The sequence below is a fragment of the Acanthochromis polyacanthus genome, chromosome 23 (assembly GCF_021347895.1).
Source record: "Acanthochromis polyacanthus isolate Apoly-LR-REF ecotype Palm Island chromosome 23, KAUST_Apoly_ChrSc, whole genome shotgun sequence".
Lineage (NCBI taxonomy): Eukaryota > Metazoa > Chordata > Actinopteri > Pomacentridae > Acanthochromis > Acanthochromis polyacanthus.
The window spans coordinates 1,675,224-1,788,849 of NC_067135.1; the positions used below are offsets into that span (position 1 = coordinate 1,675,224).

The 113,626-nt window shown below is 40.3% G+C and overlaps 1 protein-coding gene and 1 long non-coding RNA gene across 2 annotated transcripts; one reads left to right on the forward strand and one right to left on the reverse strand.

The window, feature by feature from the left end:
- Nucleotides 1-13,722: 13,722 nt before the first annotated feature.
- exoc6b (exocyst complex component 6B) lies at nt 13,723-111,260 on the reverse strand. The gene is made up of 22 exons (XM_051944072.1): nt 111,039-111,260; nt 101,450-101,615; nt 101,130-101,177; nt 100,954-101,044; nt 100,012-100,057; nt 98,269-98,473; nt 88,502-88,675; nt 84,654-84,722; nt 78,444-78,527; nt 75,343-75,389; nt 72,487-72,607; nt 72,156-72,227; nt 71,939-72,036; nt 70,452-70,557; nt 70,251-70,360; nt 62,185-62,296; nt 61,516-61,650; nt 61,243-61,431; nt 52,057-52,198; nt 45,772-45,845; nt 20,512-20,624; nt 13,723-15,905 (listed from the first exon to the last, which is right to left on the reverse strand). Exons 1-22 carry the CDS (start codon nt 111,125-111,127, stop codon nt 15,779-15,781), a joined length of 2,418 nt encoding a protein of 805 aa, XP_051800032.1. The 5' UTR covers nt 111,128-111,260; the 3' UTR covers nt 13,723-15,778.
- Nucleotides 15,795-18,044, forward strand: LOC127532426 (uncharacterized). Its single transcript, XR_007939868.1, has 2 exons — nt 15,795-15,918; nt 17,272-18,044. It is a non-coding gene; the product is annotated as an uncharacterized LOC127532426 (long non-coding RNA).
- Nucleotides 111,261-113,626: the final 2,366 nt, after the last annotated feature.

A 113,626-nucleotide genomic window follows, 5' to 3' on the forward strand; every position in this document is an offset into this window, starting at 1 on the left:
TCAGAAACACCCGACACACTCCTGCAGAGATTTCTTTGAATTTCACAACTCACCAGTGAACCAAACAAAGCTGCTAAAAGGAGAACCATGACCTGTAGAGTCAGCTGCTTCTCAGGACCCACACAACCGACTCATCTCAAATGTGTAGCTTCAACCGGACAAAGCTGCAAATCTTTTCTTTTTTTTAATGTCAGGCTTTTTACAAATCTGAATTAATCAGTGTATGAATGATTCAGGGAAATGTGTCAGGCTGGAAGAGGGAGTTTGAAAAGTTCACAGGAGGTGAAGCAGAAACGGAAAGCGATGGGGAGGTTTCTGTGAGCTCTGCTGCTTCACTAAAGACTGCAGGGAACACAACCTGCTGCATGCAGAGTTTGTGTTGCTGTGGATTCACATCGCTGCCCTCCAGCGAACACACACAAACACAAAGATAAAATCCTCGTTACTCACGTCGCTTGCTGCAGACATCCCACTGTCGGAGAGGTCAGAAGTCACGGAGTGGAGCTGCAGAAATGAACGCTGCAGGTTTTAACTCACTGTCGTCTGTTTGTGTCTGCAGGTGAAGGCAGCAAAGCTCCAGCTGTTTCCAGAAGATGAAGGCAGCAGGAACATCTGCAAGGTGCTTGTGCTTATTTATGGGTTCTGTAAAGCGTCTTGAGACAATTTGACTGTAATTGACGCTATATAAATAAAATTGAATTGAATTGAATTAAATTTGCAGAGAAACTGCTGCATATTTTACATATAGAACATACAGTATGGTCCGCATTGGAAACAGACTTAAATGGTTCAAATCTTGACCACTTAATACGGAACCACTGCCACACACTCATCTAACATGTCTTCTAAATACATCATAGTATAGCATGACAGAATGTCAGAGAATAGGAGGCATGAAGAAACATCACAATATAGTGTGTCTATATTTATCGTACAAAACATGACCAAAAACGTCATAGTTTAGTATGTCGTCCAAAAATGGACAAAAACGTCATAGTTTAGTATGTCGTCCAAAATGGACAAAAACGTCATAGTTTAGTATGTCGTCCAAAATGGACAAAAACGTCATAGTTTAGTATGTCGTCCAAAATGGACAAAAACGTCATAGTTTAGTATGTCGTCCAAAATGGACAAAAAACGTCATAGTTTAGTATGTCGTCATAGCTGGAGGTACCTGTATAGCTCAATGGTTTAATCAGGTGAACTATGTTTAGGTGCTGGTCTCTGATGCAGCAGCCTGGGTTTGATTCCCACTTACAGCCCTTTGCTGCATGTGTTTCCCCTATTTCCTGTGTCTCCAATAAAGCCAAGAGAAGGCCATAAAAATTTTTTTCAAGAAAAGGTCATAGTTTAGTATGTCGTCCAAAAATGGACAAAAACGTCATAGTTTAGTTTGTCGTCCAAAATGTGACCAAAAACGTCATAGTTTAGTATGTCGTCCAAAAATGGACAAAAACGTCATAGTATAGTATGTTGGACAAAAATGTCATAATATAGTATGTCGTCCGACAGTGGACAAAAATGTCATAGTTTAGTGTGTCGTCTAAAATGTCACTAAAACGTCATAGTTTAGTATGTCGTCATAGTTGGAGGTACCTGTATAGCTCAATGGGTTAAGCAGGTAAACCATGTTTAGGTGCTGGTCTCCGACGCAGCAGCCCGGGTTTGATTCCTGCTCAAGGCCCTTTGCTGCATGTGTTTCTCTCGTTCTTCTCCCCTATTTCCTGTCTCTCTGATAAAGCCAAGAGAAGGAATTAAAAATAATTCTTAAAAAAAGGTCGTAGTTTAGTATGTCACGAAAACGTCGTAGTTTAGTATGTTGTCCAAAAATGGACAAAAACGTCACAGTTTAGTATGTCGTCCAAAATGTCACTAAAACGTCATAGTATAGTATGTCGTCATAGTTGGAGGTACCTGTATAGCTCAATGGGTTAAGCAGGTAAACCATGTTTAGGTGCTGGTCTCCGACGCAGCGGCCCGGGTTTGATTCCCACTCAAGGCCCTTTGCTGCATGTGTTTCTTTTGTTCTTCTCCCCGATTTCCTGTCTCTCTGATAAAGCCAAGAGAAGGAATTAAACATAATTCTTTAAAAAAGGTCGTAGTTAACTATGTCCGAAAATGGACAAAAACGTCATAGTTTAGTATGTCGTCCAAAATGTTACTAAAACGTCTTAGTATTGTCTGTCACCTGAAAATGTCACTAAAACATCATAGTTTAGTATGTCGTCCAAAATGTGACAAAAACGTCATAGTTTAGTATGTCGTCCGAAAATGGACAAAAACGTCATAGTATAGTATGTCGTCCGAAAATGGACAAAAACGTCATAGTATAGTATGTCGTCCGACAGTGGACAAAAACGTCATAGTTTAGTATGTCGTCCGAAAATGGACAAAAACGTCATAGTTTAGTATGTCATCTAAAATGTCACTAAAACGTCATAGTTTAGTATGTCGTCATAGTTGGAGGTACCTGTATAGCTCAATGGGTTAAGCAGGTAAACCATGTTTAGGTGCTGGTCTCCGACGCAGCGGCCCGGGTTCGATTCCCGCTCAAGGCCCTTTGCTGCATGTGTTTCTTTTGTTTCTTTTTGCGGACTTTAAAGCAGGCATCCCGAAAGCTGGAAAGAAAGTGGTATTCCACTAATTCAGAGGAAGTGTATGTGGCTTGGAAAAATAGTCTAGTAATCTATAAAAAAGCTCTTCGTAATGCCAGGACAACTTATTATTCATCTTTAATAGATGAGAACAAGAACAACCCTCGGTTTCTCTTTAGCACTGTAGCCAGGCTGACAAAGAGTCAGAGCTCTGTTGAACCTTGTATTCCTTTAGCTTTAACCAGTAACGACTTCATGAGCTTCTTTACACATAAAATAGTTCTGATTAGAGATAAAATTAATCTGGCCCTTCCTACAAATGTCACAGATGCTTTTGAATTGGCTGTTAGACCTGATGAATCTTTAGAAGTCTTCACTCCTATATGTCTCTCTGAACTAATTTCAACAGTTTCTACATCTAAACCATCAACATGTCTTTTAGATCCTATCCCAACTAGACTCTTCAAGGAGATTTTACCTTTAATTAATTCTTCAATGTTAGATCTGATTAATCTCTCTCTAGTAACAGGCTATGTACCACAGGCTTTTAAGGTTGCTGTCATCAAACCTTTGCTTAAAAAGCCCACTTTAGATCCAGATGTGTTAGCTAACTATAGACCAATATCCAACCTACCATTTCTCTCTAAAATTCTGGAAAGAACAGTTGCAAATCAATTATGTGAACACTTACAAAGGAATAATTTGTTTGAAATGTTTCAGTCAGGCTTCAGAGTGCATCATAGCACAGAAACAGCTCTAGTGAAAGTTACTAATGACCTTCTCATAGCATCAGATAATGGACTAGTCTCTATACTTGTTTTGTTAGATCTTAGTGCACAAAATTTTATTACAGCGTCTCGAACATTCAATTGGCATTAAAGGGACAGCACTGGACTGGTTTAAATCCTACTTATCAGATAGGTTCCAGTTTGTGCATGTCAACAATAACTCTTCTGAGCATACTAAAGTTAATCATGGAGTTCCTCAGGGTTCTGTCTTAGGACCGATACTTTTCACATTATACATGCTTCCTTTAGGCAATATTATTAGGAAGCATTGTATTAACTTCCATTGTTATGCAGATGACACACAATTGTATTTATCTATGAAGCCAGATGAAACTGATCAGTTAGCTAGACTGCAAGATTGTCTTAAGGACATTAAAACCTGGATGACTTTTAACTTCCTACTGCTAAATTCAGACAAAACTGAAGTCATTGTATTTGGCCCCAAACATCTTAGAAACTCGCTTTCAAAGCAAATAGTTACTCTGGATGGCATCACATTGGCCTCCAGTACTACTGTGAGGAATCTTGGAGTTATTTTTGACCAGGACATGTCCTTTAACTCACACATAAAGCAAGTCTGTAGGACTTCCTTTTTTCACCTGCGTAATATTGTAAAAATCAGGAACATTCTGTCTCAAAGTGATGCAGAAAAATTAGTTCATGCTTTTGTTACTTCCAGGCTTGACTATTGCAATTCCTTATTATCGGGTTGTCCAAATAGCTCTCTCAAACATCTACAGTTGATCCAAAACGCTGCTGCGAGAGTACTGACAGGAGTTAGCAAAAGAGATCATATTTCCCCTATACTTGCTTCTCTTCACTGGCTTCCTGTTAAATCCAGAATAGAATTTAAAATCCTTCTTCTGACATATAAAGCTCTTAATAACCAATCTCCATCATATCTTAAAGATCTGATAGTACCTTATTATCCTAGTAGAACTCTTCGCTCTCAAACTGCAGACTTACTTGTTGTTCCTAGAATTTCTAAAAGTAGAATGGGAGGCAGAGCCTTCAGTTATCAGCTCCTCTCCTGTGGAACCTGCTCCCAGTTTGGGTTCGGGAGGCAGACACCCTCTCTATTTTTAAGACCAGGCTTAAAACATTCCTTTTTGACAAATCTTATAGTTAGGGCTGACTGGGTGACCCACAGGTGTTCGGCTTGTGTCTTCATTTGCACAGCTGACTCCCTCTTGGACGTCCCTTCGTTCTGCCTCTAGTCATGCTGCTATAGGCCTATAGGCTGCTGGGGACTTTTCTTGACGCACTGAGCCCTTCTCTATCTACCTTTACATTTAATATGTATACCGTTATTGCAGTACATTCCCCCTGTGCTATTTCTCCGAGTGTCCCTGGTCCCAGAGCTGGATGCTTCAGATCTGCGGTTGATGTTCCACCAGCTGGTCCAGTCTCCACCATGTCCACTGTGGGATGCTGCTGCTGACCTTCCTCCAGCCCTCTGCTTCCAACTCCCTTTTTCCACCAGTCAACTCTGCATTGCCTTCACTATACTGTTATGCTAACTTACATACTGTTTGAATTTTACTGCTAGCTATATATGGAGTATGTTTAATGTCAGAGCCGTACATCATCAGAGTAAACTATGAGTCAGTTTTCAATGTTAGCTTATACTTTGTCTGTGTCACATATCCTGTCATGCATGTATCCAAATGTGTGTTGTGTTTTCCTTGCTTTCCCACCCCTCCCTCTTCTCCCATCCCTCCCCCTTGCCCTCTTCTGTCCTTCTCAACCCGCCCGGCCAGCAGGCAGATGGGTCCCCCCTATATAGAGCCGGGTTCTGCTCGAGGTTTCTTCCCTGTTAAAAGGGTGTTTTTCCTTGCCACTGTCGCCTTTGGGCTTGCTCTGGGGGTCAGGCATTTGGGTTCTGTAAAGCGTCTTGAGACGAGTTGACTGTAATTGACGCTATATAAATAAAATTGAATTGAATTGAATTGTTCTTCTCCCCTATTTCCTGTCTCTCCGATAAAGCCAAGAGAAGGAATTAAAAATAATTCTTTAAAAAAGGTCGTAGTTAACTATGTCCGAAAATGGACAAAAACGTCATAGTTTAGTATGTCGTCCAAAATGTTACTAAAACGTCTTAGTATTGTCTGTCGCCTGAAAATGTCACTAAAACATCATAGTTTAGTCTGTCGTCCAAAATGTGACAAAAACGTCATAGTTTAGTATGTCATCCGAAAATGGACAAAAACGTCATAGTTTAGTATGTCGTCCGAAATGTCACTAAAACGTCATAGTTTAGTATGTCGTCCGAAAATGGACAAAAACGTCATAGTTTAGTATGTCGTCCGAAAATGGACAAAAACGTCATAGTTTAGTATGTCGTCCGAAAATGGACAAAAACGTCATAGTTTAGTATGTCGTCCAAAATGTGACAAAAACGTCATAGTTTAGTATGTCGTCCAAAATGTGACAAAAACGTCATAGTTTAGTATGTCGTCCGAAAATGGACAAAAACGTCATAGTTTAGTATGTCGTCCGAAAATGGACAAAAACGTCATAGTTTAGTATGTCGTCCGAAATGTGACAAAAACGTCATAGTTTAGTATGTCGTCCGAAAATGGACAAAAACGTCATAGTTTAGTATGTCGTCCGAAAATGGACAAAAACGTCATAGTTTAGTATGTCGTCCGAAAATGGACAAAAATGTCATAGTTTAGTATGTCGTCCGAAATGTCACTAAAACGTCATAGTTTAGTATGTCGTCCGAAATGTGACAAAAACGTCATAGTTTAGTTTGTCGTCCGAAAATGGACAAAAACGTCATAGTTTAGTATGTCGTCCGAAAATGGACAAAAACGTCATAGTTTAGTATGTCGTCCGAAATGTCACTAAAACGTCATAGTTTAGTATGTCGTCCGAAATGTGACAAAAACGTCATAGTTTAGTTTGTCGTCCGAAAATGGACAAAAACGTCATAGTTTAGTATGTCGTCCGAAAATGGACAAAAACGTCATAGTTTAGTATGTCGTCCGAAAATGGACAAAAACATCATAGTTTAGTATGTCGTCCGAAAATGGACAAAAACGTCATAGTTTAGTATGTCGTCCGAAAATGGACAAAAACGTCATAGTTTAGTATGTCGTCCGAAAATGGACAAAAACATCATAGTTTAGTCTGTCATCCAAAATGTGACAAAAACGTCATAGTTTAGTCTGTCGTCCAAAATGTGACAAAAACGTCATAGTTTAGTATGTCATCCGAAAACGGACAAAAACGTCATAGTTTAGTATGTCGTCCGAAATGTCACTAAAACATCATAGTTTAGTCTGTCGTCCAAAATGTGACAAAAACGTCATACTTTAGTATGTCATCCGAAAATGGACAAAAACATCATACTTTAGTCTGTCGTCCAAAATGTGACAAAAACGTCATAGTTTAGTATGTCGTCCGAAAATGGACCAAAACGTCATAGTTTAGTATGTCGTCCGAAAATGGACAAAAACGTCATAGTTTAGTATGTCGTCCGAAAATGGACAAAAACGTCATAGTTTAGTATGTCGTCCGAAAATGGACAAAAACATCATAGTTTAGTATGTCGTCCGAAATAGGACAAAAACGTCATAGTTTAGTATGTCGTCCGAAATGTCACTAAAACGTCATAGTTTAGTCTGTCGTCCAAAATGTGACAAAAACGTCATAGTTTAGTATGTCGTCCAAAATGTGACAAAAACGTCATAGTTTAGTATGTCATCCGAAAATGGACAAAAACGTCATAGTTTAGTATGTCATCCAAAATGTGACAAAAACGTCATAGTTTAGTATGTCATCCGAGAATGGACAAAAATGTCATAGTTTAGTATGTCATCCAAAATGTGACAAAAACATCATAGTTTAGTATGTCATCCGAAAATGGACAAAAACGTCATAGTTTAGTATGTCATCCGAGAATGGACAAAAACGTCATAGTTTAGTATGTCGTCCGAGAATGGACAAAAACGTCATAGTTTAGTATGTCATCCGAGAATGGACAAAAACGTCATAGTTTAGTATGTCGTCCGAGAATGGACAAAAATGTCATAGTTTAGTATGTCGTCCGAAAATGGACAAAAACGTCATAGTTTAGTATGTCGTCCGAAAATGGACAAAAACGTCATAGTTTAGTATGTCGTCCGAAAATGGACAAAAACGTCATAGTTTAGTATGTCGTCCGAAAATGGACAAAAACGTCATAGTTTAGTATGTCGTCCGAAAATGGACAAAAACGTCATAGTTTAGTCTGTCGTCCAAAATGTGACAAAAACGTCATAGTTTAGTATGTCATCCGAAAATGAACAAAAACGTCATAGTTTAGTATGTCGTCCGAAATGTCACTAAAACATCATAGTTTAGTATGTCGTCCGAAATGGACAAAAACGTCATAGTTTAGTATGTCGTCCGAAAATGGACAAAAACGTCATAGTTTAGTATGTCGTCCGAAAATGGACAAAAACGTCGTAGTTTAGTATGTCGTCCGAAAATGGACAAAAACATCATAGTTTAGTATGTCGTCCGAAATAGGACAAAAACGTCATAGTTTAGTATGTCGTCCGAAATGTCACTAAAACGTCATAGTTTAGTCTGTCGTCCAAAATGTGACAAAAACGTCATAGTTTAGTATGTCGTCCAAAATGTGACAAAAACGTCATAGTTTAGTATGTCATCCGAAAATGGACAAAAACGTCATAGTTTAGTATGTCATCCAAAATGTGACAAAAACGTCATAGTTTAGTATGTCATCCGAGAATGGACAAAAACGTCATAGTTTAGTATGTCATCCAAAATGTGACAAAAACGTCATAGTTTAGTATGTCATCCGAAAATGGACAAAAACGTCATAGTTTAGTATGTCATCCGAGAATGGACAAAAACGTCATAGTTTAGTATGTCATCCGAAAATGGACAAAAACGTCATAGTTTAGTATGTCATCCGAAAATGGACAAAAACGTCATAGTTTAGTATGTCGTCCGAAAATGGACAAAAACGTCATAGTTTAGTATGTCGTCCGAAAATGGACAAAAACGTCATAGTTTAGTATGTCGTCCGAAAATGGACAAAAACGTCATAGTTTAGTATGTCGTCCGAAAATGGACAAAAACATCATAGTTTAGTCTGTCGTCCAAAATGTGACAAAAACGTCATAGTTTAGTATGTCATCCGAAAATGAACAAAAACGTCATAGTTTAGTATGTCGTCCGAAATGTCACTAAAACATCATAGTTTAGTATGTCGTCCGAAAATGGACAAAAACGTCATAGTTTAGTATGTCGTCCGAAAATGGACAAAAACGTCATAGTTTAGTATGTCGTCCGAAAATGGACAAAAATGTCATAGAAGTATGTCGTCCGAAATGTCACTAAAACGTCATAGTTTAGTATGTCGTCCGAAATGTGACAAAAACGTCATAGTTTAGTTTGTCGTCCGAAAATGGACAAAAACGTCATAGTTTAGTATGTCGTCCGAAAATGGACAAAAACGTCATAGTTTAGTATGTCGTCCGAAAATGGACAAAAACGTCATAGTTTAGTATGTCGTCCGAAAATGGACAAAAACGTCATAGTTTAGTATGTCGTCCGAAAATGGACAAAAACATCATAGTTTAGTCTGTCGTCCAAAATGTGACAAAAACGTCATAGTTTAGTCTGTCGTCCAAAATGTGACAAAAACGTCATAGTTTAGTATGTCATCCGAAAACGGACAAAAACGTCATAGTTTAGTATGTCGTCCGAAAACGGACAAAAACGTCATAGTTTAGTATGTCGTCCGAAATGTCACTAAAACATCATAGTTTAGTCTGTCGTCCAAAATGTGACAAAAACGTCATACTTTAGTATGTCATCCGAAAATGGACAAAAACATCATAGTTTAGTCTGTCGTCCAAAATGTGACAAAAACGTCATAGTTTAGTATGTTGTCCGAAAATGGACCAAAACGTCATAGTTTAGTATGTCGTCCGAAAATGGACAAAAACGTCATAGTTTAGTATGTCGTCCAAAATGTCACTAAAACGTCATAGTTTAGTATGTCGTCCGAAAATGGACCAAAACATCATAGTTTAGTATGTCGTCCGAAATAGGACAAAAACGTCATAGTTTAGTATGTCGTCCGAAATGTCACTAAAACGTCATAGTTTAGTCTGTCGTCCGAAAATGGACAAAAACGTCATAGTTTAGTATGTCGTCCGAAAATGGACAAAAACATCATAGTTTAGTCTGTCGTCCAAAATGTGACAAAAACGTCATAGTTTAGTATGTCGTCCGAAATGTCACTAAAACGTCATAGTTTAGTCTGTCGTCCAAAATGTGACAAAAACGTCATAGTTTAGTTTGTCGTCCAAAATGTGACAAAAACGTCATAGTTTAGTATGTCGTCCGAAAATGGACAAAAACGTCATAGTTTAGTATGTCGTCCGAAATGTGACAAAAACGTCATAGTTTAGTATGTCGTCCGAAAATGGACAAAAACGTCATAGTTTAGTATGTCATCCGAAAATGGACAAAAACGTCATAGTTTAGTATGTCGTCCGAAATGTCACTAAAACGTCATAGTTTAGTATGTCGTCCGAAATGTGACAAAAACGTCATAGTTTAGTTTGTCGTCCGAAATGTCACTAAAACGTCATAGTTTAGTATGTCGTCCGAAATGTGACAAAAACGTCATAGTTTAGTTTGTCGTCCGAAAATGGACAAAAACGTCATAGTTTAGTATGTCGTCCGAAAATGGACAAAAACGTCATAGTTTAGTATGTCGTCCGAAAATGGACAAAAACGTCATAGTTAAGTGTCGTCCGAAAATGGACAAAAACGTCATAGTTTAGTATGTCGTCCGAAATGTCACTAAAACGTCATAGTTTAGTATGTCGTCCAAAATGTTACTAAAACGTCTTAGTATTGTCTGTCGCCTGAAAATGTCACTAAAACATCATAGTTTAGTCTGTCGTCCAAAATGTGACAAAAACGTCATAGTTTAGTATGTCATCCGAAAATGGACCAAAACGTCATAGTTTAGTATGTCGTCCGAAAATGGACAAAAACGTCATAGTTTAGTATGTCGTCCAAAATGTGACAAAAACGTCATAGTTTAGTATGTCATCCGAAAATGGACAAAAACGTCATAGTTTAGTATGTCGTCCGAAATGTCACTAAAACGTCATAGTTTAGTCTGTCGTCCAAAATGTGACAAAAACGTCATAGTTTAGTTTGTCGTCCAAAATGTGACAAAAATGTCATAGTTTAGTATGTCGTCCAAAATGTTACTAAAACGTCTTAGTATTGTCTGTCGCCTGAAAATGTCACTAAAACATCATAGTTTAGTCTGTCGTCCAAAATGTGACAAAAACGTCATAGTTTAGTATGTCATCCGAAAATGGACAAAAACGTCATAGTTTAGTATGTCGTCCAAAATGTCACTAAAACGTCATAGTTTAGTATGTCGTCCGAAAATGGACCAAAATGTCATAGTTTAGTATGTCGTCCGAAAATGGACAAAAACGTCATAGTTTAGTATGTCGTCCAAAATGTGACAAAAACGTCATAGTTTAGTATGTCATCCGAAAATGGACAAAAACGTCATAGTTTAGTATGTCGTCCGAAAATGGACAAAAACGTCATAGTTTAGTATGTCGTCCGAAAATGGACAAAAACATCATAGTTTAGTCTGTCGTCCAAAATGTGACAAAAACGTCATAGTTTAGTATGTCATCCGAAAATGAACAAAAACGTCATAGTTTAGTATGTCGTCCGAAATGTCACTAAAACATCATAGTTTAGTATGTCGTCCAAAATGTGACAAAAACGTCATAGTTTAGTATGTCGTCCGAAAATGGACAAAAACGTCATAGTTTAGTATGTCGTCCGAAAATGGACAAAAACGTCATAGTTTAGTATGTCGTCCGAAAATGGACAAAAACGTCATAGTTTAGTATGTCGTCCGAAATGTGACAAAAACGTCATAGTTTAGTATGTCGTCCGAAAATGGACAAAAACGTCATAGTTTAGTATGTCGTCCGAAAATGGACAAAAACGTCATAATTTAGTATGTCGTCCGAAAATGGACAAAAATGTCATAGTTTAGTCTGTCGTCCAAAATGTGACAAAAACGTCATAGTTTAGTTTGTCGTCCAAAATGTGACAAAAATGTCATAGTTTAGTATGTCGTCCAAAATGTTACTAAAACGTCTTAGTATTGTCTGTCGCCTGAAAATGTCACTAAAACATCATAGTTTAGTCTGTCGTCCAAAATGTGACAAAAACGTCATAGTTTAGTATGTCATCCGAAAATGGACAAAAACGTCATAGTTTAGTATGTCGTCCAAAATGTCACTAAAACGTCATAGTTTAGTATGTCGTCCGAAAATGGACCAAAATGTCATAGTTTAGTATGTCGTCCGAAAATGGACAAAAACGTCATAGTTTAGTATGTCGTCCAAAATGTGACAAAAACGTCATAGTTTAGTATGTCATCCGAAAATGGACAAAAACGTCATAGTTTAGTATGTCGTCCGAAAATGGACAAAAACGTCATAGTTTAGTATGTCGTCCGAAAATGGACAAAAACGTCATAGTTTAGTGTGTCGTCCAAAATGTGACAAAAACGTCATAGTTTAGTATGTCATCCGAAAATGAACAAAAACGTCATAGTTTAGTATGTCGTCCGAAATGTCACTAAAACATCATAGTTTAGTATGTCGTCCAAAATGTGACAAAAACGTCATAGTTTAGTATGTCGTCCGAAAATGGACAAAAACGTCATAGTTTAGTATGTCGTCCGAAAATGGACAAAAACGTCATAGTTTAGTATGTCGTCCGAAAATGGACAAAAACGTCATAGTTTAGTATGTCGTCCGAAATGTGACAAAAACGTCATAGTTTAGTATGTCGTCCGAAAATGGACAAAAACGTCATAGTTTAGTATGTCGTCCGAAAATGGACAAAAACGTCATAATTTAGTATGTCGTCCGAAAATGGACAAAAATGTCATAGTTTAGTATGTCGTCCGAAATGTCACTAAAACGTCATAGTTTAGTATGTCGTCCGAAATGTGACAAAAACGTCATAGTTTAGTTTGTCGTCCGAAAATGGACAAAAACGTCATAGTTTAGTATGTCGTCCGAAAATGGACAAAAACGTCATAGTTTAGTATGTCGTCCGAAAATGGACAAAAACGTCATAGTTTAGTATGTCGTCCAAAAATGGACAAAAACGTCATAGTTTAGTATGTCGTCCGAAAATGGACAAAAACGTCATAGTTTAGTATGTCATCCGAAAATGGACAAAAACGTCATAGTTTAGTATGTCGTCCGAAAATGGACAAAAACGTCATAGTTTAGTATGTCATCCGAAAATGGACAAAAACGTCATAGTTTAGTATGTCGTCCGAAATGTCACTAAAACGTCATAGTTTAGTATGTCGTCCGAAAATGGACAAAAACATCATAGTTTAGTCTGTCGTCCAAAATGTGACAAAAACGTCATAGTTTAGTCTGTCGTCCAAAATGTGACAAAAACGTAGTATGTCATCCGAAAACGGACAAAAACGTCATAGTTTAGTATGTCGTCCGAAAACGGACAAAAACGTCATAGTTTAGTATGTCGTCCGAAATGTCACTAAAACATCATAGTTTAGTATGTCATCCGAAAATGGACAAAAACGTCATAGTTTAGTATGTCATCCGAAAATGGACAAAAACGTCATAGTTTAGTATGTCGTCCGAAATGTCACTAAAACGTCATAGTTTAGTATGTCGTCCGAAAATGGACAAAAACGTCATAGTTTAGTATGTCGTCCGAAAATGGACAAATACGTCATAGTTTAGTATGTCGTCCGAAATGTGACAAAAACGTCATAGTTTAGTATGTCGTCCGAAAATGGACAAAAACGTCATAGTTTAGTATGTCGTCCGAAAATGGACAAAAATGTCATAGTTTAGTATGTCGTCCGAAAATGGACAAAAACGTCATAGTTTAGTATGTCGTCCGAAATGTGACAAAAACGTCATAGTTTAGTTTGTCGTCCGAAAATGGACAAAAACGTCATAGTTTAGTATGTCGTCCGAAAATGGACAAAAACGTCATAGTTTAGTATGTCGTCCGAAAATGGACAAAAACGTCATAGTTTAGTATGTCGTCCGAAAATGGACAAAAACGTCATAGTTAAGTGTCGTCCGAAAATGGACAAAAACGTCATAGTTTAGTATGTCGTCCGAAATGTCACTGAAACGTCATAGTTTAGTATGTCGTCCGAAAATGGACAAAAAACATCATAGTTTAGTATGTCGTCCGAAAATGGACAAAAACGTCATAGTTTAGTATGTCGTCCAAAAATGGACAAAAACACATCATAGTATCGTAGCAGTTTTCCATTTATTACATATTTATCAGTTGGCATACATCACAACTTAATTAGTATTTAGTTTCATTCATTAGTGGTTTCATACAAAGACGTGAACAGTGCTTCCATCTCAACTTCTGCTTTGCAAAAAACTAAACAAAAAGCAGTGACGGGAAGTTCAGTTTCAGAACTCTGGATTTGAAGACTTTTTACTACAAATGAACAGTCCTCGTTAGGATTCTAAAAGTTAGCGTTCATGACCATTAAGTACTCTCTTCTCAAACCTGGATTTGATACCAAGATCATCTTCTTGATACAATCAACTCTGTGGTAAAATATGTCTTAGTTGTGTTCTTAGTATGAAGATAGAAGGTTTTATTAAATATACAAAAGTTAAGGAATGACCCAAAAACTAATGGAGAACTTAGACACAAATCTCTAAGTTCAGATTATTTGTGAGCTTTGACTTTAACCTGCATCCAGAGTTCCACCTCCACAGTGTCGCTGCTCTATTGGCAGGAAAAACAACAAAATACAGCAAAGGCACATTCCACGACGACAGCCCTAATCCCTTTCTAACAAATGAAACCCAGCGAAGACTGGAAAAAAAAACTCAATGCAAACATCTTAAATTTCCCTCCAGACTCACAGTGTAGGTCTGAATCCCTTTACGAAGCGCCGGCATTTACACAAACATACAGAAACACAAATCGCTGTTATTGCACCCAAGTTGAAAAAGCAACAGAAAGACCCGGTTAGTAGGAGAATCATCTAGTGTAATTAGGTATTGTGCTTCAGTTAATGGAAGACAGGACATGTGCTCAGCGTTAGTAAAATGGTTTCTATACTTTCTAATCAACCAGGCAAACTGAAGGCTGTACAGGCCATAGCGGTTGCCAGGTTGGAGCGATTTCCCTCTTTAAGACCCAGTTATTTATACAGAACGAGTAGAAATTGCTCGGACAATGTTACGCCTCAGGAGTTGAACTGAGGACTTCAGGTTGCCAGATCTCGCCCCATTCAAGTGTTTGCAGGTTGTATAGTGACAAGGGTTGCCATGTTGGGTAAGAAGATAAAGGATTCTGCAGTAACATTCTGATACGCTTGCGAACTAAAACCACGGAAGACAAGTCTCTGATGTACATTCAATATGTTCTGTAGTTTCACCACAGCGATGAGGAAGACAGGCCCGCTCCGGAAAGAAAAATGGCACAAATATACAAGTTCTTACTGAAAACTCACTCAGATTTTTGCTCTCAATCCTAACAGAGTTCCTACGATGTAAAAAGAACAAAGTCTGACAGCAGGTTTATTTACTACGTTACTGTTGGACTGTTTTAGCTGCAATTTCATGAATAAATGTTACAATAATTTGTTAATTTTCTTTTTTTTCTCCATAGATCAGAGTTTCTTCAACATTATTGTTTCATATTGAAGACTAAAGTTAGTGACAAGAAAAGACCAAAACCAACTAAACACACCGTCTGATGAAGTCAATCTTTAATATGTTGTTTTATTAGTAAAGAGGCTCAGCGATGCTCCAACAGCGGGTCATCATCACTAACGTTAGTCAGTTAACAGTGGATTTTCTGGGGACTATTTTCAGCGGTGGATTAATACACATTTAGAGCTGCAGGACTTCACCAAGACAATGCCTGTTGTTAGTTTTGGTCTTTTACTGGTAAGAAACAAAGTTTAACAGGTGGTTTGAATAGAGGCCTGTGAGGGTTGAGATGTTCCTTCTTCTCCTGTGTGAACAGTTGGTTTGGTCCAGGTGGAACTCTACATTTATTGCTCTTTATTCATTCTAAAAGGGAGATCTCAGTGAGCAGCTGTGGCTGAATATCTGGGTTAGTTTGGCCTTGTGGGGTTCAACTAAATGGGACCAACTATTGGAAAAGAAGGAACGTGTCACCCTGACCTCTAGGGGGCTCCACAGCATGTCAATTTGAAGCAACCAATCAGATTGCACAGTTCGGGTTCCTCCAAGTTTGGACTGCGAGTTGAAGTCAAGCTGCATAGACAGGCCTCGGTTGGATCTGATTGGACGACAGATGGTGGCTGACCAATCAGGCGTGGTGCTGAGCGATGAGGTTCCTCAGCTGTTTGATGACGGTGTCGATCAACTTCTGTCTGTCTCTGTCCGTCTTCCTGAACTGGGCGAAGACGTTGTTCTTCCGGCTCGTCTCCCTCATCCTGCAGACAGGAAGTAAGAAAAGACAATCTGAGCTGCAGTAGAACATTCCTGGACTTCTGTTTGGTTCTTGGACATGTTTCACCTCCATCCAAGAGGATTCTGTAGCTGTGACAACTGAACAGATCCAGGTGTTCATTAAGCACCAGCTGTGGGTGTGAATGTTGGTTAAAGTGCTTGAGGACTGAATTCTGACTACCTAAGAGAGGTGGAAGTCGGGCGTTAAACTCCAGAGTACCATGATCAGTTGATGTTTTACTGAAGTTGTGGGGTCGACAAAGTTTGAAGGGATTTCTGATGTTGACGGTGGTATACATATAGGTCATATTATCTTGATATTGTGTTTAGTTAATTGAATATCAAAACAGAAGATCCATGAAAATACTACAGTAGGTTGATAAGTTTCTCACCTACTTAACCTCGTTGTCTACCCATCTCATCTCTGTTTGACTTATTTGCTTTGACTGTAAGACTTGTAACCTGTAATTAAGTCTTTACCTGGTAAATGTTGGGTTATAACTGCTGGTTGTAAATGCAGAAAACTTCCACTAATACAACCAGCTCAACCAAGTAAATGGGACTAGTTTGTTTAAGAACTTCACAATAATTCACTTTCATGAACAGAGTTACTGAATTTACCTTTGAAACTGCAACAAACTCTGCACATCAAATGGTCTTGAGCAAGCTATATATTATAATTTTGTATATATTTACTGTGTAAGTCATCAGGATACAGTAAAAGTAATGTCTAGAATCATTAAGAGTAAATAACTCCATGAGAACACGACATTGGTAGACAGTAAGTGATGAACTGACCCAGAGAACATTTGATTATCAACCAGAAATTCTGATCTCGCATCAACAACAAACCCTTCAAACCTTCAGATCCATCAACACTGAGACACAAACGGATTCAATCTGAGATAAAACATCTAAACACCATCTGAACAGTGTTGATCTGCAGACAGGAGAGACTAAACTAGAGCTACACAAGAACAGCACTCAGCCTCCACCTGTATCTGAAGGAACGAGGACGCTGCTTTGAACCGTCTCTAAACAGAGTGGAGGTTCTACAACAACACCTATCAGTCCTCAAGTCCTCCTCCTCAGGCTCTTTATCCAACATTCATAGCTTGAGTTTATGAAGGAGAAACATCTTCAAGAACCTGAGAGCCGTCCCGTTACGCACACCGTTGTGCACTTAGTAGTTCATTAAATGCATTCAGGAGAAACCACACTACTCCACCACATGCTCAGTAAAACACACATCTCTGCTACAGTCGCCTGTTGGAGAAGAAAAAGACTTTAAGACTCGTGCCCTCGTTGTCACATGAGTCTCAGCGGGTGTGTCTTTGTGTTTGGTTGCAGAACGCTGGAGAACCGTGGATGTCCAGGAGGTTTTGGGGCCCAGCGGACCAGACAAGCCCCAGCAGGGTGCTTCCTCCTGGGCACCAACAGACCACCAGGCCTGCCTCTAATGACCTGGAGGCCGAAGAGCTGCTGTTTGTTAGTGTGTACAGGCAGAATCAAAGTGTGTTCATGCAGGTTGTGTGTGTGTTATCAGTGTTTCCATATCAGCTGTGATGGTACACGGATGGATGTGGGTGTTGTCGTGGCGATAACATCTGGCCGGTAACAGCCGATAAACATCGTCACGACATGAGATTACTTCTATGTAAATCCCTGCGGTGAGATTTCACACACTTTAAACCAAACAGTGGAGACGATACTCACGGCTTAAACAACCTGCAGAAACAGAAAAGAGCCGCTGAGATACAGATGGAGGAAGATCTAAAGGCCAACAAGTCAAACCAGTAGTTTTACTGGATTTAAAGGAGCAGATCAACATTTTGGGTCACACACTGTTTGCCTTTTTTCCAATTCTACCATTACAAGAACAGTTAGCCTAGCTTAGCATTAGCCACAGGATAATTGACTTCAAAGCCCAAAATAGTTCGTAAAATCTCAATCAACATCTACAAATCTATTTTTTTTGGTTTGAATTTACTTTTTCCATCACTGTGTTTCTTTAGCAAACCTAATTTTGTTTTAATCTGCTTTTGTGATTTTGGAAAGTACTCTATAATTAAAATGCTTATCATTTACTGTAAATGAGTAAATAAACCTGGCTTTGTTGACATCTTTAGGCCCTCCTCTATGTACTTAAAGGGTCTGTAAGTCGACAAATATTCAGAGTATGAAGGTAGAACTTGGCATTACTACTACATACAGTGCGTTTCAAGAATATTCACCCCCGCTGGCTTTTAACCTATTTTGTAACATTACAAAATCTAATTTATTTTATTTTTTTACAAATCTGAGTTTTAGTTGATGAGTCTGCACAAAATAGTCGGTTTTGAATTGAAATGAGAAATTTATATATAAAAAATAATTTTTAAAACTGAAAATTGGCATGTGCATATGTATTCACTCCCTTTGTTATGAAGTCCCTATAAAGCTGTGGTGCAACCAATTTGCCTTCAGAAATCACTTAATTAGTGAAATGAAGTCCACATGCGTGTCATATGACCTGTCAGTAGAAACTAGGGCTGGCCCGAATACTGGTTTCTGGTCTCCGAATATTTGGGCCCTGTTAAAGACGAATATCTGAATATTCGTTCAGCCCCATAACATCCGCCGGTGGGGGGGGGGGGTCTCACGGATGCAAATTTTGCCTTTGTTTTGTCTTCAGTTAAACTGAAGAATTCCCAAACAGTGGAGGTCTTCAGCATCTTGTCTTGTGTTTATGCAACAAAGTGAAGCGTGACGTCAGAGTCAGCAGCAACCCGGTCATTCTGGTGGTAAGAAACAGGAATGGAGGAGCCGAGATGAGCCGATGAACACGGCGGGATGAGCGCAGGGAAGAGACGAGCTCCGAATATTTTCGTCTGGGGGGAGGAGGGGGTGATCACATAGACATAAGTGTATATGTTTATGTGATCACATGACGAGATGAGCCGATATGTGCCAATGTGGGCCGAAGGCGGAGGGAAGACAGTAACACGGCATATTCTTTCCGCCCGGTAATGTCCGGGGGGGGAGGGGTATGTGAATATTCTGATACCAAAATTAATATCCAGATACCGCCGTAGTGAACCAGTATTCGGACATTCGGGTCCAGCCCTACTAGAAACATCTTCTCTGAAAGGCCCCAGAGACTGCAACACTGAAGTAAGAGGAACCACTAAACAAATACCACCATGAAGACCAAGGAACTATCGAAACAAGTCAGGGACAAAGTTATAGACAAGTACAAGGCAGGGTTGGGTGATAAAAAAATATCCAAATCTTTGATGATCCCGAGGAGCACCATCAAATGCATTATAAGCAAATGGAAAGAACATGGCATCACAACAAACTTGCCAAGAGAGGGCCGCCCACCAAAACTCACGGACCGAGCGAGGAGAGCATTAACTAGAGACGGAGCACAAAGACCAAAGGTAACCCTGGAGGAACTGCAGAGTTCCACAGTGGCTGGAGTATCTGTCCACAGGACCACAATAAGCCGTACGCTCCATAGAGCTGGGCTTTATGGAAGAGTGGCCAGAAGAAAGACATGACTTTCAGCTAAAAATGAAACGGCACATTTTGGGTTTGCAAAAAGGTACATGGGAGACTCCCAAAATGTATGGAGGAAGGTGCTCTGGTCAGATGAGACTAAAATTGAACTTTTTGGTCATCTCATCACACTGAGAACACATCCCTACAGTGAAGCATGGTGGAGGCAGCATCATGCTGTGGGGATGCTTTTCAGCAGCAGGGACTGGGAAACTGGTCCAAGTCGAGGGAAAGATGGATGGTGCTAAATACAGGGATATTCTTGAGCAAAACCTGTACCAGTCTGTAAGAGATCTGGAACTAGGACAGAGAGTCACCTTCCAGCAGGACAAAGACCCCAAGCATACTGCGAAAGCAACACTTGAGTGGTTTAAGGAGAAACATATAAATGTGTTGGAAGGCCTAGTCAAAGCCCAGACCTCAATCCGATTGAGAATCTGTGGTCAGGAGCTGGAGCAGTTTTCCCATGTAAAATGGGCAAAAATTCCAGTGGAAGATGTGGCAAGCCCATAGAGACTTATCAAAGATGACTTGCAGCCGTGATTGCCCAAAAGGTGGCTCGACAGAGTATTGACTTTAGGGGGGTGAATAGTTATGCACACTGATGTTTTCTGTTATTTTGTCCTATTGTTTGTTTGCTCCACAATAAAAAATAATCACATCTTCTAATTTGTAGGCATGTTCTCTAAATTAAATGATGCAAACCTTCAAACAATTCTTTTAATTCCAGGTTGTGAGGCGACAAAACATGAAAAATGCCAAGGGGGTGAATACTTTTGCAAGACATTGTATATCATTAAATCTACTAAAGTTACTGTAGATAATCCTCTGATCCTGAGGAGGTGAGGGGGAAACTTTTTTCCGGATCAATGGTTAAACAGTCACTGATTAATACTGAGTACTTTGAAGAGAACGTCATGTACTTATTTAAGTATTGTGTACATGTATCTCCAAAATGTTGATCTAAAGGTCTTCAACTCAAACATGTCAAGTTAATAATGATAGAAATGATTTAAACAGGTCAGAATAAACGGATGGACGGTTACTCACTTCTCCAGCAGGGCCAGGGCGGTGTGTGGGTTCACTCTCAGGTATTTACAGGTGGGTTTCCCGTAGTCAGCCAGGTAGGTGGACCAGTCCCACTGAGTGAACAGATCCAGTAACTGGATGAAGACAGAGGAGGAGAGGGTTATTGGAGGTTCTCCACATCATCTCATCAACAACACGTCAGACCTGAACAGCTTCAAAGCAACACCATCAGGAGCGTTTGGTGGAGGTCAGAGAAATTCACCAAACTATGGATCATGTCTGATCAGTTTTACTCTTTGGTGAGCTCCAGCCAGAAGACGGTGGATTTTCTGACCTGATCAGCAAATATCCATCCACTTTTTTAAAGTTATACACAAAAACTGCATAGATTTTTTGGGTATTATTGAAAAAAAATGGAATTATTAAATAAACTACAAAACCAGAGTGAATTATGTGAAAGAAAGCAGCTGATTCTGAGGAGGTTTGTTCAGATTGAGTGGATTTTAGATGAAGATGGACTTTTGAAGCAGTTTCTCAGTGAACCTTGTGGTAAATAAACAGCAGGAGAAGGGAACAGAGATGATGACCCACATTGTTGCATAACCTGCCGCTGCCCTGCTGAACTCCAGCTAACAGATTAGAGAGGAACAGGTCGGGCAGGAAACCCTGATCTGCAGACGAGCCCCAGTGAACTCTGGGTAACACCAAACACTCAGACACAAACCATATGTGAGAGAGGAGAGCAAAACCACATGTGGAGGAGAGAGGGAGGATCAGCAGCCGGAGGAGACGACAGATAAGGAGAGAGACGAGGAGGTGGAGACGCTGAATATCGAGCAGGAGTTAGAGAAGACTGGAGTTAAAACCTGGAAAATAAATACTTAAAAATAAATAACACAAAATATAAAGTATATTTTAAAACACCTGACTTACAATAGGAAGTAAAGAGTCAGTGTCTGAAGAAAAAGCTCAGTGAGATGGAGGAACAGCTGGCAGCCCAGAGTCTGTTGTTTGAGTCCTGTGAGTGTTCAGACTGTCTGAAGGTTCAAACTAACAGGGACAAAAAACGCCAATGTCGAAAAATAATGCCATTTTTTTCAACATGTCGTGAAAACATGCCATATGATGAAATAATGTAAAATAGGCCACGAAAAACACTATAAATATTTTGTCTGTTTACTATAATTTAATTGTATTTAAAGCAAAAACCTCTAAAGACTCATTACAGCCAAGATAAAGACACAACTCAGCTGCACCAAATCCACTAATCACTGCACACATTAGCACCATGAGCTAACTGTGGCTAAAGAAGCACAGTTATTTACTCTAAAGACTTTCTACTGACTTACTCCATTAAGACACTTTCGACTGACATACAACAGCCAAAGTGAATGTCAAAAGCACAAAGAGAAAGAGTCCAATAGCAAAGGGGCCACAGTAGTGCGGTGGAACCAACCACTGAACGCTGTCTGGGGGAAAGCTGAGATGTGAGTTCAATTCCCATCGTAGCCGTCGGTCCTCAAGTGAGCTCCCCACTGGGGGGTATTGATCCTCAGGACCAGTGACCCCTTAATTAACTTATTCAGCTGTCAGGGAATCACTGGACCAGCTCTCCATCCTATGGGTCTGGTTCTACTGCTCCCTGAGATCTAGCTCAGAGGGATGCTGATGAATGAGGAAAATTCACCTAGCTGTCTCACTGCCTTCATCCAGACGCCTATCCCTTCTTCCTCCAATAATTAATTTAACCGAGTAGCCACTTTAGTATAGTTAAATTTAATCACCAGTCACGTCTGTTAACGGCAGCTTCCCCTCTTATGGATCTTGCACTTGGTAAGTTGCGAGGTTTAATTCAGAGGTTATGGACATTTAGACAACCTCTAGGATATGCTTATACCGGGCCGACCTGGCCCCCATGATTAGGTAACCTTTCAGAACCTCTACTATTGTTATGCACGCTGTAATCTGACTTTTTACATCCAGAGCTAGATGTATAAGTATTCATTCAGAGATAAAAAATAGCACTTGCAATTTGTTGTCTTTAATTGCAGAATAATGCTTTATTAAAATATATCTCAGCAGGGCAAAAGCGTAGCCAATAAATCATCAGACAAATAGTCAAACATTAGATAATATTCAAACCACTCAATCACAGCTAAGAGACACTTCTACAGAAAAATAACGGAGATAAAGAAGAAGAGAAGCAGGAAACAAAATGAGTTCAGAAAAAGCAACAGACTGGAGATGGAAAAAAATCTAGAAAAATTAAATGAGCATCCTGACATAAACTGGGGTTTAAACTGATCAATATTAAACCTAAGCTCCAGATACTAGATCAGAAAGTCCATTTTCCATCTCTGATCACAAGTATTTCAAATATAAGTACTTCATTTTAAATTATTCTACATGTGTAGTTTGTATTACTGTGTTGTACAAATATATAATCAGTGTAGTAAATCTGAGGCGATTTAAGGTGGTCTGATCCTGTACAGTGCAGATTTAAGGTGGACTGAATCCGGAACAGTGCAGTGATTTAAGATGGACTGATCCTGTATAGTGTAGTGATTTAAGGTGGACAGATCCCATACAGTGATTTAAGGTGGAGTGATTCTGTACAGTGCAGTGATTTAAGGTGGATCGATCCTGTATAGTGCACTGATTTAAGGTGGACTGATCCCGTACAGTGCAATGATTTAAGGTGGACTGATCCCGTACAGTGCAGTGATTTAAGGTGGACTATCCCATACAGTGCAGTGATTTAAGGTGGACTGCTCTCATATAGTGATTTAAGGTGGACTGATCCCGTACAGTGCAGTGATTTAAGGTGGACTGATCCCGTACAGTGCAGTGATTTAAGGTGGACTGATCCCATACAGTGCAGTGATTTAAGGTGGACTGATCCCGTACAGTGCAGTGATTTAAGGTGGACTGATCCCGTACAGTGGGATCAGACCGGTGGAAACGTTACGGGACTACGAGGACTTCTCCACACACACCTGACCCTGGATTCACCCTGAACGCTGAGGAGGCAGCAGGTCTGAGTTCACCTCCTGCTGAACTCTTCCTCCTCCTCCTCCTCACCTCACCATGACCTCCTCCTCCTCCACACAAACACACATTATTGCTTCCTGCCATTCTTCTGGGGACCAAAACAAAGTGATGCTTTTTCTGCTCCCTTCACTGATCATGTTCTCCTCTCTTTCTCTAAATATTCTCCATTTCTTTCCCTCTGATCATACTTTCTTTCTCTTCTTATTCTCTTCCTCCTCCTCCCATCTCTCTCTTGTATAGACTAACAATAAAAAATGGTAATTTATTGTCCAAATCTTTCCTGTTGTGTTAAATATGAGGTATAATCACAGAAAGAACACATTAATTTACATACAAAAACTGTCCAAAACTACAAATAATTCACTCATTTCTCATTTTCCATCTCTCTACTACTTCCAGTCTCTTCTCCCTCTCCTCGTTTTTCCCTCCTTCATTTCCCCTTCGCTGTTTAGCAGACTTGTTAATGGTTATTCCGGCTGTGTTCAGGATTTATTTGTTTGGGACCGTGGGGGAATTGCAGTGTTCCCGTTTCTAATGGCCAAACGTCAGGGTCACCCAGAATTCATCATGTTTACACTCTGAGCTGAGGATTATGCAACGCTGCAGCGATGAGGGAGAAATATGCGACCAAAACACAGAAACTGGAGATCGTTGAGGAAGAACCTGGTCAAAATACTTTCACTAATCCTGTCCGGCTCTGGTTCAACCTGACAGGCAGCAGGTCAGAGGTCACTAAAAGCAGCAAAAGTGGATTTTTATCAGGAATAAAAGGATAAAGGTTCACTCTGATGGCTGTTTACTTTTCTGCTTCCATCCATCAATCATTCATCAATCATCTATCAATCATCCGTCCGTCCACTCAGACGTCGTTTCGAATAAAGTTTCAGATGAAGGATATTTTCAAGGTTAAGTTCTGTTAAAAACTGACAACAGATCAGTTTTAAATCCATCCAGGTGTCACAATCTAAAAAATAAATCAGGTTTTATTCATTTTCTCTATAATTCACTTTGAGCATCAGTATTATGGGATGTATAATAGTTTTAATAATTCACAGTATCAGATGATCCTGGTATCTTCTGTGTAAAAATGCTCCTTTCATTGTCTAGAACTTGTTCTGACCAACCACCTATCACACATGCTGATACGATTTAAACACCAACACTTAGACCTCTATGAACATCTAGACCTCTATGAACACTTAGACCTCTATGAACATCTAGACCTCTATGAACACCTACCTAGACCTCTATGAAACACCTAGACCTCTATGAAACACCTAGACCTCTATGAACACCTAGACCTCTATGAACACCTAGACCTCTATGAAACACCTAGACCTCTATGAACACCTAGACCTCTATGAACATCTAGACCTCTATGAAACACCTAGACCTCTATGAAACATCTAGACCTCTATGAACACCTAGACCTCTATGAACACCTAGACCTCTATGAACACCTAGACCTCTATGAACACCTAGACCTCTATGAACACCTAGACCTCTATGAAACACCTAGACCTCTATGAAACACCTAGACCTCTATGAACATCTAGACCTCTATGAACACCTAGACCTCTATGAACACCTAGACCTCTATGAACATCTAGACCTCTATGAACACCTAGACCTCTATGAAACACCTAGACCTCTATGAACACCTAGACCTCTATGAACACCTAGACCTCTATGAACACCTAGACCTCTATGAAACACCTAGACCTCTATGAACATCTAGACCTCTATGAACACCTAGACCTCTATGAACACCTAGACCTCTATGAACACCTAGACCTCTATGAACACCTAGACCTCTATGAACACCTAGACCTCTATGAAACACCTAGACCTCTATGAACACCTAGACCTCTATGAAACACCTAGACCTCTATGAACACCTAGACCTCTATGAACACCTAGACCTCTATGAACATCTAGACCTCTATGAAACATCTAGACCTCTATGAACATCTAGACCTCTATGAACATCTAGACCTCTATGAACACCTAGACCTCTATGAACATCTAGACCTCTATGAAACATCTAGACCTCTATGAACATCTAGACCTCTATGAAACATCTAGACCTCTATGAAACATCTAGACCTCTATGAACATCTAGACCTCTATGAAACATCTAGACCTCTATGAAACATCTAGACCTCTATGAACATCTAGACCTCTATGAACATCTAGACCTCTATGAAACATCTAGACCTCTATGAACATCTAGACCTCTATGAACATCTAGACCTCTATGAACATCTAGACCTCTATGAACACCTAGACCTCTATGAACACCTAGACCTCTATGAACACATAGACCTCTATGAACACCTAGACCTCTATGAACAATGGTGTCGAGATGTGAACACCATTGTTCCATTAAATAAACTAAAGTAACTGTAGATGAAGAATAAACTAATAAATTTCTCTGCAGCTCAGCTTCAGGTAAAAATGAAGGATTTTTACTTTTATTTTTCAACCTTTAGTCCAAACCGTCAGTTTAAAGTTCAAAGTTCACCACCGGCAGCAAAGAAAAGCTTCAGCTCATCGTCTGCTCTGACATCCATCATCAGCTAATCCGTCTTAAACCCTCCTTTAAACTGCCAGTCAACACTTCATGCGTCCGTCTGCAGAATGTTTGAGGTCAGAAACGACAGAACCAGACTTGTTGGAGGAGGAAAAGCAGGATGGAGCTTCTAGACGGCTGTCAGTCAGCTCTCAGTGAAAGCAGAGAAAGTGGTTTTTAGCTCCATCACGTCCTTCAGCGAGTTCCTCTCCGTCTGACACCGTCTGTCTGATCAGGGGTAAAAAGGTCACTAAAGGGGCAACAAAGAAAAGGATTGTGTGGGCAGGTGTCTGTCAGCCTCAGGGTGGTCTGAAGGTTCTCTACGAAAAGATCAAGAACAGCTGAGAACCTGCCCACCGTCAAAATACCGCATTTAAATGCTGAAATGGATAGAAGACTGAATGGACTCTGAATCATTTGAACATTTTCCTGAACCTACAGACATTAGATGGGATTTTAAGCTCAGCTCTGACTAGTCTGAGCACTGCTAGAAAGTGAGAAATTTGAGTAAATGGTGTGAATTTGTCAATTTTATTCCATTTTAATGAGTTGATATGTTGGATTTTAAACCCGTCAGTGGCAGACGTTCAAGGTTTCACAGGTTTTTTTCTTATTCTTTATAAAATCTGACGTAATCAGTTTATTTTTGGTGACTTTTTGAAATGAGACATGGAGAAGATTAAAGTGATTTTAATAAAATACCGAAAGTTTGAGCTGAGAGGTGGTTATTTTTCCACACATGAATACATTCAGAGGCTGTCAGACAGTTGAAAATGTGACATTTCTTTATGTTTTTTTTTCAGTTTCTAGCTGTTAAATGTTAGAATTCTGGTGACATGTCAAAAAGAAAACAAGCCAGTGGAGAAGTTTTGGGATTCAGAAGGTTAAAACTGGTGTTCAAAAATGATCAGTAGTTATTGATTCTGCCTGGATGCAAATATAACGTCAAAAACAGGACACAATAACAAAAACGAGACACAAAATGAAAAAAACAAGACACAAGATGACAATAAGGTGACATAAAATGCCAAAAACGAGAGAAAATGACAAAAATGAGACACAAGATGTACTTTCAAAACAATGAGTAAAAATCTTCCCCAAAAAATCTTAAAAATATCTGAAGTGATTCCACATATCTCAGTAAAAGTTCTAATATTTTATTTAGGAACATTCAGAAAAAACAACAATATTTCAAACAATAGTTTTTCTTTTTTCAGCAGTTCTTTATTGCACCAAAAAAATGTTCAAAAATTTCCCAAAAATGTTGAAAATGTAGAAGTTTTACTGTGAAAATACATACATTTTTTTCACATGTTCAAACTTTAAAACGGGTCAATTTGACCTGCAGGACGACATGAGGGTTAAGGTCATCTTTCCCTTTTCATTTAGGGGGGAATTGTGTTTTTATTAATGATGTCGTACTATCTAAAAATCTTTCCATTTACCATGCTGTCAAACAGAAGCTGGAAGCAGAACTTTCTACCATCATCTGCAGCAAAGAGGAGTTTACTCTTAACCCAAGAGAGCTTCAGGTCACATCCAGAGGTTATCAGGCAGCTACTGGATCCACTAAACCCTCAGAGCTTCCTCTAACCGACGCTATCGCTCCATCTGCAGCTACCACTGGAATGAACTTTATCACTAGTTTTACTGTCTGACTGCAGGGCCAACAAGTGTAATTAAAACCAAAAGTCTCAGAGTGACCACAACACAGAACAACCTCCGTCTACAAACCAGAGAGATGAAAGTCTGGATGTTTTATCGAGGGTTCAGAGGTCAGATGAACAACAACACTAGTTTGTTCTATTTTTTAACCCTCATGTCGTCCCGTCGACCCGGTTTAAAGTTTGAAAATGTGGAAAAAAAAAAAAATTCACAGTGAAATGAATCAGCAATGAACATTATTGTCCTAAATGACTCAACATTTCTTCAATGCTGACGCAAAAATTATTCAAAATGACTCAAAAAGGGTCAAAAATGAATAAAATCTTCCTGTATGAATGACAGGAAGCATCCACACTGATTAAACATTTGTCTGAATTGACAAACAATTTTCACAATGACACAAAAATTTTCTCAAAAGACGAAAATGTCTAAAATAAATCTACAAAGTGCGATTTTGGTTAATTTTCCTAACACGACCGCAGTTCACAAGAGTCATTAAAAGACGTACGAAAAGATAAAAATATGTAGATTTTTTATGTTTTGACTGTTTCATCCTCTTATAAAAGGTGTGATTTATGGGATTTTTAAAAAAGAAAACCCTCCTTTCAGCCATGTAGGTGGGTTTTGGTGCTCAGAGGTTTGAACTGTGAACTTGTTGTTTCGATGCTGAACTCTGAGCTACTTTCCTTACATAAGAAACTTTGACTTCTCCGTCTCTCACCTCTCCTTCCTCACTGGGCAACCCGCTAAAACAGAGAGAGGCTGAAATGGAAAGGGAAAAAAGAAAGAAAACCTAGAGAGAGCCGGTGGTTCACTCAGGGGTCTCTGCTGTCAGTTGGACACTATACAGACGGAGAGAGAGGTGAACAGGAGAAAACTCCAAAAGAATGATTAGGGAAATATTAGAGGGCTGCAGGAGAAGGAGGTCAGGCGGAGGCTAACGCGACGTTACGGAGGAGGAAGAAGGAGTGAGACGATAAAGCAGCTGAAGTCAGAGGCCTGCTGGGAGCCGCTCTGATAAAGCAAATAAAGACAGAAGACTCCAAAACAAACAGGCTGCAAACACTGCAGCTTTTAGCTCGCCTCCATTTACATCCACACACTTTTTAGAAAGCTTGATTCAACCACAGCCACTTTTCTCAAGTCAATTTGGGCCCAGACACTTTTCAGAGGTTAATTCTGGGCCGAGAGTTCATTTTGGGTTCAAGTAAAGCTTCAACCGCCACCGTTTCCTTCACAGCGAATACACTGCTGTCTGTTTTACTTTGACGTGAACTTTTCTATGTGGATTCAGACACTTGTTCAGTAAAGATCTGTGTTTCCAGACAGTTTTAAAACACCAAAAAAAGACTCTTTCAACTCTGTCGCACTGAAAATGAATGTTAAGTGAACGTAGTCTTGTTCAAAGTCTTGAATGACTACGAAAATGTCTGAAATGACTCCACATCGGTCTGAAATGACTCCACATCGGTCTGAAATGACTCCACATCGGCCTGAAATGACTCCACATCGGCCTGAAATGACTCCACATCGGTCTGAAATGACTCCACATCGGTCTGAAATGACTCCACATCGGCCTGAAATGACTCCACATCGGTCTGAAATGACTCCACATCGGCCTGAAATGACTCCACATCGGTCTGAAATGACTCCACATCGGCCTGAAATGACTCCACATCGGCCTGAAATGACTCCACATCGGCCTGAAATGACTCCACATCGGCCTGAAATGACTCCACATCGGTCTGAAATAACTCCACATCGGTCTGAAATGACTCCACATCGGCCTGAAATGACTCCACATCGGTCTGAAATGACTCCACATCGGCCTGAAATGACTCCACATCGGCCTGAAATGACTCCACATCGGCCTGAAATGACTCCACATCGGTCTGAAATGACTCCACATCGGCCTGAAATGACTCCACATCGGTCTGAAATGACTCCACATCGGCCTGAAATGACTCCACATCGGTCTGAAATGACTCCACATCGGTCTGAAATGACTCCACATCGGCCTGAAATGACTCCACATCGGTCTGAAATGACTCCACATCGGCCTGAAATGACTCCACATCGGCCTGAAATGACTCCACATCGGTCTGAAATGACTCCACATCGGCCTGAAATGACTCCACATCGGCCTGAAATGACTCCACATCGGTCTGAAATGACTCCACATCGGCCTGAAATGACTCCACATCGGCCTGAAATGACTCCACATCGGCCTGAAATGACTCCACATCGGCCTGAAATGACTCCACATCGGCCTGAAATGACTCCACATCGGCCTGAAATGACTCCACATCGGCCTGAAATGACTCCACATCGGCCTGAAATGACTACTCCACATCGGCCTGAAATGACTCCACATCGGCCTGAAATGACTCCACATCGGTCTAAAATTTTCTAAATTGCTTAATATTTGTCCAATAAATAACTCAAAAATGGCCAAAAATGAATATGATTGTCCTAAATGACTCATCATGGGTCCAAAATTAGACAAAAAAGTGAAATAATTGTCCTAAATGATTAACATTTTTCCAATAATGACTCAAAAATGGTCAAAAATGAATGTAATTGTTCTAATTAACATTTTGTCCACTAAATGACTCAAAAATGTTGGTTAATTTTCCCAACACAACTGCATGTCACATGAGTCATTAAAAACGTACAGAAAGATAAAAATAAGTAGATTTTTGGTGTTTCTACGGTTTTTTTCCTCTTATAAAAGGTGTGATTTATGCAATTTTTTTAAAAAAGAAAACACTTCTCTCAGACCTGCTGGTGTGTTCTGGTGGTCAGAAGGTTAAACTTCTGCCAGATAAAGAGCTGCAAGAGAAAAATAAACTATAAATACATCTGTGGCCCCAAACTATTATTTAACTCCATGCAGAATCTAATCTGCAGCTCCTCGACAGCCCCTGGAACAGGAAGCAGTTGTGAGGTGAAGCCGGCGGAGGTGGACTCAGGAAGGGGTGTAGGAGCAGCTCTATCGGGGATCTATGGAGAGGTCGGCTGATAACCAGAACAATGACCTGACCGGGTCAGTATTTCTGTGATTCTACGGAGTTTAAAGTATGGGAGACCTCAGATGAACCAGCAGCACTGACCGCTACATGACCATCAGCTGGAAGTACAGAACCCAGGCTCCACCCGTCCAATCAGGATGCAGATACACTCCAAAACATTAACTTAAAGTCTGGTTGAGTACACATGAGATAGAGGAGCTAGATCTTATTTATTACCAGGAATGTTAAGAAGATTCAGGATGAAGAATGATTAATTATTGGGTCCATTTGAAGCTCCTACAACTTGAATTTAGTAGAAAATCAGAGATATGTGTGGATTCTAGATCATTTTCAGGTCATTTTGGACAATTCTTACTTCATTTGGTGACTCTGGACCATTTCTGAGTCATTGTGGCGATTTTTGTTTTCTTTTTGAACATTTCATCCATTGTGGCCCAGTTTTTGGTATTCTGAAGACTTTTTGGGTCATTGCTTCCATTTTTCTTCACACTTTGGCCAATTTCAGGGTCATGGTGCCCATTGGTTTGACTCTGGACCATTTTTGAGTCATTTTGGACAAGTGTAAACAAACATGGCCAATGATGTTTGTCATTTTTGGCCAATTTTTGAGTCATGGGCAATTTATTTTGTTAATTAGAAAATTTTTTTGAGTCATTGCAACCACTGTTCTTAACATTTTGGGCAGTTTTAGAGTCACCGTGGCCATTATTTTCTTTCTTTTTGAACAACTTTTCAGTCATTGTGGGCGATGGTTTTTGTCTTTTTTTTTTGTTAATTTGAACATTTTTTGAGTCATTGCAGTTTTTTAATTTTTTTACCATAAGTTTGCATTACGCATAAGTTAGGGAAGTTGACTTAAAATTCTGATCTCAAGATGAAGAAAAACTGACTTATGAAGCCAATTTATTTAAATTACTTCAACTTAAAATGAGGTTTGAATGAACTAATGCAGAAACTGGAGTTTAAATGACACAGTACTGAGATGATGCCACTTTATGTCAACCATGAAGAGAACGTCTGCAACTTAAATTTTTATCAGTGAACCAGCAGTGTTATCTTCAGCTATGCAGCAGGTTAAGTGCTGGAATCGGTCCCTGGTTTTAGAGTGCAGCTCTGTTGTCGTGACCACCGGCTGACCTGTTGTCACGCCGATAAGGCCGGCCACAGACGGGACAGGAAGGTGAGGCAGGGGCCGACAAACACACAGCCGACCTCTCCCACACAAATAACAGCTTCACTCATAAATCTGCAGCATATTTTGAGCGGCGGCCGCCTTATTCCACTCAGAGTGTGCAGCATGCAGCAGACAGGTGTATGAATGAATGTAAGCAGGTACAGATCAGATAAGGCTGGTTCTGGGGTCCGCCGGCTCCCTGGCACCGATCCTTATCCCCCTGACCTCCTGCTGCACTCTGAGTGTTTCTGCTGGTAGATTGAGACATCAGTCCACATGACGCCCAGCAATCACACTTAGAGGAAAAACCCAGCAAACGAGAGAAAGCAGAGGAAGAGGAGTGAAGAGAGAAGGAGCTCATAGAAAGACATGAAAATGACTGGAAAAACAACAGAGGAAAAGACTGAACATTATAGGGTCATTTTCCAACAAAAAAACAGCCAGCACCTCCACCTGACCCCCAAATATCAGCCATGTTTTATGTACAATACCTTTAGTATTTAATGAAGCATGCAAAGTTCTACCTTCATACTGTGAGTATTTGGAGTTACAGGTGGCTCCAGATGTCACACTTTAATGGACTTTTTCCATCATCATGCAATCAGAGCAGTTTTAAATCACTCCAACTGTCACAATCTGCTTTTTGTTCATTTTCTCCATAACAAACACTGGGATGTATTATAGTTTCACAAGAAAAACTGAGAAGGAGCCTGGATCAGGGATGCAGGGCCGATATCTACATTGATTATTTGTAATCATAAAAGAGTAATAACTGATATTTGGACTTGGAACACATTAAATGTTATGAACAGCTGTGACAGCAGCAAAAGCATCATATGATGCTACTACATCCTCCTCTGTTTACTGATCAATTCATTGATTAAGATCAATCAGTGTTTGTCTCCTGCTGTTCTTCTGTTTTCTTTCTCTGTTCTGTCTTTATAAATCTCCCACTAAGGTCCAGATCTTAAAGCTTTATTACTTGTGTTCCACACTCTGTTTCAGTTTAATCTGCTAACTTAGCGGCTAGCAGTTAGCGTAGGTTTAGCCATTATGTAGCAGCTCGTGTGCTGATTTGTGGAGATGTTTGTCTTGTTCATTCCCTGCAGAGAGGCAAGTCTGTCAGTTAGAACAGACCGTTAAAGCTAATATGATTACAGAAACATGCTACGGTGTTTCAGACTAAGAGGCACAGCTAACCTCTTAGTGTTAGCATTAGCCTAGCAGCGTCACCAGAATCAGTTCCAGCTGCTCTGACACCAACAGGTGAACTGTTCAGGTGTTTTCAGGAGAAGCTGTGGAAGGTTGTGATGTTTTTTTTAAACCGTCAACCAGCTGATAATGTGCTTGTCTGTCTCTCTGTGGAAACAACCGCATTCAGCAGTGATTGGCTGTTACAGTGACATGTAACCAATCAGAGAGAGCTGTGGGCGGGGCACAACTGAGACCACAGAGTGACTAGACACAGAGAGGAATTAACATATTTAACATATTCAGAGATCATCGGTCAATAAAAATAATGATACTAATTATTGAGAAAACATCGGCACTGATCTGACATCCATCCATCATCCATCATCCATCCATCCTGTAGTACTTTATATTTAACTTCATTTTACAAGCTGATTTTGCATATCCTGTCCTGATGTTTGCATATAATTTTAATATTGCCTCTGATAACTTGTACAGAACTTTTGTAAACTCATGTTGCTTTCTATGTGATGTATAAATAAAGGGGATTTGATCTCTAGTGTCCTGTGTTCTCCCTCTATAACACCACATGTAAACAAAAGAATCTAGTTCAGGTTCAATCCCGATGAGTTAAAAACTGCCTCAACATCCCATCCTTTACTGCATAAATCCAGCATTTCATATTTCATCTGTATACCTCAGCGAGTCTTGTTGATTTTTAATTGTTGTGGAACTTCACCGGGTCATGGTTTGACTTTCAGAATGTTTCTGGAGCTCATCTATTTCTGCAGCTCTGTTTACAAAGCTAACGGCTGACGGAGGCCACGGCGAGGTAAGAGGTGAAGAGAAAGTGAAGGATGAGGAGGAGGAGGCGGGACGGAGGTGAGGACGAGGACAGGACGAGATAGACGAGGTCAGAGGGATGGAAGGAAGACGGAAAAATGTGCTACCATCACATTCCTGAGGACTGAGGTCACACCGGACCAGCTGCTGTTAGTCTGCTAGGTCGGGTTCAGACCTGAACCGGACCCGACTGCAGGTCCAACATCGGACACGAACATTCCTGATCATTTTCAAGTCAAATTTTACATCATTTAGTGACAATTTGTGAGTCGTTGTGACCTTTTTTTTGTTGTGAACAATTTTTCATTTATTGTGGTCAATTTTTTTGTAATACTGAAGACTTTTTGAGTCATTTCTGCCATTTTTTTTCACATTTTTGTAAAGTTTTATGGTGTAAAATAATGCCTACCTTGAATTTAGTTTCAACTCAAGCAACACTGGACAAATTTTAGATCATTTTGGTAATTTTATGGTGATTTTGGACCATTTTCGAATCATTGTGACCATTTTTGTTTGTTAATTCAAAGAATATTTGAGTAATTTCTGCCACTTTCCTTCACATTTTGGGCAGTTTTAGGGTCATTGTGGCCATTTTGAACAAGTGTAAAAAAAATCCTGACTATGAATTTGGTATTAAATCAAGCAACTTTAGACAAATTTTACATGATTTGGGCAATTTTAGGGTGATTTTAGACAGATTTTGTGTCTTTGCAGCCATTTTTTAAACTCTTTGGGCAGTTTTAGGGTCACTGTGGCCATTGGTTTCATTTTGGACCATTTTTCAATAATTGTAGCCATTTTTTTTTTGTCATTTCTGACAAGACCAAAATATCCTTAACTTGAATATGGTTTCAAATCAACTAAAGCCAAAATTAGACACGATTATAGGCTTTTCAAATCCTTTTGGACAAACTTTAAATCATTTTTTGGTGATTTTGAACCGTGTTTGAGTCATTGTGACGATTTTTTTTTCAGTCGGGTTCAGACCTAAGCCGGACCGAACTGCAGGTCGAACATCGGACACCAACAGAACCACCTCCGAAACTTCTGCTCCTCAGCAGACAAGATGAGGAAAGAAGACGAAGATAAATGCAGCGACTCACGGCCAAAGTGCAGAATGTGGAAACGAGGGCGAAAGTTTATGCGAGGAGGAACGAGATGAATGAGTCCAAAGGAAGATGACGGGAGGAGATGGAGTTCTGGCCAGATCCTGAACTCGCCCAGAGACAAAACAAGACATGAATGTGTGAAAACGGAGCGAGGGATGGCGAGTGAAAGAGTGCAGTCAGGTGAAAGTGATACGGCGAGTCAAACGGACGGACAGGGTGGTCTCGGCCTCCCCCCGGACTCCCCTCAGGAGGCTGACACTTCCCTTCATCCGTCTGACCGCTCACAGAAGGGGGGATGAATAGAGGGGTGAAAGAGCGGGATGAGCCGAGGAGAAAGAGGCCGAAGGGAGGATGAGCAGCAGACGGACATCTAAATGCTCGCCCGCCGGTCTATTGGGAACACAAACACGATGCAGACAGTTCGCAGCGACACATTCGCAAACTTTCGGGCGTGGAAACTCGGTTTGTGTTCAGACTTTCATAGAAACATGATCTGCTGGGCGTCCGGACGGTCTGAGAGACGCAAAGTGTAGCTACGCAACCACGTTCAGACCATCCAAAGACTCTCTGGAAGCATCCCGTCAGTCCATCTGATTAGATAAAGCTCTGTTCAGTGTCAATAAACAGCCACAGTGCTGTAGTTCATTCATACATGACACAGCAAAACACTCAGCTCAGATTTAACATCCGTCAGAGTTCAGTTTAACCATCTAGTTTTGGACAATTTGAGGTAATTTTAGACAAGTTTTAGGTCAAAATATCAATAAATGGGAATCAAACTGTCCACACATCAGATTCTACTGATGTTAGAGCCTCAAAAGTTGGTCAAATGTGGACCATAGACTGGTTTTAGTAGAAATATGGATCCATCCATTTATGTATACTTACAGGAGCTTTCTGGCACAATACCACACTGATTTGAATGTTTTTCAGTTTTTTCCCCATGTTTAAGGACAAATAATTTATCATTATTGTAATTTTGGTCTTGTTTTTTTTTTTTAGTTTCAAATAACTCTGGGCCATTTTTAGTTTCAATTAGTTTTATATTTACCCATTTGACACAAATGTTAGGTTAAGATAGCAAATAAATGGAATTTCATCTTGCCATCTTTGCCACACATCAGATTCTACTGATGCTGGAGCCTCAAAATTGGTGAAATGTGGACCAAAGACTGGGTTTTTATGGGAAATATGAATACATCCATAAATATACACTGAAAGGAACTTTATGGAAACATAAGACCACCAAGGACTGAACATTTTGTTCTTTTCTTCCATTGTCAAGGGCCAATAAGCTGACATAAAACTTGATGAAAATGACAAGAAAATTGTCCAAAATGACTTGTCCGGGTCAATCTATAACTGAGGGACGTCTGAAGTCCATGGAATATATCTGCATACATTTTTATCAAACGTAAAAAACTAATGTTTTATGTTTATTATGATCATGTCTTCATAAATTCTATAATTTATTATGGAAACAATCACTGATTAATAAAAATGACTGGATATCACTAAAATGTCAACCATTATACAAAAAGGTCCTCCATCGTACACTGACCCTGCACGTGTTCCTGAAACATCTTCAGTGTCAGGTTTTAGTTGGAGATACGAGGGTTCGTTTCCTCTTCTAGGAGCTGCTGGAGGCTCTCTATAATTCTGGTCCTATCAGTTAGAAAAACAGGTTGTTCAGAGGCGATCTGTCACTGCAGCAGGAAGCCTTCACTTGGTTTGTTTGTCACCTCATTGTTCCTGACTGGAGAGCACATGCTACTTAACGCTGCTGGCTTCCTGTCAGTCCATCAGGAAACTCTGATCCACTGCTTCAGGAAACTATCCCTCAAATTCATATTGTCCCGATAACGTTGTTTATCCCCGCGTCGCCGCGTTCAGCAGTTAGCATGAAGGATATCCAGTTTCTCCTCAGTCCCAGAAACGTGCCAAAGTTTAGTTTCAGTCCTGAAATAAGGATAGATGGATTTTCATTTCAGCTGCAGCTCGGCCCCGAGTGTGTGATTTATATTCTGGAGGTTGATCCAGAGGTCGTCTGCAGCCAAGATGACCTGAAACTACACCGAGAGGACGAAGGTGGAGGCAGCGAGGAGGCTCAGGGGACAGAGTTTAATAAAGGAAGGTTATAGGGGGACACAAGGATCTGTACATGGAAAATCAATCAGTCTTTCTGCTGGTTCTTCATCTACAGGAACTTTATTTAGTGAAGCAAAGTTCTACCTTCATACTAGGAATATTTTCTGAGTTCCAGGTCCTTGAAGTCTATAGAGATGGGTCCAGATTTATCACTGATGAAGTGAGGAGAATCATAAGAAACGATGGAACAAGTCCATTAAAAAATGGACTTGTTCCATCGTTTCTGAGCCTCACCACAATGTTGGAGTCTTTTTGATCAAGTTTAAAGTCATTTTAGATCAGTTTCAAATAGCTCTGGATCATTTCTGAGTCAGTTTGGATGATTTTTAACTAATCTTTGTCAATTTTTGAGTTATTTTGGGCAATTTCTGAAGTACTCCTGGTTAATTCTGGAGTCATTTTGGCAGTTTTACATCGACTAATTCATGGTGGAGCCAGATTTATTACTGATGAAGCTCTGAGGCTCAGAAATGATGGAAAAATCCATTAATGGACTTTTTCTATCATTTCTGATCCTCAGAACTTCATCAATCCAGCAGATAGAACCATGACATTTAGGAGGAGAAACGTGAGTTCTGGTAAAAACTGACGACAGATAAGTTTAAATCCATCCAGGTGTCACAGTCTGAAGAATAAATCTGACATTTTGAGGTCATTTTTTGCATCATTTTAGAACTAATTTTTGACCATTTTGAGTCATTTTGAACAATTTTGTAAACTATTTTCACACTTTTTTTTTTTAATTTTTAGGCAATTTTGAATCATTTTGTCAGTTTTGGAGTCTTTTTGAACAAGTTTAAAGTACTTTCAGATGAGCTTTAAATCATTCTGGATCATTTTTGAGTCATTTTGGACGATTTTTAACTAATCTTCATCAATTTTTAAGTTATTTTGGTAATTTTTTGAACTAATGGACTTTGCATTTGTGTGTAACTTTGCATAAACCATGTCAGGCTTTCCTCTGGACCGTTGCCTGATCTGACCAGCAATGATGTGTTTAGCTGAAAGGGTTTTTTTTGTTTGTTTTTGACACTTAAAAGTGCTGACATTTCACCAACTTTAGAGGCTCCACGTCAGTAGAATTTCATGTATAATAAGGCAAGATTCCAGTTCCAGGTCCCAAAACATCTCATAATTGTCATGACTTGAAACATGTCCAGAATGCCTTAAAATTCTGCAAAAGTGATTCAAAAATGATTTAAAATTGCTCCAATTAATCCAAAGATGACTCAAAGTTGTCCAAAAATGATTCAGAAATGTTATAAAATTGCTCCAAATCGACCCAAAATGACTGAAAATGTGCCTGAAATTTACTCAAAAGTGTACAAAATAATAATAATGAATAATTGTTGGTCACTGAAAATGGAAAGAGTGCAAATTGTTTAATCCAGGTTGATATTGTGTCCCCATAAAGTTCCTGTAAGTGTCTATAAATGGATGGATCCATATTTCTCCTAAAATCCAGTCTTTGGTCGACATTTCTCCACCTTTTGTAGAATCTGATGTGTGGTCAGATTGGCCAGACAAGGTTCCAGTTATTTCTTCTCCTTATTATCTTACTTTTTGCTGTAAAATCTGCTGGTGGCTGAAACAAAGAGCTCTCTGGAGATGGAGGCGTTCTGGTTTGGAAAGGCGTCCTGCTCGGTACAAACCGTTTGTCATTCAGATAGTTTGTGGCTTTAATGCTGAAGAAGGCAAAACATGCCAAAGTAATGATAATGGATGTAGAAAGACTGCATTGGAGGTATGAGAGAGCAGTTCTGCCCTGCATCGCTCAAACTCAGCAGTTTGTAAAGAATAACAGAACAGAAGGAGGAGAGAATGATTCCTTCTCTTTTTCCAGCCTCCTTCTCCTCCTCCTCCTCGTTAGTCTGGGTTACCAGGAGGTGAGATGGAGGTTTCCATCTCCCACTGGGCCTCCTCTCATCCCTTAGCCTGTCTGTTAGCTCCACACACAAACACAGGCCAGCCGAGGGGGGAATCTACGATGCTGTCACCAGATAATCGCTACTGGCCACGCCGGTCAATCTGAGCTCTCACAGAGCGGGACGAGGCGAGCGCTTGTCATGCTGTGACATGTTGCTTTTGGACGGAGAGGGGGAAGCCTCGTGAGGTAATGGTTGGACGCCGAGACGTCAGACGGGACGGGAAGCGAACGCCTCACTGGTGGCCACTGGAATACAGCCAGTGAACAGAAATGTCAACCAAAGACTGGATTTTTAGTAGAAATAAGGATCCAACCATAGATATACACTTATAGGAACTTCATGGAGACATAATACCCCCTCATTTGAACTTCACGTTTTCCAGCATTTCAGACAAATTTAAGCCAATTTTGTAGAAACTTTATGTGTTTTTGAGCATTTTTTAAAAATAATTTTGGAACATATGTTTCATTTCCGACAAATTTTGAGTCATTTCGGACATTTTAAAAATAGTTTGAGAAGTTAAAGTCATCCGAAACAAATTTTGAGTAATTTTAATGACTTTTTCAGACATTTTTTCACTTGGATAAAATTTTGTAGCATTTGTTGGGTAGTTTGTGTAATTCTGGACAGGTTTTCAAGAAGAATATCTCCATTTTTCCTCTCTAGACAAATTTTGAACCATTTTATCCAAGTTTTGAGTCAGCTTGGACACGTTTCATGGACACTATTGTCTCTGTTCTCTGATTGTCTTTGCCTTGTTTCTCATTTTGTGTCAAATTTTGGTCATTTGTTGTCTTTGTTTTGTTGTTTTTTGTCTGTTTCTGTTGTTTTATCTCCATGTCTCCTCAGATGTTAAACTCTGAACTAATGTTATCTCCTCAAACTTTCACAATCACTTTGGATATTTTTTTCAGACAAATTGAAGTCATTTTATAACATTATTTTAGTTATTAAGGACAAACTTGATTCATTTTTGACCAATGTTGAAGCCATTTTAGACAGTTTTCTCAAACATTTTGAACAAGTTTCCATTGTTGACTCACTCTGGACAATTTTTCAAGTAATTTGGAGAAATTTTCACCATTTTGGACAAATTTTATGTAACTTTCAACAAGTTTCTAGTTATTTTGGAGAAATTAGATTTGTTTTTTTACTGATTTTGAAGCCAATTTTCTCAATCATTCTGAACATGTTCCAGGGTTTCAGTCATGAAAGCTGAAACATGTAGAATAAAGTGATTCAGATGAAATATCACAATTTCAAACTCACATTTGGTTATTTTTCCAGACTGAGCTGCACGTCACACATAATTCTTTCTAGGTCGGTCAGAAAGTTGAGACTCTGACAAATATTTCTGTTTTTACAGTTTCTGGTTCTGGTAAATGGTGCAATTTCTAAAAAGAAAACATGTCGGCATGTTTTGGGTGGAAGAGTGGATAGAAATAAAAACATCGGTGGAAAATGGGGAGAAAAGAATGGAGAAGTAGTTCAGCTGATGAACCTCGAGGGGTGAAGAGATGACAGCTGAGAGAAAGAGCTGTAGAGGAGATGAATGGAGGAATCAGAGTGTCTGCGGTCCACCAGAGGAATGAATGACGGCGCTGGGACCAAGGTGGAGGACGGGGGACGAGTGGAACCCAACTGTTGCAAGCGTTTTTCTGGGGGGACGCCACACCGCAGCGCACCGCCCACCCACCCACGGCAGGGCCAGCCAAAGGTCTGAAGGAACCACAGACTTCTGAACGTTCTAAATATAGCAGACTGATAGGATCTGTGGAAAAGGGCAGCACACTAACACAATCAGCCTCCTACGCTCAGCAGATTATTTAGCAACGGTAGAGAACAGGAGAACGCTGCTGACAGCTCCTATCAGCCTCGTACCGTGAATCAGCCCTTCTGCAGACACGCTCACATAGTTTGCCTTAAAAGTGGAGGTTCTGGCTCTGCTGCTTTGTTTGTGGGGGGGCTGGAGGCTAAAAACAAACCGTTTAATAGATCCATTCAGATCTACACAGTTCATGAAAACATGTTTAGCTGAAAAATTAGCCTCACATGCTGGCAAATATCAGCATGCAAGCAGACTGTGACTGAGAAATATAATACCAGCATCTAGACACCAAAAAACACCAGTTTCTGTTTCCTACCAGCGATTCCTCATGTCAAATAGGGAAAAATTGGAACAAAAATGAGACGAAAAACAAGACAAAAAAAAGAAAAACAGGACAAATAATTAACCCTTTAAGCTTCAGTCAATTCCAGCTGTTTTCAGTACAAAAAATCGCTAATATTCTATTTTTAAATTAAAAAAAATTACGAAAAATACAGGGAATATTGGACGCGCATCACGAGGTGCATTTCCTTGAAAACGACCGATTCGTGGATTTTATACCGACTTCAGGACATGTTTTGGACAAAATAGTTTACTGGCTTGTGTCATCTGGATGTAAAAGGTTGGATTATGGCCGATTTTTGTGGAATCTTTTTTTTTGTGTGTAATAATGAACCCGGAAATGTGAGTCGCGCTGTGTGCTTTGAAGCCGTGTATAGAGAACGGATGGATGAACATTTGTTTTTGTCGGACAAATGTGTTTTTCTCACCCGCTGTGGTAATCGCATCTGAAAGTGGTTTATACCGGCAGATTCATGAGAATCTAAGCTTTCCATCGGCGTATAGTGTTTGTATAATCGTGTTTGCAGCCGTCGGACATTCTTTAAATTCCTATGCAAATTAGTAAGTGTACCGCCGGTGGTACACCGACGACACACTGAAGCGTAAAGGGTTAAAAAGGTCACAAAAAACAATGCAAAAAGATGGAAATAAGACTTGAAACAAGACAAAATGTCCAAAACAAGACACAAAGAAACAACAGAACACAAAGCAGACACAAAGACACTGAAATCTACTCCAGGGGTCAGAAAAAGACTACACAGGATTTTTGCTCATTTTTTCCATCTATTATTGCTAATTAACGTTATGGGATGTATCACCGCTGTTATTCATTTGCCTTCATGTAATGAATATCCACAGAGAGATCAGCATTGTTTAAATTTAAACTGCATGTTTTTATACACAGCTCAGAAACATACACATGACAAACAAAAACAAATAAACAATTCAGCAACACAACGAACTCATGGCCTCATTTAAACCCACATAAAGAGGAGAATTTAAAGCTGAATTAAAGAGCAGCGAGGGCTTATAAAACATGTAAAAATCTCCAAAAACATCTCCCCCAGCCTGTCACATCAAGTTAAAGTAAAGTAAGCAATAACAAAAGCTCATGCATTCATAAAGGAACCTAAGTTTTGCTTTGCTGATATTTTTCCATTGAATCCACTTTCTTTGATCTCTCTCTCCATTGGTGGAGGCTGGGAGGTAATGGTCATTATTTTCTTTGCCACCGGTAGCAGAATATGTCAGACATACACCCCCTGTCAAAAGTTTTAGGACGCTTTCTCATTCAAATGAATGAGTAAGTGTCCTACAACTTTTGACAGGGGGTGTATGTCTTTTTTTTATCCATTACTTCCTCTGGAACAGAACCAGTCATATAGAACAATGGGTCAAGTGGTAAATCAACACCTACAATGGATCTGATTTCTGCCCGAATCCCAAAATAGAACAGAACATGTGGGTCTGCTCTCCAGTTTTGCCAAAGTTTCTCCAACATAAGTTGTTGTTCCTGTCATCAAAGCTTCAGATTATGGAGGGTGTTTGAAAATATCTCATCTTTACTTTCCAATGAAATTCAGGATTTAGCATTTCTAAGCCTCATAACTTCATCAGCAGAACAGAGATTGATGAAGCTTCTTTTAGAGTCTAAAGAAGGAGTCCAGTTGGGTTCTACTTCCTGCCTGATGATGAGACTCAAACGTCAGATGGTTAAATTCTAAATAAACTATTATTTAGTTCTATTAAAGCAGGTTGTTGTCCCGGAGCGTGACGCAGGTCTGGATTGTGTGTTCAGTGTTTGTGTGTGAGAGTCCCATCCAGGCGCTGTCCCAGGACCCCGGAACCTTCCAGAACACCGGGACCCGACCAGACAACAAACAGCGCCGTCAGCGTGATTTATCGACCATTCAGCCGGCGCCTCACAAAGACGCACACGTATGTATGAGCACGTATGAAACACGGAGCGGCTCGGAAAGATGCGCTCGGGGCAGATGTTGGACTCCGACTCTGGATGGGAACCAGAGACAAAGAAGAACGACAAAGACAAAGAGGAGGACGGAGATGAAGGACGAGGACGATGGGGGGAGCCGGAGTAAACATCGATGCCGCATGAATGCAATTTTTTCCTTCTCCCCGTCTTCCCCCCTTCCTTCTGCTGCTCAGAGAGAACAAGAGGCACTGCATCATCCCGACAGCCGCAGAAAGAGAAGAGAGGAGGCAGAAAGAGGGATTGTGACGGAGGGATAAAGGGCTATCCGTCTCCGTCCGTCACCTCATTCATCGTCTCTGCTCCGTCCTGCCGGCCCATCCGTCATCCGCTGTCACACGGACACACAACTCTGCACAACAACAAACATCAAAGCCGGGCACACACTCGCTCTCCGCCCTGCTTCACACATTCACAACAACGCTCACTTTCACACACTTTTCGTGGCGGACACGACGGCGAGAATCGCGCGGCGGCCAGAAAGCCACACAAACTCGGCCTCTCCGCCCCGTTTCACACATTCAGCGCCGATGACAGACACACAAACTGCGCTCAGTTTCACACATTCAGCGCCGATGACAGACACACAAACACGCCAAAGAAAGAAGACGCTCGGAAACGGCGGCGGCGGAGGGCGACATCGACACACAAACACTCGCTCGCTCCGCCCAACATCCTGGGTTCTCACTGGAGCCGTCCAGTTCTGTCCCACCGGTTCTGCTCGCTGCTTTCCCAGGACCCCAAACACACAACCGGTTCTCAACATCCGGCCCGAGGACCCGTGTCGTCCCCCAGGAAACTGGAGTCATCGAACGCAACACGATTCAGCTCTAAAAGTTATAAACGGTCATTTCTGAAACCACAACAAAGTTTCTAATATATAAACAGCTAACTTCACAAAGACAATCTGGTTCATAAAGAAGCTAAAGAAGTCAAAGTTTAATGACTGAAATTTTTGGATCCAAAAATACACTCATGAGTTCTCAGTATCCGGCCCGAGGACCCGTGTCGTTCCTCTGGTAACCGGAGTCATCGAACGCAACACGATTCAGCTCTAAAAGTTACAAACATCGTTCTGAAACCACAACAAAGACTGTAATATATCAGCAACAGACTTCATGAAGGTAATCTGGTTCATAAAGAAGAAGTTAAAGAAGTAAATATCAGTTTAATAATGACTGAAATCAGTGGACCCAAAGATGTCCCCAACCGATTGTCAACATCCGGCCCAAGGACCCGTATCATCCTGCTGGTGTCATCGAACACAACATGATTCAGCTTCAAAATATCAAAATGGTCATTCTTAAACCACTGAAGTCCACAGCTCAGCTTTGAATGTATCAGAAACACACAACTAACTTCACAAAGGTAATCTGGTTCCTGAAGAAGAAGCTAAAGAAATAAATAAAAGTTTCATAATGACTGAAATCAGATAAGATGCTCATAAATGGTTCTCAAAGACCCGTTACGTCGCCCTGGTTTCATCAAACTCAACATGATTCAGGACATTTTAGTGAACAATCGTCATTCTTAAACCACCAAACTCCACAATAAAGCACGGTACTGTTCTAATCTAGAAGGTTCTGTATAGTTTCTGCTTTATTCACCTTCATTGCTGAGGCTCACAGAAAACAAATAAAGTCACAAAACAACAAACTTCACTTCATAAATCTGGTTTGTAAAGAAAAAGTTTAAGGTTTAAATATCAGTGTCACAATGACTGAAATCATTGAACCCAGAGATGAACCCAGCTGGTTCTCTACATCTAAACCCAACAAGTGTTTCATATTTCCAAGAAATCTGACTCCACAAAAGCAACTTGGTTTGTAAAGAAGCTTTAAAGAAGATCCACCAGTTTTTACAGCAATTTATGGAGGTAATGTTGATTTATTTGAAGTAAAAATGAAGAGTTTCAGTCATTCTATGCTGCAGAATTTCTATATTTGACTCAAAACTAAGTTCTGTGAAATACTGTGGCTGAGTTGTGAGAATTTTATGTTTTATTTTGTCTTTCACGAGGACAGAATCCAGAAAATAACTTCACTTTAACTTTTTATCATGTTTTTGAGCATTTCCTGCAGTAAACCTCAACCTTTAGGTTTTCTTTAAGGACATGTGTGGTGACATTAGACCGTTAACAATTCAACAACAGATAAGACAGAAGTGGAGATAAGAAAAATCTGTGAGAGTGTTTCAGAAGAGAGAATAAAAGTAGAAGGTAGAAAATCAAACCAAACCCAAATGAAGGAGGAGGATGAGGGAAGGAAAGCCTCGGGGGTGTGTGAGGGGAGGATGAAAAGGACGAAGGGGGGAGGAGGAGGCAGAAAAAAGATAGTGGGGAGGGAAAAAAAACACAAGACAGAGAGAGAAAACGAAGGAGAGAGGACCACGAGGAGACAAAGACCTACTTGTCTCAAGTCACTGAAGGCCAGAAGCAACGTGTCACCCTGGAAGCCTGCGACCGGCCCGGCTCTGGCAAAACCTGTGGGAAAATACAAACCCACCCCCCCAGTCCACCCCCGGAGAGAGGGAAGAGAGGAGGAGGAGGAGAAGAAGAGGGTGAAAAAGGGAAGAATAAAGGACCTGGTCGGATTCGCTATGCATCGGATAGATTGGCAGACAAATGACAGCCTGGGGAGGAGGAGGAAGGGTGTTAGAGTCATGTCGCTGGGCCTGGCTGGAAAACAGCCGAATCGTCAATGAGAGCGAGTGTTAGTGGATGTGAAAGAGGAAAAAAGAAAAGGAGAACGGCCTCCGCTAAGTGACCTTCATACGCAACCAAACGCCGTCCTCACTCATCATTTACAGGAAGTTTATTTAGAAATAAGCAGCCAGCTGTAAGAAAGACGTCCAGTTTAAAAGTCGATGTAAAGACGATGAACCAGCAGCTACACTTTCATCTACAACACCAGAGATGGACCAGGAACCAGCAGGTTTAATGTCCAAACACAGTAGAACGTTCTAAAATCTGCAGATATCGTGTTATGTTCACACACAAACTGTGATGATTTGTAAACGTTGTAAATTAAAGCAAAAAAATGGCCTAAATCTGCCCCAAAACGACTCAAAATGTGTCTGACTCAAAACTGTCCAACTTATCAATAATGAATAATTATTGTCCACTGAATATGGAAAAGTGCAAAATGTTTTAATTACAGTTAGTATTGTGTCCCCATAAAGCTCCTGTAAATGATATAAATGGATGGATCCATATTTCTACTAAAATCCAGTCTTTGGTCGACATTTCACCGACTGTCGTAGAGTTTGATGTGTTGCAAATTTAACAAGACAAGGTTCCAGTTTTTAGATGTTTACACTAAATGTTGACTCATTTATAAAGGGATCATCCATATTTGCTCATGGAGAACTAGCTGTAGTACACTACTATGACTAGCTGTCACAACCTTTAACTACGTGTTTGAAGCTTATCCTTATTTTCTGGGCTACAACAGTCTAATTTATGATTGGTTGGTTAAAAAGACGGTGAAATCAAACGGCTAGAAACTTATTTGCGACAAGAAAGGTAACTGCAAATGATGCTGGAGGCTTTTCGGTGGCAATCTGAGGTGTTTTCTGGGTGTTCTGCTGCTCTGAGAACAGTGCAGTTGGACTGTTCTGCAGGACGACGCCTGGTCGGGGTCGGCCGGAGTGTGAGCTGGGGTCCTGGCGTCAGTTGGCCCCCGAAAACAAGCCGGCTGGTATTCTGAGCGAGGGAGCGGAGAAAAGAGGAGTGTAGCGGAGGGAGCAGCTAATCTCTGAAACACAAGGCCATACACTCCACAGCAGCGATTACACGCCTGCCATCCAGACTGACCCCGAACACACCGTTAGCAGCAGCACTCACACCGGCCTGCTGCTGAACCCTGGACACAAAAAACCTCAGAAGAAGACCTTCATGTTCTACACCGGCCTGCTGCTGAACCCTGGACACAAAAACCTCAGAAGAAGACCTTCATGTTCTACACCGGCCTGCTGCTGAACCCTGGACACAAAAAACCTCAGAAGAAGACCTTCATGTTCTACACCAGCCTGCTGCTGAACCCTGGACACAAAAAACCTGCAGAACATCAGACCTCCAACTCCCCCTGAAGAACCTGAACCTCCACGTTCCCTCTGAAGAACCTGAACCAGGTCTAAAACTTGTCCTCCACGTTCCACCTGCCATCACCCGTCTAGAACCACGTCTGACAGAATTCCTCCAAACATCCTTTAATCCAGAAAGCTTCAGTTTGCTGTAGACCAGGGGTGTCCAACATGAGGCTCAAATCCGTCCAATTTTTGTCCCATTTTTGCCATTTGGTGTCGGCTTTTTGTTGTTCTTGTCTTTTTGCTGTCTATTTTCTCTCTCCTTTCTTTGTTTTTCTCACATTTTTCTCTCATTTTTGTCATTTTATGTCTCATTTTGTTGGTTGTCATTTTTTGTCTAATTTTTGCCATTTTCTCTCTCCTTATTGTGTTTTTTTAACTGTTTTGTCTTATTTTTACCATTATGTCCCTCTATTTTGTTGTTTTGTCTTGTTTTTACCATTTTGTATGACCTTGGTGTGTCATTTTTGTTTTTGTCATTTTGCATTTGGTTTTTGTCGTCTTTTTAAAATACTGTGATTCTTTTTTTTTTTTTACATTTTCCCCAGTTTTGATAAGTTACAGATAATAAGTAAAATCACATAAAGTACGAATTTACATATTATTTGGAAAAATATTAGGTCAAACGGTACATAATGTCTGTATCTGTATTTTTACTAACAAGGTTTTATTTGTTTATTTATTTTAATTTTTACATTTTATTTTAATTGTTTGTGCTGTTTTTATCCTTTCATATCTTTAATGCAGCACTTTGAGAAAACAAATAAAATGTATTATAATTAATATTAGTATTAGTATTTAAATAAGCAGGAAATATTATTTTACATTAATTTGTTAATAATTTAAAAGATAAATTATGTATATTAGGAATTTTAAAATGCTCAATAATTTATTATTGTTACGTTAAATGTTATTTTATAGATTTTTTGGTCTAGTTTTGTTAAATTATAGACAAGAAAAAATATGAATGTAAATGCTGGCTATAAAAAAGGAAAATCTTTACTTTTACAGTTATTTGTTCTTTAATAACTGACTATAAAAAGGACAGCTTTAATATATTTAATTGGATATTTACTTGTACTTTCCCCGTTTTTATAGTTTTTTTTAACATGAACTGTTTTAATTTAATTTAATTTTTCTTTCCTTTTTAAACTTTTTTTTAATAACCTGTACTTTTAATCTTGCTTGTCTTCCTTCCTTTCAGTCTCTCCTCTTTTCTTTTCCTCTCCACTGATCGTATTCATCCATCTGAACCTCCTTTTTCCTTTTTATCCTCCACAATCCTGGAATTCCTGCCTTTATTCCATCTCTAATCCCTCTTTCTTCACTTCCTTTCCCTTTAAGTCGTGTATTCTGCTCTCTCCTCTGGCCTTTCTCTGCTTTTATTAATTTCTCTCCTCTCTTTTAATCCCATTTTCTCTGGCCTCTCGTCCTCTTTCATCCTAATCTGCTCTGACCTTTATTTCTTTAATCCCTCCAAGTTCACCTTCTGGGGAATTTCTCTCAGTCCGACTCTTTTCCTTTATTCTGTCACTGATTCTACTCCACTCTCTCCTTCCATCTCATGTTTAATCCATCGTTCTGATTCGTTTTACTGCAATTATAAGATTTTAAAGATTAAACAGTTTTATTCATAAAATCATCCACAGTCTAACTTATTAAATATTCATCAACCAATCAGGCAGAAGCTGCACCAGGTGGATGGAGGACCTGGAAAGGCTATTTTCTGTCTCATTGTGGGTTTCATTTTTATTATGTCTATTTTTTGCCATTTTGTGTCTATTTTTGGCAGTTTTATCTCATTTTTGCCATTCTGTGTCTCTTTTCTTTGTTTTTTCTCATTTCCTGACTCATTTTTTGTTATTTTTTGTCTATTTTTTGCAGTTTTTGTCTGCTTTTGACATTTTGTGTCTCCTTTTTGCTGTTTTTATCTCATTTTTGACATTTTATGTCTCTTTTCTTTGCTTTTTCTCATTTTTTGTCTCATTTTTTTGCCATTCTCTTTTCTTTGCTTTTTTCTCATTTTTTGCCATTCTGTCTCTATTCTTTGTTTTTTTTCTCATTTCTTTTCTCATTTTTGCCATTCTGTCTCTTTTCTTTGTTTTTCTCATTTCTTGTCTCATTTTTTGCCATTCTGTCTCTATTCTTTGTTTTTTTTCTCATTTCTTTTCTCATTTTTGCCATTCTGTCTCTTTTCTTTGTTTTTTCTCATTTCTTGTCTCATTTTTTGCCATTCTGTCTCTATTCTTTGTTTTTTTTCTCATTTCTTTTCTCATTTTTGCCATTCTGTCTCTTTTCTTTGTTTTTTCTCATTTCTTGTCTCATTTTTGCCATCGTGCCTCGCTCGTGTCATTTTCTTTCATGTCCGTCTCATTTTGTCTCATCTTGTGATTGTCTGTGTCTCCTCTGGGTTGTATTTTTTTTTAAATTTTTTGTCAAATTTTTGCCATTTTGGGTCACATTCGAGTCTCATTTTTGTTGGCTTATCATCTTTTGTCTAATTTTTTGCCATTTTGTCTCTTTTCTTGTTTTCTGAAATTTTGTGCGACCTTGGTATCTCGTTTTTTTGTTTTTGGCATTTGTTGTCTAATTTTTGCCATTTTGTATCTCCTTTTAGTTATTTTTTAATTTTCGTCAATTTTTTTCCCCATCTTGTCTATTTTTTGTTCTTTTTGTCTCGTTTTTGCCATGTTGTGTCTCGCCTGTGTCATTTTGTGTCTATTTTTGTTCTTTTTGTCTCGTTTTTGCCATTTTGTGGACCTCAATGTATCATTTTTGTTTCTTTATGTTAGTTTTGTTATATTTTTGCCTCCTTGTTGCCATTTTGTGTCACCTTTATCATTTTTCTGTCTCATTTTTGCCATGTTGTGTCTCGCCTGTGTCATTTTGTGTCGTGTTGTGATCGCTTGTGTCTCCTGTGGGATCAGTAAATCTAAAATCCGTCCTCTAAACTTTCCTGCCTTCCCTCCAGCTCCCAGGTTTGTGCCCCAGATAAGCAGCTCTGTAACCTCCTAACCCCTCGGCAGCACTGCACGCATGTCACTGCTCATCATCGACCCGAGCCGTGACTCGAAGAACCCCGATGGTGGAAGAACCGAGCCAACGACGCCTCTTTCATCCCCAGAACCACGAATCAGGGAAGGACGGGGGAGGAGGATGAAAAGAGGAAAGAAAGAAATCTGAGAAAAGAACCAAAGAAGGAAACAGAAAGAAAAGAGCCGGAGGATGAAAAACCTCCTCAGAGAACAGAAGATGCTCTCCTCTAGCCGTGGAATCGGCTGTTCCATAGCGCCCCCTGTGCTCCCACACGCAAACTGCAAACTTTACAGACTGATTCAGGTCTGTGTGGCTGAATTTAAAGGAGAATTTACACTAAATAATTAATGATTATTAGACCCATAAATTCATTCATGGTGGCAAGAAAACCAAATTTACAGGAGAAACTTAAATTTTAGGAGTAAATGCCTTAAAAACTTGTGTTTATGCTCCGACCTTAAAGTAATTACAAATATTAACTTTAACTGCGGACAAAAAGTAGTTTGTTGGTTGAACATACCTTCATTAGAAGCTGCATTACTTCTTTATTTGTTGTTGAGCAGAAACATTTGTGAAAACCTGAAATCTGTCTGAAAACGAGCCTAAATGGAGAAACTAATCCCCCGTTTGTGTGTCGAGTCTGAACACGTCAGTGAATGTTTGTGTTAAAGAGGGGAGAAGGGAAAAAGCACAAAGAAACAAACCAAGAATGACAGAAGGATAGACCAGCATTTAACGTCTGAGGTCTCTTAGAAATGTCCTTATTGTTCAAAGAAAAGCTTTTTTCTATGAAGATAACACTAAATGAATGCTAATCCAGTGTAGACGTTGTTAATGTGATAAATGACACATTCATAAACCATCTCACTGATTTGATGACATCCTGAGAGGTTTTAAACACTTTTTTTCTGTTTTAGCTCGAATGCACTGAAGATGTGTGTTTATTGCAGAAAACATAAAGCAATGAAGTTAAATTAAATTAAAGGTGAGCTGCAGGTCAATCAGACTAAATTCCATTCAAAAAAGTTCCAATTTAAAGACCGGCAAGCAACAGTTATGAATTAATCCTCATTTTTTCCTCATATTTGGTCGCCTCCGGCAGATTTTAGAATCAGTATTTGTATCAAATTGGTTTAAATATGATGTTAAGGTATCTGTTTTTTTTACTAATACAGAGCAACTTTAAGACATTTCTAAGTGATCCCAAACCTTTGAACAGCAGTGCATATATACATATAAATAAATACAGGACTGTGCAAATGTTAAGCAGTAATACTACATTAAAAATCTACTTTATATTTCTGAATCCATGTATGATAGAAACAGATTTAGAGAACGGAAACAAAGCCGTCTGATAGCGCCGTGTGACGACGTATTCATCCGCTCTGCTCATCAACTAGTTCCTGTAACCAGTTCTGATGTAAAGATGGAATGCCGTAGGTAGAGGACGCTGTAAACCGAGGACTTCCTGTACGGTGATTTATTTTTACTCTAACATGATTTCTACCTCGACCTTTGCACAGTCCTGCAGTAAACACACTCGTACACGTGTAAAGGCCGTGGACTCTCACCTTCACACTCCTGGACGTCGGCGTTGAGCTGCTGCAGAGCTCCCATGGAGACCTGACGGAGCTCCGGGTCCAGCAGCAGCTGCATCAGGGAGGTGGAGATGTGTTTGCAGGCCGACATGCAGGCCGTCTGGGCCACCTTTCCCTGGATAAACAAACAAACAGGTGAGACGTCCAGATGTGTTTCTGCTCCTCAAACAGATCAAATGTTCGTCTAACAGAGTGGAAAATATGGTTCTGGAAACGTTTAAGTTTTCCAGGACAGCATCTGTATAAAAGTAGCTTCAACCTCATGGAATCGAGGATCAGGAAACAAAGTCCTACACCATGAGAACGTCTGCTGATAAAGGAAATAAAAAGGAGCTGACACATCCGGTGCTTCCTGTTTCTACTGGGAGTTCTGAGTGTTTCTGTCCATCATGTGATGAGTTACAGATTAGAGGTGGATCTTTGATTTGCATCAATAGTTTGACTGATTAAATATTTATTAGCCAATCAGGAGGATGGAGGACCTGGTTAGGACATTTTGTGTTGTTTTGTGTCATTTTGTTCCAACTTTGTCTCATTTTGTCTTGTTTCTGTCATTTTGTGTCACCTTGGTGATATTTTTGTTGGTTCTGTCATTTTTTGTCTGATTTTTTTCATTTTGTGTGTCCTTTTTGTTGGTTCTGTCATTTTTTGTCTGATTTTTTTCATTTTGTGTGTCCTTTTTGTTGGTTCTGTCATTTTTTGTCTGATTTTTTCATTTTGTGTGTCCTTTTTGTTGGTTTTGTCATTTTTGTCTCCATTTTGTCATTTTCTGTGACCTTGTGTCTCAGTTTTGCTGTTTTTGTCATTTTGTTTCCACTGTTGTCGTTTGTCTTGTTTTATTGTCTCATTTGTGTCATTTTGTGTCTCCTTTTTGTAGTTATTTTTTTATCATTTTGGTCTCATTTTTGCCATTCTCTGTAATCTTGATTTCTCTTGTTTTTGGCATTTCTTGTCTCGGTTTGTTGCCCTTTTACGTCTTGTTTGTGTCCGTTTTTGTCATTTTGTATGTTGTTTTGTTGTCATTTTTTTTCTCTTTTTTGTTGTTTATTTTTGCCATTCTGTCTCCATTTTGTTGTTTTTTCTCATTTTTTGTTTTACTTTTTGACAATTTGTCTCTCCTTTTTGTTATTTTTGTCTCATTTTAGCCATTTTGTGTGACCTTTGTGTCTCATTTTTGTCATTTCGCGTCTCTTTTTTTTTGTCATTTTGCGTGCGATTCATTAGCGTCACACACCAGCAGTAACAGATGCACACACACACACCCAGCAGTAATCACAACTCGCTTCATCATCTGGAGGTTTTAGTGGATAAATGAGTTTAGAACCGCAGCGCGAACGCTAACAGAGCGCTAACAGAGCGCTGCGTTCAGGTGGCGGCAGGATGATGAAGGAGCTCAGAGAGAATAAAAGCAGCGGATGAGGAAGTTCATGACAACGCATTAATACAGAAACACAAACATGGAACCTCCACCTAGACGTCTGCATTCCAGCCGGATGAAGCAACGACATCAAACAGGCAGAAAATGAAGCTAAAGAAGGTGGAACTGGGAGGAAAGCAGCCAAAGGGCAGCAGGAAGGAAAAAAATGATGCTGGACACAACTTTTCTACACTTTATGAACACAAAAATAGAAACTAAAACCAGTTAAATCCCAATAAAACAACACAATGAACCCTGATGTGACTTTAAGGTGATTAATAAGAAGCAGCAGGAATTTCCTTCCAGCGCTGCATGTTTAATTACCTTCATTAATCACAGAAAGACACACACAACACACCCACAAAACCACACAAACACACACAACACACCCACTAAACACCCACAAAACCACACAAACACACACAACACACCAACCAAACACCCAGAACACACAAACACGTCGGGATTTGTGTAAAAACGCATCAGCATCCAGAATCCGTTCTTTTACAGTTCGAATTGCACAAATATTTGAGACAAAGTCATGAAAACTTAAAATTAAGAACTTTAATTTCAAAGCACATCATTTCTAAAAACGAGACACAAAAAACACAGAATGACAAAAACGAGACAAAAAAAGACAAAAACGACTCATCACTTTTAGTTTTCGTCTTATTTTGCCATTTTAGGTCTCCTTCTTGTTGGTTTTGTCTTTTTTGTCTCCATTTCGCCATTCTGTGTCTCCTTTTCACAGATTTTGTTTCTTTTTCACCATCTTGTGTGACCTTAGTCGGTCATTTTTGTTGCTTTTGTCATTTTGTACATTTTTGATGGACTTTTTCCATCATTTCAATGGTGTAAATCTGGATCCACCTTTGTGCGCTTCAAGGACCCAACACTCTGAAAATGTTCATAGTATGAAGGTAAAACTCCCTCCACGAAAAGTCCTGTCTTTACCTCTCCTAATTTATTTATTTTTTTACCGGTTTGTAGATCAGACATGAAAGAATGAAAGCAGCACATTAACAAACCAGTAAAGACTGAACTCCAGTTTTCCTATCAGCGGAATAATCCTCAGGATCTTCCAAATATGTGTGGAAAAGTTCAGAAAGGAAAATAACTTAGAGGCAATAATGGACACATTAGCCTAAACGGTGATAATGGAGACGTTAATTTAGTTCTAGTGGCAGCTGGTTTCCTCTCAGAGCTCCACAGCCTGCACATTATCTAGTAGAACTAAGCTGGGATTTAATACACAACTAGAACCAGGACAGACCATAATACAACACAACCACACAGACTAGAGACTGACTAAGACAGTTCGTCAGGGCTGATGCTGATTATTGGTAATAAACACACAACTGATATTTGGAACAGAACATCCAAAATAACTTAAAGCGTGTCCTAAATGACTGAAATGTGTCCCAAATGATTTGAAACTTGTCCAACATGACTGAATATTGTCCAAAATAACGGGAAATGTGTCCAAAATCAAACAAAAATGGTCAATATGGCTCAAATAAAGTCCAAAATAACTTGAAAATGTCCTAAAAGACATAAAAATTGTAAACTGACTTGAAAGTTTCCAAAATGACTCAAAGATGTCCAAAATTGATTCAAAAAATTATTCAGAATTGACTCTAAATAATTTTAAACATCCAACATGACAAGAGAAGAGTCTTAAATGATTAAAAAATGACTTAAAATGACGACAATCAAATATGTAGTTACAGTGACACCGTGCCGCTGTCTCTCAATGATACAGAAATCGTTAACAAATCTCCATATTTGTTCAAAATGGTTAGAAATCTGTCAAAAAATCCTCTTTTCCTGTTCACAGTCTGTCCAAAATTAGTTAATGGTCTAGGATGGCTTAGAAGGGTGAAAAAAAATGACTAAAAATGTCTTCAAACTATTAAAATTTCTTTAAAAAGTAGAGAACGAAACGACAAAGCGGGACACAAAATGACAACAACGAGACAGAAAATGACAAAAACCAAGACAGAAATCTTAACAAATCCATGGATCCAGACTAAAAGCTGCATCACTGCAAAAATCTAATCACTTGGTCCAACACACCACCACAGGTAGGTCTGCAAAGAAGAACAGATCTGGACTTCAATATCAACAACTGGGAACAATTAGACCAAACCGGAGGAAGGAAGCGTGAAAAATGAAGCGAGGAAAGGAAAAGTGAAGCAGCTGAGGACAGGAGGAGAAACAAAAGGGAAGAAAAAACACAGAGGAAAGGAAAGAAAGGTGAGAAACAGGTGAGGAAACAAAGGAAAGTCCAGGTGAAGTGTCTCCTCCATGCTTTACTTCTAAACTCTTCCTTCCATTCTTCATCAGAGCTCATTAAAAGCTCTTGAGCCGCTGAACAAACAGACAGAAAGCAGGAAAGAGGAGGAAGTTCAGACAGACGACATGAAGGAGGGATTCAGTGATCAGAGGAATGAAAAGAGGAAGAACAGGAATGTAGACAGAGGAAACAGAGGTAAAATATGCTGATTAAAACCAACATTTAGACACATTTGCACATTTACAGTGAGGAAACAACAAAGAGTTATAACTACAACCAGCTTTAAAGCCTCTTTCAGTCGGAATTTAGTTAAAGAAGCTAAACCTGCTGTGAACAACAACAGATGTGACATGACCTCAAGGAGACCCAAGACGAACAATAATAGACACAACATGAAAAAACGAGACACAGAAGACCACAAGGACATGTAAAAACTAAGTCTGACAATGAAGAGAAGATAAACAGCCAAAATGAGACAAAAAGTTCAAAAACATGTCAAAGTGACAGAGTGGCTACAAAGACGGACGTAATGACCAAAAATGACCACAAATATGGACAAAAAAATGACTGAAACAACCATAAAGAGATGCAAAATAAACAAAAAACGACCAAAGAGACAAGAAATGGCACAGACAGTAGCAACAAACAGACGACAAGGACCAAAAATGACCACAAAGAGAAGAAAAAATGATTGAAATAACCAGAAAGAGATGCACCAATCTGCTGGTTTATCTTCGACTCTTCTGGACTCCTACTGTCAGGCATGGAGGTGGCAGTATCATTATAATGTCTATTTAACTGATTGAAGTCTGAGACATAAAGACAACAAAACTGCACCAGAACTGAGTGACTTCTACTGGTGGTTTCCTACGATCATCTAAGAGTTTGTTCCTGAAGATGATGGTTCTCCACCGTCCTTCAGGTTCTAATGATGCGTTGGACGGTTCTAAACCTGATTTTAGTCGTTTCATCTCCTCCGTTGTTTGCTTTGTTGATGCAGGCCAATGATTTGACCCTTCTGAGACAGATTAACATCTTTTCCATGACCACAGGAGATGTCTTCCAACATTTAAGAAATGAGAATCAGCGAGGGTTAAAGAAGTAGTTGTCATCACTGCAGCAATTACCCAATGGAAGGATCTTATCTCGTACTAATATCACAACATCAAGTTGATGCCAACAGCCATATCATGTCAACCCAAAACAGCAAACTGTTAGTGATTATTAACTTAATCTAGAAGGTTTAAACAGGTTGAATAATGAATCCAGCTCACTTCAAAGGACTCTCAGAGTCTTTTAGGGATGTGGTTTCATACTTGAACTCTTTTATTGTGGAGGTAAATTAAACTTCCTGTGTGGCAGACCAGGTCAAATAAACCCAATAAATGATCCTGCTTAAGATCGTGTTCACACCGGATTTAATCAAAACGTTTGACTCACAACATTCAAAAGTCTGCAGGCAAATGAGTGAGAACAAGCAGAACCTCAGAGCAGCTAAAGGCCGAAGTCAGAGGACGGCATGACGCCTGATTCACGGCTGCTGGAAGCGATTGGACACGGTGGATAGGATGCTCTCCGTCCATCCAGAACCCCGTCAGTCAAAGCAGCAGCCGGCCGGGCCAGCCAGGAGTCAGGAGGCAGAAAACGCTGGCCGGCAACACCTGACGTCTAAATGAGGATCGACTGAACGTTGAGGAGAATCTGAAGCCTACAGGTGCTTATTGGTGATTGATGGTCTGGATAACGACTGGGAATGGGAATCTACTTATGCGGTCCAGTGGAACAATCCCAGATTTGTGCGTTATGGCAGGTGTTTGTTCACGTCACTCAGGAAACACCACAAAAATGAAGCCTGGACTCGAGCTGTGGCTGCATTTTACGTTGAGCGGAACACAAAGAATCAGCTTCACTTGAAGGACTTCAAACCACAGCTGGTCTGACTGACATCAGGCCTGGAAACACAGTGGTAAACACATTCGTTCACTGGTTCTTTCATTAGTTCTACCATTACGTGAGCTGAACATCAAACTGTTAGAGATGCATCAAACCACTGCTGGGTTCTGTCAAATATTTAGAATTTTTCTATTTTCACCCTCAAAAGACCTGTGAAGCCACTTTAAGGGTTGAATATCTCCAGAAATAGAATTCCCACAGACATTTAATTTGGCGAGGACACAGACAGAATAGTTTCCAGCAGATCAGAATGATTTAATGGATCCAGCAGAGGACCAATCTTTCATTACTGGTCATTAGAAATGGAAAAAGGGCAAAAATGGACGTATCCATTCCTCCTAAAATCCAGTCTTTGGTCGACATTTCTCCAACTTTAGAGGCTCTAACATCACTAGAATCTGAGGAGTGGAAAGTTTGACCAGACAAGGTTCCAGTTTTTAGATATTTAGGCCTAAAAATTTTCCAAAATGACTTCAAACTCAGCCCAAATTGTTTTAAAAAATCCCCCAAAATGACAACAAAGACTAATTATTGGACCTTAAAATGGTAAAAGTGCAAAATGTTCAATCAGGTTGGTATCAAGTTTTTGTAAATAATTTGAAGATAACTAACAATTAAATAGTTTCAAAGTTAGAAAAACTACTTTAAGTTATTTCTGATGTTTTACACACAAATAAAAGATTCACACCACCCTATTCACAGCTTATTAACTCAACCAGGAATGACGAGGGTGGGTGGGTCCATCCATAAGAACACAATCCATTTAAATAAGGTTTACAGGGAGTCCATGTTTGTAGTTCTTTAGTGATTTCCCTCCTGGTTGGTCCAAACATTAAACACTGATTCAAACAAACGTGCATCACTCTGTGCATCGACATGCTGGTAGTTTAAGGGTTAACGGGTCAGTCAGGGCTCACAACATCCCAGATACTCACCGGTAGGGTGGCGTGTTCTACGGGGGTTCCCTACGGCACAAACACACCAGGACATTCAGAAACACTGAGGCTCTTGTCTTATTACAGCTGAAGGAAACTCAAAGAGCATAATGGCTGCAGGGAAATAAACCTGCTCAATCAGACCAGGACAGCAGCAGCTTTTTCCACCTCGGACCCTGGAGATGAAGCCGATCTGAACTCATCTGGAGCTCCACAGTTTCCTCTCTAATTTACACATGATCACTTTCACTCCTGAGGCCTTCTCTGGTCCTTAAATATGAGCTCCATTCGATTATTAGCCGCTGGACGACAACACTGAAATGTGAGCCTGCTGAGTTTTATAACTCCACGTCTGCTTCCAACTAGAACATCTAGAGCAGCTCCAAAGCACCGACACACTCACATATTAAATATACACTACCAAAGGTTTGGGGTCATCCAGATAATTCCATGTTTCCGATTAACTTTTATCCATGTGCTAACAGAACTATACAAGGGTTTTCTGATCATCAATGAGCCTTTCAGCACCATTAGCTAACACAATGTAGCATTAGAACACGACTAAAACGACAAAAACAAACCACAAAGACAAAAATAAGTCCCAACATAACAACAATAAGCCACAAATGGATAAAATGAGTGAAAAAATGAAGACAAAAGAGAAACAAAAAACAAAAACAAGCAAAAGACAAAAACAAAGACATAAAATAACAAGAATGAAGACAAACCAGAAACCAAACAACAAATATAAGAAACAAAAAGACAAAAAAAACCACAAAATGACAAAAAAGAGACACAAAATGACAAAAATGAAACACAAAAAGAAAAAAAATGAGACACAAAATGAAAAAAACGACACACAAAAGGACAAAAACAAGATATAAAAAGGGATAAAACAAAACAAGCAGGTAAAAAATATAGGGACACGTTTAATTAAAAAAAGGTTTAAATGTTTATTTCTAATCAGAATGTTTTTCACTGATTCTTTTCTGCTGTAAATCTGTTCATTTTGGGTGGACAGAGTGTTCTAATATTAGTAATCTGTCAAATATGTAAGACTTTTACATGAAGTGCACGTACAAACTCATGTAATTTTCAGTTCCATTTTTGTGCCATTTTGGACCAAATGTTGAGTTATTTTTTACGAGTTTGAGTCATCTAAAAACTTCTGAGTTATTCCAGACAAATCTCAAGTCATTTCTGATTAATTTTGAAGGTTTGGGGCCGTTTTGACACTTTTAAAGAAAAATCAGCAAAAAAAACACCCAGAAGCTGCTGCTTAGTACTTAAAAGTTGATTCATCATCTAATTTCTATTTAAAATCATTTCTGATCATGTTAAAGCCACCAAAGAATAAAAAAATGCATCAAACATGAGTGGCATCACAAACAGCTTCTACTATGACTAACCTTTAACATTAGCTTTCATTTCTGATGGACTCTGTGGGGTGTGAAATCGTTCCAGCGTGGAGCTGTGAGTAATGTGATTACAGGACCTCTAGAAGCTGCTGCTGCTCACCTGAGCAGCTTTAATCAGCTTAGAGGATCACGGTAACGAGCTAAAGCTGCCCTGTGAGGAGTCATGGAGGGAGCAACGACACGTTCAGACCGTCTAAACACAACCAGGTACGAACACAACCAACAAACACACAACGGTTCATTACGACTCATTTAACGAGCTTCTTTATCGCTAAAATCACAACATTTATCCGAGGAAAAACCTGCAAAAGCAGAAGAAAACGGTCTGATTTTTAAACTTTTCCACAATCATTGAACTCGTGTTGAGAGATTTGAGGTTTTTTTGTGGGAGAAAAAGCAAAATCTAAGCAGAGAATTTGGAGATTTCATCAAAATCACTTTATTCTACATTTTAAAAATAAATAAACAGTTTGAGGAAAAAACATTACAAGAAAAACAAAAAATTCTGAGCTAATGACTCAACTACAGAAAAGTGAAAAAAAATTCAGGAAGTTCTGGATGAAAATAAACCTCTTTTAAAACGGCATAAACGAGCTAGAAAATGACATAAATAAGACATAAAACAACTTAAACAAGACACAAAATGACAAAAACGATAGAAAACGACATAAATAAGACATAAAATGACATAAATGAGACATAAAATGACAAAAACGATAGAAAACGACATAAATAAGACATAATACAACAAACAAGATAGAAAACTACATAAATAAGACAAAAAATGACATAAACAAGACATAAAATGACATAAATGAGACATAAAATGACAAAAACAATAGAAAACGACATAAATAAGACATAAAATGACATAAATGAGACATAAAATGACAAAAACGATAGAAAACAACATGAATAAGACATAATACAACAAACAAGATAGAAAACTACATAAATAAGACAAAAAATGACATAAACAAGACACAAAACAAGAAGAACGACACGGAAGATGACAGAAACCTCCTAAACATATTCACTTCTCTTTTTTTCTCTGAAGGTCTCAGGTTTCCAGGTGAAGCATCTCCTACAAACATTGCACATATAAATCTGATTTTTCTTGTACGGTGTGTTTTTACTCACTGGCAGGTTGGTGAAGACGCTGAAGGTGCTCTTCAGAAAGGCGATCAGGTCGATCAGGTAGTCGCTGGCCGTTAAAGCTCCGCCCCCTTGAACCGCCGCCATCCAGTCGTAGTCGGCCAGCTGCAGGAACTGGTCGATCTTAGCGTTCAGACTGGTGTAGATCTCAGCCTCAGCAGCGTGACGGGCGTCCTGGAGGAAAGCAGACGGTCAGGAGGTTGATTTAAACGTTTACAAGGACAGAGAAGACGTAAAGAAGCAGACTGGAGGTTCTACCTTGAAGGTGGACGTTCCGTACAGTTTGGTGGCGTTCACCGTATCCGGAGGAACGTTGGTGATGTTGGAGATGAACTCCTCCAGGAAGTGGCAGCTCTGCTCCAGGTGGGTGGTGTTGATGATCACCTGCACCAGCTGGACAGAAATAAAACACTAAATACACCTTCAGAGGCCTGAGATTTACAATAAATGTATAAAATTAATGGATTTACCTCAGAAAAAGGTAAAAATAACAAGTATGATTAAAATTAGAGAAACAAAAAGTGAATTTTAGATTATATGAGATGTAATATGAGTTTCTACATTTAACTTTCTGTGGAAATCTTTTTAAAAATGGGTTAAGAAAGTGAAACAAAAGGGGAAAATGTCGTATTTTTACAGTGTACTGTTTGATGTCTATAAACATAAATCATACATTTTTATCTGAACTTGTTTAATAATAATTTTCCATCTTAGTATTCCACAGTGTTCCCATTAAAAGAATGATGTTTGGTCTCTGGGATGGAAACAAACAGCAGAGTTAGTGGAAAACCTTCAATCATTGGTTGAAGTGAGGAAATGTGTGTTTTTGTCAGAGTAAATGAGCTGGAAATGCAAACAGCGTTCATATCATTAAACGATGGTTTTGTGTTAGCGTTCTGTGATGTTATTACTAATAAGCGGTGTTACCTCTGCCAGGCCCACGTTCTTCTTCTTGATGCCGTACTGCAGACAGTGGCTCAGAGTTCTGGTCAGCAGCAGATTAGTCGACTTACGGATCATATCGTCCACCTCTGTGGAACTAAACACACATATACATGTAAATATATGGATTACTGTCTTTACTCTGGAGCTGCAGTCTTTCAGGGCTCCAACATGGTAATGTCCTTATTACAAACGCAGACATTCACAGACTGACAAATTCATTTAAACGGTTTTTACTGGAGCTCAGAGCAGCAGCTCTGATTTAAATCTGTCCAAGACAACTCAGAAATCATCTAAAATGACTCACACTTGTTCAAAATGACTTAAAATTGTTTAAAGCTTCAAACATCACTATTTTTTAAATTACTCAAAAATAGGTTAAAATTAATTCAAACCTGCTCAAAATGACTCAAACTGCTTAAAGTGACTAACTAGTCTGAACTGACTCAAAAATCCTTTAAAATGGCTCAAATTAGTCAGAAATGACCCAAAAACTGCTTAAAATGTCTCAAACTTGTGCCCAAAATGACTCAAAAGTCGTTTAAAATGGCTGAAACTTGTCCAATACAACTCAAAAAGTGTTTAAATGACCCAAAAAAGTTTTTAAAATAACTCAAACCTGTAAAGAACTACTCAACTGTTTATAAAATCACTGAAATTAGTCAGAAATGACTCAAAAACTGCTTAAAATGTCCTAAATTGGTCCAAACTTGTATTTCTTGTTCAGAAGCAGCAGCAGAGGATCGGTGGCTGTTCAGGACTGATTCCTTCCATTTCTTGCTGCTGGTCTGAGCTCCAGTTAAAACAGTTTAAGTGAATTTCTCTCCATTTGGAAACAGCCTAAATGTCAGCCAAGTCCAGTGAGTACATCACCATGTTAGAGCTGTCAGCATCATTAAAGCTCTGCAGGAACTCCAACTGAACTGGACATATTCAAACATGTTTACCTGGAATTACAGCACATGTGCAGCCAACCAGGTGAAAAGAAAACTGAAATAAACTTCCTATTAACCCTCTAAACTCCAAGCAGCTGTTTCTGACTCCTTTTCACTGCATGATGAAGTCCTGCACCTCTATGGAAACAACCATGAAGAAGAAGAGAACTCAGAAATGTTATCATGATGAATGAAATGAAATCAGACTGAGAAGTCTGGAATTCAATGAAAGATATAAACGTTTCCAAAATAACTCTAAAACTGTCCAAAGTTTGTCAAAAATACTCTCAACCTGTTGTCCAAAAAATCAGACCTGTACAAAAAGAATAGAATACAACTGAAAAACTGCTTAAAATGACTCAAATTTTTGTCAAAAATGAATTAAAAATTGCTTTGGATAGATGGATGGATGGATGGATGGATGGATGGATAGACAGATGGATGGATGGATGGATGGATGGATGGATGGATGGATGGATAGATGGATGGATAGATGGATGGATGGATGGATTGACGGATGGATGGATGGACGGATGGATAGACGGATGGATGGATGGATGGATGGATGGATAGATAGAAACTTTATTAATGCCACAGCGGGGAAATTTACAGACCAGAGGAAATTAACAGGACTCAAACGTCTCTAAAATAACTCTTAATTGTCCAAAGTTTGTCAAAAATACTCTCGACCTGTTGTCCAAAAAAAATCAAACGTGTACAAAACAACTTAAACTCGTCCAATAGGAGTCAAAAATCATTTAAAAAGACTCAGATTTGCCCAGATTGATTAAAATCAGCCCAATACGACTCAAAAACTGCTTAAATGACTCACACATGTCCAAAATGACTTGAAAATGGTTTAAAATGACTCAAACTTCAGTCCAAAATGACTGTAAACCTGTGCAAAATGACTCAGACTGTTGGGCTGAATCACAGGACATGGGACTGAAAACTACACTTCCCAGAATGCACCAGTAGCAGGAAAGAGGTGCTGATCAGTGATCAGAAACACCTGGGAAGGACTGAGAGAGCTCAGTCATTCAAAGAACCTTCAAAGGAGGAAGTAGTAAGGAAAAGAACAAAGGAGATCCAGTCCACCCATGGATTCAGTCCAAAGACGCCAACGGTTGGAGAAATGTTTGTTTGCTCTCATGGGGTTTAAAATCCTTCTTGATATGGTCTAGTCTATGTTAACTGCTGTTGTATTGATGAATGATGGCATTTAATTTTATGTTAAGAGTTTGAATTATGTTTCATTTTGAGTTTAAAGTAAAAAATAGAATGTTATGTTAAATTTCTTTACTAAAATGTTGATTTTTGTTCTGTCTTAAAAGGCTTACAACCTATTGCTACTGAAATACTGTGACCAACCAACTAAAAGGAAAATAAAAAGTCTAGTTGAATCCTGAACTGAGTTGTCCTCGTGTCCTTTGAACTGAAAGAGGTGGACTTGACACAGACTGGTCCAATACGACGAACACACGGTTTAAAAACACGTCTTTATCTGTGTGATTCCTGCAGCAGAAACATCCCAAACATCACACTCTGATTCAGACCCACAGCTGGAATCCCAAACTCACTGCCGCTTCCAAAAAAGCACAGGAATCCGAAAAACGTTCCGACCGTTCGGAGCGGGAGGGAAAGAATTCCTGCAGAAGTGCAGAGTCCACAGAAACCCAACGAGTGGCAAAAAGTCAAAGGAACAGAACCCAGATCAGATTCAGTCAGAGAGAAGCCAAACGTCTCTGGTGTTTACAGCTCTACCAGGAGAAGACGACGTTTCCTAAAAATACACAAACGGTGACAACAGGTATGGATCTACTGGAGCACAGACATTATCTGTTAAAGCAGGGAAACGGTCCTCAGAGCAGCTGTGCCACCAGTTTACTAGAGCTTTACATGATGTTCCTCTAATGGCTCCGTAGCACGACTTTCTACACAGTTTATCAAACTAAATGTCTCTGAACTCCTGATGCGACTCAAACCAGCAGGAAAACGACTTTAATGAAGAGTCAGTGCACGTAAAATAAACCAAATCTGACTAAAATGTCCCCCTGAGCCTCCTCAGAATCAGCTGGTTCTTCATCTACGGTAACTTTATTTAATGAGGCAAAGTTCTACCTTCATGCTATGGATATTTTCAGGGCTTCAGACCCTTGAGGTTCATAGAAGTGGGTCCAGATTTACACTGATGAAGTGATGAGGCTCAGAAATGATGGAAAAAGTCAATTTTTAACAAAAATGTATACCAAAATGACTTGTATTTCAAAAATGACTCAAACTTGTCCAAGATGACTGAAAAACTGTTTAAAATGACTTAAATTCATCAAAAAGGAATCAGTACCTGTAAAAAAAAAAAAAAAGCTGAAAATGACCATATTTATTTTATAAAATTAAAATTTCAGATACTAGACAAATGAAATGCCTCCAGTTTGTAATTTGTCCTGTTTTCGCCGTCCCTCAGCAGCAGTACGTCTCTCCTGCAGTTATTTGTACTATTTGCTGCTGAGTGACGCTGACATGTGATTGTGGATCCGTTGGTTTCCTTCCATCCAGACTCTGCTGCTGTTCCTCAGAAACACTCGGCTTCATGTTCACCACCGTGGGCATCCTTCAGCAGCAAACCTCTGGCTCTGGTCCCAGATGTTCCACCCACAGAGCTCCAGGCCAATATCACCTCATCTGCTTTTCCTCCAGAAACATCTCAGAGCTGCTCGGCCTTCATCGCTGCCAAACCAACGCTCAGGTCCTCGTCAAACCCAGAATTACGTCTTCGCTTCGCGTAGCCAAACAGACGACCGGGCAGCAAATCATGTTTGGACATAAATTCTCTTTGGTTCCAATTTTAAAGCAGAAACAACCACTTTATATGAACTTTATGGACTGACTTAGAGACGTATTCTGAGACAGAACGCTTCATTATTGTTGAAGCTCAGATGTATAATGTCAGACGTGTTGCTAATAAAGCACCTCTATCAATATACGACCATTAGAACATGATTTTTTTCCACAGAGTGAATTGTGTCTATCAGATGATCCTGGTGTCTTCTGTGTGTAAAAATGCTCCTTTCATCATCTACAACTTGTTCTGACCAACCACCTATCACACATGCTGATATGAGCCTTAAAGTTTACCCACAATGCACTGCATAAAACACTAAAACCTGTCCAAACATGTCAAATTCCTCAATTTGTCTAACACAAGACTTCTCAAAAATTAACTCCAAATTTGTCTAAAAATAAAGAGAAATCTTCAAGAAAATGCACGTGTTGCTAAATTATCAGAAAACAGAAACACATGCAGGATACCAGTGATTGTTTCTAGGACTCTGTCATTAAACTGCTGCAGTTTTACTGTTCAAACTACCAAACATCCCATAATACTGATGCTCAGAGTTGGATATAGAAACACAAACAGACACAAATCAGATTTATTCTTCAGACTGTGACACCTGGAGTGGATGTAAAACTGATCTGGATGCAGTTTTCTGCAGTATTAGGCTGAATGTGTGTTTATAAAATCATCTAACCGTATTTTCAGGTAATTTGATTGTTCCTACGCATGTAAATATCCTTTATCACACATTAAAAAGCTAAAAATAAATACATATAAAGTAAAATCGGGGCTACAAACTGTACTGCAGCCACAGAAAGCTACAGCAGTTTTATAAAATGGACATTTTCTCCTACTTAGTAGTTTTTTGGCCCTTAGCTGATGGAATATTAAATTAAATTAAATTAAAAATTGACAAAGATTAGTTAAAATTCACCCAAACAAACTTAAAAATGATCCAGAACAATTTGAAGGTGGTCTAAAATGACATTAAATTTGATCAAAAAGACACAAAACTGTCAAAAATTGTTAAAATTGGTTGAAAATGGCTCAGAATATTTCAAAAATGACTCAAAACTGTCAAAGTTTAGTTTGAAAATGATGCAATAAAATGTCCAAATGACCTCAAAATACCAATATCTGGTGTTCAGACAGACACCTGGATGGGTTTAAACTGATCTGGTGTCAGCTTTTACCAGAACTCAGGTGTGTTTCTCCTCTTAAATGTCATGGTTCTATCTGCTGCACTGATGAGGTTTCCAATCATTTCTGAGGCTCAGAACTTCATCTGGACCCTCCTCTCTGGAACTCTAAAGATGATGACAGTATGAAGGTAAAGCTTAAAGACACTCTTTGGTTGTTTCCATCCTGACTTCAGGTCTTTTCTCATCAGTTCTGGCTCCACAAAGACACAAACTTCAGCTTCAGTTCCACGTTGTATGGAGGTTAAACAGTAACACACACTTCCTGCAGTTCTGTGGGAACGTCTGAATGTTTCGTCCTGTTCCTCAGTGACTTTTTGTTTCCTGTACGTGTTTCTGTCTTTTGTGGCAGCGTCTGTATCTCTGTTTATGTGTGCTCATGTGTACCAGCCGGTTCTCCATGGGGGCTGGGAATCACCGAGGTACCGATGATCCGTGACCGCCGGAAGAAAAGGAGACGCAGGAGGAGGAGTGATTGGAAAAAAACGTTTAAAGGGGAGTGAAAACAAAGACAAGAGTCATTTCATTGAAAAAATCTGAACCCACGTCAGCTGATTCTTCATCTACACTCTAAAGGGACTTAAAATATGTCCAAGATTAAATGAAAACCATCCAGAATTACTCAAAAAATGGTTCAATGAAGTTCTCAAAGCCGCTATAAAACACACCAAAGGAAATGAGGAACCAAGAAGAAGAAGATGGACTCTCTGTGGATCATACAACCCTTTTAAGATTTACACATCTGATGAAAATAGGGTCAAATGTGTCCAGAATGACATAATTCATTCATAATGACTTATAATTTGACTATAGTGATTCTATATTTGTCTAGAAAGGTGGATTTATTTCCAAAATGACATAAAATTTGCCTGAAATCTCTCAAAATCAGAGCAGAATGGCCAAAAAAAAAAAAGTTGAAATGACTCCAAAACTCATTTGCAATTAGTCAAAAATTGTCTAAGACACCTCAAACTAAAGCCTGCAGACCTTTAACATCCACTCAGAGACAGCTTTATGACACACTGGAGGAAATGAGGAAAGAAGATGAATGTTTGGGTTTCTTTGGGTTGTGTTAACGCTCCAGCTGACAAAAAAAAGCCCAGAATCCCTCCAGATTTGTCCAGAATTCCTTGAATTGGCTCCGAATGACTCAAACATAACTGTAGATGTACTCCAGAGGTCATGGAGGTCTTTCTGAGGACTGTTTCTCTGATTTTCTCTCCAGTTTGAGTGAATTCTGAACTGATCAAACCACTACCTCCAGATGTTTTCCTCTCCGGTGTCTCCAGGACCAGACAGCACTAATCGCTCTCCTCAATCAGAGTAATGACTCCGCTATTTGACCTGGCTTGATTTCTACGGTCTCGATATCTGGTTACCGCGGCGACACGCCTTCCTGCCCAATCCGGAAACAAAACCGGACGATGGAGCAGGACTCCGGTCATCGATCCCTCTGACCTCCGACCTCCGCCTCAGATACCACGGCTGATCTGGAGGAGGAAGCTTCATGTGCATGTTGGCGTGCAGTTTCTGCTTCATGTGTCCAAAACTGTTTTTTCTTTCAATTAGAAGTTAACCAAAACTAAAAAAGGAGAATATTTTGAAGGCTAAAAAGTGTAGGTTTAATAAAATCTCTTTTATGTTGGGTTTTAAAAAGAAGCTGACGAGCCGAGACTCAAAACTGGACTAAAAATGTCCAAAACACAAAATAAATGCTGCAAATCGTCAGTTAAATTATCCACAATGAGTCATTTTAAACTCATTTCAGAGAGTTTTGTTTAAAAACAGTCTCTGGTTGTTAACATTTAACATCCTGCCAAAAAATTTGCCATTTGCAATAAACATTTCCTGTATCTTGTAACATCCATCCATCTATGTATCTATAGTCTATCTCTCCATCCATCCATCTAGTCTCTCTCTCTCTCTCTCCATCCATCCATCACCTCTCTCTCCATCCATCCATCCATCTATAGTCTCTCCATCCATCCATCTAGTCTCTCTCTCTCTCTCTCCATCCATCCATCACCTCTCTCTCCATCCATCCATCCATCTATAGTCTCTCCATCCATCCATCTAGTCTCTCTCTCCATCCATCCATCCATCTATAGTCTCTCCATCCATCCATAGTCTCTCCATCCGTCCATCCATAGTCTCTCCATCCATCCATCCATCTATAGTCTCTCCATCCATCCATAGTCTCTCCATCCGTCCATCCATAGTCTCTCCATCCATCCATCCATAGTCTCTCCATCCATCCATAGTCTCTCCATCCGTCCATCCATCCATCCATCCATAGTCTCTCCATCCGTCCATCCATCCATCCATCCATAGTCTCTCCATCCATCCATCCATAGTCTCTCCATCCATCCATCCATCCATCCATCTATAGTCTCTCCATCCAATCTATCCATCCATCCATCCATAGTCTCTCTCTCTCTCTCTCATCATCCATCCAGTCTCTCTCTCTCTCTCTCTCTCATCATCCATCCATAGTCTCTCTCTCTCTCTCATCATCCATCCATAGTCTCTCTCTCTCTCATCATCCATCCAGTCTCTCTCTCTCTCTCTCTCTCTCATCATCCATCCATAGTCTCTCTCTCTCTCTCATCATCCATCCATAGTCTCTCTCTCTCTCTCTCTCTCATCATCCATCCATAGTCTCTCTCTCTCTCTCTCTCATCATCCATCCATAGTCTCTCTCTCTCTCTCATCATCCATCCATAGTCTCTCTCTCTCTCTCTCTCTCTCATCATCCATCCATAGTCTCTCTCTCTCTCTCTCTCTCTCTCTCTCATCATCCATCCATAGTCTCTCTCTCTCTCTCTCTCTCATCATCCATCCATAGTCTCTCTCTCTCTCTCTCATCATCCATCCATAGTCTCTCTCTCTCTCATCATCCATCCATAGTCTCTCTCTCTCTCTCTCATCATCCATCCATAGTCTCTCTCTCTCTCTCTCTCATCATCCATCCATAGTCTCTCTCTCTCTCTCTCTCTCTCTCATCATCCATCTATAGTCTCTCTCTCTCTCTCCATCCATCCATCCATCCATCATAGAGCGGTAAAATGAGAGGTGTAGTACCTGAGATGCAGATCTTCAGAGTACTTCAGACAGGCGTAGATGAACTCCTTCAGTTGGCAGTAGACTTTTGGCACAAACTCAGAGAAGGGAAGCTTCTTTGGGAAGGGAAGCTGGAGGAAACGGGGATTGAGTGTAATTTTATTTAAACTTTACCTCACATTTTCCAGAACTTAAGACTTCATTAGAGCTTTATGTGGATACCTTTTCCAGTTCAGGGTCTTGCAGGGGAAACTGGGAGGTGTAGTGTCTGAACTCGTCCTCAGTAGAGACTGGGATTGGACTGTAGTTGTCCTGATCCAACACCTGCCTGCAGAGGACAAAATACATCACATTTTACTAAATAATCCCCCATCTTCCCCTTTCCAAGAGGTCAAGAGGAGTGACAAACACACATAGATGTATAAAATGTCCACAATGATCCCACTGGGGGTCGTTCTGCTGCCTGAGGTTTTTGTGCAGAGTTCGGACGTTCCAGCGTTCCATGGAGAGGCCGTGAACCGGAGAGCGCTCTCTGACCAACAATACAACATTCCTGTGGCTTCCCCAGTGTGTGTGTCTGAGTGTGTGTGTGTGTGTTTGTCCGTTCTCACTGCTCAACTCCCACTGGTGTCTCTGGACAAAGCGTTGGCGAAACAATGGCGTGTGGAGCCCCAACATGCTCTCCTGTCAGGGCACTGCCCATTCTCAGTGTTCCGGACGTTGTTCTAAAACACTTCCTTGCTCTCCGGCCGCTCGTAAAACTTCAAAACCGGCTAAGATTCCCACCAAAGCCAAACACACAAGCTCACACTGGTGACCCGATGACTGGAGAGTGGAAGGTCAGTGCAGCACGAGTCTTATCAAGCCAAAACAATAAATATACCAAAATCTGATCAACGTTCCTCTCTGACCTCCTCAGAATCAGATGAACTTTATTTAATGAAGCAAAGTTCTACCTTCATGCTGGGAATACTTCCAGAGTTTCAGACCTTTGAAGTACAGAGAGTTTGGTCCAGATTTATCACTTTTTAATGGACTTTTTCCATCATCTCTGAGCCTCAGAACTGCATCAGTCCAGCAGATAGAACCAGGACATTTAGGAGGAGAAACACATCTGAGTTCTAAAAAAAAAAGCTGCAACCAGGTCAGTTTACATCTACTCCAGGTGTCACAGTCTAAACAGTAGATCTTGGCATTTTGAATTCATTTTTGCATCATTTGTAAACTGATTTTTGACAGTTTTAAGTCATTTTCAACAATTTTGACCTCTTTAGCACAATTTTGAACCATTTTTGATGCATTTTTTAACTACTTTCGGACAGTTTTTTTGCACTTTTAAGTCATTTTGAGTCATTTTGTCAATGTTGGAGTCTTTAAACAAGTTTAAAGTCATTGTAGACAAGCTTCAAATTGTTCTGGATCATTTTTGAGTCAGTTTGGATGATTTTTAACTAATCTTTGTCAATTTTGGAGTAATTCTTCCTCCTAAATGTCATGGTTGTATCTGCTGGACTAATGAAGTTCTGAGGATCGGAAATGATGGAAAAAGTCCATTAAAAAGTGACAAATGTGGACCCACCTCTGTGAACTTCAAGGACCTGGAACTCTGGAGATATTCCCAGTATGAAGGTAGAACTGTGACCACTGATAAAGTTACTGTAGATAAAGGACCAGCTGATTCTGAGGAGGTTCAGATTATTTTTCTTTACCTGAAGGTGATGTTCCACCTCTTGAGCAGGATTTCTCCGTACTGTTCCCTCATCTCCAGCAGCATGTCGAACAGCTGAGACACTGGAAAACCATAACCCTGCAGAGGAAGGAGAAGAAAACAGCTGGTCACACCTTCATGGACCAGAACTCCAGCTCAGAGAGTCCTGAACCTCCACAACGTTCTGTTTCAGGAGATAAGCCAGATAAATATCAGACCTGCAGAGTGTCAGCGAACAGGACAATGAGGTTCTTCAGATCCAGGACCAGGTCTGGGTCATCACAGTACGACTGAGGAGCAGAGAACTAAGAGTTAGAACGTTTGGGGACAGAAAGGAGAATTTTCTGAGTGTTTCTTGCACAAAAATGTGAATTTTCTGAGAGTTTGTGAACAGAAAGATGTTTTTCCAAACATTTATGGACAGAAAGGTGGATTTTCTGAATATTAATGAACAGAAATATGGATTTTGTGAACATTTACAAACAGAAAGGAGGATCTATGAGCATTTATGAACAGAAAGGAGGATATTGTGGGTGTGGTGCTCCTTACAGAGTGCGTCCTCAGAGCAGCGATGATTTTGGACAGAGCCAGCTCCCAGAGCTCCTCTACGTACGCTCTGTTCACCAGACCCTGAGTGGTGTGAAGGACGTGATCTTCCACCACAAAGAAGCTGCAGACAGAGAAGATGGGAGAGGATGGGAATTAATCACACACTGCTAATACACATTCTGCTTTCTGGTTCTTGGTCATTGCAGACCGTTGTTTGGCTGCTTTTGGAGTCCTTCAGGTCAATCTTTGAGTCATTCTGGACACATTAAACTTTGTCATTTAGAATATGTTGGGACTTATTCTACCCACATTTTAAGTCATTTTTGTTTTTTATCACTGAACGTGTTTCACGTCACTTTGGACAAACTTCAAATTATTTTAGACATTTTTCTGTCCTTTAGAACACGTTTCCAGTCATTTTAGACGGGTTTCTGTTGGACACATTTTGTCATGCTGAATATGTTTTGAATCCTTTTGGGCAACATTCAGGTGGTTTTGGACCAGTTTCTGTCAGAGGTGAATCATGCAGATGACACAGAGACCCAATAAACACATGAAGCAGTCCATATTCTTGGTTTTGGTTCCTCTTTTCCTTCAGCTGCTGCTTTGAGATGCAAAACGTCTGCAAACATGAGCTGCAGTCAGTTTGACAACCTCTGAATCATTCGGGACAATGTGACTCCACATCTCTCTGAACTCGTTTATTTTGCAAACACTGATCTAAAGCTTTACCAATAAAACATCGTTCCACATCCGTGTGGCTGGTTTCAGCCTCATAGAGCTCCAAAAACCCATTCTCTGTGGATAGTTTAAGTGATTCCTGACAACTTTTCCAGAAAAGACTCTGCAGTCTGAGGATCATCTAGGAGTAAAAACGACAGGCGGCTAAACGGAGCGCTGATCCAGTCAGGCGTAGAAAGTCTCTGCAGTGAACTCGTCAATCACTGGTTCTGTCTGAGAGAAAAGCATCAGATCTCCTGCAGTGACTTTGGTTTATGTCCCCTGACAGCGTCTTGGTGGAAGCGATGCCAGACCACAGCGAGCTGCTGAGCTCCAACCTGACTGACTGTCATTACGGACTATGTTCACTCTGCAACTGATTCTTTTCCACCATTTGTGAGAATCACTGAAAGCTCCAGTTGTACTTTAGGACAGTTTCCCTCAGAACCACAGAGAGAAGATGATACATAGCTAAATATCTCACAACAACCACAGTAATGATTTACTGATTTTAGAATCTCGTGTTGACCAGATTCCTGTCTTCTAATCTTCTAAATGACTATATTTGGAATACTTTAACCAGTTTAACGAGCCGAGAGTGAAGAAAAGTGAGTCCACAGTGAAGAAAAATTAGCTCAAAGTGAAGAAAAATGAACAAAAATGAGCTTAAAGTGAGGAAAAAAAATGTGTCAGTTACGAAAAATTGTCAAATTCGAGGAACAATGAGCCCACAGTAAAGAAAAATGAGCCTAAAGTGAGAAAAAAATGAGCCCACAGATTAAAAAAATGAGCTCAAAGGGAGGAGAAAAAAAAATCCCCCAGAAACTGCTGCTTGGACAAGAGATCTACAGGAATAATTTTAAAAAGACACAGAACTTCAATTCTGTGTTGGGAAATGTATTTTAAAGAGCATAAAGCATTAATAAAGAAACGCTTCTCTTCAATATAAGATGAGTCTGCAGACATAGAAGATCTGTGGGTGTGTCAGTGTTTGTAGAAGCTGATGGATGGATGGATGGATGGATGGATGGATGGATGGATGGATGGATGGATGGATGGATGGATGGATGGATGGATGGATGGATGGATGGATGGATGGATGGATGGATGGATGGATGGATGGATGGATGGATGGATGGATGGATGGATGGATGGATGGATGGATGGATGGAAGTCAGCGGGCATGGAGGAATGAAGCAGCCGGAGATGAAAACATGTCAGACAGTCAGAAAGCAGTCAGGAGAAATGAAATGAGGTGTCGCTAAACGCTCAGTGTTTGCTCTCACTCAGAGCTTCTCCTTCTCACTCCGTCTGAAGCCAAGTTACACAGAGGAGAGAAGGATGGAGAGGAGGCTGAAGATCATCATCACCAGAGCTAAACGTGGTCCTCTGACCACTGAGAGGTCCACCTCACGGAGCTCCAACATCACACCAGTCAACAGCTGGATGATCAGGGTCATCGTAGTGACCGAAGGAGGATCTGTGGTTACCATGGTTACCATCAAGACACCAGACAGATGATTTAACAGTGGGAGAGACACAAAGTGACCACAATGACACACAAAACAACCACAAAGAGATGGAAAAGTGCCATAAAGAGACGGAAAAGTGCCACAAAGAGATAAAAACAGACAGAAAACAACCACCAAGAGACAAAACTAGCCAAAAACTACTACAAAGTGATGCTAAACTGTCCCAAAGAGACAAGGTGACAAGTGAAAATTACATAAACAAAAAACAAGGATGCATAACAGAGACATAACAACCAAAAAGAGATGCAAACTAGCTGTAAAGTGACACAAAACAACCAAAAATAGACACAAAACAACAGAAGTGATGGAAGCAAAACTGCCCCAAAGACACACTAATTCTATTTCTGATATTTGACCACACATTTATCTCCATTTAGTCCAAGATGTACTGTCAGTGTTTGGACACAGTTCAGGGTTTTCAGCTCATCACAGAAGGAGTTTGGCTTGTTTTTGTGTTTTCTGGGAGCATGGTGAGTGTTGCAGGAGCACTGGGAACAGAGAAAACCTCAAACCTGTCGCTGGCAGCAGCATTTAGATCAGGTTTCTGGTTATTTCTACATACACTATATCATTGTGACGTGTTGGATGAGACGGATGGACTTACCCAACAATCTGATTGAAGTACCGCCGGTATCCTTCCAGAGTTTCATGCTGGAAACGAGAAGGAGGAAAAACAGAGGAACAGAAGAAGAGCCCAACAGTAGAGGAAAATCACAAATAATTAGTGGCCTCAGAAAACAGATTTAAAGCTGAATGTCTGAATCTTTCTCTTTGTTTTCCACTTCCTTCAGTGTTTAGTATCAGGGGGAGTGTGTGAGGCTACAGTAGTTAGTGTGTGTGAGGCTACAGTAGTTAGTGTGTGTGAGGCTACAGTAGTTAGCAGTGTGTGAGGCTACAGTAGTTAGTGTGTGTGAGGCTACAGTAGTTAGCAGTGTGTGAGGCTACAGTAGTTAGCAGTGTGTGAGGCTACAGCAGTTAGTGTGTGTGAGGCTACAGTAGTTAGCAGTGTGTGAGGCTACAGCAGTTAGTGTGTGTGAGGCTACAGCAGTTAGTGTGTGTGAGGCTACAGCAGTTAGTGTGTGTGAGGCTACAGCAGTTAGTGTGTGTGAGGCTACAGTAGTTAGTGTGTGTGAGGCTACAGTAGTTAGTGTGTGTGAGGCTACAGTAGTTAGTGTGTGTGAGGCTACAGTAGTTAGCAGTGTGTGTGAGGCTACAGTAGTTAGCAGTGTGTGAGGCTACAGCAGTTAGTGTGTGTGTGAGGCTACAGTAGTTAGCAGTGTGTGTGAGGCTACAGTAGTTAGCAGTGTGTGTGAGGCTACAGCAGTTAGCAGTGTGTGTGAGGCTACAGCAGTTAGTGTGTGTGAGGCTACAGTAGTTAGCAGTGTGTGAGGCTACAGTAGTTAGCAGTGTGTGAGGCTACAGCAGTTAGTGTGTGTGAGGCTACAGTAGTTAGCAGTGTGTGTGAGGCTACAGCAGTTAGTGTGTGTGAGGCTACAGTAGTTAGTGTGTGTGAGGCTACAGTAGTTAGCAGTGTGTGAGGCTACAGTAGTTAGTGTGTGTGAGGCTACAGTAGTTAGTGTGTGTGAGGCTACAGTAGTTAGTGTGTGTGAGGCTACAGCAGTTAGTGTGTGTGAGGCTACAGTAGTTAGTGTGTGTGAGGCTACAGTAGTTAGTGTGTGTGAGGCTACAGTAGTTAGTGTGTGTGAGGCTACAGCAGTTAGTGTGTGTGTGAGGCTACAGCAGTTAGTGTGTGTGAGGCTACAGTAGTTAGTGTGTGTGAGGCTACAGCAGTTAGTGTGTGTGAGGCTACAGCAGTTAGTGTGTGTGAGGCTACAGTAGTTAGTGTGTGTGAGGCTACAGCAGTTAGTGTGTGTGAGGCTACAGTAGTTAGTGTGTGTGAGGCTACAGTAGTTAGTGTGTGTGAGGCTACAGTAGTTAGTGTGTGTGAGGCTACAGCAGTTAGTGTGTGTGTGAGGCTACAGCAGTTAGTGTGTGTGAGGCTACAGCAGTTAGTGTGTGTGAGGCTACAGTAGTTAGCAGTGTGTGTGAGGCTACAGTAGTTAGCAGTGTGTGAGGCTACAGCAGTTAGTGTGTGTGTGAGGCTACAGTAGTTAGCAGTGTGTGTGAGGCTACAGTAGTTAGCAGTGTGTGTGAGGCTACAGCAGTTAGCAGTGTGTGTGAGGCTACAGCAGTTAGTGTGTGTGAGGCTACAGTAGTTAGCAGTGTGTGAGGCTACAGTAGTTAGCAGTGTGTGAGGCTACAGCAGTTAGTGTGTGTGAGGCTACAGTAGTTAGCAGTGTGTGTGAGGCTACAGCAGTTAGTGTGTGTGAGGCTACAGTAGTTAGTGTGTGTGAGGCTACAGTAGTTAGCAGTGTGTGAGGCTACAGTAGTTAGTGTGTGTGAGGCTACAGTAGTTAGCAGTGTGTGAGGCTACAGTAGTTAGTGTGTGTGAGGCTACAGTAGTTAGCAGTGTGTGAGGCTACAGTAGTTAGCAGTGTGTGAGGCTACAGCAGTTAGTGTGTGTGAGGCTACAGTAGTTAGCAGTGTGTGAGGCTACAGCAGTTAGTGTGTGTGAGGCTACAGTAGTTAGCAGTGTGTGAGGCTACAGCAGTTAGTGTGTGTGAGGCTACAGTAGTTAGCAGTGTGTGAGGCTACAGCAGTTAGTGTGTGTGAGGCTACAGCAGTTAGTGTGTGTGAGGCTACAGCAGTTAGTGTGTGTGAGGCTACAGTAGTTAGCAGTGTGTGTGAGGCTACAGTAGTTAGCAGTGTGTGAGGCTACAGCAGTTAGTGTGTGTGTGAGGCTACAGTAGTTAGCAGTGTGTGTGAGGCTACAGTAGTTAGCAGTGTGTGTGAGGCTACAGCAGTTAGCAGTGTGTGTGAGGCTACAGCAGTTAGTGTGTGTGAGGCTACAGTAGTTAGTGTGTGTGAGGCTACAGCAGTTAGCAGTGTGCGTGAGGCTACAGTAGTTAGTGTGTGTGAGGCTACAGTAGTTAGCAGTGTGTGTGAGGCTACAGCAGTTAGCAGTGTGTGAGGCTACAGCAGTTAGTGTGTGTGAGGCTACAGCAGTTAGCAGTGTGTGTGAGGCTACAGTAGTTAGCAGTGTGTGAGGCTACAGCAGTTAGTGTGTGTGTGAGGCTACAGTAGTTAGTGTGTGTGAGGCTACAGCAGTTAGTGTGTGTGAAGCTACAGTAGTTAGCAGTGTGTGTGAGGCTACAGTAGTTAGCAGTGTGTGTGAGGCTACAGCAGTTAGCAGTGTGTGTGAGGCTACAGCAGTTAGCAGTGTGTGTGAGGCTACAGCAGTTAGCAGTGTGCGTGAGGCTACAGTAGTTAGTGTGTGTGAGGCTACAGTAGTTAGCAGTGTGTGTGAGGCTACAGCAGTTAGCAGTGTGTGAGGCTACAGCAGTTAGTGTGTGTGAGGCTACAGCAGTTAGTGTGTGTGAGGCTACAGCAGTTAGTGTGTGTGTGAGGCTACAGCAGTTAGCAGTGTGTGTGAGGCTACAGCAGTTAGCAGTGTGTGTGAGGCTACAGCAGTTAGCAGTGTGTGTGAGGTTACAGCAGTTAGTGTGTGTGTGAGGTTACAGCAGTTAGTGTGTGTGTGAGGCTACAGTAGTTAGTGTGTGTGAGGCTACAGTAGTTAGCAGTGTGCGTGAGGCTACAGTAGTTAGCAGTGGTCAGACAGAAACACAGTGAAGGTGAGGATCATACCATGTTAGAGTGAGGCTGCAGCACCAGCCGAGCCTGTTTCCTCCTCTGCTTTCTGTAGTAGTTCTCAAACACATCACGCAAACCCTAAAACACAAACTGGAGGTCAGAACCAGAGGATAGATGGATGGATGTAGGGATGGATGGATGGAGTAATAAATAATATTCTTCATATTAAAACATGAAGGAGGCAAACTCAGAACATCTTGCTGCAGAGTGGACCTGGTTACAGTTTCTATCGGAGCTTTAGCGTGTTTTTCAGCTCTGGAAAGTCAACTGTTGGTTTAAAACCAAAGTTAGAACTGAAGGAAGCTCAGATACAGAATCAGTTTGAGTCTGTTTTCGTATCTCTTCCATTACACAGAAGCTCTGTGACTCTTATCTGACCCAGGCAGCGGTGAGCTCAGAGATAACTGCCCCAGGGAGGGCAGATAACCTGCCCCATTAGCTCCACAGCAGACCACCACTGGTGCACATATCTGCACTGCTACTGTACACGTGTGGTCTATTTTTACTGCAGTATCTCAGTGTGATAACATTCACTGACTTCAACAAACAGACCAGTGTTCCAGCGGCTAACATCTGCCCTGCTCTAGAGGCTTTTAACTCCAGTAAGAAGAAGGAGCCGCTATGCTGCATGCTGGTCTGGTTGCGGTGCGTTTCCAGCTGTGATCCGGTGCGTCTCCCTGGAGCTCATTTGCATAATATAGACTCGACTTCCACTTTATGCAAATTCAATGCAGCGCAGTGAAGATCTGACGCATCACGAAACTTTCAAACATCTAAACTAGCCACAGGTGACCTGAAACCAGGAGAGATTCAGCAGATTATGTCTCACCTCGAATGCTTTCAGAAATACTTTTTGCTGAAGTGTTTTTGGAATAGTGGCCCGCTAGTGGCCCATCCACCAAGCAGGTGATTTTCAGATGCTGTACGTTTCCATGCAGGAAAACGTAGCATTAATGCTGCCTTCCTCCTCCTCCTCTCAGCTCCTCCTGTGTTTACATCCATCAGGACTCGGCCCACATCTCCAGTCCATGTGCAGAGCAACAAAGGAGCATTGTTCGGGGTGGAAAACCGTGGACTTTAAACATGGAAAAGAGAAAGAGGGAAGAAGAAGGAGACGAGGAGAGAGTGGAGGTCTTGATTGCAAATGGGATTCCTCATCCAGGTTTGCTAGAAAAATAAATGAAAGTGCTGCGAGTCGTTCTGCACATTTAACAATCAGACTGTTTGTGATTTTCCAGACCTCCTCCTCTCTCCACTTTCCTTTTCTAACGGTAAATCCACTTCTCTGCCCAGCGGCCTGTCATTCAGCGAGCTGCGACGCTGCTCTAATGGATAAAACAGCTTCGGCGTGTGTGACCCGGCGTGTTGGTCCAAAGAAAACAACCCGGTGCGTTTTAATCCAGAGAAAGAAAATACCTCAGAGTGGCGTTGGAGTGAACAGAGGGTGACCTCAGGGGTGAGCAGGTCAATCCTCTCAACACCTCCCCAAGACAAAACACACTCCTCCATGCCCCCTCTCTAATCTCTGCCGTGTTTTCGCCCCGGCCTTCCTGTTTTTGCCCCTTTAACCTGCCCCTGACCTCATCTCTTCACTCCTTATCGCCCTCAGCTGATTCACTCTCTCTTCCTGGCCTTCACCTCCCCTCTGAGCTGCCACTTATTCATCGCTGAACTTCTTCTCTGAGCTCCAAATAATCACCGTCAGCCCCGTCCTTAACTCATTAATCCCTCCTCCTCACCTTTATATCAAACTGCCAAGTTCCCCCCATCCTTCCTCCCACCTGACTGATGTCTGCAGGTCATTTATCACAGTTTAAACACCAGGGAGGTCCTCATCAAGACTTTCTGGCCCCGATCCCATCCAGGTCATTTAATAATCAGGATCTGCTGATAGAATCTTACTGACAATACAACTGTAAGTAAGGAGCATTTCTACACAGAAGGTTCCAGAATCATCTAATAGACACGACTCATCTTCACTGGTTTTTGGTCATTTTTGGACAGTTTTTGAGTCCCTTTTAGAGAAGTTTTTGTCTTTTTGGAAAATATTGGGGTGATTTTGGACAAAGTTGGTTGAGAAAAAACTTCAAATTTGTACATTTTCTTGAAGACTCTTCTTCACTTGAGTCATTTTAGAGAAGTTTTTGATCATTCTGGACACATTTTTAGTCATTTCAGAGATGCTTTTTGTCATTTTGGACAAGAACTGAATGATATTGGACAAATTTGGAGTCATTTTGGATAAATTTGGACAAAAGTTTAGTCAGTTTGGGCAGGTTTTGGGTCATTCTGGACAATGTTTTAGTCTTATATCCAAGTATTCGGATGTCACAAGGAGCTGGGATCGCTTTTTTGGTGAAATATATTCGGGTTTAGAGCGCCTCATTGTATTCAGCGCTCGATTTAGACGGTCGCCAGGTCGCCGCGTGTCGCCAGGAATGATAGGAGATTGATGACATCATACGAAGTGGCTGCCTCCATGAAGAAAACGTGATACGCGGTTCAGCCCACCCGAGCACTCGACTTGGACGGTCGCCGGGTCGCCATTTGCGACGTTTTTAGTCGCAAATGGCGACCCGGCGACCGTCCAAGTCGAGCGCTGGTATTAAGTATCCATATTTAGCACCAGCGTATCGATACATCACACGAGGAAGGATGAGGATATTTCACTGTATCGATATTTTGTCCCACCCCTGAACATTAAGAAGCAAAGTTAACTTTTTCAGTCTTTCTCCTCTTCTGCCTCCTCTCCAAACCTTTCCTAACCTCTTCTTTCTCTGATTAAACCTCACCAACCTCCTCATTCCATCATCTCGGCCCTTTTAGCCTTTCTCTAACCTCGGCCCTGCTTCTCTCCTCCTCCCTCCATCGCTCTTTTGCCCGTTCACTTTCTCTTTCCTATCAGAGTTCATGCACTTCCTGTCCCCCTGCCAGAAAGCCCCAGAGACGCACACTCAGACACACAAACGGCAGAAACACTCGGCTCTGTGGCCCGGTCACAACCCCTGCAGACACACCGAGAAGGTCCACACCTCCACCACGTTGCTTCCACTCTGCCTGACACGAGACACGCTTGTTCTCCCAGCAGACCGTTTGGAGTGAAGCCAGGCCCGAACAGAACCGAGCTAATCTCTGCGTTTGTTTACCCTGAGGACCGGGTCAGATGACGGCGAGGCGTCAACAAGTCCCAACACGACCAGAGTAGCTGCTCCCAGAATTATCTGTGGCTCCTCTACGCTCTAAAAATAATGTTTGGACTCAACGGGACAAATGAGCAGAACAGCAGACATCAGTCTTTGTGAGTTATGACACGATGCTTCACTCATTAATATAAAGCTGTTCCAACTGGTTTCTCCTTGTTATTTAAAAGGATTTTATGTGTTATTTACCTAATTACCAGAATCATAACCACATTAATTAATAAAATATTGGAAAAATTAAGTCAGCTGTTTTCTACTAGAGTTTTTTGACTTTTTCATGTTTGAAAAAAATATGTTTGGGCTCAACATGAAAAAAGTTTAATTTTTTAAAGGTAGAACAAACAAAAATTTAACTATAATTAACCCTTTAAGCTTCAGTCAATTCCAGCCGTTTTCAGTACAAAAAATCGCTAATACCGTATTTTCACGACCAAAAGGCGCAGTCTCAGTTATGTGTGCCATGACTGTATTTAAAACACACATAAGGCGCACCTGATTATATGGCGAGGGTTTTATATACAATCCACGCCCACACTTCCCCCTTTCACGTTCTCATGGTGTCCTCTACTACGTCGGCCTTACAACAACAACACACACAAGCATACAAGTGTGCGTATTTAAAAATAGAGCCGGAGCAAAACTGAGTTTGGTTGTGCTTTATTTAAGTATTGATTACAAAGTACTAACATTTTTTAATCATCAATAGGCGCGGGCATGGTAAAACACAGATAAAACAAGCACACAAGTGTGCGTATTTAAAAATAGAGCGGGAGCAAAACTGAGTTTGGTTGTGCTTTATTTAAGTATTGATTACAAAGTACTAACATTTTTTTAATCATCAATAGGCGCGGGCATGGTAAAACACACGGATAAAACAAGCACACAAGTGTGCGTATTTAAAAATAGAGCGGGAGCAAAACTGAGTTTGGTTGTGCTTTATTTAAGTATTGATTACAAAGTACTAACATTTTTTAATCATCAATAGGCGCTGGCATGGTAAAACACACGGATAAAACAAGCACACGAGTGTGCGTATTTAAAAATAGAGCGGGAGCAAAACTGAGTTTGGTATTCACTTTTTTTTTACCGGTAATCGTCATCAATCAAACCCATGGAAGTCCTCATCCTCTGTTTCTGAATTGAACAGCTGCGCTAAACCTCCATCAAACATGCCAGGTTCACTTTCTTCACTGTCAGAGTCACTTTCCGTGCCGTGCGGCGCCTCGGAAATGATGCCGGCTTTTGCGAAAGCTCGAACAACAGTGCCAGCAGACACGTTAGCCCGAGCATCTACAATCCATTGGCAAATTGTGGCGTAACTCGCCCGGCGCTGCCTTCCACTCTTAGTGAAACTGTGGTTTCCATCGGTCATCCATCGCTCCCACGCCGCTCGCAGCCTTACTTTGAACGGCCGGTTCACACCGATGTCCAGCGGTTGGAGTTCCTTTGTCAGGCCTCCCGGAATGACAGCAAGCTCAGAGTTCATTTGCTTCACTTGTTTTTTCACATCGGCTGTGAGATGGGCACGCATAGAGTCACAGATCAACAGCGATGGTGATGCGTGGAAAAAACCACCTGGTCTACGTCCGCCTTACAACAACAACAACACACACAGGACGCACTGCACCATAGGGCGCGCCGCACAATTTGAAGAAAATCTAAGACTTTTATGTGCGCCTTATAGTTGTGAAAATATGGTATTCTATTTTTAAATAAAAAAAATTACGAAAAATACAGGGAATATTGGACGCACATCGCGAGGTGCATTTCCTTGAAAATGACCGATTCGGGGATTTTATACCGACTTCAGGACATGTTTTGGATAAAATATTTTACTGGCTTGTGTCATCTGGATGTAAAAGGTTGGATTATGGCCGTTTTTTGTGGAATCTTTTTTTCTGTGTGTAATAATAAACCCGGAAATGTGAGTCGCGCTGTGTGCGTTGAAGCCGTGTATAGAGAACGGATGGATGAATATTCGTTTTTGTCGGACAAATGTGTTTTTCTCACCCGCTGTAGTAATCGCATCTGAAAGTGGTTTATACCGGCGGATTCATGAGAATCTAAGCTTTCCATCGGCATATAATGTTTGTATAATCGTGTTTGCAGCCTTCGGACATTCTTGAAATTCCTATGCAAATTAGTAGGTGTACCGCCGGCGGTACACTGAAGCTTAAAATGTCCTTTAGCAGAATTAGCTTTTCCTCTAAAATTAAAGTTGAACTTAATTATAATATATTAAATGATTGGTAGCATATACACAAGCTTTACTCGGTTATTCCAACTACTATATATAGAGTATCTAAAGGGAATTTTAAGCGTCACAAATTTGACAAACTTATGAACAAATTTATCATTTTCTAAAAATTAAGTTGTTCCAATTACATTTTATTCGAGCTTTTTTTTTCATGTAATAGCTTTTAAAAAATTGAAGAAAACTAAATTTTTCCGGCATTTCTTCTGATCTTTAAATCTTGAAAACAAAAACAACAAAGTACAGTTTCAATTACATTATTATGTCAACTAACTCATCAAAATAATGTTTAAATCTCATCTAAATCAATAAATTACACGTCTTTTTTATCTTGCAGCCATGGAGGTAATTAAGTCATTGATTTACTTCTGCAGCAATCTTATTTTACGCTACAACCGACCCATGTTCCCTAAAAGCATGCAAACAAAGGTTACTGCAGTGTGGTAACTCAGACAGGTGTGGAAAACCAGGATTAAAATGTGATTAATAGTGCAGGTTTAAACTCTTCATTTGTTCTGAGAAAAATGTGAACCAAGTTAATAAACTCACTGAACTTGGAGGTTCCTTCTTGATTCAGAGTGAAAATTCTCCATCATAAAGTTATTCCATTAACGGGGAAATTAAGCCAGGATGCATCACACAGGTTAGCGCAGTTTACAACAGAAGGAAGGAACAAATAATCAAAACAAGCTGTCTAAACCTCCTCTTACCTGGAGAGAAACACCACAAAGGAAAGGAGGATGAACTCACCAGCACAGTGTAGATATGCAGACAGCGGTACACTGGAGAGAAATCCACCAAATCCTGAGCTCCTGGAACCTGCAGAGATCAACAGTTTCTACAGTCAGACTACATCTGACCAAAGAAACAACACACTGAATGATTTTCTAACTGCATCACAATACAGGGTGTTCTAAAGTCTGGACACAGAAAATCTCACTAACTTTAATTGTTTTGCTGCACAGATTAAATACGGCTAAAAGAAGAAAGAGTTGAAATGGTGTTTCTCGGTGAACGTGAAGGATGGACATATCGAAAGCTAGCACATGAATTTATTCATCAAGGAAGAGTCCACTTGGCTTTTTCATGGTGGTGAAGGTGGTTAAGAAGTTTAAAGAAACAGGCAGTGTAATGGACAAACCCCGATCTGGACGACTAAAGGACTGGTCACGGCTAAGATTCATGCTCGCCACAAAAAAACAGTCACTTGCCGAATCCAAACCCTACTAAACCAAATCCTATCCCTAACCCAACATACCCTAACCCTACTAACTCCACTAACCCAAACTCTAATCCAACCCAAACCCTACTAACGAGCTGTACTCCCACAGTGCTCTCTGCTTTAACCTCCTCTGGTCTCGACAGGATTAAACAGTGAGAGGCTCCACCTGGTGGAACAACCAGGAACTACAGATAACCTACAACACGAGAAATGTGGAATAAAACTACTATTAGCAGTAGACAGAAAATGATAAATGACTCGGATTCCAGGCAAATATAACATGACTGATTAAACCTGACATCCCTATTTTCATCTCTAAAACAAACAGAAACAAAGCGAGGAAGGACAGACCGTTATTCTGTTTCAGTAGCTTCTTTTCTGATCATCTCACCATCCCTCACTGACCTGCTTCCTCCCTGCCCACATCCTCTGTCCTTCAGAGAACAGCACAGTGGCAGTTTACCCGTGTTCACAAAGACACTCAGTGAAAAACCACATGACCTCCTGCCCTCTGGAAAGTTTTCTGACTGTAAAAATCACTGGAGGCGCAGCACAATGCCAGCTTTGAAGTACCGACCACAAACAATAAGAAACACAGCTAAAGACGGAGGCGGAGAGAGGACAGAAAAGCAAAAACAAGCAGGTACAGTACCGTTTAAAAGCTTGAGGTCACTTATTGTTGAAAGAAAAGCAGTTTTCCCCAATGAAGATAGCATTAAATAAATGATAAATCCAGTGTAGACATAGTTAATGTGGTAAATGACTATTGTAGCTGGAAACAGCTGATTTTTAATGGAATATCTCCATAGGGGTACAGAGGAACATTTCCAGCAACCATCACTCCTGTGTTCTAATGCTACATTGTGTTAGCTAATGGTGCTGAAAGGTCACTGATGATCAGAAAACCTTTGTGCTGTTATGTTAGCACATGGATAAAAGTGGGAGTTTTCATGGATTTCACTGTATTTTTATTATATTTTTACTGTATTTTATTGCATTTTTGCCGTACTTTTTACTTTATTTTTAACTGTATTACTATATTTACTATATTTTACTTGTATTTTTATTATATTTTTTACTGTATTTTTATTATATTTTAACTATGTTTTACTGTATTTGACTAAGCAAGTGTTAAAAAGTTTGGGTCATTTAGAAATGTCTAATGGAAAACATGGAATTATCTGGGTGACCCCAAACTTTAATGGTAGTGTAGAAGTACTTTAAAGTTTAAAGAATTGCAATTAAAGAGAGAAGAGGCGAAAAGAGAATACAGATGGAAAAGTGAGAAACAAAAGACGGCAAAAGAGAAAGTAGGATAAAAGTTCAGAAAGAAAGACAAAACAGTGAAGTAAAGGATCAGAGGTGAAGAAAATAAAAGAACAAAGAAATACAGTGAGACAGGAGGATGACTGTAAATGAAGGGTCAGGGATGGCGTGAGCAGGCTGGACGCCGGCGGTTGGCATCTTCGCAGCCATCGGCGCCAACGTGGTCGTAACCCTGGCGACCGCGGGGTCAGGCCTTTGTTCGAGCCAAGGTCTTCCCGTGAAGAAGGTTGAGTCGAGTTTACAGGACGTAAATAAGCCGAGGGGACCTTAAAACAGAATGGCAGCACGGGGGTGACAAGTTCAGCTCCATTCTCTTCCATCTCATTGTGCTTCGCTTTCCTTGAGCGAGAACAAAAAGGAACTTTGATCCCGCGAGGGATGATTTCAAGAGTTCAGTGTCAAAACACTTTGTGTCCATTTCACAATCATGACACCGTTTCCACGAGTTCATCATTTGAACTTTTGTCTCCAAACTCCAAAGACAATCACATGAGGGTCATGTCACGACAAAAATCCACCAGTCCTCCCTCACCTCCTTAGAATCAACAGATTTTTATCTGCAACAACTTTCCTTTACTTAATGAAATAATATGCAGATTCTACTAACGTCAAAGGCTGAAGAGGTGAGTGAAATGTCAAGAAAAGATTGTATTTTTAGTAGGAAATATGCATCCATATATGTACATTGAGAGGACCTTTCTGGGGCCATAATTTTGCACTATTTTCCATTTTGAAAGGCAAATATTTACTCAGTATAGTTATTTTGACACTTTAAAGTCATTGAGGACAAATTTCAAGTCATTTTGGACAGTTTGAGTCTAACAGGTTTCAAGGAACCTTGTCCTGCCATACCTGCCAAATATCAGGTTCTACTGATGTTAGAGCCTCAACAGTTGGTGAAATGTCGACTGAAGACTGGATTTTAGCAGAATTATCCATACATCCATATATAAACACTTACAGGAACTTTCTGGGGACATAATATTTGATTGAAAGTTTTGCACTTTTTCTTAATGTTCAAAGTGTTAATAATTTAAAAACTGTCCTCTGCTGGATCTATTCAATCATCTGGATCTGCTGGAAACTATTCTGTCTGTGTCCTCACCAAATAACAGATAAATCGCTAAATCGAGACGGTGGAGAAACGCTGCTGTCTGAAACAAGACAAACGGACCCATTTCAGACGTCTATGAAACCGTGTGGTGCAACAGCTTTTAGAGAGACGTTAGCACAGTAACCATCGACGGTTCTAAAACATGATCCACCATCACAGAGCTGCCAAACCAGAGCTGAATATAAAAGGAAAGTTAAATCAGAGCTGTCAAAGTGGAATATTACGCAGCTACAACAGACTTGTAGTCCAGCTGGACACTGCTGCTCCACATGACCGCTGATTTCTGACTAAGAGGTTGTCGTCTGCCGACAGCATTTTTCCTGATTATCATACAATTAAGAAAACCATGAGATGAGAAATGTTTTGGCTGTTTGGAGCCTCGATGAAAGACGTCCAGTCTGAATAAACACAGACAACGTGGTGAAAACTGAACTAGTGATAAGATGGTAGAGTTGGATGTAAAATTATTCAACCCCGCTGATGTTTTTGACTTTCTGGTTAAACGCTGAGTAACACAGAGATGTCCCTGAAGTTTAGAGAGGAGATAGTTACTAATGATGCTTCCAGCAGAGTCTCTGGGAACATTCTAGAGCTTGGAGATCTTCTAGGACCCATTTCCTGTCCTGTACAAAGCAAGTATCTCCTCTCTAAACTTCAGGACATCTCTCTGGTCTGAACCATGGTGCTGCTAGTGTCGTATGGGGAGTACTGACACAAAATGAACCCATTCTATAGACATGAGAATTACTCAGTGTTTAGGACGTGTCACCGCTGAATTTACCTCCAAATGTATTCATACAGGTGTACAGCATTAGAGTTATCTGTTTATAGGGGGTTGAATCATTTTTCTGTGTATTTCTGATGGCAGTAAAACTAGATCCTGTGATGTAACTTCAGTATTTTCATGTGTTTGTGTTGCGACTGCAGCTTCCTCACTTCGTCCTCCTCCTCTTCATCCACGTCCAGAACGCCGGAGTCCTGTTCTGACGACGGGCTGCCACCCTGACCGTCGCTCTCCGTTCCCACCGCGGCCTCCCTCCTGCTGCGTCGGCCAATCAGAGCCCTCGGCTGGGGGGAGACGGAGCTGTCCAATGAGCGCTGGAGCTGGGCCTGAAGCACAAAACAGAACAACACATCAGAAAGGTCCGATTAAACTCTCTTCTCTCCTTTGATTTCAGTTACTTCCTACATTTCCCAGAGGCCTTTTCATGTGCAAGAGAAGGGGAAACTCGTTTTTGGCTCCACTTCACAGCAAAACAATGGAAGCTCTTTGATTCTGAGGGTCTGACACCAAAACCAGATGTGAGTCAATTTCACTGATACACCGTCAGACTCTCAGGAATAAAAATACTTCAGAACACAATAGAGATCCAGGAATGTGAGCAGCTTCCAGTGGAAACAAAGGGTTAATGTCGTATCACTGCTTTTAGGACAGTTTGGGGAAAACCTCGCGGATGGTGTTATGAGGTCACCTCAGAGACGCTCCTGGTCCCGTTCAAAACATCCTTGGAAATGACCTATAAAAGTGATTTACCAAAGCAGCTAAGAATACAAGTCAGGAAGGGAAGAGCAGGAAGGATGAAGAGTCAATGAAACCCAAAACAAAGCACATGAAATTAGTGCTGAGACAGAGACGGTGTCCATGTTTGTTAACCCTCTGGACACCAGAACCTTCCAACGGGTCTGAAAGGAAAATAAAACCGCTTAAATGACACCATTTATCAGAAACAGAAAAAAGCAGATTTTCTACTTCCAGACAGTCCTTGAATGCATCGAGAAAATAAACACATACAGGCTTAAAAACCATTGTGAAATTTCATCAAAATCTGACAAAAAATGAAGCGTTTGCATGTGATTCTGTGATCTGGTTAATGAAATAAATGCAGCAAGGCTCAAAAAATCAAAGAGCAGCAAGTTGCTGAAAGATACATTCATCAAGATGAAACATCTTTCTACTGTTCTCTGAGGTAAAGAGAAGACAGAAAAAGTTTGTAGAGGCTGAAAACATGGAAATTAGTTAAATATCTGCACCAGGTGGAGTCTCCATTTTGTACAATGTTGGTGACACCGAGCTGTAACCTGGATAATAACATGCAAAAGAGTCACAAGCCTGCATATTAACACATCAAAGTATAAACAAACTGGATATTAATGCATATAAGTATCAAAAACTTGGATATTAACATACAAAAGCATATACGATCTGGATAAAAGTGCACAAAAGTGTCCAAAAATTTGGATAAGAGTTGATCTATATGTGAGTATGTGGAGGAAAAAAAAACCAAAAAGAGACAAAACTGTCACAAAATGACAAAAACAAAGAGATGGCAGCAAAACAACGCCCAGAAACCCCCAACACAAATCCACTTTATCTGTAGCAGATATTTGGTTTTTACTTCCCAACATCCCGTCATTCTAAAGACGGTGGCACAGACACAATCAGAAATGGAAAGATTCCCCACAGAACAATGAGGACTGTGGAGGGATATCTAATTCAAACTGTTCAGGGAGTGTTGTGGGAAATGATGCTCCCTCTGGGGCAGCGTTGATCAGGAATACTAAAAATAAAGATGATAAAAACAGGAAGTTTTGGGTTGAAATTAATGGAAGCTTGTAACCAAAACAAACGAAAACAGGCACGTTGAGTTCAGAGATGATCGAGAGCGCCATCTTACACCGAATCGTCATGTTTGTCTTCACGGTTCTGGTCCACCATTAACTCTGTCTCACGCCAAAACCTTTCTGTGGGAAAACCCGCTGAGATCTGAGTGCATCTTTCCATCCACGCCCAGATCCTCCTCGCCTCCTTTTGAAAATCCACGCTTCCTTCGCCCGCCGGCGCCGGCACGTAGCCCACCTCAACGCCTAAATCTGTCGTCAACAAACACGTCAAGCCTCGACCGGAGCCGTTAGCGATGATGAGAAAAGCCGGTGTGCACAGGAGGTTGGATCGGCAACAGACCCGGAAGAACACGAGATCAGCGGTGTTGAGGAACACAATGCCATCTTTGATCTGATGCCCACGTACATAGAAGACCAATGACTCACAGAAGACAAACAAAGTCTGTGGAAAGTCTCCGTCCTGTACGTGAAGGCCAGCGGGGACAAATCTGTGGACTCTGATTCAGAGAAGGAACAACAATCTCTCACCAACGAGGGTTTTCAGTCGGCCATTTCACTTTCAGTTGTTCCGAAACTTCATGAAAAACGGTCAGAAAAAGCCAACTTGCGCAAAATGATTGAAAAATACTCAAAAAGGAGTCCGAGAAACAAAACGACAAAAACAACAAAAACAAAACATGAGACAAACGACAACAGTGTGACAGAAGACAAAAACAACAAAAACAAAATGCTACAAAATGAGACAGAAATTGACAAAAGAACAATCTAGTATTTTATTTTATGATCTAAACAACTTGTCATGGTCGAGAAAGGATTTTAAATTTACAGTTTTACTAATTTACAATCTGCAGTTAATGTCTTCTCTGTAATTTTTACACTTTGAGGGCCGGATTGGACCCTCTGGAGGACCACTTTTGGCCCACAGGCCTCATGTTGGACACTGCTGGTCTGCACTCTGAGAACAGAGTGTCCTCTCTCATGGATAAAGAACAACTTTTCTGGACTTTAAATCAACTTAAAATACAGAAAGAGCGACAGAATAATCAGCAACAAACTAGAGACAGAAACAGAAAAGCCACAGACGTTGAGTGAAGAGTCCTGTTTTGTTGTTAAAAGCTAATTTTCCTTCTGTTCACATGCTAATGAACATAACCGGGCCTCAACAGACGGCAGAGGTGAAAGATGGACATGGACGTAGAAAAGCATCTCTGCTGAAGCTGCAGGTCCAGACGTCAGCATCTACGTCAACTAAGCACACTCCAGCAGGTGTATCTGAGCCACAACACCCTCATCCCACCATTCAGCCCCACAGATCCACAATACCAGGTCCTGCTGCACACATAACCCTTTCTGACCACGGCTTTTGTTGCCGTTTTCCTCCAAGATGCCATTCGGTGCTCGAAGCACAAGTGCAGGAGTGTGCGTCACTTCTTCCACAGAAACCCCATGAGAACCAGGAGACGGTGGAGGAGGGAAATATGGGAATAAAGGCCGAGGATGGAGAAGGTGGTGAAGAGATGAAAAGAAGATGGACAAGGCAGAGAGGTGACAACTACAAAATGATGAGAGACTCACAAAATAAATACAAAAAAGTGTAAAATGTCCCAAAAAAAATCCTAAAATCATCACAAATTGACTGAAAACGACCACAAAAATGCACAAAAAGACCTAAAATGCCCACAAAAGTCTGAAAATGACCAAAGAAGAAACAAAATGTGCACAAAAACGCACAAAGTGACAAAATCATATGAAGACAAAATGACGAGACAAAATATCTACAAAAAAATTACAAAATGAACACAAAAATACCTAAAATTAATGCAAACAGACTGCAAACGTACACAACCACAAAACACTTAAAATGCCCACAAAATGGAGTAAAAATGACAAAAAAACCCAAAAGACCAGGTCATACGATTTGGAAATAACATCCCGTGGACGTCAAAAGTCCCTCAGTATTGTATCGACCCAAACATTCCTCCAATCATCCAACATCACACACCACAGGGTTAAATACAAGCTGCACTAACTTCTAGCTGCCTTCTGCATGTTTGCGGCTCCACACTGGAAAATGACAAAGATTGAAAGTGAAAGAGTAAAGTTGAAGTGATCTCTCTGTTGACAAGTGGTTTAAACTGTTTCTTGTGTGGAAAAAAGACTAATCTGAGAAAAATGAGCATCTGGGTTGTTTTCTGTGAAAGAAATCAAAGAGACAGCGCTGGGTAAATGCCTTAAACATGACTGGAAATCCAAAATTAAAGACTGTCGGTGTTCAATTTAATGCCATCGTTTGAAGAAATGTGTTTGTGCAGCCTAAGGACAACAGATTCACGAGCTTAAATCATCTGCTCAGACTAAAGTGGAGCTAATGGAAGCATCTTCAACCGACCGTTTTGGAATCGTCGACTTCATGTGAAAATTTCAGATTGTGTGTTTGTTCTGACTCAACTGGATTGACTGACTCTGCAACTAAATCCATGATGTTGAAGGAAAGAGACGCTTTAGGTTTAAACAAGGATTATAAAGGAAAATCCAAGAAGTTGGAGTTATGATCCAAATGTGCTAATTCACCGATTTAAAACCAACAAGAGGCAGAAAAACACAAATAGACAACTGAACTGTTAATTGCACCATTAGCAAAAATTGCATTATGACGATATAAAAACACTGAAATTTAGTTTATGCTGACCGTTGTGGGGGTTTAACTAGCAACAGGTCACTGTGACCAAGACTTCCATAGAGGTTAATGACTTCCAACCAGAGCTCATTTACTGCACACTGCAAATACAGGAGGTCCTGGACTTATGTTGGAGTTCTGTTACTACAGACGGACGAAAGTTGATTTTGACCGTAAGTCTTCCGACTCTGGTGAAGATGTAAACAAAGCCGTTACATGCATCACGATATTGATCAGTTTACATATTAGTACAACTACAATAACAACAAACAGTCATTAACTCACTGAAACAACTCAGTGGGAAAATACAGATGAAGATGTAAACCGAGTCTGACTTGCGCTGAGAGCCATAATGAAGTTAGAGAACATAGCAGAATCCAGTGTAAACAAATGTAAACAAAGCCGTCCCACAGCGCCGCGTGACGACGTATTCATCCACTCTGCTCGCCAACTACTTCCACTGAACCAGTTCCAATGTAACGTTAAACCAAGGACTGGCCTATAATCAGTTGACAAAACAGCGAAACGCCGTAAGTCGAGGACGTCATAAACCGAGGACCTCCTGTATTACGTTAGTCACTCTGCTGGAGGAACGCTGTCCTATTCAGCTCCTGCTCATCTTAAACACAAGCTGTGATCAGAGGTCATTAACACCCACAGTAATCTGTCATGGTGTCTGTTGCTAGCTTAACTCCCACAATGCTCTCTGCCTCCAACTGAACTATCTGTAGTCTGAGTGATGCCTCCAGGAAGAGGCTCCACCTGGTGGAACAACCAGGCACTACAGCTGATCTACAACACATTTACAGACACACATGACCTTCTTTTGCCTTGTCTTTATTCGGTTAAATTTTAAACAATTGATCGATTCACAATCATTAACGTCTCTAATAGAGACAGAACAGGATTACTGAGAGTCAGTTGAAAGTTTAGTTTGTTGCTTACAGCTGTTTACAGGAGTTTTTTTCTCGGAGTTAAACACCTGCAGCAGGATCCATCTGAGCATGTCCAAAGACAGTGGATTATTAACAGCAATAACCTGATAAACTGTTAACATCCCACGTCTGTTAAGTTAGGGTAAAGTGGAACATTTTCAGTCCCGTCGTTTTTGGTGCAATTGTACCAAAAAGTTCAGTCGTAGAAATGAACTGCATTAGCGACCTCAAAACTAAATTATTTAGTCAAAACCTAAATGTGTTGGGCTGTTCCGCTATTGAAAGAACAGTTCTGATATCAACACTCTGGTATAAATGCAGTATGTGTTTTGCTTTTTACTGCACCTACTGTAAGCACATGTGACAAATAAAAACTCCTGAATCTTGGCGTTTGCTCCGTTATTGAAAAACCATCCAGACTGTACAGTTCAGCTGTAAAATATAAAAAATCAATTTGGCTCTCCGTGTGGACAAACACTTGGTATTAAATGAGGGGGATTGGGGGAAAAGCTGACTGGGACATCCCTCCAATAGATCACTTTTTGGCAGGTCTGATGGCAGTGAACTGTGGAGCATTATTCGGCAGACGACACACCCAGCCGGTGACACAGCAGCCTTTATTTTGGTTTTCCTTGTGATGGTTCAATACACAGACGCAGCGTGTGCGCTCGCCACCCTCGCTGCACGCACACGCATGTGTGTGTTCAGTAACTAGATACAGGTAATCAATCTTCCTCCACTTCACAGCAGCAGCAGTCTGGTTCCCATTACCCAGCAGCAGAGTGTGGAACTACCGAATCCACAGAAGAAGAAGCTCCGCTGAAAGAGAAACAATGGAGGAGGAGGCCGATGGAAAGATGAGGAGATGGAAAGAATGGAGGACAGAAGGACGTTTTCACAGAAACGTGATGTTAAAGAAGGAAATGACAAACGACAGAGACTTTAGAAAGAATGACCAGTCTGGCTCAGACGTCCTCGCCTCTTTCTTTAGAGTTTAGCTAAAATCTGCTCAGATACAGATTTAGAATTGTATTTTTTGGCTCTCATAGAAGATGTTCATATTGTACAAAACTTTAGCTACTGTGTCTTTAGGGCCATTCTAAAGAAGATCCAGAAACTAAATGTAATGACTACATTGGAAAATGATTTAGTCATGGAAGGAATCATATCTAGAAGATGAAACCATTGGAGAAAAAAAAATTGATCTGGTTTCAGTTTTTTTACCAGAACTCAGATGTGTCAATCTGCTGGACTGATGAAGTTCTGAAAAAATGTTCAAAATCGACTCCTAACAGCATCTTGAGATGTCAGAAAACCTAAAAACTAGATTCTTGTCTTTGCCACATCTAATTCTACTGATGTTAGAACCCTCAAATACTCTGGTTCTGAAAAGTCAGACTCTCAAAATTCTGCCAATATATTTTGCAGAATTTAGGTTTGGGTCCCAAAAAAAAAAAAAAAACTAAACTCTGCCCTTGGAGGAACACTGATCTGAAATAATTCAGACTGACCAAGACCTTTAACATTTATTCTTCATGGAGGTGCAGAGATGTGATGAGACAGGACCCAGTAAAGCCAGTCTGGGTGTATAATTATGAGTTTATCAGACCCAGAAACAGCTCAGAGGTTTACAGAACTATGAGGGAAACCAAATCCACAAAGTGTTTATCCTCAATCTTGAAGATCATTTCCTAAAGTATACAACGATTACTCCATGGTACTGGTGTTTGTTCCAGGAAGCTGCACCTGCACACACTGAACTGGACAATGGTGCTTTTAGTAGAGTCCAGTTTTTCTTCATTTTCTCTGCTCCTTTCCAGTCTTTACTCTCCTGTACTGAGTATTTATCATTCTCACTTGTCCTTCTCATTGTCTTGTTTTCCATAATTCTTCCTCTAAAGGCCTCTACACACTCTGATTTTAACAGTCTTATAAGTTCTCAGCTTCCTAACCCTAATGTGAAGTGAAATGCATTGAAGATGCATTACACTAACTAAGATTAACTTTAACCCTGTGTGTAGAGGCCTTAACTCTCACCTCCTTTTATTCCTCTACCTGTTGGTTCTTTTCTTCGGGCTGACATCTTTCCTGAACTTTCCGTTTTCCCTCCATCTACGTCGTCCTCTCTCCTCTCATTCGTCATAATTTCCGCCTCGTCTTGTTTCTATACCTCTGAATCTCCTATAGTCTTCTTCACATCTTCTCCCCCTTCTCCTCCATGGGCATGTGGCAGCAGACAATAGCTCCATTGTGAGGCCTTCAGCCTCCTCCATCTCCTCCTCCTCTTTCCCCAAATCTATTTATTTTCACATCCCTGGTGGAGGCAGCTGTAACGCCGGCCGGCTACAGAGTCGGAGCTAATTTGGAACAGAGCGCAGCAGAGAGACACACAGTCTGACAGGAAAAATGAAGCCCAACAAGCTGGAGGGGTGAAGGGGGGACAAAGGAGGACTTCTAATGTGTTCATCCACGTTGGTTCAGTCACTGCGAGGCTTCAGACGGAGCCAAACACTCGGTACAACAACATAATCCTGGTATCAGTATCAGCCCTGCTGGACCGCTGGGGCTTCCATAATCTCCCTTGTAATTAGTGGTTAGGGGAGTTAGCGGTTAGCTTCTTCAGGGACTGCAAGTGGATTTTCTCTGCCAGAGAGTCTCAAGCTGTGGTCCAAGGACCCCCCAGGTCCGGGTCACCGCCGGGCCGAGAGGGACCGGTTGTTAAGGAGTGTTTTAGTGTCTGACTCCGTTACAAACTGGTCTCCGCTGGTCGGGTTTCAACCAACAGCTCTTTCTAAGACGTTGCCTCATTTTGATGTTTGGATGCTGCCAACGAGTCGCTCTAAACTCTGACAGCTGTTCACACACATGATTCACATCATTTCATTCTCAGTAAAACCTCTCCGTGACTCGATGGAAGCTTCAGTCCTACCAAACGAATAGTGGTCCTTCAGTGACATCTAGAGGACAAAAACTGTACTTCAAAGCATCATTACTGCAGGACTTTTATACCTATACAGAGACTTATCTAGAAAAAATACACCAAAGCTCAACAAAGACCTCAACCTCTTCAGAATCAAAGGATTTTTTTATCTACAGTGCCTTTACTATGAAGCAAAGTTTTAGCTTCTTACCCTGGATGTGTTTCTGTTTTCTGATAATCCAGAGAAAGCTTTACAAAGTGCATTCTGGGTAAACTTTAAGGCTCATATCAGCATGTGTGATAGGTGGTCAGTCAGAACAAGTTCTAGACAATGAAAGGATCATTTTTACACACAGAAGACACCAGGATCATCTGATAGACACGATTTATTTTCTCTGGTTTTCAGTCATTTTGGACACTTCAGTCATCCACCTCTATGCATTTTGAGGTCAAATAACCAAAAATAGTTTGACATCCACTCCAGCTATCCCAGTCTAAACACGAGATCTTGGCATTTTGATGTAATTTGGACATTTTTTTTGCATCTTTTTTGAACGATGATGTCTTGAGCACAATTTTGACCATTCTGGACACTTAACATTTTCTGTAGTTTTGCATCATTTTGTCAATGTTGGAGTCTTTTTTAAAAGGTTTAAAGTCATTTTAGACAAACTTTGAGTTGTTCTAGATCATTTTTGAGTCAGTTTGGACGATTTTTGAAGAACCCTGGTTACGAGGCTCATCACTTTATCTGAGATAAATCTGGATCTGCCTCTATGTACTTCAAGGATGTAACTCTAAAAATATTCCTAGTCTGAAGGTAAAACTTTGCTTCTTTAAATAAAGTTACTGTAGATGAAGAAGCAGCTGATCCTGAGGAGGTTCTGGATCATCTCTCCTATACGGTACATCTTTATGGATAAGGACTTCCACAGAGTTCTGCCTCCTCGCCTCCTCCTTCATCATGTCTGTGGGTTAATCAGAAGCAGCCTCTGTGTTCTGTGGTTCTGCTGCCAGTAAACAAGTTTGTCGGCGCTGCAGGAGACATGAGGAGACCCGACTTTCAGCACTTACCTCATTGTTTTTCTGTTTTCCAAGGCTGAGGAAGTTCTATACGAGCGTCTGTTTGTGTGTTTTGTGTTCTCTTGCGGTGTCCACGTCTCAGAGCGAGGCCTCTTGTTTATTTGGGGAATGTTGTTCCACCGAGGACGGGATGGGAACGAGGACGGAGCGTCGACGACAGACAGACGGAGGCTCGTATTTTCTAATCATGACCTGCTTCATTAATGCTTGTAGTTTGGCAAACAGTCACTCATCACGAGAACCTGAATCTTAAATCTCCTGACGTTGCCGTACGCTCTCATTTCCACTACTTCATTAAGTGTGTAGTTGCAGGAGTCAACCCATGGACATAATGTTGTAATTTAAACTCAAATCGCAAATAATTTATGACAAAGTTTGGACACGAGTCATCTGAAACTACTTTAGTCATTTTGGAGTTCTGTCCCGTTGGACGTTCTGTCGGTGAATTCTTCCAAAGTGTTCGTACCTGTCTGATGGCCGTCTCTCCGATCTTGTCCGAGTGCTTGCGGATGCTCTCCAGGAAGTCTCTGAGCTGCGTCATGGCCGTGTCCCGGATCTGAGTCCTCAGCTTGGGGATGTTTTCTGCCATGATGGAGCAGAACCGGTACTGACCGGCCCGGGGAAGACACGTCTGCTCCAGCTGTTCCAGAGTACGCAGAGCAGGGTAGTACCTGCAGGAAGACACCACAGGTTCATTCATTTAATCCTTTTAGACTTATTCTGACCAAACACCCACAACAAAAGCAAGAACCTCTCCAAAGTGACTCAAGATTTGTCCAAAATGACCCAAAATCTGTCCAAGATGACTGAAGTTTGGTCCACAATAACTCACAATGTGTCTTAAGTGATCAAAAAGTTCTCTGAAATGAGTCAAATGAAGAGGAGTCTTCAAGAAAATGTACATGTTGGAAAATGAGTTTAAGTTTCCCCTCAACCACAATTATCCAAAATGACCCAATTTTTGTCTAAAAAGACAAAAACTTCTGTAAGGTGACTCAAATGTGTCCAAAATCAAACTTTTGTCCAAAATTACAAAAAATTTGTCTAAATTGACAAAATTCTCAAAAATGTGTTCGAAATGGTCAAAAATTTCTCTGAAAAGATTCAAATGAAGAGGAGCCTTCATGTTTTCCTTCAACCAAATTTGTCCAAAATGACCCATTTTTTTGTCTGAAAAAACAAAAAGTTCTCTACAGTGAGTCAGGAATTGAAGAGTTCAGTTAAATCTGGAGTTTTCTGCGGCTCCTGTAGCTTCGTAGAACTGAACCAGTGGATTTCTGGTTAAAGGAGACGATAAGTAAACTAACAGACAGTAATAAACCGGCTGTCAGAAACACACACAAACACACCTAGAAATAAACGTTTGGCTACAACACTTCCCTCAGGCTGCTCTGATTCCAGCAGAAATAGAAAAACACACAAACGACTAATTTATGACCAACCAGGCTCTGATCTGAGGTCAGACTGAGGTTAGAGGCTGCACGGCGCTGTGGCTCCACCTGGTGGACGGAAGCTGAACTACTACTGGAACCAGCTGATTTCTAAAACAAGCTCCGCCCCACCACCTCTGATTGGCTTCACACATATTTATCATGAACTAAAGGTATTTAAAATTTTGTCAGAAGCTTTAGATTTATAAATCAAATGGGTTCTACAATAAAATAATTTGTCAAAACTGCCCCTCAGTACACTCAGGTTTTTTTCTAAGAACAGAATCTAAACAGTGCTCATTTTTGTCCTTTTGTGTTATTTATGCCATTTTGTGTCTGTTTTTGGTCATTTTGTATCTCGGTTTAGTCATTTTAATCCTGTTTCTGTCTGCTTTTTGTTGTCAGTCATTTTTTGGCTCTTTTTGACATCGAGTCATTTTTGTTATTTTGTTTCTCCCTCTTTTGTCATTTTGTGTCTTGTTTGTGTCTCGTTGTTTTTCTGCACCTTTCCTGTGTTGTCTCATGTCTGCCAGTGACAATGTGGTCTCCGTTCCATCATTCTGTGTTTATTAACAGTACATCATTACACTAGTTTAAGGTTCCCTGAATATCGTGGGTGTGGTCTGTAATCAGCATCATCAGACTCCTCATAGACTCTCCGTTATCTCAGAGTATTCACTGAGACATCCAGTAGCATCAGATTATGGAAAACAAGAAAGAACGATTTAAAAAGAGAAGGCTTTCAGAGCATCTTTAGGTCAGTGGATGTAAACTCTCACCTTCTAGCTTTCATCTGCTCCTGCAGTCTGCTGTACATCTCCAGGACTGAAGGGAAGAAGATCAGAGATTAGTCTGAGAACAAGGTGATGACAATAAACCAGCTTCTAGAACCGTCTGTCAGAGTGATGAAAGCTCTGGAGAGACTTTTAAATACCTTTTTAAAGCCTCTCATAATTAAAAAAAAAATCACCTTTACAGTAACTGAAGAAAGAAATACATCAGTGACTTAGGAGCAATTCTGTCTGAACGTGTGCTGGATGATTTTTTTGGTGAAAAAGTTAAATGACCGATTTAAACACTTTCTAAAGGGGAATACTTAAAAACAACATAAATCTTAAGTCAGTTAAAAAAAAGCACAATCAGCTGGCAGCCACCATTTCAAATCGCTACTAAACTGCATTCATCAACTATTTTAACTGTAAGGCAGTTTTGAAGCATTTTAGACAGTCTGAGTCTTTTTTTTACACTTTTTGTTTTAAACTAAAGATGTTAACATTTGTCGGTTTCTTAAAAAGTGAAGATTTGAAGCTTCTCTTTGCTCACTACGACGGTAAAATGAATCGCTTTGGGGTTTGACCTAAAACGTCACCTGGAACATCCAAAAATCTGGAGGTTTTGATGCTTTAGGGACAGATAAAGCGGATAAATTCTACACCTAAAGGAAAGACAACTTAAAGCCACAACTAGGAAGTTTGTTGCAGCTCCTCACATTTCTGATTATATTTATTGGGGCTCCAGTTAAAGAAACTTCAGATTCATTAATCCTTTCAGTCTTTACCATTTTTCCTTTTTAACCCGTTAACATACTTAAAGTTTCTAATAACTGAGGATGAATTCGGTTTTCTTTGTCTACATGAGAGCAGATATCTGAGCTTTGTTCTCAGAAACGCATAATGAGCAGATGAACAGATAATGACAGCAAAGATAAGTTTTTATTCTACCTGGGAGGCAGTGGGTCAGTTTGTCGATGGTGGTGGCGATGTTCCTCTGCTGCACTCGACACTGTTTCAGCTCCTCCATGGAGCTCATGAGCTGGAGGAGGAGGTAAGAAACAAACATCAGTGGAGAAGTTCCCACAAGCATCAGTCCTGATCAGAAAGCAGTGAGCTTTACTTACATCTTTGCCGTCATCCTGAAGACGTCTGTTGGTCTCAGTCACCTGACTCTGGAGGAAAAAACAACAGAAATATCCAGAAATTGTCTATTGAGTGTAATTCTTGATGTTTTACTTTAATTAGTTTGGATGTTTTTAGGTCTACTTGTACCTTAAATAGACGCAGACTAAAGGAAATGATCAAGAGCTGTCCTTTCTAGTCGACATTTACCTTCAGTTTCTGCATCTTTTTTAGTAAACTGAGCTCAAAATGTGTGTAGAATCTTTTTAAATCTCCTTTTTTATCGCTGCCTCTGACCCGGATTCCTTCCATTCTTCCTCACCTTCAGCTTCTGAGCCTCCCCTCGGACCTTGAGCAGCTCGGTGATGGAGTCCACGAAGCCCTGGAAGTGGTGGTTACACATCTTCTCGATCTCCCGGTCGTGGTTCCTGATGCGGGCGTCCAGCTTCTCCATGAACAGCCCATGTTCCTGACCGTCGTACACCGACCTGGAGGAGGAGAGGCCACAGGACAGGACTTTAATTTTTTAATTTCACCCCTTGAAACTTGACTTTTTACGGATAATGTTCCCTCTTTTGTCCCTAGAAACAAGACACCAAACAACAGACAGAAAACAACAAAACTGACAAAAAATGACCATCATCCTAACTGTGTCAGAGTTTTCTCTCCTCCTTCATGGTTGTTCTGTTTCCATGGAGCTGCAGGATTTAATGCTACAGAGAAAAATGAGGGTTAAATGTAGAGAAAAAGAGTGGAAGGGAAACGGATGAACAGAGGAAGGAACTGCTGCGTCTGCCATGAATGTCCACTAGAGGGCGCTGCTATATTTCCATTCATTGACATTCTGTTGGTATTTAACCTGATAAACTCCAAGTAAAACACTGTACAGACGTAACTTCTAAACTCCAGCACAGCTCCTGAGACGCTACATAAAACTATTACACTAATAATTTATTCTAAGAAAATCTGAAAAAAACTTTGCTATTTTGCTTAATAAACATGAATACTGATTGATTTCACAGCTCAAAGTGTTGGTATCAGTTTTGAATCGTTGTTTTTAGCAGCTACAGTTTGATTTTCTCTCAGTGTTCTGGTGTTTTGTTTTCAGTTGAAAGACGTTTGAGCAGAAGGACCTTGTTGACCTCAGATGTAATAACCCACAGCTCATCCTGTGTTGTTTCCCTTTTAAAACAGACACACAAACACACACTGACAGACCAACAAACACCAACACACACACACACACACACCTGTGCCTGCTGAGGACCCCCACCCTTCCTCCTGCTGACCAGGAAATGCCCGAGAGAGAGCAGGTCTGACGCACCACGTCTTTATTTAGACACACAAACACACAACCAGGAGCTGAAAACAAAATAAAAACAACAAATCCCTCACAGCTCCTAGTCCTACCCACATGTAACTGTAAAACCACAACTTGTCATAAAATAACGACTACAAATATAACATTAAACGTGTGGTGTGACGTCGTGGTGGTTAAAAGCTGACTGTCCTGTGAAGCCTCCAAACAATAGCTGGTTTCCTGTGGATCGGTGAGGACACGCTAAGATTAGCATGTTAGCTGTGTTCATGTTCTAACCTCAGAGGAAAATCTTTATCTCCACTCCTCCGTACAGGTCAAAAACACAGCAGAGCTTCTAAAACTGGGAGCTGAGAGGTTATTAACGGGGTAAAGACGTACGCTGATGCTTATTTTGTCTCATTTTTTGGGTAAAACATAGGATCTTAAACATGTTTACATATAAAATACGGCACATTTTCAACATCTTCAGCTTCTATAACGGCTGCAGTGGATAGAAAAAGTGGACAACTGCAGGTTTTTGTGATAAAAATAAATATAAATCATGAAATAAACCACATTTTTGTCAGACATCAATATTTGACACAATAAGCAAAGTTTTTCAGTTTAAATAAAAGTTGGTTGACGAATGAATGGATGAACAGACACACGTGAACTTAACTAAAATGTTTGCTTCATTTTCATTTATCTTGTCTGCTACATTCACAGATTACTGCACACTCAAAGATAGCAATTATATTCAACATTTGAAGACTTTTTGTAAACTCAAGCACTTTCAGTGTCTTCTACAGTGGTCTATTATGGGATGGCCACGCCGTTAGCTGTAGCTAACGCTAGCTCTGGTGCTAACAGCTACATGTTTTACATTGAGGTGATCAGAAAACAAGCAGGCTTTGATCCAAGCTGAACATCAGGAACATTTTTAAAAGAAAGAAAACAGACTTCAGGTTCATTAGCGCCACCTACTGAACAGTGTTCACAGAAATGAACAAGGTTTTCCCTTAATGCTAACAGAAACTAAATCCCATTCCAGTTCCAGCTGTAGATAAATCAGATTCATAGCAGGCAGAGTGGATTTCACAGCTTTACCAGGGAGGAGACACAGATTTAGGAAAATACGAGTACGAAGTTCAGGAAGGCTGCTCTCAGTTATGACATCACTGTAAACAGCTGTGCGTGTGTGTGTGTGTGTGTATGTGTATGTGTGTGTGTGTGTGTGTGTTGCTGACAGCTGGCTAAATAGGATCTTAACCCACTTAAGACGCTGCAGCGCTGAGTGTGTATGAATGGATGTGTGTGTCCTAACAAACCGATGACTCAGCAGGGTGTGTGAGTGTGTGTGTGTGTGTGTGTGTGTGTGTGTGTGTGTGTGTGTGTGTGTGTGTGTGTGTGTGTGTGTGTGTGTGTGTGTGTGTGGAGAGTTCCTCCCTCTGTTCTCCCATCAGTTCAACCCTTCAGACAGTTTCTCGTTTAAAGCCACGGTGTTTCATTTAAACTAATGGAATCTCATCTCTACTGGATAATTTCTCATAAAGCAACATAATATGTAGAAAGCTCTTCCTCAGAATCAGCCGGGGTTTTATCCAACAGTAACTTTAGCATATTTAATGAAGCCATGCACAGTTCTACCTTCATATTCTGAATGTTTTCAGAGATGCAGCTCCTGTACCAATAAAAAAATCCCAGTATTGTCGTATCGTATAATTCCTGCAGCTGCATCTGACAGACCATCAAACGAGCCTTTAAAGCAGAGTTAGAACATGAATATATTAGATAATTATTCATGTCTAAAGATGACTCTAGTATCAAATGTAGGAATCAACCGATATGCGTTTTGTTTTTATCATCTCGTTCACCAGCTTCACAAAGAAACTGATGTATGCTGATGGATATAAAAAAAAAAAAAAACAAACGTGCTGGTTGTTCATCGCTGTTGCTATGGTTACCTGCAGTTTAATACACATCTTGTGCAGGGTCAATATTTAATAGCAGGACTTTTTGTATCATCGGTGACAGACTGAAAATGACCACAAAAATGCACAAGAATGATGAAAAAAAAGACACAAAATGACCACAGAAAAGCACAAAATGACTCAGTGAGACAGATAGTTTTCATATAAAGACACAAAATGATGAGACACAAAAAAATGCAAAATGACCACAAAACATTAAGAGCATCAGAAACAGACTGAAAACAGCAACAAAAACACACAAAATGACCACAAAAAGGCCTAAAACGCCCCCAAAACAGACTGAAACTGACAAAAAAAGGACAGATATTTATCATATAAAGACACAAAATGATCAGAGACACAAAATAACTAAGAAAAATTGCAAAATGACCACAAAAACACAGAAAATGACAACATCAGAGTGAAAACGGCCACAAAAAGACACAAAATTCTCATAAACACCTAAAATTATTCACAGTTAATTAGAAGGTGGCTGGTATTAAATTCAGACGTTTAGTTGACATTTTAGTGACATCCAGTCATTTTTTATTCATAAGTGACTGTTTCTATAATAAATAATTATGGAATTTGTACAGACATGATCATAATGAACAAAAAACATTTATTTTTTATATTTAATAAAAGTGTGTGAAAAATATATTCCATGGGCTTCAAAAGTCCCTCAGTTATAGATTGACTCGGACTTTTTTCTCATCATTTTGGATCATTTTTGTGTCTTTGGGATAATTTTTGAGTCATTTAGGACAAAATTTTTGTAATTCTGGACAAGTTTCGAGTCATTTTGGACAAGTTTTCTGTCAGTTTGGATCTTGTCTCGTCATTTCCAGCTGTGGTTTCAGTGTCTGAGCAGCTCCAGCGGGTTTAAATAAAGCTTCAGAAACCACAGGGTGAGCAGAAACTGTTCTCTGTCATTAATGGTTAAATTCGTCTCTTAAACTGGGTGGAGCTCAGTGAGACACTCTGGAGCTGGTTTTAAAGTCACCGGCCCTCGTTTCAGACGTGTGACGGAGACGACTGATTAGATTAGCCGACAGGACAGAGAGGGAAACTCAGATAAGAAAGAGCCGAGACACATTCAGCTGTTTCAGTCAGTAACACGTAGAAAACGACCAGCACAGGCTGAAAACATGCTGCAACATCTGAAAAAAAAAAACAATGGATACTCAGAAATCAGACTCCAACCAGTGCTGACACGACCTGAAGATGTTTCATCCTGATAGTTTCAGGGTTCTCACTCTGTTCTTACCAGAGAGGCTGTAATACTTACAGACGGAAAGAATAAACAAATATAAAATCAACCAAATCTGACTGAGACACCTGGATGGATTTAAACTGATCTGGTGTCAGTTTCTACCAGAACTCAGATGTTTCTCCTCCTAAATGTCAGGAGTCTGTCTGTTGGACTGATGAAGTTCTGAGGATCAGAAATGATGGAAAAAGTCCATTAAAAATGGACTTTTTCCATCATTTCTGAGCCTCAGAACCTCAGCTGGTCAAAATTTGGACAAAGTTTGAGTCATTTTCAGCAATTTTCATCATTTTAGACATGTTTGAGTCATTTTAAATGATTTTTGGGTCATTTTGAAGAATTTCTGAGTCATTTTGGACACATTTAAGTAAATTAAAGTGATGTTTCAGTCGTATTGAACAAAACAGAACAGATTTGGTCCTCCTAAATGTCATGTGTCTATCTGCTGCACTGATGAGGCTCAGAACTGATGAATATAGACCCTCCTCTATGGACTTCAAGGACCTGAAACTCTGAAAATATTTACAGTATGAAGGTAAAACTTTGCTTCATTATATAAACTAAAGCTACTGAAGGTTTTTTATTTTTTTTTAAAAAACTGTTGATTCTAGGAGGAACTTTTTTCACTTTTAATTAACATTTTTTTAGTAAGGAAACACCGATGGGAAATGGAAACACTCCACCTGAACACTAAAGCTCTCAGATGTTTGGACTCTGGAGGGAATCGTTTCTGCAGTTTGAGTAACGTTCAGGTCGGATCTCTGAGCATCACTGATCACTCAATTATCCCCGCTACGTAACTGGCATGTTTAATTTATTTAATAGAACACGAGTTTGTGGTATTGTTGGAGAATTCTGAGACTTTAGTTGTAAAACACCTCAAACCCTGCATCTGTGAGTCCATCACACATGTTCTAATTTAGTTTTTAAAGGCAGACGAATTAAAGGATTTAAAAGGATGAAACAAACTGACTCGTGGAGAATAAAAGTGACACCACCTCATTTACCAGCCAGTTAAAATGTCTGAGGACGTCCAGACTTAACCTGAAGCACCGATAAATACCAAGTTTGCTCACTTTAACACACAAAACCAGTCAAACGGTGTTTAACACGTCCATGTCGAGCATCACAGCAGAGCTCCTGGATTTAAACCAGCGGCTTTAACCCGAACCATGATCACTTATTCTGCTGTCAGGGAGGAATTCTGCAGCGGGCCTCGACCTGTACACTCCTAAAAACACACACCAACACACTCCTAAAAACACACACCAACACACTCCTAAAAACACACACCAACACACTCCTAAAAACACACACCAACACACTCCTAAAAACACACACCAACACACTCGTACTGCTGAAAACACACTAACTCCCTGCTAACACACCACATGCTAACTTTGCTCCAGAACTAGTTGTAAAACCTCACACTGTTCCAGCAGCTGGCCACCAAAAACTCATGTAAACTAACAGAAATGAACAAGTAAAGAAGTTTAACTCAAAGGTCTTGAAATTATCCACAGAATCGATCACTGTCTCGTATGAGATCCATCTAAACATCCTTTAAGATTCTGTAGACTGATTTATTCTTTCTACAAATCATCTCTGTGAGTATGGTGACATCTCCTCCTGAATTTGAATCAAAAATGCTTCAAGCTTTTATGTAGAATTGCCAACACAGCATCAATAACTCTCCATTGATTTAAAGTGATCTGGTGTCAGTTTTTACCAGAACTCAGATGTTTCTCCTCCTAAATGTCATGGTTCTGTCTGCTGGACTGATGAGGTTCTGAGGCTCAGAAATGATGGAAAAAGTTCCTTAAAAAGTGATAAATGTGGAGCCACCTCTATGTAGTAGATGGAAAACTGCCAAAATGACTCCAAAATTAACCAGGACTACTTCAAAAATTGTTCAAACTGACTCAAAAATGATCCAGAACACTTTGAAGTTTGTCTAAAATGACTAAACTTGTTCAGAAAGACTCTAAAATTGACAAAATGGCTTAAAACTATTTTCAAATTTGTCAAAAAATGGGTCACAATTGTTCAAAATGACTCAAAACTGTCAAAAATCAGTTTGAAAACGATGGGGAAAAAATGCCCAAATAACCTAAAAATACCACGATTTGGACTGTGACCCCTGGAGTGGATGTAAAACTGATGCTTGCAGCTTTTAACAGAACCCAAATGTGTTTTTCAGCCCTGAAAATATCAGTAGTATGAAAGTAAAATGTTGCATGGCTTCAATAAATACACTAAAGTAACTATTTTTACCATTTTTCATGAAATAACTCAAGGAAAAGTCGCTTCATGTGATAAAGTCACTAATAATCTGTTGCTATCCTCCATAAAAAAGATTTCCAGAACAGGAAAAGACATCTGATGACGAGTTACCAGCTGCTCCTGTGACTAACCGACTACTTATTCATAGTGAAATAGCTGGACTGCATTTTATTTTTCTCTTTTCCTGACAGTATTAAGCTCCACAAACATTTTTAGATCTGTTAGAACATTAAAAAGTCTATTCTGGTTGTTTTAAATAGCTCTAAACTGTCTCTCACTTAAATATTTAGACGCCAAAAGTCGCATCTTTCATCGTCTTTGATACAGTCACTTCTCAGACTCTCTTTTCTGACATCCTTCTGGACTAAATATAGACGTGATGCAGCCGACAGCTCCAAACATAGACGCTGCTGCTGCTGGATTTTAAGTGTGACGACCGGACAGAGTAGAAACACCGAGACGCTGGAAGAGACCAAACATCAGACGGAAAAATAACGTCCTGCTGACAAACACTGAGCACAACGTTGTCGAGTCGCATCGCGTGGAGAAAACAGACCTACATTAACCTCCCATCGGGGAAAATTATCGTCCTGAACAAGAGGTTTAAACAACAAACACACAAACACCTCTGATAAGCTCTGGACGGCCCAGTTCCTCCTCATTCACTGCACATTTCCTCTTTAAACAATCAGTGCAAAGATCAGCGCCAAGAACACCACTTCTGCACACAAAAAGGCCTTTTCTGACAGAGATAAATAAATATTTTGCTGTTTTTATTTGCAAATCCAGCAGCAAGACAGCCAGAGAAAATACAAACGGTGCACAGTGAAAATAACGGCAAATATCTGCAGAATAATTATATTTTTAGTTGATTTAGATGTAATAAAACTGTGGTATAGTATCGTCAAATGTTGTGGCAGAATAAATTACTATTTAACACTTTTTTGTTTGACATTATTGGTAATTTAACTGGCGCAACCTGTAAATTGACAGTTTAATAAATTATTTAAATTTTTACTTTAAATGAAAGCAAATATCCGCATGTAAATAATTACATATTTTTCTGATTTATGTATACAAAAAATAAAAAAATAAAAATTACCAAATATAAAAATATATATTTAAGTTATTTACAGTAGTCTTAGGTTTTACTGTTAATGTGGGAATTATTACATTTTTTCTGCAATTTTATTATATATTTTCTGCAATTTAAGAAAACAAGGAAAATCTGTGAATTGACAGTTTAATAAATTATTTAATATAAATTTTATTAAAATTTTAAGCAAATATTTGCATGGAAATAAAGATTCATTACATTTTTTATATTAACATTGTTTTTACCGTTGTTATTTCTATTTAGGGCTGAACCCGAATATCCGTTCGCTACGGCACTGTCCGGATATTCATTTGGTATCCGAATATTGCCCCCCCGAAAATATTCGGAGCTCGTCTCTTCCCTGCGCCTTCGGCTCACTTCGGTTCATCCCGCCGTGTTCTTCGGCTCATTTCGGCTCCTCCATTCGTGTTTGTAAACACCACCTGAATGACCGGGTTGCTGCAGACTCTGACGTCGCGCTTCACTTCGTTGCATAAACACAAGACAAGATGCTGAAGACAAAACGAAGGCAACGAAGGTCGGTTTACACTGGGTTCAATCTGTCATCAGGAAATGTTGGCCAGAACATTCTAAAAATGAAAAAGGATCCGAATTTTCGGGCCGTCTGTGTCACAAGCTGCCGCCGCCGCACCGCGCCCCCACCCCCCCACCCCCGTCAGACGTTTTCGGGGCGGAAGGAATATTCGATATTCGTCTTTAATAGGGCCCGAATATTCGGAGGCCAGAAACCACTATTCGGGACAGCCCTATTTCTATTATAATTATTTGTATCGTACATACTGACATTTTTCTGATTCATACATAGTAAAAATAAATAATTTTAAAGTCACAGGTTGTAAGAGAATGAATTACCAATTATAAAAATACATATCTAAGTTAATTACAGTTTTGTCCTGGGTTTTACTGTTAACATGCCAATTATTACATTTTTTCTAATTTTGCTTTATATTATCTGCAATTTAATAAAAGTGGGTGGGGAAAAGGCTGTAAAATAACAGTAAATTGGTTAAAATATATATTTATACACATTTTATGATCATTATTATTGCTGTAATGGTGAACTTTCCCCACTGTGGGATCAATAAAATTTATCTTATCTTAAATATTACAGACATATTAGAAAATGTATTTCATTTATGGAAAACTACTGTAGTTTCCTGAGATGACTATCTGCCATTATTTATCAGTATTTTCTGTTGTTCCAGCTGCAGGAGTAGTAGATTTTTAACAGTTTGTTGCTTTTCTAGTGTACATAACATCTGTTGAGGTCCAAATATAGCATCTAGAACACATCCAGCTCTCTTACGGGATGTAAAAACACACAAATAAGGACATGAACACCCAGTCTGAACGCTGCCATGCATTCAAAAAGCCTGATAAACATGAAGAAACGCCTCTTTATGTACTGAAGGCTGGGTTTGTCCAGTCCTGCTGCACTTGACACTCCTTATAAACTGTCTCTTAGCTGCTGCTGCTAACCAACCAACAAGCTAAATGTCCATATTTACTGCTAAAAACACCGAAAAGTTCCCACAAACACAGGAACCACCTGGCAGACTGGCACGGCTCAGCTAGCAGCCGCAGAGAGCTAACACACCTGTGAGCAGAATCTCAATTAGTTAGCTCAGTTAGCTTAAGTTGCTCAACCGCCTGCGGACAAGTTGCAAAAGTTTAGCCACAAAGAAGAAAAGACAGAGCAGGGAGCGAGGGAAGAGAGGTCGGTCCGGCCAGCCAGGTGTGTCCGTCCAGGTAAACACACCTGGCTGAGCCCGCCTCGGTAATTAGCTTGCTTTAATGTTTGCTAAAGTTAGCCAGCTAGCTGTCCGATAATGGACGCACCACCGTTAAAGTTTTGAGGAGTCGCTGAACTGACGCTAGTGGCTGCTAGCCGGGCTGCCGGAGCAGGGCGACGCCGCCGGAGCAGTCGCCTCCGCCGGGCTAACCGGGACAGCCGCCGGTGGTCTCACTCACCGGAGAGTCGGTCCGATGCAGTTGGTGTCCGTGCTCTCTATCTCCCGCAGGATTCGCTCGTGTTCGGCGGCTGTCTCCACACTCGCCATCCTGCATGTTGTGGTGCGGACGGAGCCGAGCTGAATCGAGCGGAGCCGGACGGACTGACTGACCGGGATCTGTGCGTCACACCGGAGGAACCGGAGGGTGGGTTCGATGCTTCCACGGAGCAGCCCGAGCGAGCGGAGTCTCCCTGCCTGTGGAAGGGGGACAGCGGCGTGTGGAGGGCGGAACTGTGCGGTGTTGGTTCAGGGAATCACAGATGGAGTTACACCGATAAACACAGCAGTTTAGTTCTACAAATATAGAATTATTATTTATCAGTAAATAGAGACCATCTACCGGCTCTGTGTCCATTAAAACAGTCCAGACAGCTGAAAAAGCTTTAAAGAACCAGTTAAACTCCTAATATTCAGTTTTAGGCTCCAGCACTAAACCTGAATAGTTATTAATAAAAACTTAAGAACGTGTACTTCATTTGTTTTAAACTACAACACATTTGGAATATAATATGCACAAGAAGTATGATTAGGTTAACAAATTTACAGGATTATTACATTATGCAGTACTACAACTCTGTTATAAACCCTAATAAAGCATGGTGTTCTTACCTTATACAACTCAGATACCTGGGTAGTGCTTTAGTTCGTTAATTATTTAGGTCTTATGTTGATTAAAAACGAACATATCTTACTTGAAACGTATTTTTCACTGTTCAGTATCCCACAGCCATTAGATTTGGTGAGAACAGACAGAATAGTTTCCAGCAGATCTAAATAATTAAAGGGCTCCAACAGAGTAATTTTTACAGAAATATGAAAGATATTTAAGTTCATTTAAAAAGCACTTTTTTTCTTGGGAGATTAGTTTGAAACATTTCTCAACAGCAGCTATCACTGTAGCTGAATCAACAACTGATACTAAAAAATGATTATATTTTCTATTGCTGCGTTGCTGTGTAACATTTGCAAAAATTGTCTTTTTATTTGCAGGAACTGAACCATAAATTAACAGAAAACCTTATTTTGTTACAAGACAAGGTCCAGGTAATAAGCCTAACAAATTTTCTGCTATTCCATGAATTTACTTAACACTTGTATTTATTAATCTCGATTAAACAGCTTTATTATCATATAAGTGACCTGAGAGTCATCACTCTACCTGGTGAGCATCATTTTAAAGATGTTTAAATGAACTAAAACCTCTGCAGCCACACAAAGAAAGAACAGTTTGTGCATCAGTGAACTCTGCTCCAGTTAGTTTGTTAAATCCAGCCCAGTTTTATCATTTTACCAGAAACAAAGTGGGAGCCACTGTGATTTACTTTACCTTTTAGCTTTTCAAAATAAAACCAACAGCTGACTTCTGTCCCTACTGTTTTTTTTTGTGTGTTTTATGGCTGTTATAAATCTGGATGTTTACAATAAAACCTGTTCAGCTATGAAGGCGTTAACTTCTGCTGTTCCTCAAACCCAAACACAACTAGACATGCTTTGAGCTTTACAGGCTGGTAAGATTTAGAGGCAAGTTCAACACATCCAGCTCAGACTTTCTGCATTTAAAGCTACAAACTCTGAAACAGTTCAGAACAGAGCTAAAACTAGGATGTTACAATCATAGAGGAATCAACCATCTTTGTGTTGGTTGGAGCTGAAGCATTGATCCACATTTGAGATTTTCAATTATTAGCTAATAAAAGGTAGCCTAGCCACGCTAGACCCAGCTCTTAAGACACAAGGGTCTAGGAACGCTCGACAGGGAGGGAGGCGGGCTAAAAGGTTGTCTTTCAAATCACTCTGCAGCAATTGGGTAGGTATACAACCAATCAGCGCAACGAATAGGCTGACGTAGTTCCTAGAGCCCCGGATTGTGGCTAAGTCCCATTAGCTTCCCAACCAGCGGAGCCAACTGGTATATTAAGGATTTGCCATATCCCGTCGGCATAAGTCCAAATACGTCTTTCTTCTCAATGAAACACTTCAGTGCCGTCCTTTGTTTATCTTTCAAGTTGAATTTTAGCTTCAAATCTTTAAGGGCTGTGGCCAAAGCCGAGTCCAAAGATAACTGTTTATTGTGCGCCGGCTGTTTCTGTCAGAATCGTCGCGCCTCTGTCATCACTTAGTTACGCCCGCCTTCTGACTCTACACTTCATGGTGATTGGTCCGGCCAGTTTTAGGAGAATCCAACCTCGAGCCTTATGGAGGGTAACTAGACCCACCCTGGCAGAGAATTAAATTCGTTGCCGTGGGTTGTCTAGCGCGGCTAGGCTAAATAAAAGGTGCAGTATGGGAGCTTTAATAGAGCCCCTGACAAAAGTCTTGTCGCTTCTTCAAGTTGTACGAACAACAAATGACTTGACTTGTAGCTGATCAATTGGAATCAGAAATGGTTTATATGAAAGACAAAGCCCTCTAGATTATGTTTATTATCCCAAAAAAAGGTTTGTATCATTGAGTTTTAGGTCAGATTTTGCTTGGACAAAAGTCTTATCGCATATAAAAATAATGTAGAAATTCTACTTATACTTTATTTTGAATACACAAACATGC

Coding starts and splice junctions, on each gene's coding strand:
- exoc6b (XM_051944072.1), bottom strand. CDS start 111,127: ATGGCGAGTGTGGAGACAGCCGCCGAACACGAGCGAATCCTGCGGGAG. Junction 101,616..111,038: donor TGCATCGGACCGACTCTCCG/GTGAGTGAGACC, acceptor CTCCTCCTCCAG/GTCGGTGTACGACGGTCAGG. Junction 72,037..72,155: donor TGTTCGCTGACACTCTGCAG/GTCTGATATTTA, acceptor CTTCCTCTGCAG/GGTTATGGTTTTCCAGTGTC.